Consider the following 135,040-nt stretch of genomic DNA (forward strand, 5'->3'; position numbering starts at 1 on the left):
AACAGGCTACAATCAAAATCAAGAATGTGAATAAGAATAAGTTATTTATTTGAGCTGTAGAAATTGAAGTCGGAATGAGATTCATTTCCATCGATGTGTTTAATTTGTCTTGAAATCGGAATGAATTATCATAATTTACTTAAATGCCCTTTGTTGATTATTGTCAATTGGTGGTGGTAATAATAATAATAATAATAATAATCATCATCATCATAATAATAATATTTATTAAAATAGTATTATAATTATGATTACTAATTCATTATTGTTATTATTTATTAATTTCATGATTTTGTTATATGATTATTATTTATGAAAATATTATTGTAATCAAACTTTATAATTATTATTAAAATAATAAGTTATTATTATTAATATTTTATTATATTATTATTTAGTAAAAATATTATTATATTTATAATTTTGTTGTTATTATTATCAGTATGAAATTATTTCATGATTATTTATTATAATATTATTATAATTCTAATTCATTATAATTTATTAATCTTTTATTATTATTATTTATTTAATATTATCTAATTAAAATTTATAATAATTAATTAAAATATTTTTATAGTTATTATTTATTAAAAAAATTCAATATTATAACAATTATGGCACCCTCCCATATCATAGCAATGACAGGACCGGAGGTTATGTACCCAATCAGAGCACCAAAGAAAGGCTTTGACAACAAATCCTCATAGTGCTTCTGAGCAAAAGGGCGGTCCACAGTCATAAGCTTCAAACCCTTCAAAGAGAAACCCTTCTTCTCAAATCTGCTGATGATTTCAGCAACGAGCCTCTTTGGACCCCATCGGGCTTGATCATGATGAAAGTTTGTTCCATTTCTTTGAGATTCAGAGAAACCCAATTGTTTGAGAATTGAGTGAAATACCACCACTTATAGGTGAGAGAATAATGCATGCTCTATATATATACAAATTTGCTGTCTTGGTCAAAACAATGCAAATGCGATAGAGGAGAATCAGTAAAGAATGACGAACCCAGCCCGGTTCTCCTCTTGACTCCTGACGCCGAGTCGTTATCGTCGGACCGAAACCACTTCACGAACACGAACCTAGCTGCTTCACGAACACGAACCATTGTAGAGCTTCTTTCTCACTTCTTTTTGGCTCAAACAGTTTTCAAAGCAAAGATTGCAGTAAAAGAGGAACGATCGAGGAAACAAAATTCGGGTTAGCCAGCAAACCCGATTGCTTCGAAAATACAAAATCCGGCGTGCTACGATTTTTAGATTCGATTCCGGGACCTTCGAATTATGACCAGACTTTGATTCTATTTGGACTTTCGTAGATTTCAATTTTAAAATATATATAATTTTGAAATTTTAACCGGTTATTTTTTTTAAATAAATGTTTAACCGGTTGTAAACCTGTTAATGAAATTTTTTTAAATACTTTTATTATATTATAGTTATTAGGTATCGTTGATCTAATCCAATGGCCCACGTTTATTACGGTATCAATGCCGTAAATTTATTTACGGCATTATAGAATTTTCCATCTATTTTATTTTAGTCGTTTACGGTGTAGGCATTTTGGAGCCATGTCTCCTTTTGTATACTAGGGCTCTTCTTAGTCGGAAAATTGTGTGAAACATTTGATACCATTTATTATGTATCTGCCAATAATAAATATTATATCTTACTCATATGATAACGCAAATGATAAATCTTTCACTTTGATATGCAATGAAGAGATATGAAATCATATATGATGAGCAATGTTAGGAACGAGAGCACAAGTTGCATTTTTCAGGTTTAAGATTGCACCGACGGTTTAGTACTTTAGTTAGGTAAACGCATACGGATGGGAATGCGTATAAAAATTTTGAGAGTAAACGACAAGTCGTTTGGAGGCAGTAAATGCAGCTTGAAATTTCAATGTTTACATGACATGTCGTCTAATTCGCTGAATTATGCATAAAATATTAAGATACCGATGAGACCGATACAATTTTTGAAAATTAAATTTATTTCCCGAAAATTTAAATCTTTTTTCTAACGCAATTATGTATTCCTCCCTTATTATGAAAAAAAAAAGGTTTAATTTATTATATTTGCTCATCCTTAATCAAAATTGAAAGTTGTACGTTAACCATACATGATAGCTTAGTCGATTGCACGGTGGTTCCTTACGATCATGAATCTCCTCCGATGATCTTGCTTCGTTGATTTTAATTTCCAGCCCCGCTTCTTCTCAATCTCGGTAATTTGTCCTTTCAAGAGAACTCAATTCCCTAATTTTGGTTCCAATCTGCAGCAATTAGAATTATAAATAAATTGATAAATTTGTTAACAAGAAACAAGAGGATGAACAAGAAAGCCAGTAACTGCGCCATTTGCGAGAATTCAAATCGCGCTTCGATTTGTGCAGCCTGTGTCAATTACAGGTATCTCTAACAATTAAGCTTATTGTACCTTTTATTTTTTAAAACTTAATTACGCTTGTTTTCTTATGAAAACGGTGTGTTTATTGCGTATGATAATGCCGTATTATCTGGCAACATGTAGATTAAGTGAGTGCAACACTTTGTTGAAGTCATTGAAGAGTCGTCGCGATGCATTGTATATGAGATTGAGTGAAGTTCTTGTGGCTAAGGTTTGATTCATGCTTTTACTACAGCTACTTTTGTTTTCTGTTCTTTTTTTCTTTTTTTGGGGTTAATGCTGTAAGTAATATTGTTTAGGGCAAGGCTGATGATCAGCTGAATTGGAGAGTGCTACAGAACGAGAAACTTACGAATTTGAGGGAGAAGCTCCGGCGTAGTAAAGAGCAACTTTCACAAGGTTGACTTCTCCTAAATTGTTATCTAATGCAATTTTAAGTCAGTGGTTGCTGCACATTTACTTTATTTTTCTGTTTTGTATCTTGCACAGGGAAGTTGAAGATTGAGAAGTCATCTTATGATTTGAAAGGCAGATATGCTATTCTTGATTCAGCTCGTTCTATGGTACAATAGATGCTTATGGTTTTTTTAAGTTTATTGATAGTATGGTTTCAAATTTACCTATGATTAGTTTGTTTTTCAATATGAATGAAGATCTTCTGATTTGTGTTTTACTTGTAGATGGAAAAGAATCGTGCGGAACAGCTAGAGAAATTCTATCCTAACATTATCTGCACTCAGAGCTTGGGGCATGTAAGACTTGTGCCCCCAAATTCTTTTTAGTGTTGATATCGTTATACTTGTTATCCACTAATTAAATGTCTGCTAGAGGATTTGACATAAGATACTTATTGTTTTTGCTGTTCTACCAGTATTTGATAGTTATTTACTATATCCTGATTGTAGTTTGCTCATTTTTTGTCTATAAAAAATAACTACCATGTTTGTTCCTTAATGCCTTTCTAAAACTGCAGATGGCTATTGTTTCTGAACTTCTCCATAAACAGTCTGTGGTTATAAAACAGATATGCAAATTGTTTCCCCAACGCCGGGTAAGGACTTCGATGCTTGTCTACTTCAATGCCAAGGCTTGTAAGGCATAAACTTAAGGAACTATTAGTTGAATTTGAATTTTGAGGCTTTATATTATTACTTCAGATGTGAGTTGTTGTGTAAAGATATTTGAAGCTCAAGAGTGTGCCTATAGATGTTTTCATATAAGAGAGTTGTGGTGCTTTGGTTCATGCACAGATCCAGAGTTAATATCTCTAAGAGATACTTGTTGTGCTTTCAGATATGACACATGGTTTCTTTTCTTCAGGTGAATATAGATGGAGAGAGAAGAGATGGATCTAGTGGTCAGTATGACCAGATTTGTGGTGCACGATTACCTAAAGGACTTGATCCACACTCAGTCCCATCAGAGGAGCTTGCTGCATCTTTGGGGTAATCTTGCTAAGCTTTCATTAAGACTTATGTACTTTGTCTTTCTATTCTCTTTCTTTAAGACTACGTACATAAATATATCCCTTCTGTTCTCATCCGAATAGATAAATAGAAAAGAAATATAGTGTGGACTATGTTATCAAATCCAAACAACAATTATCGGTCATTTTAAAAGATTCGGTTTTGCTGGTTACTAGCCTGGATATTTTTCTGCTTGGTACTAACTACTGATCCCAATGAGTGGAGAACAGATACATGGTGCAACTTCTAAATCTTGTTGTTCTGAATTTGGCTGTTCCCGTCCTTCATAACTCAGGTTTTGCGGTAAGCACTGGTATTCCTTCGAGAGCATGCTTTAGGTTCCCTTAGGTTTTACTTAGTTTTTTGGTTATTCATTCTTTCCATACAGTTGTTGGTGGGATTAAAAGTGTGATTTATGATGACTCAATAATTTGGCTGAAGAAAAATTCTGCTGTTTTAGAAAGCATTGATGCAAGCTATTGCTCACAGCCTTCATAGGAGCATCCTTTGAATTATATTGATAGCATCTTCAAAATTTTGTTCAAAATGTTGTGGTTATCAAAGTTTCCAACTATACTTTTTGCAAGGTTCCGTCAAAGAAAAACTTCACCTGGGATTTTTGGCAATCGTCTAATATCAGGCGGACAATACAGCTTTAAGATTATTTCTTTTCCTAAATAGGCTTATTACATATTTGTGTTATTTAAGCACTCCTCTTATATGCATGCTAACAAGCACTGATTTTTCCTGAGCTAGCGTTTTATGAATTTTGACCTTATGAATGTCTGGAGATCTTGTTGTATGTTAATACAATTTTGGATACCTTTTATTTTTTTATCTTCTGAAAAAGAAAAACCAATTCATCAGTGTTCCTAATTGTGCACTAGTTACTGGATACTTTTTTCCTATAGAAAAATTTTATCTTCCTGAACTGATGTAGTGCCTGGATTAAATAAACAAATAAGATATTGCCCTTTATTTAGGATTTGTTTTATGTTTTGATTATGTTCATATATATACTGTAATTATATCTCAGGGTTCCTGCTCGAGAATATGGCAACGGGATTCTTATTGGGATGCACGTCCTTCTTCTCGAAGGTATATTGACTGGGAATGTAATAGGCTAATTAAGGTATATAATATTTTAGAACTGATTTTAATTATCCTGTGCAGCAATGAATATCCCCTGTTTATTCCACGCCAAAATTATTGTTCCACCAGTGGAGAAAATTCTTGGACTGATAGAAGCTCAAGTAACTTTGGTGTTGCTTCAATGGAATCCGAGAGAAGGCCCCAACTTGATTCTTCTAGAAGTGCTAGCTTTAATTATACTTCTGCATCTACACATTCTGTTGAAACACACAAGGATTTGCAGAAAGGGATTTCTCTTCTCAAGAAAAGTGTGGCATGCTTAACAGCTTACTGTTATAACTCACTATGCCTAGATGTTCCTGCTGAAGCATCTACTTTTGAAGCATTTGCTAAGTTATTGGCAACACTATCTTTATCCAAGGAAGTTCGATCTGTTTTTTCCTTGAAAATGGCTTGTTCGAGGTACATATGCCAACCTTAATATTGTAATTTATGTTTCATGGCCCCTTCAATTTTGTTCTGCCTTGCTGATATTACGAATAAAAGCGAGCAAGTTTTAGAAATTATTGAACAAGAGTAAAAACAAATAATAATAAATAAATAAATAAAATCATTTTAGTAATTTTCAGCCTTTCTTAGAAGAGATTCATCCTATTGCTGATTTGCTAGTGAGACCTTTGACCACATTGTCATGAATGATGAATGATCATATTATGTTCTTGCTTTTTCTGAGATGAAATAGGATTTTTTTTTTTTGGTTTGCGATGCTGTTGGGCATCACACTATCTTCTGATTTTCAGGTCTTGCAAGCAAGTTCAAAAATTAAACAGATCAGTTTGGAATATGAATTCTGCTATTTCCTCTACCACTTTGCTGGAGAGTGCACATATGTTTCCTATTACGGTACAAATTTGGTCATCTAGATTGTTATAGAAGAATTGGTTTTGAAATTTTATCTTATGTTTATAAACTGCTTTGTTAGATAAAATTGATCTGTCCTTGGTCTCTGTCTCTGCTCTAGAAACAAAAGCTGATTACGGTCTGTACCTTTATATCACCTGTCTTCCCTAACATTTTGAGTAATATGAGTTTGAGTTTCAAATGCATTTTTCCATGATTGAATATGTTTAATAATTTTCATAATATTTGTTTTTTTCTCAGAAAAATTTAAGTGATAACAATCTCCCAAGTTCGGCAGCCAGTTTTCTCTATGCAACTGAGATGTCTGATATTGGAAAAAATGAAAGCCTTATTGATGGATGGGATCTCGTGGAGCATCCCACTTTTCCTCCTCCACCATCACAAACAGAGGATGTTGAACATTGGACTCGTGCAATGATTATTGATGCCACAAAGAAATGATGTGTAGCCAAACTAATTTCCTACTCGTAAGTACCTTCACGCTTTTCATTTTTTGGAAGGTTTCTTTAACACTAAATTATTCACACACATATGCTGATTAATTATGTCTCAAGCATACACATGCAGGGCAATTTATCATCAATATTAAGTTGCAACTTCCAACAGTCTGGGTCTGGTGAAACTTATATAAGTTTATCACTCGAATAACACAGTACTAAACCCATAGAAAAAGGTGGCCTGTAAGTTCATCTTCCCTTGCATGTCATCGTCGATGGGGCATATAAGAAAAATAACAGTTTATAAAGAGAACTTGACTAGATCTTAGTATCTCTTCCTTTAGAATCAGCCAGAAATGCTTTTGTGGTCTTAACATGCACGGTAGACTTAAAAAGCCGCAATTTCTATAGTTTGAGGAATACTGTTATTCCATTTTTAATGTTACTCCTTTTTGTTTTCTTAACACAGATGAAGCAAATGACTTTTTGCATTATAGCTAATGTCTTGATAAGTTTGGTAAATTCATATATGTATGTGTGTATATATATATGTATGTATGTATGTATTCACTAAATCCTCCGAACTTAAAGCTCATATTGATTTTTGTTTCAGTGATATTTTCCAGGAAGAATACACTTACTAAAGCAGAGGCCAGGGGAGAGGATCAAAATGTTTGGGCTTTTTTCCAATTGTCAATAGATAGATATGACCTGTGTGTGTGTATATGAATGTATATGATTACAACCAATTGTAGGACTTTTTTTTCTTTTTTAAATTCTAATTTCCTCTAGTAATCTTTGTGATGATAAATCTTTGTGATGATATTGAATTTGAATCGAGAAAGAAGGGGGGAAAAATCAGATGCTTCCCTTTAATTTAACTACCAAAATGTAAGGATTTTATCCATATTCAGTTCTTATTAGTGAAGCTGTTTTCTGTTCTCCCTATTGTTGCATGCAATTTGCTTGGTTAGATATAGTCTGGTTTTAGTAAGTCTTGAACACCAAGTATTGACCAAAATCTAGGATATTGTTTTTTGAGCTATTGTCACTGTATTGCGAAATTGGCTTTAAGTTAGGAGGTGCGTTCAGTTGAGATTTTTCCTTTATAGACACGCCGCACGCGCACGCGGATATTTATGTACATATATACATGCATACAGTCTTTTTCTAGTGCAAGTGTTTTTTTTCTTTTTTTTTTAATTCGAACACGTTGTTAAGTCATGGAATTTAATAGAGTTAATTTTAATGTGATTAAATCGTACGGTTTAACAATGTGTTCGAATTAAAAAAAAATAAACTTGTGTATCTATAATTATCTGTATTTAGAGTATGTTTAGATAAGAAAAGTGAACTAACTCGATGTCATTAGAATTTAGAAATTAGTTATGTATCTATAATTATTTATATTTAGAGTATGTTCAAATAAGAAAACTGAACTTGCTTAGTGTCATTACAACTTGAAAATTAGTTAAATACCCATTAACTTTGCTCGAAATGTAGAAAAAGACAGAAGTCCTTTTGTTACAAAACACCGTCTACTTTCGGATCTAAGAGAAAATGGACGTTAGGTTCTGTTCAGGAAAAACTTGTATGTGGCTTGTTATACCAACAGTGCAAATTGATCTAATCCCCATTCGGGTTGACCATCAGAATATATGTCGCTGGTTTCCCGCCCATATATAGAGTATTTCCCAAAAAAGTTTTATGAAAATTGCAGAAGCTGCTTTGCCAAAAACTGACCTTTCAAAATTCATTTAACTGCTTATGAAAATATGCAAGTCAAAAACACTTTCAACTCCTTATTAACACCCTAAAACACATTCTCAACACATCAATGGCTAAAAGAGCCAACGGAGACCGTGTTTAAAAAGAAGCTTTCAGAAAACCAGCAGGAATTTTTACTAATTTCTTATTATTTTTGTCAAAAATAAAAACCTTAATTTTCATTAAAAACTTTCATTCCAAAAACTCATTGCTTCTTAATGATAACAATGACCCTTTTGTTAATGCTTTAAATATAATTTATATTTTCGTTAACTTGGCTAGACTTCTAAACTCGAAAGCTAAATAAAAAAGTAAAATTACTTACTTGCTTCCTTGCTAGTTGCTGTCTAAAGAAATTGCAAAGTGAAAAAGAAAATTTTAAATTTATTCCCATTAAAATTTATCTACTCTTTTAGCCTAAATTTTGAGTGATGTGAAATTGTGGGAGCAAAATGAGTTGGAAAAGCCATCTTCCATCCATATGGAGTTTTTCGTTCCACGTTTCCTATATTTATATTTGTTGATACTAAGGATGGAGTTGGCGGTCGGCTTTCTTTCAATGACATAATTGATATGTTTGAGGTTGTGAATGCTCGCTTAGTAAAATCTTTAAGTCCGATAAGCTTGAAGGCATGAACGTAGACATAATTGACTGAACCACGTAAAAATTACGTGTTTGTTCTCTCTTTCACCTTGTCTCTTTATTTTTCATTTCACATTAATTTGTTTATCTCGAATTTGGTTGTTTTGTTTAAAATTGCATTTAAGTTTCTTGTATTGCGCTAAACGAGGCAGTTGCAAACATACCCTATATCAGCGGCCTCCACATTAGTTAACCAGAATGTCCAATCTTGATTTGAAACTGAAATCGACTTCAAAGACAAAACGAAGCTCAAAAGTGTCAAAAGCAAAATCTCTTGCTGATCTAACAAATGAAGGAGAAAAAAATACAAAATAAATGAATGGAGTGAACAACTGCCAGTGAATAGGTATAGACAGAGGCAAGGATTAAACTGAGCTGGCTCTTCTCAATTGGTATTTGGACATAGGAGTTGGGTATGAAGAGAAAAGGATATCCACTTCCTGCTAAAACAATAACAGAGAAAAAAAAATTTACTCCCAGATAAAACCTATGGAATTGGCTACATATTTTATATTTTAAATAGTAGCATTTGGATAAAGCATGCGTGTACCTTCTGCTTTTTGAGCCAGCTATTTCTTTTCCTCAACCACAACACTTGACTCTCCAGTTGATTTGTATAAGCCTTTGATCAACAAAACAAACAGAAACCTATATAAATTGCACGAGTAAAATGTGTAGAAGTGTATTGCATTTTATACCCAATATTTACTATTACTACCTGCTTCCTTGCCCTTGACCTAGCAGCAGACTCACGGTTCTTGATCATCCTCTTCTGCTTTCTCTCAATTGTCTTCTCCATAATCTCGTCCGAATACCTCCTCTTCCTCCCAACATTATTCACTTTAGATAATTCTGACGGTGCCGCCGATGTCGCTGGCATCGGCATTGATAAAGCCAATTGATTCTCTGAGTATCCAATATCCCCAACTGGGTTCTCGTAAACTGATTCAGAAACATTATAACTTGTATCCATCGCTCCCATTTGCTGCTGCTGAGATGCCATTTGAAACTGCAACCAATCTGCTTGCTGAGACACCACGACCATCGGATCAATCCCCATACTGATCAATGGCTGATGATGATTACCAGCAACACCATTGTGATTATTATTATTACTAATATTATTATTATTATTATTATTATTTCCCATGCTGTTATTAATAATACCAGCGCGCAGTAAAAAATCCTCAAGTGTCGTCTCTCCAGGTGTGAGTTGCTGCTGCACTACAGCAGATTGGTTACTATGATCAACTTCATGCTCATGATGAACAGTATCTTTCCATACTTGATCAATCGTTTTCTTACTCAACCTTCCATTCAGATTTATGTTCCCAAGAAAGTACGAAGGCGGGGGCGACGACGATGAAGATGAAGAAGAAGGGTTCTGCACAATCTGTACTCCATCTTGATTATCACCTGAAACGGTCTGCACGTTCTTGATCACTGCTAACTCATGATTCAAATTCATATGGTTACTCATTAGTGAGGGCTTCCCTATATTTCCCATCTGGCTCCGAACTTCATGATCATATATAAGATTATTATAAGGCGGCCCTTGCCCTCCATTTGGAGATACCATAATTTTATCATACAATATAGAGCATTAGTTAATAAGGAAATATGAACTTGACCAGCATCAGCATGAAATTAACAATAAAAGAGTTATGAGTCCACTAAATTCTATTTTTGTATTCAATTTTTTTTTTTTTTGCACTAATTAATAGTGTAAAGACTAGCGGAGAGTGAAGAAGAAGTTGAATGAACGAAATGTAAGCAAGCAGTTAGAAAGGATCTGGGAGGCCAGGGTTTGTTGCGAGCTGGATGCTATTTTTAGAGAGAGATAGAGAGTGACTAAGAATTAGAATTCTCATTCATCATCATACAATAACGGCCCATGCTAGTTTTGTTCCTATTTTTGTGGGATTTTTTGAGTGAAATTTACATTAACTAAGAAACGGCCAAATCAACTTCAGGAGTTACGCGAGCTTTTGTACGATGAGAGCATGCATTTGGGCGCAGCCTGTTTTAGTCAAAATTAGTTTTGATCTTGTAGTACAAGCGGTGATGCAATGTGAAATAAATGATAACGGTGGGCCGAGGCCCACTCAACAATGAGGACACCTTCTGACACCCCTCGAAAGCCCTTTTCCAGTACACCCCCCTTTTTTTTTTTTATTAAAACTCCCAAGTCAACAAACACAGATATGATCCAGTACAACCACTTCAATCGTAACTACCTGCATCTGCCATTACAAACACTACTTCCTACGATTCTTCCCGCCGAACCCTTGCACCATCACCAGGATTGTTCCCTCCCACTGCTGCTGGTGCCGCCTTCTCTTTAGCACCTTCGCGTCTCTCTCACGGCGTTGCTCGGGTGTCAAGCCGTCGTCTTGGGTTGTCTGGAGTTGTGGCCAACGCGAGCTCGAGCCCTCTCACGGTCACGCTCTCTTTGATTACCGCGTTGAAGATCGATCAAAACGGGTGTATGTCAAACGTTTCAAAGGGAGAGAAAATAGGTTTAAGTTTATTGAATTATTTTTTTTCCGTTTTCATTTTAATTGTAAATATTAGACAAATATACCTCAAATTTCCAAATCGCAAAACCAATCAGCACAAGCAACTTATTAAGTCAGGCATGACGAAATTATATAATATTGAAGCGTATATAAAATGTATTGTAAAAATTAACGATAGATTCTAACCTGGCCAGAAAGTCTAAAATACTCTATACTCTTGCCGTATACACGTCTATCAACCAATTGTAAAATAGTGAATACATACTGGGATAAGAATCCACCAGATAGCGTGTGTGTGTGTGTGTGTGTGTGTGTATGGAAAGAGCAAAAACCACAATATAATGTCAAGAATTGCAGCGCGGATTCGGCACATCAGAATATTCCTATACCTTGAAGTTGTTGTATGGATGGAATGGAATTGGAATCCCTTCCATAATTTGTGACACTGACACCCAATGAATTGCTAATCCAAAGCCACTTTATAAAAAAGCACTTTCCTACTTTTTAGGTCATGCCCACATGTGGGACAGAAGCAATTCCAGTGTGTGAGAGTGGGATATAATTCCTTACTCTTCTGAACCAACCAAATTTAGCATAGAATTAGATTACCGAGCTACCATTTGCACAAGAAGACACAAACCACAGTAATTATTAAAAAAAAAAAAAAAAAAAAAAAAGGTAGAAAAGGCACTAAGAATCAAGTGGACATAATAATTGAATACTTTATATGCTTTGTACATTGATGATTTGCACAATCATTGTTTATATCAATATTACATCTGTACATCCCCAGATTGTTATACTTGTGATGCATATTAATATTAATCTAGCACAACTACTGATGGGGGAACTATTGGCTTTTTAATGGTAAATGATATATTCAACTCGTACTGAAGAAAAAGGAAATGGCAATCCCAACTTGGTGGTGTATCTTACAAAAAAAAATGATATATTATATTACGGTCACGAATCTCAAGATACTTAAATAGTTTTGTGATGGAGTATCTTAAAAAAAAATTATCAGAATTTACTTGCTTAAATTTACTTTAAATAGTTCAATTATATATCGCGCAACTTGTATATCAAAACCCAAAATAGTTGGGAATTTGGGATTTAACTTCAAATACTAGAAGGAAAATCTCCTCAAGAATATTTAAAAACCCTTCCCAGAGGTGTAGGCTGTCACCCGACTAAGAGGTGATTTCCAAATTAAAAAAACATGTATATTTAACAGTTACAGTAGTGAATGCATGATTGATTATTTTCCAACAGAAACTTTGATCGATGTACTTTAATTTGGTAAAAGGGAAAAATGGAGAACATTAAGCTTTCATGCAGCACTAAAAGGCCCTCCCTTGGGGCATCTAATAGTTTGGCTGTTCATAATTCATACGACAAATGGATCAAATATCATATAAAGAAAGCACTTATACTGCGTTTACTTTTTGGATTGGAGTGGGAATCCTGTTGAGTGAGAATCCTTGGATTAGGAGTGTGGAGTGGGAGTGTGAGTAGGGTGTTTACTTAGACTAAATGAAAGTATGGATTGTCAATCAGAATCTCAATTATTTGTTTACTTTGTCTTGAATTGAGAGTAAATTATTTTAAATTACAATTTTATCCTTATGTACAGAATTATAATTTGTAATTAAAAAATTAATAAAAAATATATTTGGAAAATAAAATAAATATTTTATTATATTTATAAATTAATAATAATTACTAATATTCTTAATTATGTAAATTATAATTTTTTATTAATTTAAATTTAAATTATGTGAATAAAAATTATTAATAATAGCAACACAAATGAAATATTATTATTGATAATATAGTACAAAATTAATAATTTTTTTATAATAAAATATTTATTATTATTAATTAATATTTATTAAAATTAAGGTTTAATATTATTAATTTAAATATAATATTTATTTATTTTTATTTTATTAAATTTAATAAAATAAATATGATATAATTATTATTTTTAATAAATATGATATTATTTATTTTATTAAATATTATTTATTTATTTTAATTTTAATTATAAGGATAAAATAGGAAGAGGGGGGAGTGGATTCCCACTCCCACCTCCCCCCGTGGGAGTGGGAACCCCACTCCCCACTCCAAAATTAAGTGGGACCTACGGATTACTACTCCCACTCCCTCTTTTTTTAAGGTAAGTAAACACTGGAGTGGGAAGAATTCACACTCCACACTCCCACTCCAACAAGTAAACACTACCTTAATTATGCCCATTATTTAATTTAGTAAACTTTACGTGTACTTGGTGATTTTCCTTTTTCCTACCTTTTGCATTACATGATCAAGATATTGTTCAAAATATAAACTAACAAAAAGAAAGGAAGAGATCAAAAAAAGGAAAAGTGATTAGGCCTGTCAAAACAAAAAAAAAAACCTTTTGCTTTAAAGATACATAGATAATGATCCATTTGATCACATATTAAGTAATCGCTTACGTTTTGAGATTTAACATTAAGCAAAAGATAATCGATAAGATTCCATATGCATGAGCTAGTGAACTGGAGAAAGGAAATTAAAATAGATGCCATTGCCAGCCAGCCACTATTAATTACTCAGCAAGAAAAAGAATCCAGTGCCTACTTGAAGCCATAAAGCAAAAGGGAAGGTCCCTTTATGACCTAACTTGCTTAAGCATAATTTCTACACTCTATAATTCTAGATTTACTATGAGGGCATTGGCCAAAAAGTAATAATTAAAGAAAGTCTTAGAGAAGCTATTAGACTTAAAAGCATTAAAAATAATATGAGTAAAGAAAAATCATAAGAGGCCGCATCAAATGAAACGTGACTCAAAAGCGAATATGAGACTTTGATTTGGATAATGCCTCATGTTGGAGAGATTAAAAAATTTACACTTACAAGGACTTTATAATAGTATTAAAGGCTAGACTTAGCAGAAAGAAATAAATTATTAAGACAAAAGCATATGTACATTTATGTATTTTTGACCTTTGAAGATAACTTACCAATATAATCACACTGTTAGCACCGGTGATGAATTTGCACTTAAAAATTAGTTGCATACAGGGAACTTTTTTTTTTTTTTCTTTTGGGTGGAGAGAACTCATCAATATGAAGAGACTATATATGTGGAGTTATTTTATTTTTTTTCGTTATGTGCTCCATCATATGTTGGTAAATGGTAATTAATTATCTTAATTAAGACAACGATGTCAGCATCACTAGCAATGTTCTACTTCATGTACCGAAAAAGATTTTATTGCCCCCTGACCAAGCATCATGCATGGCCACTTAGCAAGATATTGATTTATTAATCGGATGGGTGCGTGTGCATGTGTGCGTGTATTCAATATTGGCAATGCGCAGTGATAACGACATTTTCTTTCTTTAACTTCCAGCTTATATCAGCAGTACGACAAACAGTAACTTGAAGTAATTACTCTGCACGTAAGTCTGAGAAACCTGTAGGGAGGGGTTGAAATTAAGCAATACTTGAAAAGCTGGGGAGACATAATATGAATAATGAAAGCTCGAGTTAGAAATGAGAACTACCCTTTTGGCTACAGGGCTTTGACTTAATTTTGATCCCCAATGGATTAATTGGCTCCCCATTTTTCTTGCTTTTTAGTAATGTGGAAACTTTACTCTACTTTTTTTTTTTTTTTAACTTTTTCCCCACAAGTTTGTTCTTAGTTCATAATTAAGCTAAAGGGCGACGGTCAATCGTTTTCCGACGAGCTTATTCTTTTTTACAGCTACAAGCAAAGGTGGTACTCTTTTCTGCCGTCCTTCTTTACGTGGGAAGAGCCAACAAGTATGTGGAAAGTAGTGGAAACTTTTCTAGTTGGGTGTTATCATTTTACTAACCTTTAATTTTAAAAAGAAAAGCACACACAACAGTAGCAAGTAGATAACACGCCTTGCCGATTTGCAAGGAATGGGAGCATGTCTCAAATCAAATTATTGACTCTAATTCATGCATGCATGTATCATAATATAAATGGTATATATTGGAAATTTTTGTTCGAATAGACCACTAAATTAATTTCATGTATAACATGAGTCTTACCAAGAAATTTATGCATTTGGGTGGCTTTCTAAAATATCAAAATGGAGACTAATTGTTTTCGTGATAAACACTGTATGAATCTCAATATAAGAATATGTTTAGTTAGAGAGAGTCGTATTCAAGTTATTAGTACCAATGGCATTATGTACATATTCGTTCAGGAAAATTCATATTAAGAGGGAACACTAATCATCATCAATATGACATTAATGGCAATATCTCTATAATGTAATATGATCAATTTATTTGAAGCACATTTTATCAATGATGATTTTCAGGCCATTGCTCATCGGCGTTGGATGTGCGGCTCAATGTTAGTCCTACATATTTTTAATTGTAAAAAAATATCACTAAATGTGTAAGGTAATATTAGACAAAAAGGAAGGTAATGATTCAATTTGATAATGATTAGACATTATTGAAAATTGTAATCAAATTTTAAAGTAATTGAGGACATATGTGTTTTATTTATATTATCGAGGATTCAATGGTACATTTATAACAACGTTTTTATATGAGCGTGTGAAAAAGAATTGCTACGACTTAGACGCTTGATTCGTTATTTTCAAACGAGGGAAACCATATCTCATGCCTTTCGCCAATCTCCACCATTACCGGACACACATCACACGTGTGCTCAACTTTCTGTCAGATTCTGACATCATGCTTACGTGTAACTAACATTCATTCACTCGACTCGACCCCACGTCCTATTCAGAAGCGCTTCTTTTTCTAGAAACAGAAAAATAAATATAAATATAAATATCACATATAATTTGAGCTTACTTCACTTCACCAACCATGCAAGTATGCAGCTCGTCCGCCCCACCAATCAGGATTGAGGAGAGCCAAGAGCTTCAACGTAAGACTTGCTAGATTCTCTAATTTCGCCGGGAAATGACGTCAGAAAAGAACTGTATGACATATGTTGGCTGACACAAGGTGAGGGGTGCAGGTTAAGGCGGGTGGGGTGCGTAGGTTAAAGTGAACATCTTTGAAAATGGGTCGTGGGTGCGCATAATATGTGCTACTTTTAAGTGGGAACACTAGGACGTTAACATTTGACTGTAGCATTTCCTTTTTTTTATTTCCCAAAAAAATATGCGGTCTTTTTCATTTAATGTTTTTTATTTAATTTTATTAGATTACGTTGATTCTGTTACTTTAGGTTCTTGTTTGCTTTCGAGGGATGAATGGATGGTGGCGATTCTCTCTGTCTTTGTAAAGGGTTCTTGTAATTTCATATTATAAAAAGGGTTTTAAGTGCTGAGTTTGGGTTTCTTGAATTTAAGAGGTTAACTTAAACCTGTGAGATTAGCAAAGTTATCAAGATTCAAGAGGGTAAGTGTCTTTTTGCTTCTTAATGATTTCTTATAAGCTCAAGATTGTCCAGCTGAATACGTTTTGATTGATTTATTATGTTTTCTGTCTTACTTTGGTTTATCAGTTACTTTCATTTAATGGTATCTCTTGTTTTGGTAAAGTGCTGAGTGCTTGAGGGATTTTTCTTATTTTCTGGGGTCTGTTTTAGTGAATATATGTGATAGTTGGTGCCATTATTGCATTGAAGCACGTGGCGAGAGGCAAGCATAGTCTGGTGAGTTGTTCATATATTGATTTGAAGAACTCGATTCTGTATGCAACATGAAAATCTGTGTGTTTTTCTCTTTCACTCACTTGCACATGAGCACATAGAGAGCCAAGCTTGATTCGTGATATCTAGTTTGATGAAATACGACTGGAAGCTGCAAATGAATTTGTTTATTTGTGATATCTATCTTGCTTCTTGGCTTGTACATTGATTGAGCAGGATCTACGGTTAAAGAGTTTTTTTTTTTTTTTTAAAAAAAAAAAAACACTTGTGATGTAGAAGACTGGCAAAAGTGAATGTCCATGTTTAAGATTGTTGATGCTACGGAAGTATTATAAAAAAGGAAAAAAGTTCTTCAGTCATTATGAGAAGCAAAAAGATTATTTGGTTCTTGGCGGAAAAGAGAAGTGTAATTGCTTTGTTGAGTAGCCTTCTTGATTCACTTGAAGTTTTGAGAGTGAGATTTTGTGTGCTTGACAAGTTGTCTTATGATTATGCATTAATTTGGGAACTATTTGCTATTTTTCAGAAATCACACATCAAGTATAGTGACTGAAAATCACGTTTAGGTGCTTATCCACATTGTAGATAGATTATCTTCTTTATATCTTGCATTGCAAGTGAATTTTGTCAGAGAATGAAACGTAGTATGTGCTGTTGCCATGAGATGAATATATCTTTGAGAAACTATTCACAAATCAGGAACAATTTGCTCATTCAGCTGTATAATTTAAATTATCTTTGAAGCAGTACCAAACATTAAAGATTATGAACTATATGACTTAAATTTTCTTTCTGCAAACAACAAAGTTCTGTTTTGGGTTGCTCTAAGCTGTCTCGCTTCTGCATTTGTTTGTACAGTGAAAGTATCATGCATTAACAAAGAGAAATACAAGTTTGGATTTTCTAATATATTTGTCTTGGAGAAATCACAAAACTCAAGATTTGTGCTAAAATTACCTTCTCATGTAGGTAATCTGATGGTTTTGTTTGCACATGTATGCTCTGCCGTGCAACTCCTCTACTTTCAGTCTTGATGAGCCACCTTTGCAGGGCATGGTTTTCATTTCTTTCCTTGTAACCAAAATCGACAAGACTAATCTTATTGGTCTGGCAAAGAAAGGTAGAAGTTATTATGTAATATCATTGCCTACCATTTCATTAGTTAATAGTTAATATATCTTCTACTCTTGCTACTAAGTTTCTGATTTCATTATGAATAATTTGTTTCTTGTCATGTCACCAATATTTTGAATTCCAATGAACATTTCAATTTTGAAAATCTTCAGTTATGCAACTTTACTTATGGATTCTTAGTATGTTGAATCAGAGATTTGCAATCATTAAGTTCGATTTTTTTTTTTTCCTTTCCTGTCTCTGTTCCTGGATATAGTATGAGTTCCCCTTCTAGTCAGCTTGCAACCTTGAGAAGGATGAGCATTTATGAGCCATTCCACCAAATTAGCATGTGGGGAGACACCTTTCATGGTGATGCTAGCCCAAATACTGGTTCATCCACAATTGTGCAGGTGGATACTAGGCTAGACAACCAGGTGATACTTGAAGTATTCTTCTTTGGTTACAGGTTGTCAGGGTTCTTTCATCTAATTTCCTGGCTCTGACTTCTGGTCTAACTCTGTAGACTGAATATCTCTCTCATAATTCAGTGGAGCCTTCCAGAAGCGACCAAGAAGCAAACAAACCTTCTGAGAAGGTGATAATATACTCTGTCTGTTGCATTCCCTTTTTTTTGGTGTGTGTGTGTGGGGGGGGGGGGGACTGATTACTTAAGTTTCCTTCTGCAACGAACTTGTTTATCGTTCTGCCCTCAATGAAAACACTGTAGTAATTTTCCATAACTCTATCCTTTTTATTTACTTCTTCACAAATGGTAGTGTCATTTATGTAATGCAATTACTTACAGACACAGAGGCGTTTGGCACAAAATCGCGAAGCAGCTCGGAAAAGTCGCTTGCGGAAAAAGGTAGAAAGAGATAGATTTATTTTCATTTCCTTACTGGTGGAAACTGTTCACTATTTGGAGTATAAAGTTAATTATACTTTGATTTTGCTTCACAGGCATACGTACAACAATTAGAATCAAGCCGTTTGAAATTGGCACAGTTGGAGCAGGAACTTGATAGGGCTAGGCGTCAGGTTAGGAGAAATTTTTCTTTCTTTTCTTTTATCCCACCACATCAAAAAGTGTGTTCTGTATAAATCAAAATTCCTAGTATTACTTCTAATTCATGAATCAGTGAATCTATAGCAGGGCATCTACACAGGCAGTACTTCAGATGGCAGTCACTTTGGGTTGTCTGGAAATATAAACCCAGGTTTGTGATCTTTTGCAGAGTTGTCACCATCAGTATGTTTTGATTCCATAACATAGTTGAGTTTAGCTTTTTCACTATTTTGACTATCTAAGCTTTTCCACTATTTTGACTATCTAAAGTCACAGAGATGTATCTGTTTACTGAGTCTACATCATATTTCTTTAAGGGTGCATTTTCACAAAATTATTGACCCCATTCAATTATGTTCAAGCTCCATGAACTCTTATATTATTCCAAGGATTATTCTCCAAGCCCTGATCATTTTCAACTTGCTGGTTGCAACAAGATATATTAGATTTATAGCCCTCTCGTTCAAACGCCGTATGCTTAAATCTTTTTTTTTTTTACCTCCTGAATATGCAATAGCTGATTTGGGCTTACTTTCAGGGATTACTGCATTTGAAATGGAGTACAGTCACTGGGTTGAAGAGCAGAATAGACAGATTTATGAACTTCGAAATGCCCTGCAAAAGCATATAACTGACATAGAGCTTCGTATACTTGTCGAAAATGGCTTGAACCACTATAATAATCTTTTCCGCATGAAAGCAGATGCTGCTAAGGCTGATGTCTTAAGTTTGATTTCGGGCATGTGGAGAACATCAACTGAGCGCTTTTTTCAATGGATTGGGGGATTCCGTCCTTCAGAACTTCTAAATGTAAAACATAGTTCAGTAAAACATTAGTGTGAAAATTGCTTATTTGTTATTAGTTACCAACCAATGAATTTGATAACTCACAAACACATGGCTGTAGCTCAAGCATCAATTGCATATCAGTTACATAATTCACCATGATTTAATGAAGCATAGTTCAATCTTTCAATTCACAAATTGTGAAAACTGCTAATTTTCTGTTATTATTTATTTATTTTTACAGATTCTCATGCCTCAACTTGAGCCCTTGACTGAGCAGCAACTTATAGATGTTTGTAATCTTCGGCAATCTTCTCAGCAGGCAGAAGATGCTCTTCAACAAGGAATAGATAAACTCCAGCAAAGTCTAGTGCAGATCATCACGGAAGATCAATCAAGTTCAGAAATCTACCAGTCTCAGATGGTTGCTGCAGCAGAGAAGTTGGAGGCACTAGAGAGCTTTGTGAACCAGGTACTCTTTCTATTTACTGTAAGTTAGCTTCAATCTTAGGTTAGGTCTTTTCATTTTTCTATCAATAATTTCTTCTTCTTAGCTTCTTTGAACCTCATTTCAATCATTGAGAAAGAAAAGAGTAGCAAGGAGGAGTACAAATCTTGTTCTCTTAACATTGCAATGGTTACTGTGCAAGACTGAAAAGACTTATGCTTTTCACTGCAATTTTTTAGCTGCCAATATTTTCTTTGGCTGCAGCCGGAAATGCAATACCGGCCTTATGTTTCCACTAGTCAATCTGCTCAATCTCTTTGGAAAAATTACTCTTAACCACATGCTGACACTATTGAGCATCAATGTTGATTTCTGTGCACTTAAGAAATTCTGTGCATTTTTCCAATTTCTCTCAAGCTCACTGAATTATTTTGCTCTTCCATGCACAAAACAGGCCGATCATCTTCGACAGCAAACGATGCAGCAAATGTATCGGGTCCTAACAACCCGCCAAGCAGCTCGAGCATTACTTGCCTTGGGGGAATATTTTCACCGTCTTCGTGCTCTTAGTTCACTTTGGGCTGCTCAACACCTTGAATCTGCCTAATCCACAAAGATATAGCCCTCAAAAACATCATATCTATGCTGTACCCACCAGAAGTAACAGCTGCAAAAGGAGTGGAAACTTTTATTTATTGTTGCATCACAACAATTTGATCTGTTTGTGATCTTTTTTGTATCAGATATTAAAATATAAGAAGCTGTAAATATAAATCTTCTCGCTGTATGTATCATGACAGTTAGATTTTCATAGTTTATCTCTTCTACATGTTATATAGTATGTCATTAAACAGATTCGGATCGCAGAAGTTTGAAAGGATTGCTGATACTTAAATCTTATTTTCTAACATGATTTCCAGCATGCTTACAAGTTACAAGAAACCCTAGTGCCATTTGATTTACGAATACGAAAGTTAATTGGATGAGATTATGAGATGGATTGTTAACCCATATTTTTACTTAACCCGATTCAATGATATAAACAATTGTCCCGAGCCCATTGACTCACAAGTCACATCTAATAAGATGTTATATTTTTAATTTTTTTTTTTATATAAAGAGGTTACCATTAAAAGATATAGGAATGAGAAATAAGTTTATTAAAAAAGAAATATTATATAATTTAAGTCTTTCTCTTATGCTTTGATTTAAGTATAAGAGGCTTTATGTCAATAACATTCTTAATAATTTTTAATAAATTATTAACTTATTACTATGTTGGATTCTGACCATCGAACTTTTCGCTCTCAACAATAGTTTTAATCAAACTCAACAATCGTTAATAAAATTTTCTTTTATAAGATTCTAATTAATGAATTTTTTACTCTCAGTAATAACAATTCTAATAATGACAAGCTCTCTCACAGTTCATTTTGTAAGTAAAAATAACATTTTCCCAACTCTTTCATTTAGGCCAAATTTTGGGTATCAACATAGATATTTACAAGGACAGGGTTAACACTCCATTAATAAAGAACAAGTAGCAAACTGTTGAAAATGAAAATGGATGCAACTTGGTATTTACGGGTTGAAACAGGGAAAGTGTTAATGTTGCCCGTCCGTCCCAACCGTCACGCTGCCTGAAGCCTAGCCGCCACAAATTTCCCGGGTAAATATTGAAAAAAAAAAACAGTGAAAAGTAAAAACAAGACGACAAACGAAATTTTTCCCAAAAAATAAAAATAAAAATGGAAGAAATAATTGAGATTCAGTCATAAGATTCAAAAGATTCATTGTAAAAAAACTTTTTCTCTTTCTTCACCTCTTCAATTCAACCTTCAATTATCTGTCAAGAAAAATAATAACAATTTCGTTCTAGAATTTCGATTGAGCTGAAACGAAGCATGGGCAGCAATATGAGAACGATATGTAGGCCTCACATGGTGTTCACTTCACTGATAAGTTGCAGAGACCAAGCTCGATCTTTCATTAAGGTTTCATTTCGAAGCCCTAATTACAGACCTCGATCATCTTCTTGGTTCGGCTTCAGAGAATTGAACCGGACCGAGTCGTGGTTTCGTGTGAATCAGAGGAGGACTGTAGTTAGCGCAGCCAATTGGGCCGATGAAAAATCTCCATACGAAACTCTTGGTAATTTGAAAAAATCTTCTTTTAGTTGATGTATTAAGTGCATGATTTATGCTTGTTCTATGTTTACTGATATTTCGAAGTTATGATAGACTAAAAGCGAATATTTGAAGTTTTAGGAAAGATGAAGTTCAAATTCGTTAATATATTTAGAACTTGATTTGCTGAAGTGTAATAAGTTCCAGCCCTGAAATTTGTGAATTGAATCCAATTTTATGCTTTAAAATTGTGTTTCTGGAAGTGCTTCTGTGAGAATCAGTTTCTGAAAAAGTGAAAAATGGAAAGTGCAAATGCTTCTCTTATTTGGAAAGCACTATCGTCTGTTCCAACCAAAAACTAGTAAGATTGATCCCAACTTGGTTTTGCTATTTGAGAGTGTTTATAATGCCATAGACACTCCGGGATGCACGCTAATTAGAATATTTATCATGAACACTGAATAAATTGATGAGAGAGGCTTTGTTCTCATTCTTACTCTGTATTTAATTCATTTTATTTGATTGTTATGAGTGAGTACTTAACCGTTTCTAGTGGAATTTTTCCTTTTTAAATGCAGAGCTAGAAAGGGATGCTGATGAAGAGCAGATAAAGGTCGCGTACAGGCGCTTGGCTAAATTCTATCATCCAGATGGTATGTTACTTCTTTCTGGACTCTCAGACTTTGAAATGTGGAAATTGTTAGCGGCTTGAGCTCATTAGTTATTTTTCCTTTCTAAAGTCTATGATGGTAGAGGGACTCTTGGGAAAGGGGAAACAGCTGAAGCTAAATTCATTAAGATTCAAGCTGCTTATGAGCTGCTCATTGATGAGGAAAGACGGAGGCAATATGATATGGATAATCGAGTCAACCCAATGAAGGTAGCATTTGTGCTTCATTTGTCAATTTTTGTATCAGTTGATAGCCTAGAAATTAGAGTTAGAAATTATATAATTAGAATATTGATCTCAAAGTTGAAATTGATTTTGACTTTTACTATGAAACATACTTTAATTAAACACGGGGAAGTTATGTCTACCTTCTCGAAATGCTAACTGTAGAGACCTGTTCCTAGGTATTTTATGGATCCTGACAACTTATGGGTGATCTTATGAGGCATTAGCTTTGATAATTGTGAAATCATTAATATGGAAAATTCTTCTTAAGAACATGACGAGATCACTGGCAAAACCAGGGATGTACCAAACTTGTTATGGTTTGTGCTTTCCAAGTGTAGGAAACTCGTGATTTGCTTAAATTAAACTATAAAGGTTATTTTTTGCTTTTCAACTTCATTTCTAGAATAATGGCATTTTCTGTTTATTGCTCTACTAGGCATCTCAAGCATGGATGGAGTGGCTTATCAAAAAACGAAAAGCTTTTGATCAGCGAGGTGATATGGCCATTGCGGCTTGGGCTGAGCAGCAACAGCTTGAGCTGAATCTTCGTGCACGTCGTCTTTCTCGTTCAAAGGTATCTAATAATTTTGAATTTTCTGCAGTTGAAGAATGCGCTAGATCTCCCTAATTGTCTTCAAATATTGAGTCAATATATTTTCTCCAAGTGTTCGCCGTGTCTTAATGTCAGTTGTTTAAGTAGAAGAGTTTACTTTTTTAGTGTTTCAGTACTAAGAATCTTCAAAGCCTTAAAAGAGGTGGAGACATAGCTAATTAACCATTAATTTTGAATAATAATATCTGTTATTATTTCAAAACTAATTTTGTCCTTTGTACTTTGTAGCACCTCAAAACACTATCACGGTTGGTTGCTCTGCTATTACCTTTACAGAAACCATCAACAGATTTTAGTGATTTTATCTTTTGACTGAAAGAAATTAAATGTGCATCTCTCAACAAATACATGTCAAACTTCTTTATGGAATTTCAGATTGACCCCGAGGAAGAGCGAAAAATTTTGGCTAGAGAAATGAAGGCATCCAAGGAATACTTCACAAATACTATGAAGCGGCACACACTTGTGTTAAAGAAAAGGGACTTGATGAGAAGAAAAGCAGAGGAAGAAAAGCGGAAGGCTATCGGTCGGCTTTTAGCTGCAGAGGGCCTTGAACTTGACACAGATGATGAAGCAAAGTAGCAAGTGTCCAGTGATACCCTGATTGGCACTACTTTACGCAATACTTTTAGAAACATACTAATGTTTATTCAAGGAAAAAAAATTGTACATAGGTATTTGCTTATATATTTAGAATTAATTAAAAGTTCTCTGTTCATGAACACAACTCTCTCTCTTCCCTCACTGAGATACATTATATGTATTTATACATACTCTAATGTTAATTAATCATGTCAATTGATGTGAAATATCAATATTACCCTCTGCTTTACTATAAAGAACAAGGATTACGTTTGCCATGCAAAATTGGATTGAACTAAATTAAATTGGGTTGGATTATACATAATATCGACTCATGTTTGGAACAATATTAGATTAGATTGTGTTAAATTAAATTAAATAGTATTTAAGTTAATATTTGAATTTAAATATAAACTATTTAAAGATATTCAATTAGAAGTATTATAATTAATTTAAAATAAAACTAATAAGAAAATTAAATATATGTCGATTTTATTGAGTAGTCATAATTATAACAAAAAGTTATAAATTATTAAAGGGTCATTCTATGATGCCATAATTAAAAACACGACATTAATACCATAATTAAACATGAATTATATAAATGAAAGAATGGAAATGTCATTTGAAACCCCTCCAGTAGAGGATGCCCCAAAAATACCACATGAACTTGGAACATTTTGCTATCACTCACAACCTAACAAAGAGAATATAAATTACGAAAAAGCTTTCAAAGTAAGAAGAATAGCTCCAACGACATTAGAAATGCACCAGAAGCTTTCAAAGCAAAAATTCTCCCAGAAAAACTAAGGTCCTTAGTAGAGTAGTTACTAAAAGTGACACATAACAGCACAAATCCAAACCATAAATCTCAAACACTCGCCAAAATAAGAAAAAATTAAGATAAAAAAAAAAAGAATTAAAGAACAAATATTTAAAATTGGCCATGGAAGCTCGTGCCTCTAGTCCGTGGCAACTGCAACCAGCATGAAACACGCTTTGTTGCCATTGTACTACTTCTTTTTGTGGTCATCACATGCCGTCAGCCCACGCTGGAACCTCGCGTGCAACTAGTAGAGCCATGAGCACCGCCACGCTTCTGCTGCATCAAGAAATGCAGCCCAATTCGAACGCTTCCGCCATGGTGGCTATGGATGTGAGTATCTACCTAGGTCGATTGAGAGTGGCTGTAAGAAGACTAGGGTTTCAGGTGGTTTTATGAGAGAAGAGTTTGGTGTGAGAATGGGTAGGAATCTCAACACTTAGAAAAAAAAAAAAATCGAGGGTTTCTTTTTAATTTTAACTTTTTATTTTTATTTTAATAGCTTGTTTTTTATTTTATAATAAAAAAAATTAAATATGTAATATTTTATAAGCAAAACATCATCGTTCCAACTTAAGTGAAACAACAGCGTTTCTTGATTCATATAATATTTTATTTCAAATAATGCCAAAAAATTCAGTCAAATAAGCGCCAAAATGAAGTCAACATTAAAATTCTATCATGAATTCTTGATGTAATATATTCTATCACAAAGTCATCATATATTATTGATATAATTTATTTCTATCATGAGTCCATCATGAATACTTGATAGACACAAAATCTGTCACGACTTTATCATATTTTTATGACGTACGTCATTTCCGTCACAAAGTGTATGTCATCTATTGTCAGTTTTCTTGTAGTGTTTGAATTATCCTCTTTGGGCAGCATATACATTAACTCTGAATTGGTGGCTCATGCAAAGGCTCATGCAAAGAGGTGGCCATTCATTTTATGCGTGTGTATTTGCATTGTTGTTGTAGTCTTTGCACTAGATCTCATCGAGGGCAGGCTTATTGAAATAAATTATAACTGAACCCACATCATTAGGGGTTAAAGTAGTTTATATATGGAAGGATGTTTATTTTTTATGCCGCTGGTGACCAGAAAGACATTGAAAAGAGGTGTCAACAGGTTTGTTATGGCTATTTATTGTTGATGTTGGACGTTCTCTCTATAGTGTTTATTAGTTGTTTGACATGTTCATATAATCGGTGTTGCAGTTGAGATCCGCAATAAAAAATAAAAAAAAACTAGAAAAAAAAAAAAGAGCCTGTAGTCTTATTTATTGGAAGAGAGTTGCACGTCTTTCTCAAGCTGTTAGGTTTAAGGTTTGTTTGGAATTGTACACTCATTTCCTCAAGCATCTTAACTATAATTGATCACCAAGAAATTTTTTGGAAAATATATTTTGATGATCTTTGTTTTGATGCAAGGTTGATAGAGCTAGTAATTGTATTAGAGTTGACAATATTGTACGGGCTACCGAGATGGCAATGAAATTCGGAATTTTACCTGGTAAGCCTTTTTATTTTTATAATTAAATTTGTTTGGTCGATTTTGTTGGGTTGATGGATCACATTTTTCGTTTATTACGGTATATTTGGAGGTGGTGGGGTTGCTCTTATTAATGTCTCAAAGGAGCTGGACAAATTGCATGCGACCTGCAACCGCTGATGTCAAAGTTTGGAGTTCAGCTTTTACAGAATGCTCCTAAGGTGTCTGTCCCTTTTTTTTTTTTTTTTATCTCAAATCTCTTTTTCATTTCTTGTTTGTTGCCAATCTAGCCGTGCATGAAAATTAATTTCGATATTCTTTAACTTGATTATGGCTTTATTCAATAATGATTAATGATGGATGTCTGGGAAAAACAACAAGTGTGCTAGTATTTGGAGGGGAAATAACTCAAGTCAGACTATGTTTTGAAACTTGATAACTTAAGAATATGAGATGCATGACCCAAAGTTTCAGTTCAGTAAAAAATGAGATGCATGACCCAAAGTTAGGAGGCTCGCTTACTAATAATATTTGAGCTTGCGCACAGATGCCCGTATACTCAATTGCTTCTGCTACTGGATTTGATCATTCCATTGTTGTTGAAAAGCTATTAGAACAGGACAATCGTGATCTGGTATACGATCCGGCTACAGGTATTTTTCTCAGATAAGAATGTGATCATCTTTGTTGTGTACCAGGTGATTGTATAGAGACTTTCAAGTCTGGAAATACTGATTTGGTTAGTTGACATCTTAATTTCTGAATTAGAAACCGCAGTAAGGTAACTCGTTTTAACCCTCTTAAAATATTTTAATAAACAGTAGTTATTGCTAATCCTTTTATTAATTTATCTATCCTCTCTTTGTGGATCCTAAGGATGGCCCATTTCATCTTCCTTGTACGACAGCGATTTCAAAATGTACGTCTCAAGGCTCGATATCCCATATTGGCTGGAAATCCGAAATTGAGATCCGGCTATGGAAGGTAGCAGGGACGAAATGGAGCTTGAACTAAACATGTATTGGAGTGTATTATGTTGTGTCCATAATTTCCTTTAATTAGCTTGCCGAAGATGAGACCCGCCGGCCAAGGAATGGAACGATGTTGGGATTAATAATTTACATGACATTGACATGATGTGACGAATATCTTAATTTGGCCTGCCAAAATGTTGCTGTATTTTTAATTTAACCTGTTAACTAATAATAATTTATGGAGTTTTCTTTTCTCGGGCGGGGCTGTACAATCCAATGGTATATATATAGAGTAGTGTCTAGTGTCGAGTCGCGAGTTGCTTTAGGGTTGGCACTTGGAATACGTTGTGCGAATCGGGTCGGAATGTGATTTATACGAGTGACTGGATACCTCGACCTGTTTCATTCCCAACCATCCACGACCCGATGACATTGCCTATAGATTGCAGTGTTAAGTTTTTGACATGGTGCTTGATGATGTGAATGGAAATGTGTCCTTGCTACGTACACGTATTCATTTTATTCCCTGGATGCGAGCTGATACCAAGAGTTAAATTCACCAGGGGCTGTTCATAATGATTCTCTTGTTTGGAATTTTGATGAGCTCGGAAACTAATTTAGCCTCACTTTTTATTATTGATTAATAGTATTATATTTTTAATTTTTTATTTATGTAATCACATTTTTCCACCAATTATAAAAAAAGAAGCAAAGGGGCAAAATGTGGCTAATAAATTAAAATACGATAGTGCCGTGCCAAACCACTCTCAATACAAATATTGGCTGCAAAAGTTTCCCGCCAAATCCACCCGTCTCCAACAAATTCTGTTACGCTCGCAACTAATCGCTACTTCAGGACTAAAAGCCCCTACTAAAATCAGTTAGCATTCACTATTCATTCTCAGGAAAACCAGCAATGGCAGACTCAGCATCGCAACTCCAAACTCAGATCGAAATCAAACAGTCCCATCAAGAAAAAGAACTCGCAAATCTTCCGATCATTACTTTCCCGGAAACCCAAGGGCAAGAGTACCACAAAGCCAAAGCCCCATTCTTCAAGTCTCGCGGTCGTAAAAGAGGGACCGACACCTGGGTTATATCGGTCTTCGTCATTCTCCACGTCGTGGCCTTCGCCGCCACCATGGCCGTCAACGATTGCTGGAGGAATTCTCACGGTAACTGCGCCCTCAAAATGCTGGGGAGGCTGTCGTTTCAGCCGATCTCTGAGAATCCCCTTCTCGGTCCTTCAGCCTCCACGTGAGTTTGCTTTTTCTTTTTTACCCCTCCTCATTAATTCTATTAGTTCTAGGGTTTCATGTCAATTTTATTTAGTTATACTTGCATAAAGTTCTGTTAGAGCTCTTACCTTTGTGCGATTGTGATTGATTATTTAAATTAATGTTAATGAATAATTGCTGAGAAATGAGAGAATAATGAGCGAATATGTTGAAATTGACAAAAAAATTTACCGGCATATAGCCTGTTTGCTCTTATGTTCCTTGCTATTTTCGGGTTTGGAAATCTTTTCTTGTCGTTTAAGTTATTTTCTTGGGCGATTCTTGAAATCTGTGGTCAAATCTCAATCCTATTTTGATGTTGGGAAATTTTAAGAAAAATATGAAGTAAATTATTGTTATTGACCGATCTATTTTCTATTCTTCATCGTGCATCTTCAGTTCTATAGGCCAGTATCAGATCATTTTAAGATTTTAGGAGAACCTCAGTTACAGAAATAGTTAGCATCATAGAGAGATCTTAAGCTTTTGTCCTGGACGTATTTAATTCCTAATTGCTATGTTTCTGAGAAGATAGAGTGCTTTAATGCTAATTATTATCCATTCTCCATAGATAAATTCATGCCTATGATCTCACAGGCTTGATCAAATGGGTGCTCTTCGGCAGACATTCTTGAAAGAATATCACCATACTTGGCGTCTTTTCACATGTCCCTGGTTGCATGCTGGATTCATCCACCTCATCCTCAACCTTGGCTGTATTGTCCTTGTAGGAATTCACTTGGAAAAGGAATTTGGACCAGGTAACTGGATTCCTTTCTCATAAGTTATTATCAATTTGCATGAAAAAAATAAATCAAAAGCTAGATTATGAATTGCTGTTAATCCATGATTGACCCTTTTGTTCTCTTATTCTGTTGCACAGTGAGGATTGGTATAATCTATATATTCTCTGCTTTTGTTGGAAGCTTGGCTGCTGCACTCTTTGTCCAAAATAGTCCAGTAGTTTGTGCCTCTGGTTCACTGTTTGGATTACTTGGAGCTATGCTTTCTGGTCTTATCCGCAACTGGAACTTTTACACTGATAAGGTCCTACCTCCTCCTCTGCTTCCTCATTTTCCCCCAATTATTTATGTTTTTATCATTCATATTAATTGGAGCAGTGATTAATCCTTTGCTTGATTGCAGTTTGCAGCCATAGTCCTTCTCTTCTTTGTCTCCACAATCAACTTTGCTATTGGTTTGCTACCTTATATAGACAATTTCTCAAGCATTGGAGGTTTTATATCAGGATTCCTACTTGGTTTCACACTTCTGTTCACTCCTCAAACCAGGATAGTGGCTCACAGCAAGGCAGGCATCTTTGAGCACAATGTAAAAAGTTCCATCAACTTTAAGTTGAAGCTAGACAGGCCAATCATGAGAAGCGTTTCTCTGCTGCTTTTTGTTCTTGTGTGAGTTCATCTTTTAATTTTATTGCAAGCTTGTTTCTGTTGCTAGTTCCACACCAACCCCCCAACCTACCTGAACCACCCCACCCCAACCCACCCCCCCCCCCTCCCGCGGGGGTTTCTTTTCCTGTGAGATGCTGTTAGAAGAGCTTCTTTGAGAGCTTAGGTTGTTGAACATTTTGGTAAACACTTGCAGCTGTTTTATGCAGGATCCTTGGATTTCTTGCAGCAGTGCTTCAAGGATTAAATATAAGCCAGTATTGCAAATGGTGTAAATACATTGACTGTGTTCCTTCTAAAAGGTGGAGCTGCAATGACATAACAACAAATTGTGAGGTAATTCTTTTTGTCGTCATTTTAGCACATCAATTTATGTGATAGTGGACACTCCAAAGGGAAAGCTAGATTTAGAAGGGGAAAGAAACTGAAAACGCAAAACTATCCTAAATAACGGGTTCCCAACAATAGTCGATTTTCTTTATTGTCAAGTGTGAGAAGAGCTATAGGAAAAGATGGGAAAGCAAAAGATGAGAAAGGCTACTGCATTATCAACCCTACTGAAAATTAAAAAAAAAATTATATATATGGCGGATGCTAAGTTGTATTTAACGTAACTTACGCCACACACAACAACAGTAGCACATTGGTGGGACCTGCTACTGTTGCTATGTGTGGCGTAAGTTACGTTAAACGTAACTTAGGGGGCTTCTATATATATATATATAGATAGATAAATAGATAGCACAAGATATAGTTAGGTATCAAAATTGTTGTGTGTCAGAAGGGCAATAATTTTGTTTATAAAGACTGTAGTTGGTTTTATTTGAAACTTATCTGCATTAAATATAAAGACTGTATTTACAAAGTTATCTGTACATTTCCAATGCAAAGTGCCTCTATAAAATTAAACCTCTGTCTGCACCATATATAAACTTATACACACTATTAAGGTCTAATGTATTAGAAGAGTGAAATGGTTCATTGTCACAAATGTAACTTGAGCAACAATTACATTAGTGTTGAGAACAGTTACTCTTCCTTGAAGTCACTATAACTGCATTCTGATCTCTTTTTCAACGAACTTTAAAGTAAAAAGTTTAATGCTATGAAATGAAACTCCTTGCTAATACTAGTCATTTCGCAATTGCAGACTATTGTGAGCAACTCACAGTTGACTATGACTTGTATGGGTCATGGCAACTTCAGGGTTTTCCCTTATACCAACATTTCTCAAGCAAGGATGAAGGACTTGTGCACTCTGCTATGCTCTTAGAACTCTGTTGCATGACGATTTTGCTGTGACATGGCAAAACAGAAGATACTTAATATCAGCACTCAGTGATAGCCATTCAACACTAGTAGAACTTGTGCACTCTGCGCTCCTCATAACATATATCAAGCAGAGATTATCTGTGCAACCCCGTGATAATTAGTTGTGAGTTTCAAAAACTGAATACACTTTAAAGTCAATAATCGTTGATGGCCATTTAGATACAGTGTCCATAGCGTTGTGATTTTACTACAGTTGACTTGTTTTATCACTACACAAAAAAAAAAAAAAAAAACGATTGTCAGGCAAGCTGGGTGTCTTGTGCACTTTCATCCGGAGCTTTACAAAATTTTCTGAGATGGAACAAGCGACAGTACCATTTGCTAATGGAAAATTCTTTCGGAAGTTTTCAGTAATGAGATCTCTACTCAAAATCATGAAGCATAGTAAATTAATTAATCTTGCCAATATTTCGTTCCATTCAATCGAAATGACACGATAGAATGCCTTTCGTGAACATGGGAAGTAAGAGCAACAAGTTTGGTGATGTTGTTGTGTGTGTGTTTGTGTCCATGGGATGAATTCATTACGCGTCCCAAGCGCCAAGAATCAAATACCAATACAACTGCACTGTAAAATTGAGAACGGTCGGTCCCTCATTCATGTAAATTGCAACATTCAAAATCTCCAATGAAAATAGAGATTATTCTACAATAAAATCAATACCCCAAGTGTCTTTCTTCTCTACCAACTTAAGCCTTTAGTGCAGAGAGTTTCGTAGTCGGGAATTCTTTGTATTGTCTTGTATGTGTAAATGCGGATGAGCCACCATAAGGCGCTCGTGGCCTAATGGATAAGGCGCCTGACTTCTAATCAGGCGATTGTGGGTTCGAGTCCCACCGGGCGTGCGGCGTTTCATCCTTCCGAATTTTTTTCTTACCCATTCTTCTTTTCAGCCTTCTCTTCTCTTCTATCGGTAGTGTTTTGCTTTCCAAATTCTAACTGGCTAACTCTGCAACTCCTGCTCTTGGGTAGTATTAATTAAATTCTTGACTGCTACTTTACTTATGAATTCATATAACTATTTCATTCTCAATATAAGTCATTAATTTTCACTCCCATTGACATTTACAAGATAATTTTTGGAACCTCAGATAATTGCAACGATGCCCCCATTGGCTTGATACTTCGATATTCATTATGTCACCGGAAACGGACCAAGAAAAGACAACCATAATCAGTTAGTTTCCCAAAGTCAACTATCGTTCAGTCAACAATATTGTTTCAATCACACTTTAAAGCGAGTATATAATTCTAATTTTTTTTTTTTTAAATTTCAAGTTCAACTTTTGCTTTTTGACCTCTCCCTTTTTCTTCCCAACTACAGACTCCCTTTATCTTCCTTACGGGCTACACACATGATTACATGCTGTACTGGTGGATGTCGGCCGCCGTCGTGATAGGCCCGCCAGCCAACCACTGTGATGCATTTAAATTGTGGATTTTGAGTACTTAAAAGAAATGTACTTCAAATATATTATATGTCTACCTACTGGGTATAAAGCACAACATTTTAGAAAGGGGAAAAAAAAGAAAAAAAAAAAAGTGGGCCTACAACTCTGTTTCTCATTGTGATTCGGTCCAAACAATGAGTTGGACTAATGGCACCCCTCCAAAAATTCTTCTGAAATCTCTTTTTTAATAATGTTAAGTTTAATGTTAAAAATACCTTTATTTCTAAATAAACACATTTAATTTGTGAATTTGTGAATTTTCTATTATTTTCTCACTCCTTACAAATAAACTTTTATGGGTGATAAACTTCTTGATAAACATCAATTAATTAAATAAAATATATGTAAGATTATGATGTAAAAAGTTTTATTATGAACCTTAAAAAAAAGTAAATAATTTTGTCAGCATGTGTTTTGTTTATTATCAATAGATTATCTTAATAATTAAAGAAAAAATTATAGAGAATTTGAGAAAAAAAATTACATGTGTGAGTTTGATAGCAGAGAAAATACAAGTTTTTTTTAAGAGAAAAAAATATAAAAATTTGAAATGAGATAAAATAAATGTGAGATATATTATAATATTTGTCCTTAAATGTAATTGTAACAAAAAAGAGGTTTTAAAAGAATTTTGGAGGAGTGACAATAATCCAACCCCAAAACAATTCAAGGCTCGAGCTTTTCTTTTTCTTCTCCAATCAAGTTCGGGCCTTCAACTCCAAGCCGAGAAACGCAGTAGAAGACTTTGCTAATTTTGCTCTCATACTTAAAGCCTCAAATCAAAGGGATGGCTGCGTTTTGGTTGGGGGGGGGGGGAATAAATTTGTTGTTGTATGAATATTTAAATAATTTAATAATTTGCATAATCAATCAATTACATCATTTTTCTTTCTTCTTCTTTTCCTTCCAGTCTCGACTGTTGCCGTAGCAAAAGATTATTTAGAATTTTACCCTTTGTAACTTTAAATGTCTTCAAAATCTTTTTTTTTTTTTTCATTCAATCAATGAATTAATATCATATCAGTTTGTACAAGATAAGTTTGTACAAGAATTTGTGGCTGTATCATCATTTAAAAAATAAACATATTCGTGATAATGATATCTCAAGCAATATATAACGGAAATTTGTTGAGTTTTGTAAAAAAAATATCATAATTATATAAGTCGTGACTAATTACCTTCTAAATTATTATGGATGAACACGTGTTTTTGTGCTAAATTAATTTTTTTTTTACATTATAACAAGTAAAATAACCAAATCAAACTTATGGTAAGGTAGCCTTAGTGGTTAACGATGATCAATGACCTAAATGACAAAAAAAAGATTAAAAAAAATGTTTCTAAATATTTAAACCATTTCTTTACTCAGCTCAATAAAGTGAAAGTCCACTATTGGTTCATTTTTCGGCTTAAAATTCTAGCCTTATGCTCCCTGGATCTCTATATATGTATAAAAACTCAAATAGCCCACAATTTGTCCAAAATTAACCTGCATCATTATGCGCTTAGCTGCTGCAGCCTAGACCAGCATCTGATTTCCCACAAAAGTTTTCTCACACTATGTCGTAGTATTTTATATTAAAAGATTACATTTATTAAAAAAAAATATATTATTAACCACTTTCTCACACCATGTTGTAGTGTTTTGTATTAGAAGATTACATTTATTAAATAAAAAGATTATATATTTGTTTTTAATGCGTGCATTTTTAATCAATGCTATAACTAATAGTATTCGACCATGCTTTTTAATAAATAGGAAAATTAATCAAAGGCAACAGTTTCCTCTTAAGCTAAGTGCATGCACAGCAGAAATTTACATGCTGATTTTGGTTGGTTTTTTTTATAGATGGCCATTCTTCTTTTGTGGAAATCATTGCGCAAATCTCATCGACTATAAGGGTCAGTATTTTTACACCGAAACTGACAAGAGATAGAGCAATTTTAGAAGTTGTTGTCATGGCTATCTTGGTCAGTATCCACAGGCACATCAGCTGTCAAAAAATTTATTGTGCTTGCTTTGCAGCTCCAGCCAGCAAGTCTTTATGCACCATACAGAGAGAGAGAGGTTGCCAGCCATTAATTTTATAACACGTGGCGTGTAGCACTCGGGCACGTGGTGAGGTAAGGACTGAGGAGATAGCCATTTTAGCTTTGTAGACTCTGTGCTGTGATATATTCTCAAATCAAAATCATAATCATGAAAAAAGCGAAACCTTGAGACACTTCCTCCCTAGGTATCCAGTCCCATATCACATAGCCTAGCTAGAAGCACTTTTTTTTTTTTTTATTTCAACTGCTTATGCATTGCTGCTATGCCTATAAATGCTTAGGTTAGTTGGTGGTTTTCGGCTTTGATTGCAAAATTATATAATTTTCGAAGGCTCCCTCTTTTAGGGGAGGAGAAGAGGAAAGGGGCTAAAAGACTAAAAAGTTGCCTATAGTGGGAAGGAAGGAATCCTAAAGTGGGCGTTGCCTACTTGAAGCAAAAAAGCAAATTTTGAAGCCTTACAGTCATATCCCCCCTCAGCTCAGCTCTCACTATCAGTACTTAGTCAAAGAAAAGGAATGGGCTATAGGGTTTTTAGACCCAAGAATAAGGCAGGGCCTTTAAAATTTGATAATGGAGTCCTTTCTTCTCCTCTCGTAATCATCATTAAACGCCTCCCCTAATCCCCTTCTCGTTTCTTTTTTAGAAAAAAAGATTACCAGCTAATTGGTTGGCCCTCTCTCCTTTGTTCCTTCTTTCCTCCCTTTTGTCGCTCTCAACTCTCTTGAAAAAGAGAGAGCTTGTGTGTGTATGTTCTTTATGAAACAAAGTTAATCACGTTATGTTAATATAACACTGTGACTATAGTTTATGTGCATAGTAAGATATTATCAGGTAAATGATGACATCCATACACATAACCTTTTTTTTTTTTTGTTTTTTTGTTTTTTTTTTCACATTTGCATAAAAAGACCGCAATATCGTATCAAGCACAGTAACTCAATCCCCATCTCAAGCACCCATTGAATACCAAGCTCTTTTGGTCATGTCAATATGATGTATTTGTGGCCCATCTCCTTATGAGGAAAGCTTGTCACTACTAACGCCACATACGAATATGATTTTAATGAATTTCCCAATCCATCCATCCCAACCAACCAACCGTTTCAGTCACTCATAATCAACACATATCTCAATCTCAGCATCATCATTTAAATTATATAATTTAGATACTGTGATTCCCACAAAAAATTATTATAAACACTGTTTTTTAAACAAACATTTGGCATGCAGCAGGATATTTGTTTTGTTTCTTCTTTTTTATATATATATATTTATTTATTTACTTTTTTTTAAAAAAAAAAAATTATTCTACATAATTGCTCTTCATATTTGTTGGACTATTTCAACTGTTTACAAATAGTTAAAGGTGAGGCAGTAGGGTGGCCCAACAGGAAAGGAAAACTCAACTTTAGAAAGGTTGAGCTTATGATTGTGATCCAGTTGTTGCACTGCTTGGGCTGCCACCTGTCTTATAATATTTAGGGTTTTTAACGCTTTCGCCTAACTTTATTTAACCTTTTTTCTTTGCCCTTTACTAAAATGAAATGACAATGCTCTTTAACAAAAAAGGATCTCAAGTAAAATCTAGTAGTGTCACTGGTTACTTTCATTTGGGCTGCTGTTAGCGAATACATCAATGACCATTTTAAAAAATTTGTGACAACCATATTTGTGAATTCACACGTAAAAGAAACCCAACAACAATCTACTCATAATTTTATAATTACTTTTTTTTTTTTTTTTTTTTTTAACTTATGAGTATGTTGTTATAGGGTCTTGCAGTTACGTCTATTGATTTCTTTCTACTACTCATCATCATCATCATAATATATTTTTTTTTTCTTTTTTTGTACTGTAATAATTGGAGCACCTGCTTTTGCAGAAGGGAAATGATACCATCCCTCTCCAACTAATTATTTTGCTTTTCAAAAAGACTGTATTTGGTGATTCACTTTTGTCCTCAAATTTCATTAATGTGATTGAAGACTTCAATTACTCGCTATACGTTTATAATTGAGCATAAAATTAAAAAAAAAAGTATTGCAGACAAGACAACTGTTTAAATACTCAATTATTGTACGAGTACTATCTTAAAGGTATCAGCCAACAGTTTTTTTTTTTTTTTTTTTAGTCCTTTGCTTATACGCACTTTTCCCATTATTTGTTTTGATACTTGCTATAGCAGTAAAGCTAATTGATGGGCTATCATTAAATAATTTTTTTGAAAAAAAAAATCGAATAAGAAAATAAGAAAAAAAGAACGACACATTTTAGTAGAAAAATATAAAAATATTTTCTTAATAGATAAACATTTATATAAAAATAAAAATAAATTATATTTAATAAGATTCCGAGATTATTCGTAGATTTGATTCTTATATTATTTTTTATTTTCTTATTTTCAAAATAAGATGGGGGGGGGGGGTTTCCAATCATCTTATGCTAAGAATTTTGAAATGTCAAAAACACATTAACGTGATATCTTATGCTAAGAATTAAATTCCCAAAAAACCTTAGGCTGGACCAACTTCAATTTCAAGTCACATTCATTTGCTTCCATGGCCGAATACATTTAATCTCAATGTTAAGGAAGGTGGTGCCCATATTCATTATTGACGAGAAGGTTTGCAAAATCACTTTGTCTTAAAAACAAAGCAGCTGTTTTAGGAAGGCTTTATCTTCATTAAACATCAACACTAACACTCACTAGGAATGAAAAGAAGTGTAAGTGGTCCCCCGGAAACCACAATTTTAATTGGGAACTATATTTGATAAGCAAGTTGCCGATCCTACCAAGGCCATATCAACCATGACTTAGAACAACTTTAGAGGAAGAATATATGTATATATATATATATATATATTTATTTATTTATTTCTCTTCCTTCCTTCCTTCCTTTATTCCTTTATTTATTTATATATAAAATAGGAACAATTATTCTTCTATATCATTTTCATTTCTTAGAGTCTCTGGACCATCCAGTTGTATGTATCCATCTAAGAACATTAAGAAGAAAATGAAACATTCTTTTATCAAAGGCAAATTAAATTTCATGATGGGACGGAAAGGATGTTGCATTGTAGCCGATGCAAAATCTAGCCGTCCATTTCATTTACTGATGTAAATTTGACGGACCTCGTTGACTGGGGAAACTTCTATCTGCCATAAATATGATGATTTATTATTATTATTATTTTTTTTTTGTTAACAATTGAATTTTGCAAAAAGCACTTTTACAGGCGCTGTGGGAAGTGCTTCTTTTGCTAAACATAACCAAGCAAACCCTCACCCACCCCAGATCTCAAATCTAGACCTACCTCATATTCCTAAGCAATATTTGGATCCTTGGAACTGATTTTGTTTGCTTGACAAAAATAGGGAGCCATATTACTCTCAGCTTTTTCTAAAGAATATGCTTGTTTTAAAATAAAATAAAATAAAGGTTTAAATGTCATATTTCATCAATTAATTCAATCATCTAGCCTAGTTCAAGAATTGGTGCTGCCTTAATTGTGGAATATTTGCAATTTCATCCACTACCAAGCTTGGAAAGTAAATGATGGGAACTTAACTGAAATTTTGCTTTCTAAAGCAGATTGAGCTATGCTTTTTAGGCCAAAAAAGCAAACAGAATATATATAAATATTTTAATAACACAATACAATAATCATTCTTCATAAGATAAGAAGAAAGAACAAGAATAATTTATATGTAATTAAAAGGGCAAGGCTTTGGAATAAGGAGTTACCCCTAAGATTAAAGAGACGAGGGGTTGCTAGATCGAGTGCCCTTAAAATAATGGACCTTAATTCCTCTTCACTTTCCAATGAAATCTTAGAAGACCAACATCCTCTCAAGATAGTCTCGTTCTCCAAAAACCCACGAGCACTCGATTGATTTTTCCTTTTCTTTTTTTTTTCTTTTTTTTTTCATAAAAATGAAACATAACCCAATAAATAAGATTTCATGGTCCCCCTTCCCTACCTTCGCTAGCTAGTGAAAAGAAATTGATTATAATAGTTTAACAACAAAAAAAGGGATTAAAATGCAAAATTTTATAAGGTCTGCCTAAAGAATGAAGGGAAAAGTTAAAATATCACAAACCCCAGGCCTTTCGACGTGCCATTGCCGTTGATCAATAACTAGGGCCGGTCAATCATTAGAAACCCACTTGGTCAAATACATGTCCTAAATTTAAAAATTAATCAAGGAAGCACATATGAATTAATTGTTTGAGATCGGCCGTTTGATGGGTCCTTAAAATCATTTCAAATTTAATAGATTTTGAATGGATGAATGAAATCACTGTATTGTAATTTGTAAGAAGAAGAAGAAGAAGAAAAAATGGTGGCCTAAAAGGACTGATTTTGCATTGTAGAAGGTAAGTTATTATACAAGGAACCTCATCATTCCAATTGCCCTTTTTTTTTTGGTCAAAAAAAAAAAAAAAAAGAAGAAATATCTAGGAGAAATGAAGCCACAAATTTCAATAAAAATAGAAGTTGGGGGGAGCAAAGTCAGTTGCTCGAGGAAGGAAAATGGGGAGGGAGGGAGGGAAGAAGAAGAAGAAGCAGCCAAAGAGCACACGATTCAAAAGGGAAACGAAGACTCATAAATGAAAGAATAATCGATAAAATGAAAGAATAATTAGATAGAATTTAGAGGCTGTTACTGGTTAGGAAGGAGTTTAAGAGGCAGAAACAAACAGACAAACAAACAAACAGAGAATCTCAGTCAAAAACTGTCAAAACTTCTTGCAACCCAATACCATCATTCATTCCATTCAATCTATTCCTATTCTTGCCTATTCCTTTCATCATATTTACACAGCAACAAACAATGCCACCTATCATAACCTATTTCAATAATGAATCATCCCACTTGTAGCAATAGCATTGGCATATACCCACACATGCATAATATCTTGTTTCTTTGATGGCTGAAAAATTAACAAGCTAATGAAAAAAAATTAGATTTTTTATTTTTTATTTTTTTTCGTTTGTACCCATTAAACAATGAAAATGGCATATTACCAATCATCCTTTCCCCTCTATAGGAAACACCCATCATTGCCCCCCAACAATCCTTTTCAACCTTAGAAACCTGAGCTTCTAAGATATTCATTCATTATCATTCATATTCCCCCATCACCCCTCTTCTCTTCTTTTCATTTCCCATTCTCATTCTTCTTCTTCTTCTTCTTCTTATTATGTTCCCCTTTTTATTAATTATTATTTTTCTTTAATTTAAAGATCTATATCTCCCTCTTCTTTAATCTTTATATAACCTTTTTCTTCTCGCCCATAAGCTTGTCTTCTTTTCCCCCCCCCCCCCCCCCTCTCTCTCTCTCTCTCTCTCACACACACACACACACACACACACTCAGTTCTTTTTCTTTTTCTTTTTTTAAATTTCCTTATTAACAAACAAAATGGATCCTTCTTCATCCTCTGTCAACGGATTCTACTCATCCTTGACTCGTGGGATCGATGATCTCGAACTTGTATACCTTTCCAACAACTTCATGTCCATTCAGTTTCTTCAAAGAGTGCTGTCTCTTCTGAGATCATTCCACTCTCAACTAACTCTGCTTGTCCAAAAGCTCCACCTACCCGTTGGTGAAAAGTGGCTCGACGAATACATGGACGAGAGCTCCAAGCTCTGGGAAGCTTGCCACGTCATTAAATCAGGCATCTCGGGCATGGAGACTTACTGTTCGGCCGGCTTCAACATCACTTCTTCCCTCGACAATCATCGCCATCTTACTCCTCAGCTCTCCAGACAGGTTTGTATTAATCGTTACCATCCCACCTTCTATTTTGTGTGGAAAAAATATTATTCAGCTTTGCTTTGTTTTGGTTTGCAAGGCAACTGTCAATTGGCGACACATGTGATGAATTAAACAATGAAACAGGTGATCCGGGCAATTTCAGTCTGCCGAAGAGAAGCAGCTGCGCTGGAGGAAGAGAACAGGGCGTTGATGGAAACAAGAATCCAGGCACTTTCGTTGAGATTTGATGAGAAGGTGTCAATCGAATCGAAACTGAACGGATTCAACGGTTTCCGAGGGGTGCTGTACGGAATGAGAAATGTGAGTTCGTTGCTGCTGATGATCTTGCTGTACGGAGTGGTGTACTGCTGGCCTGAATCGAATAATTTTCTGGGAGGAGGAGGGTACGAGGGGCGCCTGTGTTTTGGATCGGCGTTCATGATATCGACGGCGAGGCTGCAGGAGAGGGTGGCGGCGGAGATAAATCAGATGAGTGTGAGTGGGTGCGGGAGGCAGCAGCAGGGGGTGTTGCTGTATGAATTTAGGAGGTCAAAGATGGCATTGGATGAGCTGAGGGGTGAACTGGAGAGGAAGTGCGGCCAAGGCCAAATGGCGGTGGATTGGGAGAACGAAGTGGGGATAAGAGAGAGAGTTGAAAATTTGAGAGGATGTTTTGGGGTTTTGAGATCTGGTGCTGAGAATATTGTTGGACAACTTGATGACTTCTTTGATGAGATTGTTGAAGGAAGGAAGAAGCTTTTGGACTTTTGCAGTCATAGGTAGATTAGAAAGATATTATTATTATTATTATTATTATTATTATTAACAGCATTAGGAATCGGTATCGGTCCCTTGAAAAACAAAAAAAAAAAAAAAAAACCCAAGTACCCAACCCAAAAAAGGAAAAAAAAAAAAATTATTATTATTATTATTATTATTACTGCTGGGTAGAAGAATCAGTTGTTACGGGTTGTTGTACCCCTTTAACCCGTTTCTTCTTCTTCCTTTTTTTTCCCTCTGTTTTTGTCCTTCTTCTTGTTTCTATGTTCGTTTACAGTCACAATAGTTGAAGCTTTGAAGAAGAATAGATTTTGTCTAAAAAGCTCAGAAATGAAAATCTTTTTTTTTTCTTTAAAAAAAAAAAGAAAAAGAAAAAGAAACACCCAAGAATAGAAGCTTCTTGTGTTCTCTAACAGGGGAGAAAATAACCTGTCAACTGATATTAAGTTTTAATGTTTTTTTTTTTAAATATATATATATATATATATATATATATATATATATATATATATGGTATTGTTTTGTTAAGGCATTTTAAAATTTTAAAAGTAGTTTCCCTCTAGCTCTGGCTTCTATATAGGCCACAGGTATAGAGGGGTGTGAGTGTGGGGAGGCTGAGTGCTCTCTAGTTGTTATAGTAAAATGACTAATCATTCTGGATGTGAAAAAATGATGAAAAAGGGGATGGGGGGCTGGGGGCTTACGAAGCTTTTGTCTGATTCGGTTTACTTTGAAAGCAATGGAGTTGATGATGAAAAGCTCCTTCTAAGCACAACACAGCCCTCTTCCTCAGTCCTGACATGTCTCTTCTCTCTCTTTCTGAATATTAATTTAATTTTGTTTCTGCTACCCAATTTCTTTTCTCTTCTTTCCCCACCTTTTTTGGGGTGTGTGTGGACATATAAAAATAAGAGAAAATTTGAGGGGGTCACTTTCTTGCTCCTCAACCGTATCTCATGCTTTCTGTCCCTAGCCGGAAATTCATGCCTTGCCTCCCTTCAAGGGTGCCGTGCGAGAATGCTGAATTAATTATGGTTATATAAAATTAACAGGGAACAGATGAAAAAAAACATCAACGATAAAATATCCAGTTAAAAAGAAATAATTAAAAAAATATTAAACCAACTGTGCTACAAGCATGCGGATTTGATTTTTGGCAGCAAAATTATGTTGCAACAAAACTGTGGGTATGGCACTGGCAGAGTGGCAGTGTGTTGGATCATGACTTTTTCAAAACCACTAGTCAATGCTTACATATTATCACAAGAAATCATTCTCTTTAACAAGATTTAAACAGGGGAAGGAAAACCACAGCTGCGATAAAAAAAAAGGGCTCCAATTAGTCGTCAGCCTTAGCTTTTCACCTCTAAATGCTGCCACGAATCATCGATTAGCAAATTTAAATCCCGAAAACAGCATACAAATCAGGCTAAAAATAGGTAAAATTGACAGCATTATTGTATACAGGAGAATCTCATGATGATCCAAGAGCTGGATGCCGTTCGCGGATTCATTAACCCATAAGCAATTGCAGCAATTGGTACCAAAAAATTCAATGACATTGATTCCCAGATGATATAACAATCTGAAAGGAAAGAAATCAGTCAAACTCCAGGAACAGAAATTCACGTGTTTACTTGCATAACTCAGTTTTTTGCTGTGCCTCCACAAATACATTGGAAAAGAAATAGCTTGTATATATTCTGTACCAAGATACAAAGAAACACCATTGGAGGCAATTTGGGGGAACCAATAACGGCTGTAAAATTTTGGCAACATATGCAAAATCGTGGCCTCTTTCTATTTACAGCGGATGAATGGCAAAACAAATGGGGACGAGGGTGGGAGCTGAAATGGATAGGTTACCATGCACATGCTCTGGTAAGCCACAGAAGCAACAAAAATGAAGTCACAAATGCATGCAGGTGTGTCATTTAATTCGTCAAGAGGGTGTCAAATCCCGGCATTGCAAACTGGGAAGCAAATGCCTCAACCCGATTTCGGAGGTCAACAATCTCTTTATTGTTCTGGAGACCTTCATGGAACCCTTTCTGCAGTTTTCCATGTTCTCTCTGCATAGCACTTGTTATTTGAGCTGCCTTAAGAAGGAAATCCGCAATTGTCTCACAATCAGCCTCTAAACATCCTCTTGATGTCATAGCAGGTGTACCTGGAAGAGAACAAAAGAAGATTAATAGAGGGAATGAAGTATTATAAACTTGTAGCCAATGTTTGAAGATGAGAATATAAAGATACATTAATTAATCACAAAAAAATGAATGAATTAAAATTCAGGAATAGTTAGATAACAATATAGATGAACACTTGAATATTCAAGTACAATCGCAATTTGAAAGAATCAATATTCCCTAATTTATTGTTTTTATTGTCAAAACATACAATAGAATGTGAAAGAAATAAGCATTAAAAATGTTTGAAATGGAATAAGTACTAAAAAATGTTTGCAATAGGATCTTTGTGGTTACTTTTATTGTTAATATCATTGTTATTACTATTTTTGAGAAGAGATGACTTGCACATTGACAAATCATAAGAGCATGAACCAGATAATATCATGAAACCAAAACGGAAAGGTGTGACATGCATTCTGATCTTTTATGAAACTCACAGACAAACTACGTGTATTATAACTGATTAACTACAAATACAAGGAACGATTTTAACTTACCAATTCTAACTCCTCCAGGAGAAATTGCACCATTGTCATCAAATATAGCACATTTATTGAGAGTGATGTGGCACATCTCGCAGACTCTCTCATAGTTCTTGCCTGAAGAAAAGCAGATGCACATAAATTTCACCGCAAAAATGGGATATGGGCAGATTGATGTTAACATAAATATGCCGCAAATGAATAAAGTAAAAGACTCAAAACACAGACATGCAAAAATTATAGAATGCAATTTCAAAAGACACGCGCTTGCTAAAGGAAGTTTTCTATAATCATCAAGATAGAACACTTCACTCCAGCTGCTTCAAAAGCTTCCACTTCTACTACTATGACTTTTACCAGCAAAACAAAAAAATAAATAAAGGCTACAATAATTTCCCTACAACAACCTAAAAGCAACAAAGTAAAATGAGGAACCATAAAGGATAATCATTTTTTGCAGTGCTAAAAAGAATGCATCATTTCTAAGACAAAACTACAGCATAATAGTCATTCCTACATTGAACGTCTACAAATCATTCACTTCCAAAGAGATATCTCACAATCTGCAGAATCCAGAAACACGTAAACAAGCTAAACTGTAGATCCTTCTGCAAACAAAGCCAGACTAAAGAACTGTTACATTTGGTCCAACTAGTGCCCATCAACCCAAATATTCTTGAACAAAGCTGAAGTAATACAATTTAAGAATCTATCTTGTGTGGTCCAACTATCATAACACAAAAGGGGTTTAATATTCTGAAAAATCCCAATAAGATTTTAAGCATAGGCCAAAATATCCGGGCAACATAGGCCCATAAACAAACCTATAAAAAATACAGGACAATCTGGGAAAACAAATAAATAGAATAGCAACAAAAATTACGCATTCTAGCATCTATCCAAATCAAACTAAGACACTATAATAGAAAAAAATTGGTGAGTTTCAAGAATGTAACACATGATAGCTGCATCAATTGGATGAAACGTAATTGCAAATTAAGCAACTAAAAGAAAATAAACATTCCCTGCACTTGCAGTTTCATCATAAAGGAAGAAAAATTTGCATGTTTCTCTAACCAAACAACCAGTAAAAATACGACCATAAGTCCAATAATTTAAAAATACTCAAAATGTAAGCATCATCTTCCTGTTTTTGGATGATAACTCGTCATGTGTGTTTACAAAGTGAAAAGATAAAAGCAAGTATACCTCTTAAGCCCAGTGTAGACAGATCCCATAGTAACAAATGATTGTCAGTGCCCCCAGTCACCAACCTGCATTTTCTTCTCAACAAAGCGGATGCTAAAGCCTGAGCATTTTTCTTCACCTGTTGCATATAGGCTTTGTACTCAGGAGTTGCCACTTGTTTCAATGCTATGGCAAGAGCAGCAATGTGATTATTGTGAGGACCCCCTTGTAGTGATGGATGGACAGCAAAGTTTATCCTCTCCTCGAAATCATAATTACTACAACCATCACCATGATTGAGGGGTATGCCTTGCTTCCTTGGTTTTTTGCCTCTCCTAAAGAAAATGATCCCTCCCCTAGGACCTCGTAAACTTTTGTGAGTTGTTGAAGTCACGATATCACAATAATCAAATGGACTGGCCAATTCCTGAAAAATGGAACAGCACTCAATAATAAGAAAAAGATAATGCAGAAATATCAGCCTCCTATTTTATCCAAGTGTCCTTGTATAAAAATAGCTGTTATGGACAGAGGATCTGACTATTAACACAATCTAACATACGCAGTGGAATTCTCTGAGCTAGATTTTTCTTCTAGTAACAGAAGAGTGTTACATTTTACAGTTTCTAGCATCTACACAGTAACAATAAAAGGGGATGCAACCTTATCCTAGGATTTAACAACACATTTTGTCTCACAAATTGAAAAGCTTTTAACACGTTGAAAAGATTATAAATTACTAATATTGAAATGAAACTTAATTAAACTACAACTAATTGAAAAGAAAAACAATTGAACTACGAGATCCGTAAGCATGCACAAAGATGAAACCAGCTGCTAAACATTTATGGATACTTCAGATGTTTAAGTAATTAAACTGTTCATCGGGTAAAATTAATTCCTGAAGGGAAAGGTAGGGTCTTAACAATTAATTTCCTGAAAGGAAAGATCAGGTGTTAACAATTAATTCCTGAAATGAAAAGTTCAACCAATCTTTTTCTGTATAGCTTCGAAATTATGAGGGTAGAGGTTGGAGAAATCAAACTATAGCTATCAAATATGAAAATTGGAACTCTCCTTTAAAGAACAATATAAAACAACCGCATGGGACATATCAAGAATTGTTTTTCAGCCTATCCCCAGAAAAATTAGAAGAGGGAAATCCAAAATGACCATGGTACAAAATGAATACTATCAACAACAAGTTGAAGGCAATGTTCAAACAAACACATTTCACTGTGCCTAATATGCATATATGTATACTGGATAACCATACATTTACAGAATTCTTAATAAAACATATTTCAAACCTTAGCAGCAATGAGCCCACTAATATGAGCCATATCACACATCAAAACTGCACCACACTTATCTGCAATCTGCCTAAACCTCCCATAATCCCACTCTCTGGGATATGAACTCCCACCACAAATCAAAATCTTGGGTCTATAATCCATGGCCTTCTCCTCCAGCTTTTCGTAATCAATATAGCCAGTTTGCGGATTCACTTTATAAGGAAAACTCTCAAAGAATATTGAAGCAGCTGAAACCTTCTTCCCTCCTGGTGTATGGTAGCCGTGACTCAAATGCCCTCCAGAAGGAGAATCTAACCCCATAATTCTATCCCCAGGCAACAAAAGACCCGTATAGACCGCGAAATTTGCAGAGGTACATGAATATGGCTGAACGTTGACTCCCCAATTATCGCTATCAAGATCAAAAGCTTTTAACGCTCGTTCAAAACATAGATTTTCTATCTGATCTATGTACTGATTGCCTGTATAATATCTAGCTCCAGGGTATCCTTCTGAGTACTTGTTTGTTAAATGGCTGCCAAGAGCCTCCATTACAGCACGACAAACGAAATTCTCTGAAGCTATTAACTCGATTCCCTTGAATTGGCGTTGTTTTTCCTTCTCCATGATATCAAAAATCTCGGGGTCAGCTAAGGGCAGAGACTGATTCCCCCAAGCTCGAACCCCGGCCCGACGCGATTCGAGCCCCGGTTCAACAGCGAACCGTTTTGTAAACGGCAGAGATTGGCAATCCCTTTGTCGTTTTAAGCACATAGGATGACCTAAGATGCTAAATTCTACTTCTTCTTGTTCATCGTCTTTGTCGACGCGTTCATCGTTGTTTCCGGAGTGAAGCTTCTCCGTTCTTTCTTCGAGTAATTGCAACGGTTTTGACGGCATCGGATTCGGTGAATGACAATAACTTGAATCGATTTGCAGAGAAATTGAATCGTCGGCGATCATTGTTTTGGGCGGCGTTGGCGATGGGGGTGACGAATTAGTTGAGTGGAAGCTTAGAGAGAGGCCGGATTGCGTATGCGATGATAGATCCATGAAACCCTAAAATTATGAAATGTTTTAAAACTCGATCGTTTTGGAAAAAAAAAAATTCAATATGAAATTTTCGAGGAGATCTAGGATTTTTGCCTCAAGGATAAGTGTAACAGCAACAGAAACAGCGACAACAGCGACAAAGGCTACAGCGCAAGTGACGAATTGCTGGTCTGTGACGAGAAGTTGATGGAGCGGCAGAGGCTTCCATGAAAATTTTTCACCAACTTCGAAGGGCTTGAAAGTTGAAACCCTAGAAATGTGATATTTTGCCAAAATAAGAGTTAATATCAAAATTATGGGTAAGCGTTCACTGTGTGACTGGTAGACGCGGGACGCTAGATGAAATGCAATGAACCTGGATGATAACTGGCTGCAAGGGAGATATGGCGACCGGGAATTGCCGGTTGCTTGTGGGATGTGGCGATGTTCCTGTCAAAGATACACGTGGTGGAAATGGAATGGATGAAGATATTAGAGCAAAGGAAGGAAGAATGTTGATGTTATTTGGACAAGAAAAGCGGCCAGGTTCGGTGGAGCCCGAATACATTTTTATTTTTATTTTTTGTTTTATGGGTCGATGGCCCACGTGACGAATAGAGATTGGATTTGGCATAGTTTGTAGGCTAGTCTACAGCTGGAAAAGCGGGCCCGTTTCCTTCTCGCAGTTATGACGAGACCACGGACACACCTGGAGATTCTATCCGCCGTTGGATCTTGTTAGTGGATAATCAGTATCATGAAAGGTTTTTGGAGAAAGATCTTATTTGTTGAAAATTTTAGGATACGATGGCGAACTATGAGTAATGAGATAGATGATTATCATGTTGTCAAGATGTTTTTAGTCATGAAAGTTTAACTTTTTTTTTTCATTTATCATTATTTTAGGATCGTGATAAGGTAAAATGTTTATCAATATTATTTAAATTCAAACAAAATGAAGTTAGAATCTATTTAGGGGCAAATAATACATGGTTCAGTTCGGTTCGATTCTATTCGATTTGAAAATCAATCGAATCGAACTAAAATTGATCGGTTATAAAAAAAGAGAGCCAAATACGAGCTAAATTTTAGAAGCGAATCATTATAGATATCGATTTGAATAGTTATATAAGGATGCCACCAATAACTTGGGAATACGAATTACGTTATTCACCAATATTTAAAAAAAAAAAAGATATTTGGTTTGATTCAATTATGATAATTCGGTTCAATTTATTTTTGATTTTTGGCATTTTGGGCATTATAGTTACAATGATTTTTCTGTTTTCACCTATATAAAGTAGATTTTACAGTTTTCACTGTATTAACTAGTAACTACAATAAATAAAATCGTCAATTCAAAACATAATAATAAAGTCCCAATACGAAATAAAATCACAATAAACAAACACACACACACACACACTTCAATTTCATGTTTTGGGACTAATAGTCTGTCGTTGAAGAATCTTAGTACAATCTTCTTATTCAAATTTCAACTTAATCACTTCCTTGATTAAATTAGAATTTGCCAATCAAATTTAAGACAGCATCAACTGCTCTCCCAAGCCATACATGACCTTAAATTTCACACCATTTTTATCCATTTAATGATTAATAATAATTAACAGTATGTTCAGTTCACCCCACATCAAACTTATTGCTTTCATAAGTACATATCAAAGCTTCTGTATTTGAAACCTTAATCACAAATCATCTAAAACCCATCACAATACTTAATAAAAAAAGTCCCACCTTTAACTAACTACATGCAAAGAGAACCATAATTCCAACTAAGTAATTAAATAAATTACCAAATTCCCTTAAACAAATAAGTAAATAATAAAATCACTTACCCGTTTATTTATGTCGTCCGATCTTGATTTATAAAATTGAACCTAATTATTCTTGAAAAAAAAAATTCCCCAAAAATTAGTTTCAAAAATCAAAATTTTGATCAACCAACGTTAATCTAGTAATCCTAATTTTTTTTTTAAAAAAATAATAATTAAGGATAAAAATTAAGTAACAATAAGTAAGAAAACAAATTGAACACGACTCAATAGTCAGTACTCACTTTCACCCCGCGACAACAACGACTGAGAAAGGTTGGGATGGCTATGGCTGGAGATGATGATGATGATGAATGAGGCGACTGGCCTAGGCACAGGCTGGCCGAAGAGATGAGCACTGTAACAAAAGATTGACGAAAATAGTGTGGCTGGCAGAGGCGAAGATGACTGTATCAATACAAGCAGCGGAGCTGCGGAAGGGGTGGTTGAAGGGTGACGTTGGTGGATAGGGTGGGTTGGCTTGAAATCATGAGTGAGGTGTGGGAGAGATAACGAGGGAGGAGAGTGCTTTTTTAAGTTGTAGAGTTAGAAATTGAATTTATTATTTATAATTTTTAAATTTAATTGAAAGAATCAATGGATTTGTTGATCCATTTCAGTTTTGAGTTTAACTAAACACAAGTCAATTGGTTTTTCTATTTATGAACCGTTCAATTTTTGTCTTTTTTACTCAATAAAAAAAAGAGAAATTTTTACTCAATAAAAAAAGATCAGAATATTCGTCCTTAAATTTACTTTAGGTGAATGGTATTATTAAATGATAAATTAGATATTATCACTTAAATATGTAAATTTGTATTTCATGACTACACTGATTAGCCATAGTTTAGATAACCAAATATGGGGTTCGAGTTTTCACACCATACTTAAAATCAATCTCATCTTCTCATATACACCATTTTTATTTTTTATGGAAATATAATAGAAACTTTCAAACAATGGATTTTTTTGCACACACGTTTATATACCCATAAAGTGTGAACTTTGGAATGAAAAACTAACATAAACACTCACATATATGTTATTCATAACATCACATCCGAAAATTAAACAAGTTTAGTTAAGTAAATATGATCAGAAGTAGAGATAAAAGCACTAGTTTAACTTGAAGATCTTACACATAACTCAAATTAAAAATAGTAATGTTTCTTATGTCAAGTATGGTTTATTTATTCCAAAAAAAAAAAAATTGTACAGACATTTATATTAAAGTATGACTCTCTTTTTTTTTTGTAGCAATGAAATTTTTTATTTGAGCAAGATCTCTTATCTTTTTTTATTTGAGTAAGATCTCTTATCTTGTAAATAAAAGGATTGGGGTTCCAACCCCAATTGGGAAGGAGATTGTATGGTCTTTAGGCTAAATTAAAAAAAAAAAAAAAACCACATTTTTTTACTTTGAAATGAATCAAAGAAGATAATGATTTGATGGTGAAATTAAAAAAATAAAAAAATAAAAACACATAATTGTTTTAATAGATGGTATGAAAAAGATGCCCCTATTATATAGAATGTATTATTATTTTTTTAGTAAATTTTTTTTTTTCAAAAGTGAGATAAATTCAAAATTTCGAAAGCAAGCGAATTGATTTAACAATAGTCAAATTAATCCCTTTTTTTTTTTAAATGAGTTAAATACATACGTGATACGTAGTCATAGAGGTGGCAAGTCCGCACAAATTCTTAAGTCGGTGTGGACCGATTTGATGAGCCGCCAACAACCCAGACCCGATAGTCCGGCCAGTCGACGAGCCCGAACCATCCACTCACGAAGCCAAAAAAAAAAAAAAAAAAAAAGGAAACGCAATAAATTTTAAAAATAAAAGATACTTTGCGTAGCTGAAGTTAGCTCGTAAACTTGTCAATGGAGTCGTCTTCTTCATCAATCGCAGCTAATTCTCTTTATTACTGGAATTATTTCAATTTATTTCTTCTACGTCCGATTCTCGCCATCTCATTTGCTCTCTTCTTCATTCTACTCGGTAAGAAAACAATTTTCTATCTCTTACCAATCTTATGCAATCTATTGTTGTAAAGAATTGATTTTTCAAGCTCAGTTTTTTTTTTCTTTTTTTAATTACAGGATGGTTTTTGGCGTGGAAGCTAGTTCTGGTTCACGTTCCTTTAATACAGGAAATCTTCGGCATGCGAAAGAAACCTGTCATTCCGAAACCGCCACTACGTCGTCGTTTTTCCAGATTCTACAAAGGCATCAATGCTACAAATTCTGCTTCTGACTGGTAAACTCTGCCCTGTTTTTTTTTTTGTTACTATTCAATACTGCGATTAGTGGTGTAATTAATTACCAAACGAGTAGCTATATGAATTGAATTTGTTAGAAATAATTTAGATTCCATTGTTTGGACTGTGGTGTAATTAATTACCAAATTCCCCTGGTATCAGAGCTTTAACGGCTGCTGTTATGCAAGTGATATAAATACGGTCCAATCCCTTTTTTTTTGGGGGTACATATAGGATTGTATATTTGGCATTTAGATTCCACCAACTAATCTCAGATTTGAGCTGTGTGAATCATCAGTTGAGACACTAGAGATCAATTGCATGTAAATGCAAGAAGCCTAGTTACTATTCTTGTCACATTCATCGATTATGCTACTGAGACTCCAAGACATTGTGGTTATAATTCCTGGGTAGTTTAACATAACTAATGATTATGATAGCTTACTTATGGTTAAAATATCTTCATGATTGAATTTACTGATCAATCACATACGAAGTCTGTGGAATATCTGGTCTGGCTACTGAGCACATCATTTGTAGACTCTTTAATGCTTTAATGGAACTAAGGTTTGACAAAGTAGATCATCTTCCATTGTCAGTGTCATCTAGGAAGAGTGAAGTTCTATCAAAGGAGAAGTGATGCCTGATATTACTTTGTTATATATACTTCAAGAAACTTTTGTAACTTAGCGTTTTTATTTTGTGGGGGATGAGAGCGAAATACGTGTCACTGACTATCCCATGTGTGTTCTTTTCTTTCAATTTCTGTTTGACTTGCACTCTTCATTCTTTTCTCTCACACAGTTCCTTCTTTTTTCTTGGATTTCCATATCTCAAAATTGCTATGCAATATGCTCAATATGCATGTTGCTGGAGTTCAATTGTTCAATTGATTGAAACTAGAGCTAGACTAATTCTTTCTTGATAGTTTCTTATGTTAGACCCATTCTAGATTGTCAGTGAAAGAAGATTGTATGGTAGCTGCAAGCATTCCATGGGCAATTACCATTTATCTTTTTTTTTATACCATTTTGTTGAACTAGAGGTTCTCTACCTTGCGTTTGATTCTGCCATGGTGAAAAGTTGAAATTGAAAGGCAGGGCAATTCTCTTCATTTCAGTTTTTTTCCATTTAAAGATCATGATATGCTTGTGCCTTGCAGTAACCAGCTAACTCTTAGATGATTGATTTCTCCTGTATTCTTGATTATTAGACCAAAAGCATCCTTACAATCCCATTCAGTTTTGATCGATTAATAAGCTTAAGGATGTGTGCTTTAAATTTGTAGCCATGACTTTAGTTCTTCCTTCATGCAGGCCTCAGCAGAGATTTAGTTTTCAAAGTGTTTGGATGTTTTGCCATAACTTATATAACTAAAAGATTCACCTGCTGTGTCCTCATTTTTCCAATGTTTTATGTTTCTATCTTTCTTGTGAAAGTATTTGCCCAAAATCAATATTTGAAGCTTGTTAAGATTTTATAGGCATCCAAAAGCACTATTGAGTGTATTATATACTTCTAGGGGGATGATCATGTGCGCGAAGTCGCATTATAGTGCGTGATGTGTCAAGCTCCCATTGGGGGCTTGTGGGCTCCACAGCTCAGCTCCTCCCAATGGGAGCTTGACACACACGCAGTTGTACACTAATGGCACTCCTATACTTCTATTGCAGTCTGTATGATTTGTGGAATCTGATGATAGCATTAATTGGTGATGCAGAAAAGTGGTTGAGCTTCAGCTGGACTTCTTGAACTCTGGTATGTGTGATACTTTGATGGATTAAGAGAGGGCCCTTATGTAGCAGATGCACAGAAAACATATTAAACGTTCGATTCCAAGAAAGGAATTAAACACCACATTTCCTACAGTCTGAAGATTGGAATTTATTTCCACTGTACATAGATTTGTGATACTCTCATTTCTTATTGTTGGCTTAAATAATTTGTACAAGTGTAATTAATTTTTTTTTCATAATAAGGTCTGGAAAGCAGTTCCTTTTGAAGGCCATGAAGAAATTAAATGTAATGTTATACTCAGATCTCTGACGGCCGGACATTTGTTGAAGACTTATGAAAGGGTTTTGCTAGCTTATAATCACATGCTTCTTTAGAGTGGCCAACTCCAAATTCAGGCGGTCAATTACATTTAGATGCAAATTTTATTTGTAAATGAAACTCCGAGAAGAAGAAGTATAACTTTTTAACATTTTTTATTATTGTATAAGATTCATTATTTTGCAGACATCATTCTGAACAATATCCGCAAGAGGTGTTTTATATAGATCTTTCTTTCATTTTAAGGCTCAAAATGACAGGACCCTAGAGGATCTAAAATCTAAATCTCCGTTATATGTGCTGGACTGGATCCCATTAGCAATGTCAAAGCATCATAATGATATATCCCATTAGGTCTATAATGATTTTATTTTCATTTGTTTTTATCCCTTGAAAAAGAGGGCTTTTTTTTTTTAAAAAAAAAATTCCGCTTTAATTTTGGATGTAGACATGTAATGTATCTCTCTCTTCCCATTACTCGTGTTAGGGATCCTCAGAACATGAAGAGTAATTTAGAATTTGAATGACAGTTTCTGAGTTCGGTATGAAAATGGGTATCATAGGCAGAAAATTGGTTGAAGTTCCATTTCCCCAACAAACACGCATTAATTAACAAGTATGTTCCAAGTCATTCGTGTAGTGGTGAGCCCTCTTCTGAAAACAAAAAAAAAAAAAATCAGTTAAAATGCAGAACTTGAAAAGAGTGGCTGGATGATTCCACCGAATGATTACATTTGCCTTTGGTAGCAAAAGAATGTATAAAAATATGCAACATGCTTTTAGCCAAGACTGCAGATGGAAGGAAAAAAATCTCTATTTGGAATACTTAAGCTCGCGAAACAAAAGATTATTGATTATCTACACCTGCAGCTGTTGCAGGTTGCCCAGCAGATTTCTCATTAGCCACGGAGGCTTTCTTTCGACCAGGCCCTACAGAAACTTTTACCCTTGCTGGTCTGATAAGCCGATCTCCAAGAAGGAACCCACGGCGGGTTTCTTCAATAATAATCCCTTCCTTGAACTCTTCAGATTCCTCTCGTGCAATGGCCTCATGCACCTACAAGGAATAAAATTGAAGAAATCAGAAAATGGCTGGGAACAAACTGCAAAGTATGAGTTATAAGCTAATAATGTCTACAAATGCAGACTCCACGATAAATTATCTGATAACTGAACCTCTACAAAGAAGAACTTGGAACTATAATGAACCATGAAGCTAATCTGACTTCCTGATTACAAGATCGAAGGGAGCCACCTTTACATTCCTTCAGGATAAAATCCAAAAAGAAGCAGAGCATGGTGTCATTAAGAACCAAAGGAATTATATAAAACTAATTCCGTAATTTAATGTTTCTACACACAAAGAGGATAAACAATACCACCCCTCAAATCTAAGGCAAGAAACACTAAACTAAACTAATAAATTGTAAAATTCTACTTTAATTCAACAAGTACAATGCCAGTTTCATAACTTGTAACTAATAAATTGTCAAATTCCACTTAAACTCAACAAGTATAATGCCCGTTTCGTAACTTGTTTTCTTCTTTAGAACATCCAGTTGGAAACAGGTAGACCTACCATAAGATATTTTGTGAATTTGTAGGAGTTGAAAATTCAATGGAGAATGCCAATCAAGAATGTACACAGAACAGAAGTTCTCATGCTGTAAGATAAGAAATTGTCGTTCTACTGAACCTAAAACCTGAGTAGAACGATCCAACGTTTTGCTAAGCAGATATTCGAGCCTTTTTTTCTCAAATTTTTCACTCAAGATGTCAGATAACCTCCATATCAAATTCATCCCCTGATTTCAAGACAGATGTATTTTCCGCATCACAACTATTTTATCCTTCCATGACATTAACCAAAAAGATGGCACAGGCTCCAGCCATTTTGCATAAGATTGTTTAACATAAGCAAAAAAAGAGATTATGAAAAAATGAAATATAGATAATCTTTTGAACTTCCATAAATTATTCCAATCCTTGTATATTATAAGGGGAAAACTGCTTGCAAAAAAATTTCACGCAGCGTGGACGCAGTAGCAGATTAAAAGAATAAGAAATGCAAACAGAAGTAGTCTCCAAGGTTCACTCACCGCGGGATCAAAAGGTTTTCCCACAGTTGGCACTACAGCTACTTGCATGCTCCTCATGATCTCCACAAATTGCTTATATATACCTTGATAACTTGTATCTATCTTTTTCTCCTTTTCTGTCTCTGGTTTGATTTGCAGTCTCGCTCTCTCAAAACTGTCCACCAAAAGCAAAAGTCTCTCAATCACTTCGCCCTGGGCATCAGACCTTACAGCCAGCCTCTCCTTCTCCGATCTCTTCCTAGAATTTTCAAAATCTGCTTGCAAGCGGATGCATTTCTCCTTCCCAGAGGTTATCTCCGCTGATAGTGAGGAAACTTTCTGTAACAATTCATTCTTCTCATATTGTACTATAAAAATTCGAGCTTCGATATCAGATACAGCCTTTTCATCTCCATTAGACACAGCCTCCTTGTAGGCTTCAATCAATGTCTTCAGATTCAACAGATGTTTCTGATCTGCTTCACTTCCAGAGGCTTGTTCACCATCATGGAAACCCTCCTTGTTATTTATCTAACAAGAAAAGCCAAGAGTACAAATCATCTAAAGAAAACTGGGAATGAAAAAATGAAACCGAATAGTTTCTCATTGTTTACTTTACAAGACACTTTGCACGACATTAAAACAATAGCATGGAAACATATCAAACTCCAATTAAAGCAACAAAAACAATTAAATATGTAACAACATGAATGATTAAATATGTAGCCTAGAAGAAGAAGAAGTAATACATGATAACAACTGAACGATGAGTTATAAAATCCATAAGGTACGTTACATAATCTTAGACGAGGCAATTTAACCATAAAGTTTGCATTAAACTTCAGTATTTCCAAACATTTGATAAAAAGAAAAGCGTACAGCGAAGAAAGACTTGAAGCCAGGCGCTGTATTGTTGTGAAGGGGAAGTTCTAGGTTTAAGAGAGGAGGTCTCCGATTGAAAGAGTGAAGGGCTAGGGTTTTTCTGTGTCTATACAGAGAAGCAGAAGAAGAAAGGCGCGGAGAAGCTAAGAAGGAGTGGTTTGAGAGCGCAACAGCCATTCGATTGACTTCAGACTGATTGATAATTGATTAACGCCTACTCTTTTAGTGAAGAGCTGTTTTCTCTTCCTCAATTTAGCTTTTATTATGTTTTCAATATTCACACCAAAGGGTTTTCGCTTCCCAGCTGGGTGCTGCCTTCCCCGTCCCCTGTCGCCCCTCCGTTATTATCATGTTCTAGATTTATCCGGACTTTCGGATACGAGTTGATAATTTATTTTCTTTTTTCTTTTTTCTTTTTTCTTTTTTGTTGGGGTTGGTGGGAAATAATATTTAGCAATGCCGTTATTTATTTGCTCATTTAGTTTATTTGAAAATAAATAAATAAACAACATGGTTTCAGCAAAAGTTAAAAATTAAAAACATAGTCATACATCTGCAGCACTTTCTCAAAAGTTTCAAGCCAACTGATAGTACAAATTTGTCCACTTGAAAGGATTTTATGAGATTGATTCAGAAAAAGAAAAAAAAAAAAAGGTGAATTTCACTTCTACCGGAGATTCAATTCGTTATCTGAAGTTGAAACTTAAGCCTGATAGTCACATTTGCATTCATCCAGTAGATCTCATAGTTATGGCTGTATACAGTATTCAGAAGATCCCGGTTTTGAAGGGAGGAATGGGATATCTTACAACACAGGAGTTTCTATTTTTTCTCTGGAGTGCTCAAAAGCAACTCAGTTCAATTGCCTTCTCATCATATTTTTGTTTTTGTTTTTTTTTTGTTTTTTTTAAATCAGTACGCTTACATTTATTATCAAGAAGTTAAAAGCAGTAACAATTCCTTTCAGCTTAAACCAAATCATCCATTCAAATAGCGTCATATAAAATCAAAAGGCATCTAGTTGGAATACCGTTGTCCTGTATTTACACATCTTTCTGATTTGCCTGGAGGTAAGGAGGAAAACTTGGGCATAATATAGTAAAAAGCATTTTGCACATCCTCTTTCACTACACATATTTGATGTTCCTAAGCAAGCATTCTGCTTCTGACCAGAAAAAAATACTTTCTTTTCTTTTCTGGCCACAGATTGTGCTGCGGAAAACCAGAGTTATTTCTAGAAACAAACTCAACCAAGTTTCCTGAAACAAAACAAAACCAAAACTATAATTCCACAGCAATATGAAATTCCCACACCAACATATAGTACTTGATTTAACTGGTATAACTAAGTCTACGATAGCTCCAAGTTTTCATCATAACCACCTAAACAAACTAGCATACACAAACTAGTACTGACAAAGCCCACCAAGTCATCTTCCTGCTCCCACCTGCCAGAGTACCTACAAAAAAAAAAAAAATCAATAGAGAATGTCATAATGCAGCAGTAATGAAAGCATAAAAAACACAATAAGAGTACAATAAATAAATTTCCTCATCAGGGTTGACAAGGAAATAAATAGTATTTAGCCAATTAATATTTCTAGCTTCCAAATTTATTAGCACTCATTCAGATCCATGGATGAGAAGAGGTCAAAACCAATGACCTAAAATTATTAAAATTCCCAAATGCGTTACAACCATGCGCAAGATTGACTACAACCAATCAATTTAAGGTTTTCTAAGAACCAGCCAACCTTTTTTTAGTTTTCAACAGCACCACCTCGTCAACATAACAAATTTGATGAGAGTATTTGACCTAATAGCAAATTTGATGAGTATTTGACCTAATAACAAATTTGATGAGTATTTGACCTAATAACCCTAGCAAACATTCCAGATTTATCTTCTACTACAACATGAAATGCAGAGTAGTAATTAACGAAGGGAAAATACAATTTTGAAGAATTAAGTAAGGCTTCTGTTATTCAACAATTCATATGTTCCACGTAAGAGAATGCAAAAAGCAATTAAGGAAGATTTCTGTTGTCTTCCTTTCTATATCCAGCAAATTCAGACATTAAAAAGAGAAGTTACAGTTATTAATAATTAAATAACCCCAAAAGCTAACAGAAGAACAGTTCACTCAAAGTTATACCACAGGACTACTGGCTTTCTTGTACTCCAAAAAACAAAGAAATGCCTTAATATAACATGCATCATAGGTTAATATACATATAACAGCATCATCAAACGGAACTAACTAAAATTTGACAGTAATAAGCATCAACAGAATTTTTCATTATTCATCAACCTGGAAGAGTCAATTCATAGAAAAGCATACCTGCACAGGAACATATCTGCATTTCATTGCACAATTATTTTTTCATAAAGAGCAAGCTTCAGCAACTACTTCATCTTCAACTTCTGAGCCACGACCTTGGATACCAAACCTGTTGAGCAGTTCTGTGTAAGTCAAGGACAAATCCAATGGCAAATTCACATCTTCCCTTTCACTGAACCCTTTACTACCATCATCATGCGGGCAAACAACATCACCAAAACCACTTTCAACAGGCTGCTTCATATGTATGATCTTACCAAACAACTGAATTGACCTAACACCAACTTTTGTCGAGTTACAGCCCTGGTTCCCACCAAGTTCAGTGCCAAAGGAATGCACACTACTGTGGCTATCGGGTGATAAGTTGTCAGACTGTGAACTGCCAATGTTCAGCTCAGTGGACACACGTCTCAACTTTGGCACCATGTTGTTGCCAAAGATACCATCAGAGGACATCTGATGATTATTCTCGCTTATGAAGTTTGATAAACTAAATAAGCTATAAGGATTTTGCCTGGCTCCCTGCATGCCAGCAGGAAAAGTATTATAATTCAACAATGAAGGGTTCAGGCACCCCACTGTTGAATTACCTAAACCGTTCACTGGAAAGAAGATTTCCTCTTCTACATCAGTCATTGATCCATAATTCGGAGAAAATTTCAGTCTCTTTGCCGGAGGGAATGCGGTATGAAGTGGTTGTGTGGGAGAAACAAATTCAATTTGCCAGGGACTTACTCTCTTTGCATTCTGCAGAATTTCAGGTTCATCCCAAGTAACCTGTGACATAAAACTTCAAAATCTTAAATTGTCCAAAAGGTAAATGGATGAAAATATTTTGAAGGTTACAGAATAAAGTTTAGTTCCTCTGTTTTGTCATCACCACACAGAATCAAACTGTCATAAAATCTACTGTTCTAATTTTTATGAGAAAAAGGAAAAAGCAAGCATGGATAAAAATGAACTGCTTCTTAGAAATAACATACTGTTATCCTAGAAAATAAAAACTTTTTCATTTTCAAGTTTCATCAATTTCAACTATTTTAGGAAAGTGCAAAACATAGGCCTCATATATACAAGTAGTAGAAAGTGCATAAAAGCTTTAGAATATCATTTTCAGGCACAGTTCAATGACATTATCTAAGCATACACTTACAGAAACAAGGGAGATAAACTGTATGCACTTGGGGTCCAAACTTCTAATACCAGTTGCAATTAGACACGCCATTAGTCATAACCTACAAGCTCTTTGACGATCTGACTTCACGATGACCTAAATTTAGCACAAAATTTTGTTGTCCAAATATTAAATACTCTATTTATGTTGTGAATCTTTCTAAGGGATTGACAACAATAGTCCATGCACAATATTGCTGCAGTATCAAATACGGTGCAATACTCCATACAAAACATGAAACTATATTGTATAAAATGATAACCTCATAATGAACCCATGAACAGATACAAAAGCTATACAACTCTCAGGAGTTTATTCAGACTATTGGTTCCACCAAATTACCAAAAGAAAATGTACAATATTAAGAACTATTATTTTACCATGCTTATTAATTGCCTCTAACTTGTAAACAGAGATATCAAACAACATTGTCAGAGGCAAGGTTAAGGATCTCGCAAACAAACTGCTTTTTGGAATGAAATTCACTTCGATGGCCTTAAATTAGGCAGTCTACTCATTTGAAGATTAAATTTGTACAAAATCTTGATTCTCTCCCATTTTGGGGACAATAGAGCATATTGGCTTCACTTTCTGCACATTATTTGGTTCTTTTATATGTAGATCATTCTTTTCAATATATTTTGATTATAAGTTGACTCTGTGCACAGATTTGCTACAGAAGCACCTTGGGATCATGGGATCCAGCACTTTAAAAGTACAAGTCAATCGTGAATCAGATAAGCTGCATTTGGTAGTATTTTCGTAGAAACTGCTGTCAAAGATATTGACCTTCAGCATGTTATGAAACATCTATTAAGCACTTATAGACTCACTTTCACATATTTCAGTGAAAACTCTGCAAAATTGACAGAAAAGCCCTTACAACAATTTGAAATCACTTTTAAGAAAGCCAAGTGCTCACTAAAACACACTACTGACTCCCTAAAATCAGGCTTCACTTCTAACACAGAAAACAAAGCCGCTAAATTTGCTCATATCACAACAAAGACACAAAACCAGAATAGATACAGATAATCACAAAAAAACAAACATTCTATTGTACCTCAAGCATGCCCCATGGAGAACCACACCACGGTCCCCTATCTGGCATAGAAGCAGCTGTAACTGTGCCCTGAATCCACGTCATTCTGGATGAATCCTCCGTCTCCACTACCATTTTAACTCTCATCCCAGCTGTCCAAAAAACTCTCATCGCAGAATCAACCACCTCAGCCCTAACTATAAAATCCGCCCACCCTGCCCTGGGATAATACACCACCTCGAATGGCAATCCCAGCACCGCCCTTTCCACAGCCACCGCCACTGCCTCTGCTTTCATACCAGTCTGCTCCCGCCACCTAGCTCCAGCACTATCTCCATTGTTTCCGTACCTCACGGATCGCCTGAGTCCGATGTACATTTTGCCCCTTGAGTCCCGCATGAAAACGACAGAATCTCCAGCGATTAGCTTCTTCCGGTTCACGAACTTGCTCCAGCCGGTAGTTAACAAGTGTCGCCTCGGCGTCCCCCGATAAATGTGGCGAAACTCCCAAACGGCGCCGTGAATGTCGGTGACGGATATGTTTTGGACAGGAGGATCAACTTGGTAGTTGAGTGGCGGGAAAATCGAATCGGCGCAGAACCTCGGGACGGAAAATCCCCCACCGTTATTCGCATCCGACGGCGTCAGAATCTTAGCAAAAGCCACAACGTTGTTCTCCTCAACGTTGCCAATGCTGAGGCCTCGTGGCTGCTGTTCCTGTTGCTGTTCGAGGAAGTTTCTAGAAGGTTCGAGAGCGGTTATTGGATTAAGAACGACTTTGGCGAAGACTTGGTCGGTTACAGGGTCGGCGAGGAACTCGACGTGAGTGATGAGGCAAGGGATGAAAGGTTTCGTGACGGAGAGGGTAATAGAAGGACAGGATTGCTCCACGTGCCCCTGAGGGAAGTAGTATACCCTAGAATTGACGGAGGGAATTTGGACGGAGGAGCCCGCACAAGCGCGCCAGATGCGGGGGTCCACGGCGCGTGGCTCGGCGGGAGAGTACGGCTGCTGAGACGGCATTTCTTAGGGTTTCGTTGGAAGCGCTACACTCTCTGGAGAGTGTTTTTTTTTTCTCAAAGGGATATTTTTTTTTTGGGTTATCGCGACATTGCTTCTCTCTCTCTCTCGCTGAGACTTGCTTGCTGTATGAGTATAGTTTATAGTGTGGGCGCGAGTGTCTGATGAGGGGTAGAGAGAGAGGGAGAGACGTATTGGGGTCGAAGAATAGAGGAGTGAGCCGGTGCTACTATTTTATTTTGTTTTCAAATGCTTCCTTTTAATTGGTCGTTTCAAATTACAGTTTTAGCCACGACAAATCAGTGAATCCATCCGTGGGCCCCTACCAGCCAGCTCCACCCAACACCCTCTTGCTCTGACATCATCATCACGAGAGCCCGTGACGCTCACTCGTTTTCTAGGTGGCAAACACGAGGAGGAGGCTTTGTCTTTGATTATTAGGCGTAATCAATTAAACTAAACTAATTATGTGGGTCTTGGTAATTAGTATTGTGCCAGTTTTGAGAAATGTAAAGGGTTATTTTGCATAGAAAATCTAACACCTCTTGAACGGCTACTCTGCAGTACTATTTACAATATTCTGTCTTAAAATATTAATTTCAATTAGTGTATTTCATTACATGTATTATTAATGTAAAACGAGACGATAATGATATTCATTATCAATGTAGGCGAGTGAATCTCGTTTTAATGTTTTCTATTTAGGGACTAAATGAGACTGAAATCGATACGATTCGAATGATACCAAAGTTGTTTTCAACGCATACCGAAATACGGTTTAAGAACAACGTTTTTTTTTTATTTTCCCTTTTTGTGGGGGAGGAGATGATTCTCGCCGACCTGTGATGTTGATCTATTTACTGTTAAGAGGAATGAATGTATCTTCGAATCCCTAAGACGCCCTTGTACGATATTGAAATAATGGTTGGCTGAGTCCGAGTCCGGTCCAGAAATTATTCAGATGGTGGTAATTGATAAGACTGATGATTGATGAACAAATCAGGTGTTGAGGTATTAAAGGTCAGACAGTGAGAGGTGTCGGTTGACTGTCTGATGGAGACAGACAGAGGGACAAAACGGGAAAATGTTATTTTATTAGCTTTGAATTCCGTAACAGCAAATAGCATGGGGCGTAGGACCAGATTTTGATGTCTCATGCTGTGTGCAGACCACTGACCGCCAGTACACGACCTCGTTTTATGCTTGTTTGGTTATTCCGTTGGGTCATCAACAGTTTCCTGCAATGCGCAATGGGAAGAAAAGAGTAAAACAATTTGCCTAAGTTCGTGCCTGGTGCGACAGAGAGACAAAGCATCCATTAAATCGCATTTCGTTTTAGCTACTCTCAGAAAGCTTTCAGATCCTTTTGCTAACCCAGTTTTGAAAGATGGCATTATATTAGAAAATAGGCAAATGCTATGTTACAATTAATGTAACATACACACTCAACAACAACCACACAAATTGTGTGGGTCCATCATTTGTGTGGTTGTTGTTGAGTGTGTATGTTACATTAATTGTAACATAGGGGCTCCCTAGAAAATATATTATAATGAACAAATTGAACGGAAACACCCACAATATTACAACATCATGTCCGTAATGGAACTGACACAGACTCAGCTGACCACACCCAATAAGCTGATACACAATATCAATGAAATTACATCGGGAACAGAGACGGCAGCTCTAAGTTACTATTTTATTCTAAACAGGACAGATTTTACCACTAATAACTACTGACATGACATCTCCATTAAACCAGTAACAACAGACCACAAAGGCTAAGGTTTTATTATAGGACCACTATTAGTATAGTAAATAGCAAATACTTATGAACCAGTGTGTATTTCACCGATCAATCTTCTTCGGTTTCAGACTCGGCATTCTGGAGCCACTCGATAACTGGCTTGGCATTCTTCCAAACTTGTGAGTTTTTATTGGCACCACCCAGGCCCTTCTGGTACCAATCCAAAATGAACTCTTCTTCCAACAAGTCATTGTCATACAGTGCTTTCAGAACCAGTGCCACCTCTTTCACTGCAGCAGGCCTTGCTTTTCCACAGAAAGACTCAAGAGAGTGCAGCAGAACCATCTGTGATCCCTCCTCTTGAGTTGCTGCAGCCAGGTAGTTCTTCTTTTTGGTCACCTCTTTAGCGAAACCCTTCTCAATGCCATCAAAGAGAGCTACAAACAAAGCATCCATAACTTGAGCAGTCCCAGAGAGTGATCCCAGAAAGGATTTAAATTGGCTGGCAGAGGCACCCTTCTTCAGGAAATCCTTCATTTGATCAGCAAGATGGGTGTTAGGGCCACTAGCTCCATTCTCATGTCCCTTACTCTCCCGGTCTGGAGACTTCTTCCCTGACTTTTTCTTCTCTTCAGTTGTAGAAAGCATTACCATATCGGCAGTGACAGAACTCAACTGCTCTTGGATCCGCTGCTTGGCTGCCTCCAGTGAAGTATCTGTCTGCCACTGGATGTCATCATCATCGTCAGCATCATCAATCGCCGGTTCGTTCTCATCTGCTTGGCTGCGAGATGGAGAGTGATCATCATCAGAAGAATGGGCCTTTTTCTTGGTTGATGCCCCTTTAGCAGTAACATCCTTTGAATTAGCAGAACTGCCTTTCTTCTTTCCTGCCTCTTTCTTAATCTTCTTCAGCTCCTCGTCGGCAGCCTCACCCTCCTTGAGCCGTTCCTTCTCAGCTCTCCTCAATGACTTCTTGTCCTTAGATGTTTTCTTCTGCACTGGAGGATTCTTCAGAATAAATGTTGTGAGTTTGTCCCTCATATCCACCTCAGAGACAAACCCACATGCAGCACATTTCAGGTTGACCATCTGGGTCTTTGTAATGATTATATCAGTTTCAGGGTTACCACAACCATAGCACTGCACATATTTCTTGATGAAATTCTCGAGAAGCCCTGCAAGCTTGGCAGTGTCATGGGCCCCATTGACAAGAGAGGTTCCGGTCTTTTCATCAAATTTAGACTGGGCTCCCAGCTCATTACCAAAATATTTTGTTGTGTAAGATGGAGGCCTGGCCAAGGCCTTAGCAATATCAACCATGTTAACCACGTTGGTTTTGATGCCATTCCCTCTTCCTTCAATCTTAGTTATCATCTTCGGCATCTTATACCTATAAAAGGCATCATCGCTATTGGAAGCACCAATGTTTTGCAAGGCCATCTTGATAGATTTGTAAGATTAATCAGAAAGCTAATGAACAAGCAGTAGTATTGTCTCTTTCAACAAGAAATCCCCCTTCAACCGACAAGTTCCTTGCAATCGGAAAAGGTCGCATAAACAGGCAATCAATACGTGTTGTATATGCCTCAGATGTGCCAAGATGCATGCAGCCAACTTTATGAGAAGAATGTCTGCTCTTTTTTCTAGACGTAGGGAAATACTCTCCAAGCAAACCAATTGATGACAAAAAGAGAGAGGCCCGTTCAGACATAAAAAAAGCTTCAGACTTAACACTCTCCACTTTGTGACTGCAACTCAGCAGACTAAACTGCCAACTTCCTCTGAAACAAATAATTGTGATTCACATTCATTTATGAGAACAGACCAAAATAAAAGTATTAAATAATCATAATTCACAGTTTCTCAGCAAAATCATAGATATAAATATCAACTGTCAAAAAAATATAGACATAGAAACCAAATAAAAATACCAGGGCTCAAATGCTCATTACATTGTACAATAAAAAAGTTAGTTCAGGTAATTAGGTAAACATCACAAGTTCGAGAATTCAATAAACATGCTTGGCAGCCAGACCTAACAGGTTGGCTTAGAAGAACTTGTTATAATTTGAGATGAGATTTCAAGTAAAGGTGCGTGATTCTTTGGCAAATTAACAGTTTTATTTGGCATGCATGAAATCATGAGCGGTGTCAAGGGAATTCAAGTTTTGTTGGTGCATGTGCCAGACATAGATATAACGAATTCAAAATACAAATCAAACCATGTCGCTGGGATTTGGATGTAATAGGCTAATTAACAGCCATGACTGAAAAATATAAACACCCTTCAACTCTATTACAACATTTTCAGTGTTCTCAAGACCTCAAGACAATATAAAATTCACAGCCATGACTGATGATAAATATATAACAACAAATAAGTCCTCTGTCTAAATTATTAGATTAGACACTCAAGCATATATACACACACATGAGAATTTCAAACTTCATAAATACTAAAGTTCCATTGCGTCTCTCAATAATTCAAACACAATCAATGATTAATTAAATGACAATTTCTGATTAACATGGATCAGGAAACGAATCCCAAAAAATTCTCAATTGTAATCACAAATTGCTTTGTCTTTTTACACAATCGAAAACAAAATCATCATTCAAAAAAGATAAATGAATCTCAAGTGGAAAAAAATCCTATAATCAATCCACTCAATCAGATAACAGGCGGTTACAAATATTAATCCAACACGGTAAATCTAATTACAATCTGATCGTCATCAATCAAGCTACCAGCTCAGATAAAACAAGGCCGACTAAATCATAGATCTAAATGGTTAGACAACAAATACACAAGATTCACATCAAATACAATAAAACTACATTACCGATCATGCAAAACAACATCGCAACATCTATTACAAATTCAAACAAACAAGCAAGCACGACAAGACCGCAATATTAAGCAAAGATAAAAATAAAATAAAAGTATATACTAGAACTGAAAAGAAAAGAAAAAGTGAAAGATCTGAATATGATACCTGAGATGATAAGATGATGATATAAACACAGAGAGATTGAAGACGAAGCTCCGATTTAGATACGATGCGATGCGGTGCGAAGAGAGGATAATGCGAGAATTATAAGAGAGGTGGGATGCGCGTTTTATACGAGAGGCTTAACCAGTTTAGGGCTAACTCAGCGTCTCTCAAGTTTGAACTGTTTCGCCCACCGACCGTATTGCGGATATTTTTAAATTATATTTCTCCTAATTTACCCTTTTGTCCTCACACCAGTGAATTTTAGAATGAGATAAATACATATTTAATTCTTATATTTTGATTTTTAAGTGTCGGTTAGATTTTTATATTTTAAAAAAATACATCAAAATATTTTTATTGTTAAATATGTTATATTTTTATTCTTATTTTTATTTTTATAATAATATATTTACAATAATATTCTTAGGAGTATTAATGAAAAATATTAATTTATCAAATTAGTCTTAAAAAGAAAATAATAACTAATGTAAATTTTATTATTATTTTAATTTTAGGATTAATTTTATAAATTAATTTTTTTTATAAGTAACTATTAGTAAGATTATTGTAAGAGTATTAAATATTATTTAAAGTTGGCTAATATTAATTAATTTATAAAATAATAGTTAGTAATATTATTGCGAGGGCACATAAAGTACCAGTTCTTTTATAATGATAGTTATTGGTTAATTTACTAATAAATAGTTGTTGCTAAATTTGCTAATTAACTTTTTCAATAAATAAATGTCAGAAGTTTTGGCCTATTATAAAAGCAAAAAAAAATAAAAATTAAGAACAATAGAGTGACATATTTAAGAACATGGATGTGTTGAAATATTTTTTAAAATATAAGAACTAAATAAATACTTAAGTCAAAATGCAATGATTAAACAAACATTTATTCTTTTGAAAATAATAAATACAATATTTTATATTTATTTTTAATAAAATTTAATTACTGGTCAAAGTAAAAATCACCCAAAAAATAAAATAAAATAAAAATCATGCTATAAACTTCGTGATGAGGTAGCCGCCTGTCCTTTGCTTGAGCTCAACATATTCCTTGATTCAAAGTCCAAAGTCTAATCTCCTGAAAATTAATAAGAAACTTTGCCTAAAAGACACATTTTGTTAGATGTTTGTAGAAACTTTATATAATGCCGTGGCCATATTGTCATAGTTTCTTGTTTTTTCGATGTCGACCTGGTCCTATCCGGCTATCGGTTACTTGACGGTCAAGGATGCTGTATTATTCCCAAAATAATTTGTGATTTTAAAACTAATCTTGTTATCTTGACCAAATCTACCATTGTTTAATTGACTATTCTGTCCCAAGAGTTAGCAAATTATAGATTTTATTTTTATTATATTAAAACGCAAAAAAAGAAAAAAAAAATCTCTCTGAAGAGTTTTTTAAGACCAATGAGACTCTGAACTTTATATATATATATATATATATATATATATATATATATATATATTGCCCTTTCTGTGTGCAAATGAGACTCTGAACTTTATACTAGTTGTGTAAAACAAAATATGGATTAGGTGTGTGATACCAATCAGGCCTTTGATTGCATTCCATATGGACCAACCACCTTTTGCCCAATTGCACAATTTTAAATGCAAATAAAAGTACGTTTAGTATGATTTTTTTTTAACATACGTTTAATTGATTTAAATAGGCAAATTACTTAATCTATAAATCGATACACATCAAGCAAGTTGAATGAAGTTTTGATTACGTACACGCCAGATCATGAATTAGTAACTGCATCAAATCTATATATATAAATCCAATTGTTTCGAATTTTCTATTTTTGGAATGAAATATTTAACAACTTTCATGAATAATATCAAATCTCATTTCATAGTATTTCACACATCATGATCACCATCTCTTACTTATTTATTTCACTCAAATCCAATTATTGCGTGCAATTATTCTCAACAAATTCATTTGTTAGTTGTTCACTTTCTATTCTTTTCGCACAAGTTGATAATTTTTTAAAGAAAATATGAGTGAACAAAGTCTAAATTGCATATATTTAATGATTTCAATCCTCTTACCCCTTACTATTTAAACGCACGTGGCCAATCAAAGAACGAGAAAGGGAAACCACTCGGCGGAGCCCTTACTAGTAAGTTAAAAATACGACTTTATTTTTCATAATTAGAGAAAATATTTTAATATATTTTAAAAAATTAGGAATATTTTCATGAATTTCATTTTTTATTTTACCGTGTGTAAATTACATTCACCAAACGACGATGAAAAACCGAAGTGAACTATACTATACAGACGCGGTCTATTCCCTTAACAAACCCAGAGCTAAAAGAATTCTGATTGTTGGGGTCAAAACAGATAAAACCGGGGGCTAGTTAATGTTCCCTAGAAAATGCAATAACATAGAGGCACGACTGCCCAAGCTGAAGAAACAAAAGAGGCCTCTTCCAGCCCATGAAAGGCCCATCAGCAATGCTATTGGGGCGGTCCTAAGTCCAACCATCTGAGTCTGATTTTTTATTTTTTATTCCTAAAATAGATTGAAATTTTGAATCTGTCCACGTAATTGACAAAAATATTATAAGGTTCCGCCTAAGTTACATTACGTTACGGTCAGCATCTAAAATTTCATTGAGCCCCCTATACTCTATATTATTTGTAATTTATTCATAAGTATTATGAAACTTTCTGAATTATAAAATTTCGTTTAATCCCATACACTGAATTTTATTTTATTGAAATCCCAAAGTACGAATTCGCCCCCTATAATTTTAAATTTCCAAAATGACCTCTATTTAATTAATAACTATTATTTTATTATAATCATAAATATAGTTATATTCTTTAAATAGATTATTATTTTTATTATTAATAACAAGAATAAAAAGTATTATAATTAATTAATCTATTAACAATAATTAATAATAATCTTTTGTTAAATTGTTAATAATAATAATAATTAACGATAATTATTATTAATAATTAATTTTTGAATAATAATAACAATAACAATAATTAAAATATAAAATAATAATTGTGATAAAAATTAATTAATAATTTTGTAGCAATGTTACAATTTAACTCATTATGATTTTCATTCTAAGACAAAATAAATAAACAAATGGTAATACAGCTTATTCTAATTACGGTTTCTATAGTTCAAGTAAATAAATTATTCTAATTCTAATTCCTTATTTTAATTCTAGCTATTCTGATTGTAATTCATTATGTTTCCAACTAAATTTGATTTCTATTTAGTGAATGCACTATAAAATTCATAATACTTATGAATAAATTTTAAATAATATAGAGTGATCTAATTGAATAATTTATTTGCTTGAACTGTAGGAATCGTAATTAAAATGAGCTTTATTACCATTTATGTATTTGTTTTGTCTTAGAATCAAAATCTGAATGAGTTAAATTATAACCAATTGCTATAAAATCATTCATTAATTTTTATCATAATTATTATTTTATATTTTAATTATTTTTATTGTTATTATTAGTCAAAAATTAATTATTAATAATAATTATCGTTAATTATTATTATTATTATTAACAATTTATTATTAATTATTGTGAATAGATTAATTATTTATAACACTTTTTATTCCTGTTATTAATAATAACAATAATAATCTATTTAAAAAATATAATTATATTTATGATTATAATAGAATAATAGTTATAATTATAAATCATTTGATAATAATTATGTTTTTTAATTAAATGGAGGTTATTTTGGAAATTTAAAATTATAGGGTGTGAATTTGAACTCTAGGATTTTAATAAAATAAAATTGAACATAAGGGACTAAATAAAATTTTACAATCCGAAAGTTTTATAATACGTACGAATAAAGTATAAATAATATAGAGCATGGGGGGCTAAACGAATTGTTACATGCTGACCGTAAGTTACATTGAATGTAACTTACCGAACCCATATTATAAATATCTCTTCCTACCCTACAATTTGGCCATAAAATAAACACAGTTGTAGCTATTATTGTCAACACGTATTCGACAAAATATACACAATGACCAAATGAAAAATGCTTTTGCAAATATTAGATTTTTTTTTGTTCTTTCAAATGGAGAATAAAAGCTCACTCATTAATGATAAATTAGGTTCGGCTGCTATATGAAAACTATTATAAATCTAGTAAACGTGGAAAGCAAAGGATGTCAGCGAATCGATTTTTTTGTGGTCAAAATCTTGAGCAACAAGAATTAGACAAACTCACCCATCGGTCACAAGTGTTCTTCTACGGTAACATGAATTTTTTTTTATCAATCATATGATATAAAAAAATAGGTTACAGTCATATCGTGAATGTGATACATATTTCTTTTATTGATACATGTGTTAAGTTACCTGTTTCCATAAGAAAGCAAGTAAAAAATCTATTAAATTATTAATTATATATGTGAATGTGATACTAAAATACTAAGAAAGCAAGTAAATATATGTATTAGAGATGTCTTAACAAACATTACCTCCGATAGTAAATGAATAATGTGATATACGTCTTTAATTTTTTATCTCAAAAAATATCGTAAATAATGTGACATTTATCAATTAGTTGGTGAGATAATATAATTAATTTGCTTAGATCTTATAAAGAATTACCAACTATTCAATAAATAACACGTTCATTTAGTATAAAATTTAGGATAAAAAATTTGAGATATCTATTAGTACTCATAATAAATAAGGATAGGATGCACAATTTAGGTTCGCTCTGGAAGATTTAAACTAAGCTTAACTTAAATTTTAGTTAGACTCGATTCGGTTTAACTTTCAATTTGTAAATATGACCATGTTATAAGAGATATGTAGATGATTATTAAAAAATAAAATAAAATAAAAAGAAAGAATTTGAATAGTTTGATGAAGAGAGCTATGTAATATTTTTCAAATTAAAATAAATAGAATGTTAGAATGGGTAGTTCTTTTTGTTTCCTAACGAAATTAATAATCTCAAAATAACCATACATATGCCCATCACAAAATTAGACAAAAACAAAGCAAAACAAAGTTCGGTAACAAACAATAAACATCATCAAACCATTTTGCCACAAATAAACAGTATATCAACCCAATATAGTGTCTGTTTTATAGATTTTTGGCTGCGGTTTTGAAAACTGTCTTGCTTTGACTAACGAGTTGAACTTGTTAGTTGTTAACGACGGCTAGAAGACTGAAATCAAAGTATAATATGTAAAACCAGAACAACAATAATGCTAAGTGTGACCTTTGAATGAGGAAAACTCGTGTACAGAGAAGAATAATTTGTCATGACATAGAAAATGACCAACAAATTGTTCTGTTCGGTGGTATTAGGATTGGCCGTCGGAGATAATATTGGTGTACGTTTTATTTTAATTTTTACTCGCGAATCATGTTCTTGTAGAAAATTTGATAAAACTCAATTGCTTGAGCTAACAAATAGTTTTATCTTTGATAAACAAGAAATATTTTAATTATTATCGGCGATTGATAATAATAAAGAGAGAAGAGGTAATAAAGTCGAATTTAACCAACGATTATTATTATAAAATGTAAATGAAAATAAAGATATAAGTGATATGTTCATCGATTATATATATTGAAATAGGATGTTAATATAAACAACTTATTTAATAAAAAAAATGTATCCCTATCAAACACAAACAATTTCTATTAAATTAAATCCTACCAATTATAATATTAAATGATAAGTTTAAATATACAGAACCGATCTAAGTTTTATCATATTCAAAGTAAAATGTAGTTTATGATATATTTGAAACTTAGGTGGGGAAATTTTGGATGCATGATTACGATCAGATAAAAGACGATAGGTAACGTGTAATTAAAAATAATAATAATAATTAGTCAACGGTTATAAAATGAAAGGAACAAGAGAATGTATCTCAAATTCTCAAGTTCTCAACTAGGCCAATACGACGCCGTAGTGACGGTCATCGCATTTTACGGTTCGGGGAGATGTTTGCGATTGCTGACTGGAGCCTGGAGGCGTGACTCGCGAGTGGCGTCGACGTGATTTCCACGGCCTTGGGCCCCACCTACAAGGACGACGACTCAAGCAGGACACAATCCCGCATAATTTCGTTTCGTTGTTTTAACATCCTATTTCCGTGCTTCGCCTAACCTTTTGACGGTCCAACCTGCATTTTCAAAATCACATTATTTGTTGATTAAAAGAAATTTAAAAAAAATTAAAAATGAGGTCAGCTTAAACTTCGTATATAAAGAGCTCGCATACAACACAATCTTCGGCATCTTCATCATCGGAGCCAGTCACGACTTTTCAACCCCCATCTTCCCTCCTGCACGCGCTTTCTTTTTCTTCTCTCTTTTCTTGTTTGCTCCGAGAGAAAAAGGAAAAGAAAAAGAAAGAAAATGAAGTATCGAACGAGTACTACTACTATTATCTCCACAAAATGGATTCCTTTTTTATGCTTATTTTGCTTTGCTCTCGGGATTCTCTTCAGCAACTTGTATGTTTTTTTTTTTTTTTTTACACAAGAAAAACTATTATGTTAAGTGATTTTATCTTTCTTTTTCTATTTTTGTTGATGAAGTGGTTTCTGATTGGATCAGGACGTGGAACCCACCGGAATCGGATGGACGTCCATCGTTAAACGTGCGCAGACGTGAGCAGCAAGTGGCAGTTGCTTCAACTGATTGCGCTAAAGTATGTTATATTTGTCTCACCACTATACGTACGTTGATTGTTAATTATCTAATTAGTTATTTGACTTTGTTAATTTTGCTTATCTATAATTTATCAGAAAGCTTTTCAAGATCAAGATGTGGCGAAGGAAGTTTTGAAAACCCGTGGAGCAATTCAGTAAGTAGAAATTTAATTTCATTTTGTAATTGAGCTGAAAATTGATTAGTTTACACGGACAATGGAATGCTTCCAGTGATGGTTCTGTTGAATCGGATAGGACTTTGGACAAGCCGATTGGGCAGCTTCAGATGGAGCTGGCTGCTTCCCGGAGTAGTCGGGAAATGCCTGGCTTGGAAAGTTCTGCTGCCAATGCAAGTACGAACTCCAGAAGGCCAAAAGTTTTCGTGGTTATTGGAATTAATACTGCTTTTAGTAGTAGGAAGCGACGTGATTCTGTTAGGGACACTTGGATGCCTCAAGGTAGATTGGATTTGAATTATGCGGTAGTCTGCTGTTGGTTGATGTTGTTATGAGTTTGTTTGTAATGGTATTTATTTCTGTGTTTGATTAGGGGGAAAACTTATTCAATTAGAACGTGAGAAGGGAATAATCATCCGATTCATGATTGGCCACAGGTAAATTACTTTTGATGAAAAATGTTAGCTTCATGAATTGTGCAAGAGTAGTGTTAAAGCAGCTAAAAGGAAGCGCTCTTTTGATTTCAAAATCTTTTTATTTAAGTGTCTGCTACGTCCACTTCACCTTTTGTGCTTGCTTCGAGAGGAAAGATATGCTTTTTTTTTTCTGTCAAAAGCCTATTTGTGGAACAGTTTCCTTCGATATGGCTTGGTAGATCATGATTGCTTCTGCTTGTGCTTCTAGAGAATGCATTATCTGTAAAATTAATTGGCAATGTCGTGTCTTTGATCGTCACTAACTTTGACCGAATGTTGTTCTAAATATAAAATTGGGAAGTAAACTGATATACCTGCTTTTATTTAATTCAGTGCGACATCCAACAGCATTTTAGATAAAGCTATTGATTCAGAAGATGCACAGCACAAGGACTTCCTACGGCTGGTAAGAAGTAAACATGGCTGTTTTCTCTATTCCTCAAAATCTATGATACTTTGTGAGAATTTTATTGCCAATCTTCTGTAATATTGTAGGAGCACATTGAAGGATATCATGAATTGTCTGCAAAAACAAAGATTTTCTTTTCCACTGCTGTTGCAAAATGGGATGCTGATTTCTATGTTAAGGTGGATGACGATGTCCATGTAAATCTTGGTATTTGCTTCTGCAACCTATCCATTTTACTTTTCATAATTGAATTTTAACTATTTTTCTTCTTTTTTCAAGGAAGATTTTTCTTTATGTATCATTTGCGACGTTGAATATCCTTGTCTTTCTTGTGTAGGTATGCTAGCAACTACTCTTTCTCGTCACCGTTCAAAGCCTCGAGTATATATTGGGTGTATGAAATCCGGACCTGTTCTTTCTCAAAAGTAATTTCCTTCTTTTATATTCACTAGATTGTTGCTGTTTATTTTTCTGGGTCTATAGTGGTGTCATGTAAATCTGATTTAATTCCATAATGCTCCCTAGGAATGTCAAGTACCATGAGCCAGAGTATTGGAAATTTGGCGAGGAGGGGAACAAATACTTCCGGCATGCAACTGGGCAGATTTATGCCATTTCGAAGGATCTTGCCACATATATTTCTATCAACCAGTAAGAATTAGGAATTATTTTTTGAAGTAGCCTATTCTGTTAACCAAAAGATACCATGTTTGGGGTTTTGGTCCACTGTCTAACATGCTCAAATGTACTACTTTATGCTGAACTAAGTCATTGGAGGTACTGTTTTTGACTGCAGGCCCATATTGCATAAGTTTGCCAATGAAGATGTGTCACTTGGTTCATGGTTTATTGGTCTGGAAGTCGAGCACATCGATGACCGCAATATGTGTTGCCAGACTCCTCCAGGTAACGTTTCCAAAAAGGATGATTTACTATTCTGTCTTTTTGCTTATGTTCTAGTGTACAATGTGGGGAAAGGGATGTCCCAGCAATAACAGAAGTAAATTAATGTAGGTTAAGTTGTAGGTTTAATACACTGAAGTTGGGATTCATTTTAGAGATGGTGGATGATGAAATTTTGCATTGTTATATTATACCATTTGGTAAGGTTTTGTTATGGGAATTATGACAGATATTTAATGTTTCTTGAAAGATCAGCACCATCTGGACATTCTAAGTGCATATCATTGTCCATATTAGGTTGGAAATTTTAAAGGTTGGGTCATGCATGTTTCTCTCTCTCTTTTTTCTTTAATTTTATTTGCATAAATTGGATCTGCCTCTGCAGATTGTGAGTGGAAAGCTCAGGCTGGTAATGTTTGCGTTGCATCATTTGATTGGAGCTGCAGTGGAATCTGCAAGTCAGTGGAAAAAATCAGAAGTGTTCATGAAAAATGTGGTGAAGAGGATTCTGCTATTTGGGGCGTCCGTGTTTGAATCAGTAACAGTGGATGCATGTTTCACAGACAAACATGCATTCAATGAGAGAGTTGATGTAGGGAAAGAAGTATATAGAGAGGGGAAATACAAGTCTAATAAAAATTCCATCATTTTGGTGATTCCACTTAAAGCTTTTGAAAGCAAAAAATCTTCGTGCATTCGATGCATAGGAGCTGATTCTTCAACCTGCTTGTATGTGAATCTATGAAAATTGACGGTGTTCAACATATGTTCCTATACTTCTTTGAGGATACAAGGGGGGTATTTATACAAAGATTTAAATTTATATGTTTTTTTATTTTTTTTATTTTGTCAACATACGAATTGAATGTAATTGGATAGGTGTACTGCTGTCAAAAAGGTCTGTGAACGACCACATATATTTGTCCTCAAATTTCTTTCATATAAATAGAATAATTTCTGCTTCAATTTCAATGATTGAATTTAATTTTTTCTATCGGTAACCGACTTCACCTATTTTGAGTAGAAATCTTTGCATTTCCATAAATGTTATCTAGTCTGAAAATGCTGGAGGAATCCTCTCAGACATTGGATGCACAATCTCTATTTTAGGATAAGAGCGCAAGCTTTTGCCTCAGTTAATTTTATACGATAGTGCATTCACTTTGCAGTATTGAAGGATGTTTTGGCACGCGTGTTAGTACTTGTTCAGATAAAAAGCTCAAATTATGTATGTTCTTGTTATACATGTACGGTGAAGCAAGCTCAAGCTCTATTTATTAATTTATGTGTTTGTATTTATTCAGGTAAAAAGCTGAAATTATCATGAGTATGTAAGAGAAATGTATACGCACGTAAACCTAAATTTTTTTTTTTTTGAAACTTATGCACGTCCCCGAAAATTAGAAGTGAACAAACTCATTATTATCATACGGCAACTCTCGTGCACGAGATACTGATATGTTTACTCACAGTTTTTGAAGAGATAATCTGCCTTGCCTAATTGGGAGGAGAATAGACTCCTAGCAATTAGCTGGGACTGCAAACTATTAAAATGAAAGCTTGAAAATTCGTTTAATGCGAGGTTTTCCTGGGCCGGGCTTGCTTTATTTACCGGGCTTTTTTTATGAAGCTTGATCTTCATCATCCTTCTCGGGTCGAGCTTAACCGAATTTGATAAAACATGAACAAACAAAGCAAACAAAGATTTTATTGCTCTATGACTTACGAATGCCTAATGAAAATTCATTTCTGTCTACAATCAATCATCATATCTGTACGTACACAACCGCAAGACATCCGAGTCTCAGTCTCCGCTTCAGACTTATTCCCGTAATACGCAAGCTTAGATATCTGGCGGTGGACGTTTAATGGAGAACGCCGACGTGTTCTTGGGATTGCACGACTTTCTAGAGCGCATGCGTCAACCCTCCGCCGCAGATTTCGTCAAATCCATCAAGAGGTTCCCTCTCTTTCTATCTTCTAACTCCTAATTCTCCGCTTTTGAGCTTTTAATTCTCATGATTGATACTAGTTAATTGATTTGAATTTGAGTAATTGTTCTTGTCCGTCCGATCTCTTAACTTATAAAATTAAAAGTCAATGCTCGTAATTCAGCTAGGAACTGAAACTGTGAGTTGCATGCAGTGCTACGAGAACTCCACCACAGTTACTTTTTGTTACTTTGAAGAGCTGAAAGGAATCCGAGTTTCTACTTTCAGAAGGATAAGTGGATCATCAAATGTGAATGCTCAAAATAACTTTAATCAGTGCATTTTTGAAAGATTTGAACCCTCAGCTCAGTGTTGTTGTTATAGAATGTGATTTGGCATTAGTTATTTCAGTGTTTTATGCTGTGTGTGATGGATTTGGCGACATTTTAGATTCGCTGGAATTTATTCAGAGCAAATTGCCATAAAAGGAGTTAGCATTAATAGGCTTTTCAATGTTCGATAGGATAGGTTTATTAGGTATGATGCAATGGAGAATATTTTCTAGGATACAGTTATGCGTGAGTGTAATTTTGAAGTGTGCATCAAGTGCTTCTTCAAAAAGCAGTTATAAGTGCATTTCAAAATAAAAATGTGTTCTCTAGACAAACAACAACAATGTATTTAGTACCAAAAAGTGCTTTCATTTATTTAAGCTAAACATGACGAATTAAATACAGTAGCACTTCTGGCTATTTGAAACATTTTTCATCAAAGTCAAACCTCTCCCAAGTGTTCCTCTGATTTATTTTTTATGTTTTATAGCAAAGTGTATGCGTTCTTTTAAGGTAATTAATTATGTAGAAAATTATTCAACTGAAAGAAATGATTATGACGTCAGTAGAAAATGCTGGGCGGATTTCCTTGTTGATCAATTGTCATTATATGATAGGATTTTAGCTTCAGGGCTGAGCCAAGATAGTAGTTTTTGTGATGATATGTGTCTTTTATATTACTTGGCGAAAACATATTTTCATTTAATAATATTTATTTTGTACTTATCAAGGCAATCATGTGCAAATTTTTGAGTAAATTCTTTCTTGCAGTTTCATTGTTTCATTTTCAAACAATGCTCCTGATCCAGAAAGGGACAGTGCTGCAGTGCAGTCATTCCTTGCCAATATGGAAGCAGCTTTCAGGGCGCATCCTCTTTGGGCTGGTTGTTCAGAGGAGGAGCTGGACAGTGCTGGTGAAGTGAGTAACTATGGGCTTCAACCTTCTAGACATGATAACTAAACTTTTGATAACTCAAAAATTGAAATCTATAGAAGATGGCTTCATCAACTTTATTGTAAAACTAAAATTTAACTTGATACTCTACATCTTAAGTTTCATCTCTTAATTAGATTTCCTTTCTTGCTAAATTAATGGATGATACTTCTTATTTTTGTTGATTTGTTTGCCTCTGGCTGTTCTTTCACTTGCAGGGACTGGAGAAGTATGTGATGACAAAGTTATTTACTCGTGTATTTGCTTCAATTCCCGATGATGTTAAAACTGATGAACAGCTTTCAGAGAAGATAGCTTTGGTTCAGCAATTTGTTCGTCCTGAAAATTTGGATATCAAGGCATCCTTTCAGAATGAAACATCATGGCTGGTAAGTGGTGGGATTTCTATTTGAAGTTATTCTCTGTCTAATAAGTAGAATACTTCTCTATTGGAATTATTGGCTTATTGGACTCTTGTTGACGGTTGAAGCATGTTCCATGTGAATAAACACTTGGGATATTGCTTATAGAATATTCTTATCGTGTTAATTCTGTGTTACTTCCACGTCAATGAACTCTCTGTCTGATGTATAAAACACTTCTCTCTTGAGATGGTATCCTAATGTTATGCCTTATGAGTCGGTAGAAGTTTCGGGGCTGAGGTTCCATGCTTGTTTGGAAGCATCTTCGACCAGTGTTATAAAATGTATATTTTCAGAAGAAAAGGGAGAATTGCTTTTTCATTTTTCTTCCTGTTGAAAATGGCTTTGGAAAGCTCACCGAATGCTCACACATTCTTGAGCGCGTGTAGATGACTAGGAAGATGTCTATTTTAGTGTTCTCTGGGATTATGTGATATTTCTTTATTGTGTTTCTATGGAACTATTTTGAAAAAGCAAAAGGATGAACAGAAAATGTTGGGAATGACAAATAAGTGAACAGAAAAAGGATTCAGATTTGAATTGAACAAACTCTGCTTCTGCCTTTTTTGATAAGAAACTCCAATATGTATTAAAGATGAAGAATCAGTACAGAAACTCTGCTTCTGTTTACTGTTTGGGGAACCTTCAACAGCATGATATGCCAGGACCAACTGCAAATCATTTACAATCTTTTCATCTCGGTAGTTGTTCCTCCCCCCACCACACCCCCCCCCCCCTCCCCCTTCACTTTGTTTTTGGCTAAATGAAAGATATAGTACTTAAAAGATATTTCAGTTGTTTTCTTCAAGTAGCATTGCTTTTAGAAGTTTAAACTTAGATGTTTCACTCTTAAAATTGTCCATGCTACCATATTTTCTCTCTCCAGTAGCAGTTAGTAGTAGCTATGACTTGAACACCCTAACAATATGTTTAATCTGGGTTCATTTACTGGAATACAGTTTTACTACAGCATCTTTGTTTTTTTATTTTCAGCTTGCACAGAAAGAGCTACAAAAGATAAATATGTACAAGGCTCCAAGAGACAAGCTTGTGTGTATTCTCAACTGCTGCAAGGTCATCAATAATTTACTGCTTAATGCTTCTATAGCTTTAAATGAGAACCCCCCTGGAGCTGATGAATTTCTTCCCGTCCTAATTTACGTTACTATCAAGGTAAGATCAGTAGTTTATGTGTGATGACATGATTTGCTTGGTATATTTTCACATTTCATCCCTTATGTATGGTACACTACTCTATTATGGAATACAACTCTGCTTTACTCAATCCTTGTCTTTTCCGATATCCTTTTCTGCTTATTACCCTTGATAAATTTGTTAGTTGAAAAATTAAGCTTTAGCTTTTGACTTAAAGTTAAAAGATGATAAAATAATTGGACTATGGATATTATATAAATATTTCAAGAGTGGAGATTGTCCTTCCATATATTTGATTGGCCAAACTCGTAGTAAACTATGTCTAATAAGGACATGGAGCAGAAAATTTGACACGTGCAGCGAACTGCTTAACTCAGTTATAAATTTTCATTTTGTTGGATTCCGTATATTGTACTATAGCATTAAAATTCGTTTGCGTGACTAATGTTTTTCTCAGGCGAATCCTCCACAACTGCACTCAAATCTATTGTATATACAAAGATACAGGCGTCAATCCCGATTAGTTGGAGAAGCAGCCTATTTTTTCACTAACATGCTCTCTGCAGAGTCTTTCATCTCTAACATTGATGCACAAGCCCTGTCAATGGAGGAATCTGAGTTTGAAAGAAATATGGAATCTGCTCAAGCCCTTCTATCTGGTCTTTCAGCTGATATGGATGGTCTGTCTAATCAAAATGATGAAAGTGAAGGTCAAATTTCTGTAGAACAACTTATACAATCGAAACATCAAGGAGTGAATTCTACGAAGGAAAAAGAACATTTGACACCGGTCAGATCTTCTGAATCAAAGTCTGTAAAGAAGGTAACATTTGCAAAAGATCAGGAACCGATAACAAAAGTTCCATCCCTCTCGGAATTGGAAAATAAGGGGGCAACTATGCTTTTAAAGGAAGAGAAGGCCAGCCAAGTCTTTCAGGAATATCCATACTTGTTTGCCCAGGTTGGTGATCTCACTATCAGTGATGTAGAAGACCTGTTAAATAATTACAAGCAACTTGTTTTCAAGTATGTATGCCTTTCAAAAGGATTGGGTAGTGCCGCTTCATCACTGCCTTCCTCTGTTTTGCCTTCGCAAGTTCAACTCCAGGTCGAAACTATGAAGGCACCTGAAGAGCATAAAAGAGTGGAGCTAAATGATGAATCAGAGAAAGATACTAGTGAGACAAATGATTCTTCAAATCAAGTTTTAAATTCTAATGAAGAAAAGGTTGAATCCCAGTTGCCAGAGGATGAGGAAAAGGTTGAGCAAGGTGGAAAAAATGATGAAACATCTAAATGAGTGCCTTCTGTAAAGCTATCTGTAGTCTATTGTCAAGTTTTTAATGCTCTGTGGTAGCCGAGCTGTGGGGGCTTTTCTTTCTCTGGTGTTGGAGAATGGTTATTTCCCAAAATTTACCTTTAGGTTGGGAGAGTGAGTATTGTGCTTTATAATTTATTCTTAAGTGGAACTAGAAGTGCAGCAAGAATATCAAGGAAAAATATGGGAATTACCATGCTGGAAATTCATCAATTGAAATTCCTCGGAAAATTCATTGATGAGCACAGATCAGTTCTGTTCAACTCAAACTCGGTCAAGCATTTTTCAGGATTTGAGGTGCAATTTTTTTTTTCACTTAGGTTGTCTTTGAATTAGAAGCTATAGAGATCTATAAAACATAGGATACATTTTCCCTACGATGGCTTTGGCCTTTGGGGATAGAATCATTAGGATGAGTAGCCCCATCGCGATGCAGTCTCTTATTTATAAGTTCTTTATCAGCTACCTGAAGTTGTTAGAGGATCTGGATTCTTGTAAATTGTGCTTGACAAAAGAGTATTCAGTTTTCGACTATTAGCATTGAAAATGTCATTGATCACTTGATCTATTGCAAAAAGTGTAATAACTAATGAATGTCTTGCCTCAAATAACAAGCTGTCCAACCTGGGTAGACTATTCAAAAGTTCCTGATTGATTGATTTATGAGCTGGGTTTAAAGATGGGACTAGCTAGCGGGTATTTTCTTCAAATTTTGTTACGCATTGAATCATTTGCACTTTTTTTGTGGGGATGGTATCGCTTATGATGTGAATGCTTATGAGGATTAGTTGGTTAGTTGACTAACATTTCTTGGATTGAAGTTTGTTCACACTAATGATGGGAGGGACTTGGCCTTAATTCAAGGTATGATTGCTGTCAATTCTACTGTTTTAAGTTTCTAACAAGCCAGAAGCAACAGGCATTTCAGACAACGATAAGAGGCTAAGCCTAACATATCAAGATTTATGTGCTATTTTGTCATCTACTGGTTCTTATACTAACTTTTGCAGATACCTTTGTCTGTTTCGTTTCTGGTTTTTTCGGCCACTTGAATAATTCATTTATCAGGTTCTTGTTCACTATACAAATATGAAAAAAAAAAAAAAATCATACATTAGGGGCCATCTGGGGAGCAAAATACAAAGTGGCAGTAAATGCAGTACAACCTGCAAACACAACAAAACCGAAAGCTATCTAATTATTTAATTGATTGCATTGGGTTTTGATATTCTAATCTCGGGGTCACCTGAATTTGAACCTGTCGGCAATGTTGATGGCCGAGCGGATCAAGTTCAAATCGGATATCACCTCTTTGTTTCTCGTGCTTAACAACTACTGTTTTTCTTATTATACATTATACTGACTGATACATGTGAATTGGGGAAGAAGATTTTCAATTATTTTTTGGATCTTTTCGCAAAGGAGATTTGTGGTCATACACAAAACAAAATCTCGGGCCGTGCAATGCCTAGTGACCTACTTACCCCTTTTGGTAAATTCACAACAGTCTTTTGCGCCATTGACTTCACCATTTTCAATTCGAGTTCCCTCCCCTCCCTTTTAGCTTTTTATGTTTTGCTTTTCTTGATCACTATTCATCATGGCCAGGTGTTTTATCCAGCACATTCAGGAAATTTGTAGGCTGTAGCAGTGATATTTACCTAATAATCATAGTGAACTTAAAGAATTGTCCCTCCTTTTTTTTATTTTTTGGCTGAAGGACATGACTAGAAACCTCATCTCTGTTGAACCACTCATAAGAGGTAGTTGTAGATGTTGAATCAACTGAGTCATAAGTTTTTTTTTGATAATGCAATATGAATAATTGTACATATTCTTTCTAATTGATTCAATTTAGTCAATTATACTAATCGTTTTTCACTTGATTCTCCTGTGAAATTAATAGTTTAGGTTCGCAATTGACAAATCAACCCTATCTAAAACTAAGCAAACATGAATAGGACTTGTACATTAATGCTAGATGTCTTTACGTGATTGAGGGATCGAATTGTCACACATTCAGATCGACCCATAAAACCAATATGACTTTAGAAATGGAGAAATGAATACAAAAGTCAGAAGATATATAAATGAAAATCAAGTAAGATTCTGTAGGTGACATGTCATGTTTTTTTTTTTTTTGAATATTATTATACATGACTGTAGGTATTACAATTAATATTTATAAATAGATTCTACAAATGGGACCTTCTTCGTGATGTATACTCCTCTGAAGCGCTGTCCAAATTTTTCAAACCCTCTCAAATATTCGAGGGCTGTTCACTTTACTCACATTTCGTGAGGAATAGGCTGACTCCACTCAATTATTTGATAATTGAGGAATGATTGTAACTAAGCCTCATAAATGTTTTTATGAAGGCTCGAACCCTTGAACTCATTATTCTAAGTACAAGGGTTCTCCCACTGGACCAAAAGACCATTGACAGGTCATCTTAGTTAGGCCAACACAGCACTGGTGAAGAATGATAAAATAGAATATGAAATGAAACGCTCCTTTCACGTGCCTCCCACATGGTGTTATGTAAAGTTTGTCGTCTGAGTTGCACACATCTTCTTTCTAATTATTTTTTCCTCCTACACGTTCATCTTCATGTGCTCTGTTCCCCATTTAGGTTTCACTCTCACCAAATGCCACCATTTCACTATTCTATTAACTCACCAAATACATCACTATCCATTAAGCATGTCGTTTAGAAGGTCTACAATTTCATCTACCATAACTGTTGTGCTATATGGAAGTTGAGTAGTAGTACTGGAGATAACACTACTTTCTACAAATTGGGATTTGGGGTCGGTACTGGGTAGGGTTATAATATAGGAAAAAAAAAAAAAAACAAGTTGGGGAGGACCTTAACAAAATAGTGAATTCGAGGGGTCCAAATGATAAAATTATATAGAAACGAGATAAATTTCAGTTTAAGCCCTCGCATTTCTTTGAAATTTTATAGGTCTTTAGGCTCCTGTTTTATTGCGTACAAATTGATGTGACACTAATCGCTACTATATGATTGATGCGTGATTCACGTGATATCATATTTATCCTATGTTTAAATAAACAGTCGTGTATACGATACTATAGAGAAGTAACATTTTAATGAACGAATTTTGTATACTTATTGATAGTGGTTAATGAATATCTAATTGAAGTTGATTGCACTTGGATGCATTGTTATATCTTCAATTCTCAATATTGTTAATTATAATATAAGATTACAAGGCAACAAGACTAGAAGAATCTTCCTTAATGCCCTTTGATTACACGAGAAAATTAAAAAAAAATGAAAAGAAATTGGTGGATTATATATGAAAGGGAATTATTTTAAAAAATTGGTCATATGGGTTCATCTCCATTATCATTCTCTTAATATTTTCCGCGTAGAAGCTTCTTTGAGGTACTTCTAAATGATATAAAAGAGAGCAGAGTTCTCTACATTTTAATAATTCAATTTGAAAGCAATATTGCTTGAAGATCAATTGCAGAATAAGTAAATATGAACGCATGGATAATGAAAATCCGAAAATTCAACACATACAGGCTGTGATTAAATTGTTTCAGTCAATGTACGTTATGTAATGCTACAAATATTAATGGTATGATAATGAGCTCATGGATTATACGTGTCATTATTTATTATGTGTTGTTGGCAAACGTGGCTCTAACGAATTATGTGTGTCATTATTTATTTATTGGTCAGTTTGACTGGAATCGAATTATATCTATCAAAATCAAGGAAAAAAAATAAAAAAATAAAAAAATAAAAAAGGAGAAAAAAAAAGACAACAAAACCTTTCATATCAATCCAAAAAAATCTTTGAAATCTCTAGAAATTTTATGTGAAAATCTCATTAACAAATTTCGTTTCAATTTTAATTGCAAAACATGTCAGGATTTCATTGGATTAAAAAAAAAAGATAATAAAATTTCAATTTTTAAAAATATGTGTTAATTGAGTTCAGATCAAGAAACTACTAAAATTTCATAGCAGTTCTATATTTAATAATATTCGTGAATTTAGATAAAATGCAACCACATCTTTCAAAGTGGACAACCCAATTAATTTGACATTAAGCAAGAGATTGATGATTTAATTCTTTTAGTTGACTTAAAAACTTTGGTGGTGCCCCCGTGCTATTATATTTTTCCATCTTTTCGGGGTCAAGAGTCTTAAATAAGAACCCTAGCTCTCATCTAAACTGCACATATTATACTCTAAAAAAATCTTTTATTTGATTCCAAAAATTTTCAAGTAAAATCAAAGTTTCTGCATGCTTTATGTATGAAAAACACACAGACGTACATATTATATATATATGTGTGTGTGTGTGAGAAATTAAGTTGTAACAATACTGAATTATTTTTTTATTGCCATCAAGGCTATATAGACTTTTATATTGCGTTTATTAAACTAGAATCGGAACGAGCTGAAATCAGAATGGTTAGGAATGAAAATGAGCTGAAATGAGAATCAGAATAAGTTGTTTACTTAAACTGTAGGAATCGAAATTGGAATGAGTTGTATTGCCATAAATGTGTTTACTTTATTTTATAATCAGAATCGGAATGAGTTAGATTGTAACAATATACTAAAAAAATACTTACTGAATTATTGTCATAATTATTATTTTATATTTTAATTATAGTGATTATTTATTAAAAAATTATTATTATTATTAATTATTGTCAATAATAAATTGATATATTAATTAATTACAAAAAAATTAATTAATTAATCATACAAAATTAATTAATTAATTATAATAATTATATTAATTAATTATAAAATATATTAATTAATAATATTAATATTATAATAATATATGAGAGCTGAAGGAGACAAAAGAGGGGTCGGCCTATTGATTCATTTACCAGCACCCAGTAGTAGCGTGTGAACTTGGCATCATAAAATTGGCCGTCTTTGCCAATTGCTAAGATAGAATGTGCAAAAACTGACCCCTCTTTTATGATTATAACCATTTTGCTTTCTTTGTGTCTTACGCTTTGTAGTATATCGTAATTTTACACCGCAAAAATAAAACAAAATAAATGAATTCGAAATAAGGGTCCTCGTAATTGACCCTATGCGAAAGAAAACAGAATTTAATTAATTTGAATTGTAGCATTGAAAATTGAATGAATGGAGGAGTTATGTCTTTATGCTATCTTATTTAATAAGTTAGTCAATAGGACTGAGTAAACACAGAGTTACAAGACTTGGCACATATTTTTTTATTAAAAATTGAATGAATTTAATACTCTTTCTACTCGATTTACGCACACCCCATTTATAGACTTAGACATGCTCAATGCTTTTTTTCTTCATTATTAATACATCTCTCCTCTTTCCTTCTGGTTGTGGCTCTCAGGAGACCGCACATTCCAATTTTCTTGTTACCATTTTTTTTTTTCCATTTCTCTAGCTATTAATTTCTCGTTTGATCCCTCTCATCATCAAGAAAAGTAAATGGGAAATGGGTACAATCACCATTTTCAATACCAACGAAACCTTAACAATATTCAGAAGAGTACATTCTTGCCAATGCTTTGTTCGAGAACTTCAATCAAAGATGTGGCGCTGCCAAGATTAGAAGACCGTTCTGCTTCGTTATCCAAAGAAGACCCTTTATCGCCAAAGATCGGTTGCATGGGCCAAGTAAAGAGAAACAACAAGATTATTGGCTTCCCCACAGCTACAACTAGTCATAATAGCAACAACAACAACAAGCAGCTTGCCTTAACCACCAAAACCAGCTGCAACAACTTCAACGTCAGTGATGTCAAGTACTTCAAGCTCAAGAGGTTTTTCTCTGTCAGGAATATCGTCACCTACAGTAATAATAATAACAACACAAGCTGTACGGTGAGTTCTTGTAGAAGAAGAGAAACGAATGCACATGGTGGAAGGCCGAAAGCTGCTGCTGCTGGTAACGAGAATAAAGAGAGAGAGGCTTGTATCATTAACATTGCTCAAATGGATCCTCCGTTGCCGGTGGTAAAGAGAGTGCCGAAACCAGCTGCTGATCAGGCAGGTGATGAAAACAACAGCAGTCTTTGGAAGAGGAGATCAAATGGGGGTGCATTGAAAAATTTAGATTTGCAACATATTCAAATTCCCAGGCATCAAGTTGAAATCCGAACTGTTTGATGTATGCCATTGATGCATGTATATGGTTTATTTTGATAGATGGTGTTGTTCATTTATGTCTTTAATGGCATCGCATTAGCATCAAGATCACGGTGCTGATAATGATATTCTGCTCTGCTCTACATAAGAAATTGAAATTATTGATCAATGGACATAGATCTAGAGACTTGAATTGAACGCTTTTTTAAAATCAGTGTTATTAATTGAATTTGATGGTCATAGATCCCACCGTTTGGTATCCAGTTTTTTCTTGCCGGCTGGTTGCGGCAGTTGCTATTTGTTTTAATTAAGGGTCATATCAGATCAAATATCTATCTCATAACAAAATTTTCAGGTCACACTAGTCACATTTCTCCTCCTGTTGCATGTAAATGTAATACATAAAAGTCGGGGAAAAGATGTTGTGAGTGAACCTTAAGAGTTTGACGAATTTGCTTGGGGTCACGCGCTTAACAAATTTCATTTGTCCTTTTACATTAACTGTTCATGGAAAGGATTATGAAAGTTTCTTTGATAAAGATGGATAAGCATGATGCCCCCACAAAGTGGCATTTTTAACAAAAGTAGGAAATGGTAAGATGAACGGATATTATACGGCAATTCATAATATCATATTACGTAAAAGCGACTGCGATTGGCAGTTTTTGTTCTGTCCTTTAGATCTGTCCTTCGCTTGCATTTCTGAATCTGCTTTTCCAAATATCAAGATAGATTTAAATGGGGGCAAGGACAAGCCTCACAAACTCGAGGACCAAAGAAGCTCGCTGAAAACGCTGGAAAGGCGGGCGAAGCAGCAGGCCAACAGTCTAAGGTCTAAACAATGTCAGTACACAACAGACAAAGTACAACAATAGCAGTGCAGAAAACCCCAGATCGAGAGATGAGGAGAAAACTAGCGAACGAAAAATGCACAAATTATTAAACAGAAGATGAGAAAAAAATAATTGAAAGGTTTAAGTTTCAGTGATCTGCCTATGACGGTAGGTTAGGAGGTTACTACACAAGAAGAAAATTCAAAGTGCTCTGTTATGCTAGGAAGCCAATGGCTAGCTGGCCTATAGTTTTGCTACTTTAGAATCTCTAATTGTACAAAAGCATAGAGTAAAAGGTACAGTAATTCAATGGATGAATGATGATCATCAGCCCTGCTCTTTGTAAGGAGTCCAGATCAATTTGCTGACATCAACCTCTAGACCGCCACGACCAGCAGCTTTTAGATGCCGATCCAGTACCTTGGGATCTGCACATATAACATGCTGCCCTTTCCTGTATTGAATCAATTCCAGGCTTTGGAGAGTGGTCAAAATGTCCTCAGCCTTGATGGCAGTCATGTCGCTGAGCTCCTGTAGAAAGTGAAATTTTCAAGTAAAGGGTTACATCAATTGTATAGAATCAGTACGATAAACAAAAATGAGGAAAAATGGGGCTGGTTAAACAGAGAATTTATCATAAACCAGCAACTGATTAAACAGATGCATAGCAGCTAAAGGGATTGTTATATCATTCTCAAACTGGAAAAGAAGATTTTAAAAATCCATGAGGTGTATAAGAGTATAAGCAAACCATTATCATATCCTAACCCAAAAGGACAGAACCACATGCTCACAGTGTTTTTCTTCCCTATGATGTGGATGGTTTGTCTTTAATATCTAATGCATATACACAAGCATGCAAGTGCGCATATGCGAACATATATGCACACATAAGGGCACCGCCTTACTGGAGCTTTGACATAAAATTTAGACTTAATTAATGTCTTACAACATTAATACAGAAAGAAGGAAATGATGATACTCATGCAACCTGTATACCCATGCCGGTACAATGAAATACAAATTATTATGTGTCTAAAGTCCTCAAGGAATATCATTTTGCTGTATACCACATGACATTTCTCATTACATCAGAGTAAAAGGAGATAAAAACTTCGAGTATGGACGTTAAAACACAACTCGACAAGTTCGGAAGAAAAACAATGGAGCACTTGAACCAAATAAAGATACTTGGCCTACATTTAGCAAAGATTCAGACATGCATACCTTTATAGATATATTGCCCTTGTGCTTCTTCAAGATATCTAGAAGAACCCGGGTCCAGTATCCTCTGTAACTCAACAGCCCAAGATCTGAGAGAGGCCTTTCTGGTGTGCCAACTTTACCTTCTTTCTTGGAGAGTTCATATGCTGATCCAAGTTAGAGATAAGCATTAGCAACTAATTCTATTGAGCTAGCAGAAATCAGAATCTTTTAGATAAAAGAAAAAGAAAGACATCTGAAGTTACTAGAGCTTTGAGTTCAAGTAAACAAGAACATATATGAGATGACAAGTGGATAATTCCATCATGCCTATGGCTGCATGGTTGAAGTTTGGACTGCAAAGATGTAGGAAAATGCAATCTTGCCACAAAGACTTGGCGGCCCTCTACCTAAAGCCTAGAAGACTAGAACCTCATATGTCTGCGACAATTTAATTGCTAATAGCTAAGAAAGCACTATTGAATTACCAGTGGCTTCCGTAAAACACTAATGTTGTATGGACTATAATACTAAAGACTAATGATGTTAAAAGACTTGAAAGATTCACTTATCTAAATTACCATTTAAGAAGGCACTACCTTCTTTATCATTGGTCAGATTTTAGGCATTATCTCTTAGGTGCACACAAGTGCACATACATCAAGAGAGTGGAATGTAGTTCTGTAACAATTAAGAATCGAAGGGGGAACATAGAAAAAGAAAAGTGAACAGAAGAAGGCTTACAAAAGGCAATTAAAAATTTGCCATAGCCCTTCCTTTGGTATGGTGGAAGAGTGAGGATACATGCCAAATTGTAAGATTCCTCTGAATGCTTTTCCTGCATCATCAACCACAATACACTTAGCTGCAGATACATGTCATGCCTCTGGAAAAAGGGAATGCAGATTTCTGAAATATGACCACAATAAGATCTGTACCATTGGGCCACCCGAGACTCATAAACATAAAAGCATTAAGATGCATTGACAATTACCTTAGAAAAATACCCAACCATGTGGCATCCCCGATCATCGCACTCACACAGAACATAGAATAGAAACAGATCAACATCATAATAAAGTGTCTTGTGATCAAGAAACAACTTTGCCAAATAACAGAGGTTCTGCCCATAAACCTTGTTCTTTTTGCCATCAACCTGTTTTAAACATATAAAAATGTAAAGATAAATCAACTCCTGACTTTGTTTCTATGAGAAAGCAGGATATAAGAAAAGTAAAGTTCACATAGAGTTTGCAACTGTGATTGTAACGTTCCAGAAATTTGAAAACATGGAAGTCCAAAGTATAGAAAGCAGGAAAACCATCATGGTTGTAAATCACAGAAAATGGAGCAGAGATAAGGTGTCCGGCTATGAACTATAGTATCGAATTCAAAATCAAACACTTAGCAAAAAGAACTTACCTCAAACATTGACAATGTACCACTTCTGTAGATCTCATCGCCAGGGGGATGCTTAAGATCACACTTCCTCTATAAACAGAAAAATAACAATTAAGATAAAACATCCTTCTCTAAAATTAACCGACAGTTTATGGAGGGCAAACATGCAAACTTTTCCTGGAAACAAAAACTTATATCTTTCATTTAGTTGCAAAAATGACAAACGAGCACATAAAAAGTGCCGTAGGCACCAATCAAAAGTACTGTAGGCACCAATCAGCATTTGATTATTCAAAAGACATAAAAAAAAGAAAGGACTAGAACAACTATCTCATAAGCCCACCCTAACATATGGCACTGACGCATTACCGTCAAGGTAACAATGTATACTAAGTATACTAAGCACCATAAACACCAAATCCATTAATCAGTTAAAATACAGCACAAATGACAAACAAGAGTGCATAAAATGCATGCTCACTCACTATAGTCGCTCTAAATTTTTTTGTATAAGATGTGCTACAACAGGTCAGATAATGAATTAATAGAAAACATCAGAATTTCAAGCACAGCTCACCATGTGCCTTTGAAGCTGTTCTTTGCGCTTCATGAAATTGAGACAAAACTCACAAAAGTATAGCTTCAAACAGTCATTGTATTCTGGTGGAAAAGGGGAGAAGTACCATGTCTCTATCTCATATCTTCCAAGTTCTATAGTTGCTATGTTTTTCACTTTTGTGAATTCTTCATGCTCACGCAAACTGGCAGCGTCAAGCTCCTCGTGACCCTATATGATAAGACATAGACAGATCCAGTCATTAGTAGCAAAGTTGCATTTTATTAATGTCAATTCTCAGCACCAGCCTCATTTTATGAGGAAATCACAATTCATAACCAACTTTTGAAAATAATCTCCAAACATACCTCAACATGTGTCTCATCAATCTTTCGTTTTTGATGGCGGGTCATTTTTAAGCTTGTTACCTAGAAATTGAGAAAAGGAACTCTGTCAACAGATAAGATAAAAAGGAATGCCCTTAAACAAACCCAAACATCAAAGAAATGACAAAGCATTATGGACAGCCTTATATCATCTTTCATGGATGATTCAGACCTACAATGACGAGACTGAAAAAACTCTAGAGACAAGAGGAAGGATGTAGTCCGTAGAGAAACAGAGAGATTACCTTGTCTTCTACCTTCTCATCAACAACTGTTTCTACCGAATCAAGATCAAGTTGTTCAAGCTTCACCCATTCATCGAGCCTCCTATTGACTGTGAAAAAAGGGTGAACAAGGAAGGAATATATAAAAAAAATTGAAGATTTAATCATTAAATTTTCCTAATTAGAATAGCTTGCATGTGCGCGGATAATCCAGACATAACAAAAAACCAACAATGATACAATAATCATACCCTTTATGTAAAATAAATTAACCGTAATCACCAACAAGACATATATATCATCAACCAAAAAAAAAAAAGTTCATCCTTATTTCTAAACAAAGAAATCTCCAAAAAGATCAAACTCCTTAAACTAATCAATTTATATCTTATGAACATCGATGCCTTTACCAAACGGAACTTTCATTGCATTATTAACATCTTATATCCAACAATTTCAATTTGAATAATCTTATATCCAACACTTTCAGTTTGAATAACATTTGAACAAGCATGGCATAAGTAATTCCATGAAGTTTCACTGCAAATCAATTGATAATTTTAAGAACTAGCTTCAGCTTCTTTAAACTTACTATTCAAGAATAAAACAAGGCATAATACGACATAACCCTAAAACTAAACCTAATCCCTAAAAGTACACAAATTAAGTACAAAACAATCATAATGAACCACAAACAGTCAATCACCACGACCCTAAGCCAATTTCATGCTCAATTTGAAAAATAAAAATATAAAAAAATCATAATTAAAGCTAAATTTAATTGAACATAGAGAGAACATACACTCGGTGTAATGGACATAGTACTCATAATCGTTGGGCCCACCAAAGTGCATCTTACGGCGTTCGATGACTTTGACGGGGTGGTACTTTCCGTCTCTCCAACGGCACATGACGCGAGTACCAACCTCAAGTGGCAGCATACTCGCCCTCCGTTTTCTCGTCGCCTCCGATTCCTGAGCCATCACCATCCTGGAATCAGTTGAAGAAAGCGGCGCTCCGTTGGCGGTGACGGGAGGCTTATGATCCCCGCCGTTAGATGTGACGGCTGGGGTTGCCGAGCCGTTGGTTTCTGTTGTCGTCGGTGTCTCTAGCGAACCCATGGGCGGTTTGCTTGTAATTTCGAGCAAACCGGAGAGGATGAGAGATCATAAAAATAATCCATGTTCAGAGTTTCGTGGGCTTGCCCATTCCATTGCTTTCTGTTTGCACCCCACATGTTTCTATACTCACCACTTTCCATTTTATGAAAAATTTACCAGGTGGCATTCGAATTAAAAAATGGAAACGAGAGAAGGAAAGTAAATTTAAATTTTATTAGAGTGGTGCTACTGATACTCCTCTATTTCTTTTATAAAGCCCCCCTTATTTTGTATTTATAATTTTATTAAAAGTAAAATTTTATCTAATTAAACTCACCTCCAATTATTTTAAATTTATCTAATTAAATTCACATCCAATTATTTTACTCAGTCATTTTCTCTATTACAAATGCTATAAACTTACAAATATAAAAAAAGAATTCAATTGTAAAAGATTAAGAATTTGTAAAATTTTTATAGATTACCAGCTTTATGAGCTTGTTAGGAGACAACCAAACTTATGTTTATTTTATTTACATAAACTAAAAATACATACACTTGAGTTAAATACGTCTACTTTATTTGTTTTGATTGAGCTTATTAAAGAGGGAACTTTAAGAATTAAAAAGAATATTGATAGAAAATAGGTCTGGTAAGGATAATGGAGAGATACATTATTTCATGAGAAAAGGAATTGCATATTTTTTATTTTGACAAGTTTATCCTTTATAAGCAATGATTAAACTATAAATTACTTATTTCATTGAAGTTTGACTCATCACATGCTCCATTCATCACAATTCTGAGAATCAATGGACAAGCATACGAGACTTTGTTAATTTTTAGGGCTCACACACGGTTTGGAGCATGCGACTACAAAAGCCCATGTACTTGATTGCTTCCGCTGAGGGTTGATTAGCATGCACTATGATGTTAGCTTGGCTTGTCAAAGTGTTGTAATTTTATTTGATAACTATATAATCATAGACATTGGAGTATTATAATACAACATTGTGTGCCCAATACCAATATGTTGGGATTGATTTGCCAAAATATTGCCGTTTTTTAATCTATTAATTTATGTAATTATCTTTTTTTTTTGTTGATTAAGCTGTTATTATTACTGCAGATATTCTGGGAGATGAATTTAAAATTATAGTTTCATTTATTATATTATGTCTCCTCTTAGAACTGGTTAACTTGAAGAGGAAATATGGGAAGGATAGGCATAAGGAGTGCGCCTTGAAACACAAGGACTCAAGAGAATAAGATTTTACTACGTGTCAACCCAGAGGGACCCCATTTTATTGGTCCAACCAAGGCGACAATAAAATTGATTTATTGTTAACATTAATTAGGATGCCTCCTCAAAATGGATCTAACTGCACTTCATTGCATTGTATACTATAATTTTTTTAATAATTCAGCTTAAAAACTACAATTGTTGTTAAAAAAATATTGTTATAAATTAAAAATTCTAATATGTTGTAAATAAGATTTTTAAACAAAAATTATAAAGTTATTATAGTTTTTCATCGTAAGTATTGAATCAAATTAAGTTAGCTTTCAAGTTATAATAATAAATATTTTTACAACTAATACTGCTGCACAAGATATGTTTAGGTCTTTATCCGTGACACATTTATAATATTTTATTACTTGCCCCCTTGTAAAACTTGTCATTGGAGAAGAAATTGTACATAAACCACACATTTAAAATAAATTTTAATCAGAGTGCCCGACGACGCACATGTCTATCATTCCTCCTTTAAACAAATTGTGTACCTGCAACAAACCTAATTAGAGGGCTACTAACCATTAAATACGTACCGAAAGGTGGAACACAACTTTGATTTATTTCATGAAGGACGGGCAACGTGACACTGTGATGAGCCTATTAATGTTGCTATCTCGATCCAAACTGACGAATAGGATCGTGGCACTCCACTCGCAGTGAAAGCGAAACGATGCCGTCGAAAAGAATGGAACGCTGCTTTGCTTTGCAGGATGCGTCGGATCCTCCATAACAAGCGAGCTTCTTACCAAACATGTGGGCAATAAATGCTATCCTGCTCTATTGCTACGTATCAATGAAAGCCACCGCTCATGTTACTTCAGTGGTGCCTTTTGACCTTCTCTTCACTCTGGACTGGAGTGCTGGTGAACACAAGGAGGGCGCAGACGAAGCGTATCATTTGTAATGGAAAAAAATGAAACAACTAACAACTTTTGTTGGGCCGCTGGCACAAACACAATGGCCTCTGACCAGGGCTAGAAACCAATTCGAATTTGGATCCTGACATGTTGGTGGCTTTTAACCATAGGGCATCTTGCCAGGAAGCTGGTGGCATGAATTAGGTCGAGGTGGCTGGTGCCTGGTGGTTTCGGGATCCCTTAGAAAATGCTTCTTTTTTGCCGCGGGTATTAGCCGTAGCTCGTAGATTATTTTCATTCGTTAAGTAATTCTTCCCATTCTTCAATCTTGGACCTCGTTTCTTAACATTGTGGCTCTTCCATGCTATGTCTCTAGAACCTTTTCAATACAGTCCGGACTGCTAGCTCCCGTTTATAGTTTTGTAATAGATAATATACAAGGAATCTTTTTATGGAGATCCTTCCTTTTAATGCTCCGCGTATCTATGACTCTTTTCTTCCAGACGAAGCAGCAGGTATTGGTTCGTAGAACCTGTAGAAAAGAGATGATTGTGGGGCAAAGTACTCTTGTGCACCTACGTCACTCGGACCGAGTGTAACCCCACCTCGTTATGTTGTGGAAGAATTTAACTTACAGCTTCAGAAAAATGTTGAGAATAGCTTCTTTTTCATTTTTCATTATCTTTTTTTTTTATATCCTTAAATCTTCTTGTTGTGTTATCAAGGGAAGATCAAACCAAGAAAACACAATCTTGATCAAGGATCATCATGAAATCAAGTCAATCACAACAAATAATAGATCCAAAGAAACAAAAACAGAACAAATACGGGACTCTAAATCGTGAAGGAAAATTAGCTCACTCTTTGTTAATCAATCACTTAGTATAAGGTCAATGTTTACAGAGAATTTGTAGAGCTAATCAACAAATCAAAGAACAAGCAAAATGATTACAGTTGAATTCAAAAATATCAATGAACCTTTATAATCTTGACATGATCTCACACCTATTCTCATAAATGTTTCCTACACTTACAACTTCTCAATCTTACAGATAAAAATGATTCTAACTTACAAGATCAAACTCCTCACAACAGTGTATAAACAAGTTATAGCTTGATAATGAATTAAATGAAAGAGGAACTTAATTATAAATAGTGCCCACTGATAAGCTTTTATAACAGGTTTGCACATTTCTGGGTTTGTTGCGAAGATAACAAACATAATTAAATCGGTTCGTCACATTAGCATTTTTTCATTTCCGAACCTCAATTAAGGTCTCGTTTGAAATTGAGGTGATGCACCTTTTAAGCTACAGCTGCTGTGAAAAAAAAACTGTAATTATCAAACAAAAATTAATAATATAAATATAAATTTTAAATAATAATTTTAATAAAATTATTAAAAATATAATAATTTTTTCATTATACAAGTAAAAAATTATATCAACATAACTTAAAAACTACAACAGTTAGTGTTTACTAAACACTTTAGTACTGTACCTTTTAAGTTATAATTGCTCAGCATCAATCTCAAACGCACTCTAATAGTTATTTTACTCCAGGGCTGCTAATAGGTTATAAATGTTTTACAGATTAGCCCATTCGACACTTTCTTGGTATTATGATCAAAGAGCTGTAGAAAATGTTTGATAAATACGTGTTAATTGCTACTATAGTTTAAAAATTGAGATAATTTTATCTCACATTATTCACATACCTCTACTTATTTTTGTTAAAATTACATTAACAATTTTTTTGCCATGGCTTTTAGATTTTTATACCTTAACAGCAAACAGAGACCTCAGAAAGCGAACAATGCACAGCAAAATCTGTGAGCAGGTGCCTTCATCAAGTGTCTCATCGTAAAACGAATTCGACCATATCCTGCGCGGGCGAAAATTAGAATCGATGTTGGAAATGTACATTGAAAAGAGCAAATTTGCTGTGGCCACAACCGTCTCAACAGATTATTTCAGATTCATCAATCTGATTTTGAATGCAATTTCTTTTGAGGATTCATTCTTACTGTGCGAATATATACAATCGCTTTACAGAGCATGAACAGCAGGTGACACCTTTTAATTTCTTGCATACATTTAACACCAACGGGGGGGCTCCCCTTGTACCCCCACCATCTTCCGCCAACCAATGCGTCGATGAGTATGAGAGAAATTTGAGCCCCTTGCAATACATGAAAATGGAATTAAACACTCACCCACTGTACAATTACTCTCAGAAAGAAAGAAATATACAACGACACCAAAACTTTTCCCTAGAACCAGCATGCAGCTCTTATCCATCAGGATATTATACCGGCCAGCAACATGTCTCGGCATTGATTTCACAACCACTCTGCCTCCGTAATCAATCCAATAACAATAGCCGGGGCTGGGGCAGAGAGCAGTTATCGGCCACTGCCACTGGTGGGTGTCAGACGTTCATTCAATAGGCATATGAAATACACTGTAACTGCCAATCTACCCATCAGGTTCCACTGGTTCAACAGAAGATGCTTCCTCATTGATCCGCTTCTCCTTAGGAAGGCAATTAACAGGGACAAAAATAAATCCTTTAGGTAACTTCCGATTCTTAATAGATGCTTCATCTGACGTCATTACAATCTCTTTTTCAAGTGTTCCACAACTCTGTGAGCAATAGTATAGTGTGATCAAAACTCCAAATTCTCACTTAAGAACAAAATGGAAGAGAATAAAATAGTCAGTAACGCAAATAAGACTACACCTTCCTAGCTTTTGAGCTCCATTCTTCTTCATTTGCAAGACTACGTGACAAATGAGGTCTATGTGGTATTTGCTTCCCTGAAAATTGCATTCTTTCTGAAGGTTTTCGAGGATAAAGGTTTTGGGACATAGAGCTGTCATCTGTCCTTTGGTCAGCATCCATAGGGACATAAACCTTAATTCGGTTCTTAACAGAAGCAGCGCTGTCCACAGTCACATCATCTGAACGTTGGAAAGCTTCACTGCATGACTTAAAACTGTCGGTATGACCTTTAAGGGATGTTGTAGCTGATTCTGAACTAACGTCTGGTGGGAAAAAGGGAATGCGACCATGCACCAAACGAGCAGCATGGTGGTCTCTTTTGAAAGCAAGAATCTCATGCGAGCAAAGAATCAATTCCCGCTGCATATTAATTTAGTTGAATAAGCTACACATCCAGAACTAACTTTTCAACATTATAATGTGCTCAAGACTCTTGAAACAATTTATACACACAAAGAACATTGTTGTTGATAATCAGTTACCTTTATTTTTTCCCGTTTGATAATTCTCTCACAAAGAAGGCGTAACCTCTCTAGCTCGACCTGTAAAGAAGCATCCATGCATAAATACAATCAGGAAATTGAAAATGCAATTCTAAGCAGTAGATAATAACAAAAAAATGTAATACACAACATACATTAGCAACAGAAATATCAAGCATATAAACCAAAAAAGAAATTACAATCGGTGGTGAATTATACCAAATGCAATATCAATACACTCCCTCCTTGCAGTGAATATACAATCATCTGCTACAGATCTAGCAAATTTAACAAACATAACTACACAAAATCTGTTGTTCATTTCCACATGCAATTTGGCATTCAAAACTTCCAATTATTCTGACTACTTTGACCATAAAAGGATTTTTGCTTCAATTACAAGGTGTACTTCTTTTGAAAGAAAATAATTCAGTAAGAAATTTGCCAACTTATCACCAATAGCCAAGTGCAAAAAAATTCTAGAATTAATTAGAGATACAAATATGCATTTAATCAGCAAGAATAACTGTTGAACAAGCTCTGCCCAAAAAGTTAGCAAAACGACATAACACCCTTACCCTAATTTGCTTAATGCCTTTTAATTCCTCAACCCCATGCTTCTGAGTTTCAGCCTATAAAATTGAGATGCAAAAATAATCATCATAAACAATAAACTTCAGCTCTTTTCCAAGGTAAAAAGACTAAAATTCCAACCACAGGAAATGTAATAAAAGGCAGACCTTCATCTTCTGCTCCAAGCTATGCTTTTCACAATAAGCCTTGTGTTGGAAATTGCCACCAGTAGACTTAACATTCAAATAGAAACCAGCACTTCTAGCACAAGTAGGGTGAAATGTGGTCTGACAGTTACCATAGTTACACTGCATCAACAAGATTCCAGTTTAGTACACAAGTTTCTTGGAAACAGAATAATTCACGAAAACAAATTGCAAACCTCACCTTTATGCAGATGCCATGTTTGTGCCGGCAAATACAACAAACATCAATCCCCTTTGGAAATGCCTCCTGGAGTTCCATTATAGTGGGTATGAGTTGCACAATACTAAGTTCCTAAAATACTTCCAAAGGCAAAAACAATTTCTATGCCTCAAGAAAATCCTACCACCGAATGTATCATTCAAAATATGTATGCAAACAGTACTACACTGAATGATATGAGACATTATTTAAATTCCCATCAAGGATATAAACATACCATTCCTGCTACAGGATTTACTTGTCCCCTTCTAAATGTTGACTCAAAGACCCACTGCAGCACAAAGTATTGATCAAAGTCAAGTGAAATTGGGAAAAACAAGGAGTATAAAAAAAAAGTGAAATCAATTAGTTAATCAAGTTAAAATTTCACCTCAGCACAGAAGGCATGCACCCACTGCCCATTTGCAGATTTCCTAAAAGCACCCGTAGTGCCACCACATAAACTACATTCCGCAACAAAGTAGGGCTTCTCCCAAAAATTGACAGATGGAGCTCCAGAAGATCTAGATGATAATAATTCTTCACATAATTCACAGTACCAAGGACCTGTAGATTCTTTAGCATTACGATAGCAATCCAAGTGGACTGCAACCTGTCAGCAGAAGGGCTTAGTCAGAACAAAGAACAAAACAAAACAATAACAAATTTTCCAATAAGAATAGCTATGGCTCTAACTAGATGACCTTGCACCCAGAACAGATTAATATTGGGTTCAATATTGTCTCAGACCGCCTACAAATGTCACATGATCTAGGATGTTCTTTGGAAAAATCTGAGACTGACTGGAGACTGTCAGAGTTTTTGTCTGACAAAATCCTTGGCACAGCCACCCTTGAAAGAGTCTCTTTCGCCCTAGACATCACCTGTGAGCTAATGGCAGCCCTCCCATTATGAGAACTCAACTTCAACAAGTTCTGCCAAGAAAATAGGAAAATGAACTAATACACAACCCAAGGCAAGAAGAGAACAATGAAACCATTGAAACAATAGCAACCTCCTGTGATGCAGATTCTTCAAGGGAATCCTTCCTAAAGGATGAAATCCTAGAAGAAGCTGCTGCAGCAGCAGTTGCGGCAGCCAGCACAGCCTGGGCTTCCTTATGCCTTCTCTCTTTCCTACCCTGCTTTTTTGCTTCTCTAAGCTCACAAAGATACTGGTTAACAAGCACAGCATCCCATCTTCGCCCCCGTGCCACATCAATCTCCTGATTTAGAGTCTTAACAACCTTGCAAACTAAATTATCTGTTAACAAAAAGTCAAAAAAAGAAAAAAAGAAGTTCAGTAGCTGATGAAAACATTTTCACTGCTTCTGACTTACTTTCAGACACATTCCAACTACTTATCCCATTAATCCTATGCAGTCGATCTAAATCGACAAGCCAACTTTTAATTGTGCCAACCCAACAACTCTCAACCCCTTTGGATTTAGATTGGAACATATGAAAATTTATTAATAATTTCAAGTCAAAAAGATCCTGACCCTTGTTCTTGGAAGGAAGAAAAGAGCCACGTGGGGCCCGGGGGGACGGAGAGTTTGGCGGAAGGAAAAGCAAATGAAAGAAACACAAAAATAAAAATAAACACATGAAAAAAAAAAAGAGAAGGAAGAGATAAGAGACCAGCAAGCCGCTTCCTTGAAAATGCATTGCCAAGTAACCTATGCTGAAAATAAATAATTTCCCCCTCCACCTCATCTGTGGGAGAGAGTTCTAAAACTCCCCATGTCCTAGCCTTAAACACCTGCTCTAAATTTACTCCATCAGATTTACAGCTCATGTCATTGCACTTCGAATGTCGACCTTGGTGATTACAACAGACACTGGCAGTAGAAGATGCCTCCAGCCGAGAGATTTCTGTATCTCCTGGACCAGCCAAATTAAAACATCCATTTGAACCAATCAAAAAATGGTAAGCCAGAAACAGAGGTCCATCATGAAAATATAGGACAAGTTTTACCATCAATCTTGTGTACTTTGTTTCCAGAAAGCAATCCACTCTGCATCTGCAATGACTTGTGGATATATGGGTGCCAAAAAAAACCAGAAGATGGTTTGGCATTTCTGCAACATAAGCATAAAATGTCCAGAAAAAAATTTCATCAGATGGACTAGAAATGAATAAGAAAAGGATTTTAAAGATTTAAACAAGCACCTCATAGTGAAAAAATAGGCACTTTCTGAATCCAGAAAATTTTGAGTTTGAAGGGCTTACATGAAGTAGGGGACCAGTGTATCGACAGATGAACAAATGGGATTTTCTTGATCTACGTTTAACAGATTATTTTGGTCTGGCAAAGCAGCCTCCTCTGACTGACAACTTTCAAAAAACCCACAATCTGAGGGCTTAGCTGCACTGCCTGTCCAATACAAGCATTTTTTGTTAAAAGAAAAAAGGGGGGATAGAACACTACTACATAAATACAAATAACAAAAATTAAATGGTCTAGCTTGATAAATCACACACAACAAAGTCCCCCACGCTAACCCCCCCCCCCCCAAAAAAAAAGACCTCATGTCTGGAGATTTTCATGAGGGTAAACAAGCTGTCCACAGAAATAAGAACTATTACATATATCACAGAAACTGACGAAAAATAAGAGATTGACAGATGTTTAACACAATTGATTTTGCAGAAAGAGAGTTATAGCAAGAAAATTGGAGAACATTAGAAAAAGCTTCTTACTTTGCTTTTTAAAAAACCAAATATCATGCAGCTAGGTCATGTTTCAAATGAGAAAAGCAACTACAGATTATATGGACTTAACAGAATCCAACACAGTTCTAAATTGAGAAAACTAAGTATGGAAAGCATGTAAACAAAAGAAACTACCATCTCAAAGACTGTGAAACCTTAAACATCATGCACATCATAATCAAAGAATACAGCAACTTTCGTCTCAGAAAAGAGGCATTAGAAAGGAAGAAAAATTAGGAAACTATACCTTCAGACATGGGCGAACCTCTTGCCAGAGAATCTTCAGACCCAGTAGGGTCTGTTGGGCTCTGCAGTAACAAGGAAAAATAAGAAGAGTGTAGCATGAGCGAACCAGCAATGAAATATAAAAATGAGATGTGAGAATATGTAGCATAGTCGCACTCTTTAGATTAACAAGCATAGGATAGCCAAATGACACAGAGCTAGCAAATGAACCATGAACAACTATAGTAACAGAATATACAGATCGGCGATAGTTCAAGGCAAATAATTCTTTCACAAATATAATCCACGTTAATCATGTTGTTCCTACCCTCATCAAGTATTACACTTGTACATCCAAACAAGCCCTCCGCCTCTCTTACTGATAAATTGGCTTAATTATTGCCCAGTACACCAAGGAAAACTATATTCCATGAACAAGAGGGATCCTAAAAGGTGTAGTGTGGCAATGACAATGAGAATGGTGCTGTCAAGAGGTGAATGGTGTAGCATGACAGAACACTCTCCAAGAATTCAACCAAATGTAGTCTGAGCCGATGTGAAGAATTTCGGAAGAGGGCAGGACATTGAAGAACAAGGAAGGTACCTGTCTAAAAAGAGTTCGAAGAAACGAACTTTCCACATGCAAAAAAAAATCTACACCTACATAATTCATGACATACAGTGACATCAACATCAGGACCTTTTGGGTTTCAAAAAAGTAAAATATTATTAAGAAAAGAAGGTGATAACCTAACCACTGAAGGATGCCCTAAGGGCAACTCATTGAACATGACCGCAACTCAAAATGGAAAAAGAAGGATTCAGACCAGAAAGAACCAATCTTACAACAGCACTGCCTTCCAAAAGGACATATTTTATAATAAACAAGGACATAGAGAATATGTTCCAAAAAAAGGAAAAAGATTAATGATGAAATATTTGAATAGAAGAAGGTGCATCTACGAGGGAGTTTTCAGTAAACCAATTATACTCCGTGAAAGCTAGAAGATCAGATAAAGTGAAACAGTTTCTAGCTGGTTGGAGACACTCAGCAAGACTACATATCCAACTTCGAGCAGAAGGATGCTAAACTGACATGACAGGATAACTTCCTAAACTAAAAGAACCTTTTAGTTGCATTCCTACCTAATCAAAATAATAATTTGACATCACTTAAAAACTGAAAATCTACAAACCAAAGTGCTACAAGAAGTCCTAAGCAAATAGTCCAACAGAATAATGTTACCTTTTCAGTGCTGTCAGGTGTGGATACTTTATTATGAATTGCTGGTTCTTCACCATCAAGTTGTTCAACCTTAACCTCATCCTTATCTGCTGCTATCCCGTTGCCGCTAAAAATTTCTTCAGATGAGCTCACCATTTTATCATCCCTCAAAATTCTAATGCTGCTTTTGGTTCGTCTACGTGGAGGAACTGACTTGACAGCAACAGGATCTGCAACATCCGACTCCGACACCATTAGACCATCAGAATCAGAATTCTTAATGTCAGCCTTGGATGAAATTGAGGATTTTATCTTAAGTTTGACATTTTTCAGCAGGCCTCCCAAATAAGCATGATTACTAAGCCATTTGACTAATTTGCATTGCAAATCAGAGGCAAAGGTACCATCCTGCAGAAAGAAAGCCAAAAGTCGCATAAGAATATCTTCAAAAAGAAGACGAGATAAGGTGCAACAGTGAACTTTTAAAATTACTTTCAGAAACGATAGGGCATAGAGTTAATTACAGCAAGTGTTGTTTTCAATAAATCAGGTGAAATCCCAATATCCGATGCTATATCTTTCACATTGACTTTTCCTCGATCTATTAACTGCATGATAGACAGATGTAAGACTATCAACAAGCTGAAACTCATATAAAATTCTTAGAAAAATGTAATCAATGCCACTGCAAAATATTTTCATTGTACCTTCTTCAAAATCAGCGTAAAATTAAGGGCGTCAGATGGATTAACATCCTCAAACTCGCTTCTGTCTGGCTTCCCTGCATTAGTACATTCTGATGTTGGAACACTAATTAATCTGGAATCAGAAAATCCAGTCACTTCGCTATCAGTGGACCTATCAGAATTTGCATCAGAAGTTTCCGTATGAACCCCAATTTTATCCCCATTTTTACAAGAAAACTTCAATTTGTGTAATTTGCTCATTGACAATGTCTCATGAAGATTGTTGGAAACACAGGATTCACTGCCAATAGCTGAACAAGGATCTCCTGTGCGTGGAGTACTACTATTATCCTGGATGTCTGAGTGCTTTGCGCAAAAAGCTCGCAACTCAACCTGTAGAAGCATATAAGACACAGCCACTTTAAATGGAAAGTTTCATCACTGAGATAAGCCAATGACAGACTTAGGTAGGCGACAATCACAACTGCAAAATTGCAGATTCTAGGAAACAAAGAGAATAGTCTTACATTATTACATCCATACTTTCCCCAGACCTCTAATCTGTGTCTTGCCTCCCGTGCACATATGGGATGGAAAGATGTTCTACAAGTTCCTGCATAAACCAACAAAAAAGTATATGTTAATTTTAACAAAGGACAACATTGACATATATAAAAGCATATATGTTACTCTCAACAATCTAATGCGATAGGAAACTTAATCTCAAAACCTTAGGTGAACAAATATTTTTAAGACCTATAACAAACCATGCGCCATTGACAAGACCATTTATTCCGCACCAATTTCCTCCCAACTTAAGAATAACACTGAAGCAGCCAGCAGCCGGAAAAAAAAAAATTTAAAAACTTGTATGTTCAACAAAAGAAAAAGCAATGATAGAGGGTTTCACTTCCTTCTATCATGAATTGGAAATTTACACTTATAACCTCTCAAATTCTAAAAGATAAAATGAAAAAAAGAACATGAGAATGAATAAATAATGGCAGCAGATAACTTTCTTTTCCAACTTCTGAAATTTTCACATAAGATTACCCATACTCAGTTAAGGGATCTTTAATAAACACAACACCGCCAGTACATAAACAGACAATGCACACAAAAAAAAAAAACTCTAAATAAGGAAAATGCAAAGGAGGAAATCCCATTTCCAAAAGGCTAGGCCTAGCACAATGTGACATGTCTCATTTAATCAGAGAGACTGAGATGCAAAATAATACACCAATTTTACAACCAAAAAGCAATAAGCACCCGAACAACATGGACAAAGGTTTTATGAAGGAACCAGAAAGAGTTGTGGATCAACCTCTTTCAGTAATTATTTTGCATGAAGCATTGATCTCAGACTACTAGGAGCACAGCACGATAAGCCACTTCTTAGATTTCAAGCAGCCCCAGATTTGTGTTCTTAGTGGACAGCTGGTCCACTACCTGTTTTAAATCTGCTTTATTAACACATTTTTGAGTATCTTCTTAAAAACATATACATATATAGTTGTGTCATTAGCCTAAACTTTATCAAGAGCTTTCGTAAGTGTTTTCTCTCTCTTTCTAGAGTCTCCTCTTCTCTTGAAAGTGAACTTCCAAGTGAACATCAAACCATAACTTCTAGCGACCTATGAAAGGATGTCAGCTTAGGTTGATGACAATGGAGAAGAATTTGAGGCTCAAAACAAGTAACAAGAACTTTAAATTAAATGAAGCCCTACAATAAGGTCTTCGTTGCTTCAAACTTTTAGTCCCATATTCATCTTTATCTACATAATGCCTTCAACGAGGTACAAGTCCCCACTTATTTGGATGATCATAGGTTCTGTCACACATGACATCTTGTTATCAAATCACACAGTAGTTATATTTTCACAAAGATTTGAAAAGAAAGATTACTAAGCAATTGGGTTGCTCATCGACACACCACCCTAAATAATAATAATAATAATAATAATAATGTGCAGGTATGATTAAATAGTACTTTCTGAAAGTCATCAGACTATAACAAAGTTAACATATATTTACTCAAGGATGCTTTCCGATTAACCAAAACCTAACTGCTGTATTTTCATTTACTTCCAGCTTTTAAAAAGTTTAGTGGTGCTGAAGAACAACATATAGCATTTCACACATCTTTCTCAATACCTTCAAATGTTTTCCAGGTCTTTAGCCTCTGTCCCAACAAAGAAGTACTGGAACTTAAAAAAGCACTAAGACCCTAACAATGAAGTGACATCCACAATTAAATCCAGACATGTGGTGCATGCAGTAGAAAACATTGATCCACACCAATCACTGCAGCATCCCACAACTGCAAGGGAATGGCATAGTGATCTTTGTAATGCATACAGATAAGGATAAAAACAAGTATAGAAGACTCATAACAAAACTCATCAAGGCGCTCATAGTTGAATCACATTGGAGTGCTAATCTCAGTTAATGAGTCCCAAAAGTCATATACATTTACATGATAGAGGAACAAAAGCCCAATTGGATAAATATGATTAACTCTATACAAACTAAAGAAGGGAGGGAGGAAAACAAAATGCGAGCTTTTATGTATAGCATGAAGCATCAATATAGATGGTATACATCATTAAATACTTAAAAGCAGAATTTACCAGTTCATTCATTCATCTTTAACAAGAACCAGTAATAATACATTTACAACAGAAAGGGAAAAAATGCCACCAGTTGTATGCTCAGTGGGAGATTCCTACAAAGTGATTTCTTGATAACCATAGAATCATTTACACAACCAATATAATTTGCATGATCACAAATATGATCCTACTGCTGCTGTTTAACATGCAGATAAATAGGCCACGGATTTCACTTATTAGCATTCTCTCCAGTAGTACCAGCAAAAAATAAATGCAGAATGGTCTAAAATAAGTAGCCAACAGATCATACCATGACTGCACCGGACACAAGCTCCACACTTGACTCTGCAAATGTTACACACTAGTTTCATCCGGGTTTCCTTAATTCCTCCCACATTCATTAGAGGCTCCATCTTCATCGTGTCCTCAATATAGACTTCTGGCATCAGCAGAGAACAAAACAAATGAGCAAACTCCATGGAGCCACCATTAACAGGTTTTAAAGCACCCCCCTGCTTTGGGCAAAGAACACATGGCTGCTTCACTGAATTATCCATATCATTCTTCTTCTCCTTACACCAAGAACACAACCAAGATCCATCTAGGTTCTCTTGCACACCATAACACTTCTGATGAACTGCAACCTTGCAAGAACTGCAAACAATCAACTTGTTCAACCCTTTTCCCGTATAACCAGTGCAGCAGAAGTCACATAAACCTGAGTCCCCTTCACAAGGACAACCAATCAAAATTTTCTCCAACCCTGCATCACCACCTAAAAGCTTCCTCTTTTTCGAAGGCCGCTCTGACGTTAACAAAGCCCTAGTTCTACAACCTAAAAGCCACCCTAAACCTACATATGAATCTGAAATATCACAACTCTTTTCTTCTTTAATCAAACTATCACCTCCCAAACTGTCAACTTCCATATAGTGCTTACCATCCTCTGTTTTCTCATGCTCTTTCTTCTGCTCTTTAACCTCTTCCTTCACAACACCCTCATTAACATCTCTATTCCCACAACTCACACACTCACCCCCACTTACATTTGCATTCACATCCACATTCACATAATCTCCATTATCATTTCCACGAAAAGGAATGAGAAAACACTTCTTGCAAGCTAAAGAACTAACAGAAGTTACCTCAGATAACGCCTCTATATCAGACAATGCCAAGTCCCTAAAATACTCTTCAGTCTCGACCCAAATGCTGGTTCCTTTCGGCCTCTTGCCCTTGCTAGAAGATTTCTTATTCTTATCGGCCCCTGAGTGAGACTTCTTATGCCGCTTTCTACTGTCATTTTGCTTCAACAAAGTGGCTAAACCACTGGGCAAATAGGCGTCTCTCAAAACCCCGTCTTCACCAGCCTCATCAAATGGGCACCGCTCAGAAAGAACTTTCCTGGCCTGGGAGAACACATCAATCGAAACTGTCTGGTTCTTAGTTTCAAAAATTTTCTCCGGAATTTTAGAAACGGCAGGTCGACAAGGCCTCTCCTCGGTGCCACAACCCCCGTCCGCGCCCCTACCCATCATCTTCTTCCGCTCGTGACATCGAAAATCTCCGCTCATCACCACCAACAACCACCAACACCTCCACCTCCACCACCGCCACATTCCATAATTCACACAAAACACAACCGTTACCCTAACCCTACTACCCCTAATTAATCCTTCGCATGCCACTCTATGTCAGAGGGGAAAAAAAACTAACCCTAATTGTACCCTAATCCTAAACCTAGCCCTAATTAACAGAAATCTATTTCGTTCACAGTATTCGCGCGCGGCTGCCGAGAAGGAGAGAGAAGATAAGGCGCGGCTAGGGCTAGGGTTTCAGTTATTCTGGTGCGTAAACTCTCGGATCCGTTTTTTAAATGCGGTTTGTTTTGTTTTGTTTTGTTTTGTTTTGTTTTTCGTAATTCGATTTCGCTATCGAAGGAGAGAGAGAAAAAGGAGAGAGATTCGCGTTTCTTGCAGGCAAGGGTGGACGGTTCGTTTTGGAAGATATTTTATAGGGGAATTTACTAGTATGTTGTAACGCATTAGATTAGCATTCGTGTGGTAGTGCTGTTTTTTACACGTGGCTCGGGGATGGAGGATCAATATGATTTCGCTCGTCCATCATGAATTCAAGACTGGTGAGTGGTGAAACGTCACTATGGAACTGTTCTGTACAGTCAATATTTTTAAATTCAATAAAAAATTAATTAATTAAAAATAATGTCTTGTCACAATATATTTCAATTATTTCTATTTGATTTTTCTTTTTAATAGCTTCGATGGAAAATTAAACATATTTTCTTTTTCTTTTTTTTGTAAATTATTAGAATAAGTTTTCATTTGTGATTGAGGTTAAAATACTATAATAAGATGTTGTATACATTGTATTATATGGGACTGCATTAACTAATGCAATGCATTCTCATATTTGGTAAAATGTCACATTAAATGAATTAGAGGATGGTCGGATTTCTGTAATGTGACACCATTCGCATAAGTTTTTTTTTAATTTCTTTAATTAAAATAATAAACAAATAAAAATATATAATATTGAACAAAATTAAAAACTCAAATATGCAGTTGCTAGTGTTAATGAACTACCTGCAACAGTTCGACAACTTTCTATCACTAGTAGTCATTGCATTATATCATATTTTATATCATAATTTGGTGCCTTTAGAATCTTTATTGTTGGGGCTACACAATGGTACAATAAATTAATGGTCAAAATTTTAGAAACTAAAACTTTAACTGTAAATTTAAAGGAAATAAAAATTCTTTTTCTAGGAATAATTGTTTGTCAATGAGAGTTTTTTTAAAATATAAACTTATTTTGAGAGATTTTTTTAAAAAGTATAAACTTACTTTAATAGGTAAGAATTTTAAAGTATGATATGAAGCGAATAAAATAAAGTAGTGAAATAAATTGAGGGTATTTTAGATAATTTAATTTTTTAAAACCTTTCGATAACATTTACTACTAAAAGTTTAAAACTTTGTGTTTTGTTAATAGAAATAAAATAATTTATTTAATTTTTAAAATCTATACTAAAAAATACAACTAAACAACATAAAAAAATTTAAAAAATTTGAAATTAAATAACCACTTTTCATAACTAAATAATTCATGCAAACATGGATCGAGTGTTTCAAAATTATCAACGTAAACGCTATTTCCTTTTTCCATGTTTGCTCAAAAAACATTGGTTTCAAAATCTTTCTTTATCTTGTGAGGTGACATGTTGATAGGACAAAAAAGAAAAGAGTGTCTATCAATATTAATAAAATAACAATAATATCCTCAAACATTCTACTTCTCTAATTGGATCACTGGTCCTCGTCTAATGCATTTTCTGCAGAGGCAGCTGTGGGTATATCGGGTTTCGGTACGAATTGTTCGAATTTTGATTTGGGTTTTAACTTGATCGGGTTGGAGAATTGAATCCAATCGGGTTGAAAATGTCAATCCAAACCAAATTTAATTCGATTCGGTTCGAGTTTATAATTTGGATCGGATTTGGTTGGTAATTCAGGTTAGAGCTGGTTGGAACAATTTAATCCATAAATTATACCAAAAAGCATTTAAAATCCAAAAATTTCAAATCCAAACATCCTTAATAACATTTCAACAAGTCTTTTTAAAGTTAATAAAACATAAAACATATAGTTAAAGATATTTTTTTTATTTAATATATATATATATATATGTTTTTTTTAAAAGCCAAAACTTAAAAAAAAATTCAACCCATCCAAGTTAAAATTCAATTCGAGTAAGTTTGAATCCATTCGGGTTGCACAGGTTAACCCGATCCGAATGCCCACCCCTATGCGGAGGTGTGTGTTTGAAACATATTATTTCATAATGTTACTATATTTTTCATATTAATTTATTGCGAACCTACTTTTGGCAATTTATAATGCACTATAGTGTGCTAGTTTGGGCCAGCTTTTGCCTCAATTGAGGAGTTAAATATATTTTAATGGTTATTATAAGAAATAAAATATACAAATAAATTATATTATAATATTTTGTATTTAAAAATATTTTATAATATTTATATATCAGTAATTAATGTAAAAAATTAATAGTAAAATAGTAATAAATTTAAATAATATTAATTTATATTAGTATAAAATTAATCTTATACAGCATGTAGTATAATATCAAATGTTGTGCAATATTATTATAATAAAATGTTAATACAATATATCAAAATACAATATAATAAACCAAACGTACCTGAAGTGTTTTTGAAAGAACCCAATTCATCAACAATACGAAAATTAATTTTATAATAAATACTATGTTCATCAATATTCACTTCTACCATTGCTCCGGAGTGTCATTCAAAAGAGGCTAATCTTATAAAATTTATATCTCATATTGTTTTTAGGTTTAATTGTATTAATCAAATTAATTTTTCTACTAGCCATCTGAGTTCAATTTATACGAGAGATCAGAGGTTACAGAACCAATTGAGCTTTCCCACCCTTATATCATAAAACAATGTTCAATAGAATGTATATATTTTTTAATATTTTTATTTGAAATTTGAAAACCCACTCTATATATATACATGTATTTGGTAATAATTGTAAATATGCTAGCATGAGTTTTGAAACGAAAAATAAACCTACAATAAATTTGTAAAAAAAAATAGTAAATAAATCCACATGATTTATTCTACCAAAATACACTCACTAAACTCAACTTTTAATAAAAAAAATTATTATTAAAATGCCCATATTGAAAATTACTATTACGAACAATAGTACATAATTAAATTAAAATAATTTTAATGCTTTATTCTTATCTTCATTATTCAATGACAATTTTTTTTTAAGTTTTTACCCATTTTATTGAATTTGTTTTTCCTCGCCATACCTTTGTTAATGGAACAAAGAATAACCGAATTTGTTTAAACATTTGGCTAAAAATTTATGGCTGGTAAAATTCCTCATGACTTCCACGCGCCATTTTATACCTCATCATCCCCCTAACACGCACGCACTATAGTCTATAGTGCGCTAGTTTGGGTCAGCTTTTGCCTCAATTGAGGCGTTAAATATATTTTAATTTTTATTATAAGAAATAAAATATAAAAATAAATTATATTATATAATATTTTTTAAAAATATTATATAATATTTATATATCAGTAATTAATGTAAAAATAATTAATTTAATGTAATTAATAGTAAAATAGTAATAAAATTAATTAATTTTAATTTTATATTAATATAAAAATTGATCTTATACAGCATACTGTGTAATATCAAATGTTATACAATATTGTTATAATAAAATGTTAATACGATATATCATAATACGATATAATAAACCAAAGGTATCCGAGAGCTCTTGGAAGAACCATCTTCATCAACAATACGAAAATTAATTTTATAATAAACACTATGTTCATCAATATTCACTTCAGCCATTGCTCCAAGTGTCATTTCAAAAAGGCTAATCTTATAAAATTTATATCTCACATTGTTTTTAGGTTTAATTGTATTAATCAAATTAATTTTTCTACTAGCCATCCAAGTTCAATTTATATGAGAGATTAGAGACTACGGGCTCGTTTGGGATTGTGGTTGAAATTCAATAAGCTACTTATTTCATAATTTTCGATAAAAATAGTGTTTAATAAATTTTGTAAAAGCAGCTTATTTAATAATTTTCTTTATTTTATCAGCAGCTTTTAAGCAAGTAGGGGTTACTTTTCATAAGCAGCTTATTTAATAAGCTACCATACCTTTTTAAAATTCCTATTATAACCCTAGATTTTAATAAAAAGATAATTATATCTTATTTATCCATAAACCTTAATATATAAATCATACATTTATCTTTATCATATTTTATATAACAGATTATAAAATTCTTTAGATTTTTTTAATTGAGTTTTTAATGTAATTTTACATATTAAAAAAATGATATGTCTAATATTTAAGAAAAAAAGATATGTCTAAACAATTTTATTAAACATATTCTAAAAATAAAAAGTAATTAAAACTTATGTGTATTTTGGTCATTATATAATAAAACAGCACTTTCATAATAAAATTTACCAAACACATACACTCTACTTTTCAAACTCACAGCAACTGCAACATCACAGTTTACCAAACGCCGAGCTACTTTTTTAATTAGCAGCTAATTTTATCTGCACAGCACAAACAACTTATTTCATCAGCCTCCGCAATCCCAAACTGGCCCTACATAATTGATTGAGCTTTTCTCACCCTCATATCATAAAACAATATTTAATAGAATATATATATTTTTATTATTTGTATTCGAAATTTGAAAACCCACTAAATACATATACGTATTTGGTAATAATTGTAAACATTCTAGTACGAGTTTTGTAACGAAAAATAAACCCACAATAAATATGTAAAAAAATTAATAAAAACCCCATATGATTTATTTTTATTAGAACTATTTGATTATATCAAAACACTCCCTAAACTCGACTTTTAATAAAAATTTTATTATTAAAATGCCCATATTGAAAATTACTATTAACAAGAGTACATAATTAAATTAAAAGAATTTTAATGCTTTATTCTCTTCTTCATTATTCAATGACAATTTCGTTTTTTTTTTTTTTAAGTTTTTACCCATTTTATTGAATTTGTTTTTCCTCGTCCATACCTTTGTTAATGGAACAAAGATTAACGGAATTTGTTTAAACATTTGGTTAAAAATTTAAGGCTGGTAAAATTCCTTTTGACTTCCACGCGCCATTTTATACTTCATCATCCCCCTAACACACACGCTTTAGTTAGTGGAACAAAGAATTGCATGATCAGACACTTCGTCACCAGTAGTTTCCTTCTTTTCAACTTTGAATTGGACACTGAACTCTCTCCCTGGTTAGTCAGCTGTAGCCTGTAATTTGTATGCCAAAATGGAAAACCCCCGACAAGAACTATTAATTACCTTTTTTTTTCAATTAAGTATAAACATAAATATAATTTATTATCAGCTGTTTCTTTAAAAGTTAAAGATATTATATTATTATTCCAAACGTATGAAGATTAAGGGAAAAATGCAATTGAAAATAAAACATGAAATTGAAGGAGTTGGGGACGAAATCGTGATGGATAATAGTCAATAAATGAAGAAGAAAGGAATAAGAGACGGGTAAATAATGAAAAAGCCGTGAAAGGAAAAAGAAACAGAGTTAATTACAATTTAGCTTAATAATAAAAGTATTTTTAAGTATTAAAATAAGTTAACGAAATAAAATTTTATATTTTATATTTTAATAATATGTTTAATAAATAAATAAATTTAACGAGTATCTTAATGAGTCCAAATAATCTTACTCTTTAATCTTTTATATTTTATCAAACAATAATAACGCATCATATCAATTTTCTACGAATTGATTTTACAAGTTCACAGACCGTCAGCTTAATAAAAATGAATAAGCACCATTAAAAAAATAAAAAATACATAACATTCATTGAAATATATGGCATGTAGGCATGGGCGTTCAAATGTTTGTTTATCAATATTATATTACTCAATTCTAATTAAATAAAAAATAAAAATAAATAATGCTTTGAAAGAATATACATAAAAGGAAAAGAGAACAAAAAAAAGGGAGAGAGAGCGCAATTGAATCGACAGTTTAGTTGAGGCTGGAAGTGTAACAAAGCAAAGCAACTCAATGGATTTAGCGGAGCTTTGGGCAATATTCGGACCCGGCGTGGCTGGAGCCGTATTTGGAGCCGGCTGGTGGTTCTGGATCGACGCCGTCGTTTGCAGCTCTGTCAAAGTCCCCTTCGTCCACTACCTCCCTGGTCCTCCCTCTCTAGCTTCCTCTACATACATATGGGTTATTAGGGTTTTGATCTTCTGTCTAATTGTTTGTTTGTGTGTTGGCAGGTATTTTTGCGTCTCTTGCGGCTTTGATGTTCAATTGCGTGCGGAAAGAAGACATCGATTATTCTCCTTACGAAGAAGGCGAGTGGAGGTTAGCCGTGCTTTTTCTATTCATAGCTGTGTTTGTTTTTTTCCAATTCGAAGTTAATAATTTGTCTTTGGAGTTAGAATCAGTGATTGCTACTTTAGCTGATCGAGTTTTTAGATGCCGGATAGGTCAGTAGTTTCAAGTTTTTTAGGCTATACTATTTCTTAAGCATCGTTTTGTTATTCAACGGAGCCAAATGGATTTCCCGTTTTCGTCATTTTAATTTTTCTTTTTTTGAATGTATTGTGGAATGTTTGTTAGTTGTTGCAATGTTGTTGACTGCTGATCTGTGTAATTAACTTACTTTGGCATTGATTTTTAGCGTTTGGGGTGTAGAATTGGAAGGAAAAAGATTGTTGTTTTAAACTGCCATAGGTGAGTCGGACCTCCTATTCATATGTGGATGAGGACTTGGTTGGGAGAGCTAATTGTTTCACAATATATTACTCAGACCTAGTCACTGGATGTCTGGATCTATGTTGAAAATTCCAGTATGATACTCGTCGTATATTGAATGGAACTTCAGCATGGACTCATCAACATAAGCTTTCATCTAAGTTGATTCAATGGAGAGAGTGGCTAAACTCTTCTCAACTTATGATATATAAACACAAATCATCATTGTCTTAACGTTTCACTCATCTTGCTGCTTTCAAAATGAGCTTTCATTATTGGCCTTGAAGAGTTCTGTTTCATTCAGTGTTTGCAGTAGTTTACTCAGAGAGGGTCACTTCTGCAGATTAGTGGCATTTATTGGTTTTTTAATTGAATTTCAGTCAAGTTGTTATGTCTTTAGTATATTTACATTTGGATTTGGTAATTAAATTTCTAGTTCTCTTGGTTTAATCTTAATCCTTGTGCTTATAATCATAATGATCCTCCTCTTTCCTTCAGCTTGGGTCTAGCAGTCTGAAAGTTAATACAGTCAACATGAATGAGGACTTTATGCCCCACCATCCGCATGTTCTCATTTTGCTTCTGCATGCATAATAATGTATCTGTGTGACTCATAGGAGAAACCTGTATTGATAAGTTCTTCGAATGAAGTAATTTGAAATTTCTTCAATCAGACATTCCACCTATAGAAATTTTTTATTGATATTTCTTCTGAATGGTCCATGGTAGAGAACTGTTTCTGCCTTTCCGGGACTTTTTTTTTTTTGTGTGTTGGAAATGGGGTTATCAATTCGAATCAAATTTTTTGTTTCCATTGGATGAGATTGGAAGCACTGAATAGATCATTGTTTTTCAATGCTCTCATAGTTCTTCTGGAATTTAAGTCATGAAGTGTAAAGAACTTGATTAACTGATTTCTCAAATTGTATACAACATCATTGGTCGTGTGGTAAAATCGAGGGTGATATGGTGACATTGATTAGTGAAGGATCTAGCATGATGATTGGTGTTTATAGCTATATATCCTTTTTTTTTTTTTATGATTCATTTTTGGGTGGGATTTTGATAAATGATGCCAATGATCTACCTATTTTGCACTAGTATGAATAGAAAAGTAAAAAAGAATCAGGAAATAAGTGAGGCAAAAAGTGATGACATTGAGAATGGTTAAAGTTTAACATGGATTCATTGATGCTTCAAACAGAGTAGGATGGCTGATGAATTAATTCCCTGAGCTTTTTAGATAGTAGGAAATGATAGAAAAATGGGAAATGAAGAATGATTTCACTTGTCATTATGGTGACTATCCTCTTATCATATCCCAGATTGATTCTTGAGGCACTCGTTGGAGTTCTTTGAAAAAATCAAGAAATTACTTGAGCAGCTTGATGCTTTGAAATTTATTCAGTGGTATGATGATGTCTTTGATTTTTCTCCTGCAAATCAAATTTTGGCCAGCCAAAATTCATTATTTTGCATAGATTTGTATTTGCAAGCGTGGAGAGCACGTATCTGAATACTGTAGTTTATTGATCTCATCATTGAGGTGTTTGTTGCATTGCTTGGTGTCTAGCCTAAACTGACTCATTTCAGTTTATACTAACCCCTGCTGATTGCTGTCAATGATGATGGTTGCTAATCTTTCTCTTTATTTCAACAGATTGAAGCTCTGGCTTTTCTTGGCTTATGTTGTATCCTTTGTTTCTCTAGCGGCATCAGTTGGTCTGTTGATACAAGATTCACTAGTGAAAACTGGTCCATCAGCGTGGACTGGAACTGCAGGTGTCTTGCAGTGTGTGTTTGTGTTGATCAGGTAAATTAGCTTTTAGGATTTAAGGTTGTTACATTGTGCACTTCTCACGCATCTCATATGTCTAAAATTTAATCCCATCTCATACGTCTAAAATTTAATTGTAATGGCACTTTTGTAGATTTCTGATACTTTTATTCCCCCCTTCCCTCTTTTGTTTTTCGTTTTTAGTAATTAGTACTCTGTTCAATTACAATTATATTACATTTTTGTACTAGTAAGATTCATCTTTTGGTTACTGGACATGCTTTTTATTCTTGGAGAGTGAAAGCTTTTGCGTGCCAATGGAACTTTCTTATTTTGGGGGTTTGGGAGAACTGTCCCAAAGGTCTTATAAACGTGGAACTGCTATGTAGATCCATTGGCTGTTGAAATTGTGCTCTAATGGAGACGGCCATCTCCATACCACTTGCATGTTCACACCATGCATGCACATACCTCTAATCCACTCACAAGCATGTGCACAAATGGACGTCATGATCCATTTCCATTCTTAAGAATTCTATCTGATCCTGATTATCTTATTGACTGTTCCATTATCTGCTGATTACTATCATTAACTCGTTTCTTCACCTGCAGTGGGCTGATTTATTGGACTTCACATTCGGAATGAGAATGGATATATCAATACCATTGCGACCTAGAGCTTGAATTACTGATGAATTTGTACAAGAATCGTTTTCCTTGTTTAAACATTGGAACAATTTGCCTTTGTAAATGAATGTGTTGTACAAACAATCTTGAGCATCCTTGTAAATCTCATGCAGCTCTTTCTATGGAATGTGATGATCGTTAAAGAGACTGATTTTATTTTATTTTATTTTTCCCTTTTCCAAAAACTGTTTGGGTGTAAAGTCCAAGCTCCTTCAAGGTAGAAATGAGCCCATATGCTTTGCAATTTCACAAAATTTTAATTCCAAATAGCCAATTCTGGAACAATTCGACAAGAAAGACAACATGATGGGCTTGACCTTATCGTTTTCATCTAATGAACTGCAGTGACTCTATTATTCATTTAACTTGCTGGAGTGGGAGTGAGGAGTGTGGATTCCTCCCACTCCAGCGTTTACTTTCTCTAAATGAGAAGGGAGTGGGAGTGGGAGTGAGAAGTGTGGATTCCTCCCACTCCAGCGTTTACTTTCTCTAAATGAGAAGGGAGTGGGAGTCCCACTCCGTGGGCCCCACCCATTTTTGGAGTGGGGAGTGGGAGTGGGACTCCCATTGGGGGAGGTGGGAGTGGGACTCCCATTGGGGGAGGTGGGAGTGGGAATCCACTCCCACCTCTCCCTTTTTTATCCTTTTATTTTTTTTAATTTAATTTAATTTAATTTAATATTTTATAATTAATAAAATAAAATAAATATTATTATATTTATTTGAATAATAATATTATATTTAACTAAATAATAATTTGCATTCATTCTAAGTTAAAATTATTTTAAAATAATATTATTATATTAATAGAGAATTAATAAATATAATATTATTATATTTATTTTAAAAATAATAGTACTATATTTATTTAATATTAATAATAATAAATAGTTTATTATAAGAAAATATTAATTTTGTACTAAATAATATTATATTATTATTTTATATAATAATAAATTTAATATAATTATATTAAATAAAATAAAATAAGGTTTCATTTTGTATTAAAATTAATAATTTATTGTTCATAATTAAGAATATTAATAATTATAATAAATTTACAAATATAATAAAATAAATATTATTCATTAAATATATTTTTTATTAGTTTTGTAATTAAAAAATATAATTCTTTAAATAAGGATAAAATTGTAATTTGAAACTATTTACTCCAAATCTAAGACAAAGTAAACACATAAATTGGATTCTGATCTCTAATCCATGCTTCTATTCCAGTGTAAGTAAACAACCTACTCCCACTCCCACTCCACACTCCCACTCCACACTCCCAATCCTAGGATTCACACTCCTCAGGATTCTCAATCCAATCTAAAAAGTAAACGCTACCTTATTTGTTTGTACTTGGTAAAACCAAAATGAATACATAGTACATAGGAACTAAATGATTAATTCGCCCAGGGGCAGAGCTAGGGAAAAAATGTTATGGGGGCCAAATTTAAAATTTTAATTTTTATGTTATTATATATGTAAAATTCTAATTCTACAGGGGTCAGTATAGATATTTTATACTAATTTTTCACATTTTCTTTAGAAGCCCTAAAATTTTTCAAAATTCTATAGGGGCCATAGCACCCTCTAGCCTTGTACTAGCTCCGCCCCTGAATTCGCCAGTACTTAAATTAACATACCTTTCTAAATTGTTTGGTTATTGTATATATAATCTATGCATGCTTCTTATATTGATACAAATGTTTTTAATTCAGTTGAGTTGCATACATTGAAATGAACAAAAGGCAACTAATGCTTGATAGATAAGCAGGAAATTGAACTTAATTTGACTTAACCAGCAGATCACAGATTCTATACCTGTAAAATTGAAAAAACAAATTGAATGCTAATAAATTGTACTTTTTTGGTTTTCACTTAAAAAATAGGTGATTTTTATTTTTTGGGACTCAATTTAATTTTTAATTTGCATCACTTCGGTTACTATGAGGGTCTTGTGGAATGGGGAGGCTACGGATGAATTTTCTCCTTCCCAAGGAATTCGTCAAGGCTGCCCATTATCCCCTTACCTCTTTGTCCTTTGCATCGAACGACTCAGTCACGGGATTCACAATGCTATTAGTGCTGGAAAATGGCGTCCGATCGGTTTATCTCGCCATGGAACATGTTTATCTCATCTTTTTTTTGCTGATGATCTTCTTTTGCTTGCAGAGGCTACAGTTGAGCAAGCTAAAGTTATTTCAACAGTGTTAGCAGAATTTTGTGCTTGTTCTAATGCCAAAGTTAATACCAGTAAAACTCTGCTTTATTTTTCAAAGAACATAGGTGCCAGAGATGTCTCTGCAATTTCGGGTCTTCTTGGCTTCTCAGTTACTTCTGACCTCGGTAAATACCTTGGGGTCCCTCTTCATCATTCAAGGGTTTCTACCAATATGTATCAGGGGATCATCGATAAGGTGGAAAAGCGACTGTCGGGTTGGAATGCCTATCACTTGTCCTTGGCTGGCCGTATCACTCTAGCTCAGTCAGTTCTCCAGGCAATTCCCATCTATGTTATGCAGACTGTTTCCCTTCCTCGTGGGGTTTGTGAGAAAATCGATAGAGCTTGCAGGAGGTTTATTTGGAGCGATTCTTCTCCTCAGCAGAAGCTCAACATGGTTAGTTGGAAGAATGTGTGCAAGCCTAAAGCTTCTGGCGGTCTTGGCTTCAAGTCTTTGGCAATGGTCTTGGCTTCAAGTCTTTGGCAATGATGAATCGGGCATTACACATGAAGCTAGCTTGGGGCATAATCTCCTCTCCGAATAATTTATGGGTCCAGGTCCTTATTTCGAAGTACAAAGTGGATCCTTACAACTTGCCTCCCGTCCTTCCAACACGCTATGGTTCTCACTTGTGGAAGTCTCTTGAGCAGGTTTGGAGTGAGGCTCTCGCAAGCAGGCGCTGGAGTTTGGGTGATGGTCAATCTGCTCGTTTTTTGTGGGATCTTTGGATCACTGATACGGTCCCCTTAATCGCCTACGCAACAAATACTATACCTGTGGGCATTTTGGATTGTAAGGTGGCAGATATTGTTGATGCAAATGGGGCTTGGTGTTGGCCTTGGTTTGATCGATATCTTCCCAACCATATTATTCTACAAATAGCTGCTCTTCACCCCCCTTCCCACGTGAAAGGCATGGACACTATCTTTTGGGCTCATTCAAAGTACGAAGCTTTTTCTACAAGCTCGGCGTATTTGGCTCTCTCTGAGTACGATCCAAAGTCTGAAGATAGAGATTGGCAGTTAGTATGGAAGTGGAAAGACCCTCAAAGCATGAGAATCTTCTTGTGGCAGGTGTTTCACGCTAGTTTGAAAACTAAGGCGGAGTTGGCTCGGCGGCACTTACCCATCTCTCCTTGTTGTGATCGTTGTGGGGCTGTGTGTGAAGATATTACCCATGCTCTACGTGATTGTTGGTTGGTTAAGCAGTTTTGGCTCAACATTATTCCGACAAGCAAACGTCACCGTTTCTTTAATTCTCAGCTTCATCTTTGGCTCTGCTCGAATCTGGCTGTTAATAGTAAGGTAGGGAATGTTTCGAACTGGGCTGTTTTTTTTGGCGTTGCGATATGGAGGATCTGGTATTGGCGAAACCAGTTTCTCTTTAACAAATTGATGTTGGACCCTTTGGCTTTGTTGGTGGATGTCCATACAAGAGCTGAGGAGATTCACAAGCTTCATAACCACCCGTTGCTCTCTAAGAATATTAGGACTCACATGTGGATCTCTTGGCATCCTCCTGAGTGGCCCTGGTGTACTCTGAATACGGATGGTGCTCACAAGTCTCAAGGGAATTCTACTGCAGGTGGTTTGATTCGAGATCACTTAGGACATTGGCTAACAGGCTTTGGGATGATGATTGGTTCTTGCTCTGTTACTGTCGCGGAGCTCTGGGGCGTATATCAAGGGATCCAGCTTGCATGGAATTCTGGTATCCGCAGATTGAAAGTTGAAATGGATAGCCTTTGCGTTACTCAATTGGTGGCTAGACCTTCGGTGATGACCAATGAATATGCTCCCTTGGTCCAGGCTATCAAAGATTATCTCAAATTGGATTGGCATGTTTCCATCTCTCACATCTACAGATAAGCAAATTTTGCTGCAGATTATATGGCGAACCTCGCTTTTTCTATTCCGCTAGGCCTTACTGTGTACCCTTCCCCCTCTTTGGGCGTTAGGGCTCTGTTATTGCACGACTCTTACGGGGTTTCTCACCCCCGTTCTGTTGTTCTCTAGCTCTTCTTAGAGCCCCAATTCATCAAAAAAAAAAAGAAATTGCAACTAAAAAACAACAAAATTTTGAAAACAGCAATTTAGAACAACAAAGAAAATTGATTTTTTTTATATATACATATAGACAGAAATATAGAGTAATAATTAGAACAATTAGATGGTTCTCTTCTCTTTTTATTGTTGTAGTAGGCAGAGTACCATTGAAGACTTTGTATGTCTATCATATAGTTCTTTTCCTAATTCAATTTTAATTTGTCACCCACTTTCCTTATTTAATTTAAATGAATCATCCACGTGTCGCATATTTAAATTCAACTTAAATAACCCAAATTACATGAGATTTGATTTATTCAATTCCAATTTGTAATTGAATTAAACACATTACTAATTTCAAATACTCTACATTAAATGCAATGTCTCAGCAAATGACTTTGTTACTTTTTCTGCTATTATGCTTACACTAAAATTTAACTTTATTTGGAAGTGAAATTAAGTGACAAATCAGAGACAACGCCATTGAATTATCAGCTACTCAGCCTATATAAGGCTTCATTCGAATGGAAGAACATGCCAATCACTCTTGTTCTTCCTGTCAATTTACTTTGCATATATAGTGTTAAAGCTAGTTGTTTTGCAATGGAGTCCATATGGGCTAGAGGAATGCTTGTTGCAGCAGCCATACTAGTAATAAGAATTCAACTCCTTGCTTTTACAGGTAAAATCCAACACGTTCACATGTCGTAAATAATGATACAATATACATAACATGTAATGACAGATTCTTTGTATATGAAGGCTAACAAAAGTTGTGATACAAATGCAGGTGCCAATGTTATCGGTGTTAATTATGGACTAAATGGAGACAATCTTCCACCTCCAGAACAAGTTATAGATCTCTATGGAAGATGTCAAATCAACTTCGTCAGGCTCTTTGAGCCGAGGCATGAAGTGCTAGAGGCTTTGAGAGGCAGGCCACAACTTGTATCTCTTGGTACAAAAAATGAAGAGATACAAAGCATTGCCTCAAGTCAACAGGCATCTGATGAATGGGTTAAAACCCATGTTGTTCCTTTTGTAGACAATGTTAACATTGGCTACATCACAGTAGGCAACGAGGTGATTCCGGGGACAAATGCACAATATGTTGGCCAAGCAATTAACAACATATTGAACTCACTCAACAATTACGGCATAACCAAACAAATTAAGGTAACAACTGTTCTTGCAGGAACTTCCCTTGCTTCTTCTTACCCTCCTTCAGCCGGAGCTTTCACAAATGAAGCAGCTGCGGTTCTCAAAGACATTGCACAAAATTTATGGCACCGGGGTTTTCCAATCATGATCAATGTGTATCCATATTTTGCCTATGCATCAGACCCATCTCACATATCCTTAGACTATGCCTTATTTCAATCGAAAGATCCTGTAGTTAGAGATGGGCCATACTTGTATTATAATCTATTTGATGCCATGGTTGATGCTTATTACTCAGCTCTGGAGAAGATTGATGTACCGAATGTGACTTTGGCCATATCAGAGTCAGGATGGCCTAGTGCTGGCAATGAGCCTTATACAAGCATAGAAAATGCACAAAAATATAATAAGAACTTGATGGATCATGTCTTGGGAGCAAAAGGGACTCCGAGGAGGCCAGGTCAAACTTTTGATACATTTTTATTTGAGATGTTCAATGAGAATCAAAAGCCTGCTGGGGTTGAGCAGAATTTCGGATTCTTCTATCCAAATATGCAGCCAATTTATCCATTTTGGCCATGCTAGAAGCATTTTTCTTTTACTTATACCGCTGTAATGTAAGCGTGGTGCCTAATTTGAAAAAGTAACTTATGAAGCAAGTTACATCTTTGCTTTTGCTAAGTAATAAAAGAATATATAGTATTTAATTGATCTATGATGTTTGCTTATGGTTCTTTTATGTTTGAACTGCAATACAGAGCCACTACATTCAGAAATCATTTGTTTCTGAAGCAGTTGGTAGCGTTTCATTTTCAAGAGTGATGAATAATACCAGAATGACAAACTAAATACACAATAAATATTTTCTTCCCTAGCGATAAATTCAGGAAAATGCTTAATATGTTAACTAAAAAGCCGCCTGCTCCTGCTAGTGCATTTTTAACCATTATATAACTCATTGCCTAGTTATAACAACAACGACTCACGAATAATGATAGCCACTTTATTTCTTTTCCTTCTCAGCCCTGAACTTAATAAATATCTTTAAGTTTATACTTAATTTAGATACACTTTATTAAATGGATATCCTTACCGGCTAGATATGAGATAATGTAGGCGTGCATAATGATTTTTCCTAAGTTGTTCTGAAATTAAAATTAATAGAGGAAGCTTGTCCCCCCCCAAAAAAAAAAATAATAATTAATAGAGATAGACAACAATGCTAGGCGCTAGCTTATACAATTAGTTGACGGTTAATTGCCTACTACTTCAGGCACAAGCTTCAGTTCTATTTCAGCATATGTTCAGGAGGTAAAGATCAAAGCAGAAATGAGAGGGTCTGTGAGCAACTGAAAGACATTTCTGGCTATCATTGTACTATTAACAAGCCATCAACTATTTCTTTGCTCCGGTAATTTTCCTTCTTTCAGCCCACAAACAACAGAGGTTAGAAATTAATGTTCTCATTGATTTACTGCACGTGTCTTAGGCTTATGTTTGTAATCGAAAATCCTGAAGTCATGGTCCTGGGTGTCAATTATGGAAGGAATGGAAATAATCTCCCATCTCCGAAATATGTGATTTCTCTTTACCAGAGGTGTGGAATTGAATTTATCAGACTCTATGAGCCAAATCGCAAAGTTCTTGAAGCATTACAACGTTCAAATCTCCTACTATCATTGGGAGTCAGAAATCAAGATCGTAAAAACGTGGCACGCAGTCAGCATGCAGCTAACGAGTTGGTTAAAATGAACATAGTCCCCTAAATGAGCAACGTTTCGTTTGGCCGGATCACGTTGGATAGCGAGGTGATCCCAGGGCCAGATGCAAAATATGTTTATATGAACAAAGCAATTCATGCAGTTTGCCTGGTAGGCACCAGGGTGACAACACTTGTTTCAACAGAAATCCTCGCAAATTCTTACCCTCCATCAGTTCGAATTTTCTCCAGTGAATGTATGAAACATTTCCAGCGACGCATGATGTTGTGGGATTTTTGTCCCGGACAAATGCACCACTAATGGTAAACCTGTACCTTTGCTTATGTTTTCAGACGCAAGTCCCATTTCCTTAGACTATGCAAAATTCAACGCGAAGCAGCCTATTTTGGACGGGAATTTGGAGTATTACAGTCTCTTTGATGCAATGGTTGATGCATATGTGGCACTAGAGAAGATCAATGCCACATTAATACCGACGTCCAGACTCCAGCGGGCCTACCAATATTTACAAACCTGTTTCTCCAATCGGCCTAGCTGCTGGCTACCATTAGCATTTAGCACTAGCCTTAAGAGTCACAACTGTGCCCGTGGTGTGGTCTATTTAAAGCAGTCTCTTTACCCTGCGTACGCGGCACAATTTCACACAAGCACAGGTTCGTCAACGGCCCTGATGATGCGATGCGCGGGCGGCAAAGATCCAGTAATTGACGGAGTTAAGTTTGAGTTATGACAATTTGTTTGATGCAATTCAATTGTTGATGCATTTTATGCTAACATACAACAACATGCGATCGCCTTCCTAGTAAATTGTACAAGTATTATACGGATTAGCTGCAACGTCGTTTATTTGATGAGCTGATAACATGATCGACGACAAGCTGCTTGTACGTGGACGACATGTCGCTCTTATTATTTAAGTAGTGCAAATTACAGTCGGCAAAATATGGGTTTGGGTCTGGCTCCCAAGCCCATATTATTTATAAGCTCAGGCCTTTCAACAGTCCTATCGAAGTTTGGACGGGCTGAACTTTGGTCGGGCCTGGACTTTTTCATTAAATATAAAATATTTTTTTAACAAATTAAAAGAATATTTAAATTAGATATAATTATTCAATACATAATATAATAATAATTTAATACCCAAAATATTAGTAACACAACCTTATAAAAGGCATATACTAATATGAAAAATATTAATTTAATATTTTAGATTTTTTCTTTTTTATTTAAATTTAATTTATTTTTTATTTATAAATTAAAAAGTCCGAATATTTCTCCTAGATCTTTATCCAAACCCAATCTGTGTGAACTTCGAATTTTTTAGTGCATATTCAGGCCCAACTCACGTTGCCAACCCTAGTGCAAGTTTTTAGAAACAGACGAGACACATCGTTTGATAAAAATACGGATTCCAGAGTATGCTTTTAAAACTCGAATCATATTTGATAAAAATAAACCAGGATAATAGTAATGATTTCACCCGTTTCCAAAATAAAGTCTCAAGTGCAAAATGACATTATGATTCACGACGTTAACACACAACCATTGACAATTAATTTGCATTACATTTCTTAGTTTCGATCACATATTCAAAATTTAATTTGAAATTGTCTTCCATGGATTGGGGAGCAACTCAAAACCAAGTGATTTGCTTTTCAACACGTTCATCACATAGTTATAAAAGAAACATAGAAAATCTTCATGGCAGCACCACATCAATATATTTAGTTCATAAACTGAATTTTCATACTTCTATTTCCTTGTTGTTCATGCGTAATTAGTGCCATTGAATATCAACATGATCTACCAAAAAAGGTTAAAAAATAGAAAGAAAAAGAAAAAGAGAAAGAGAAACCTCAATAATGTAACAAGGGCTAAAAAAATAAAAATTTTGATTTCCTTTTTTTTCCCCGTAAAATTGACCAAAAAAAACATCATCATATATATATATAATTTTTTTTCTTTTTCTTGTAGAATTGACCTCCTGGAAAGGAAAAGGAAGCAAAGGACCAAATACCCAAAAGATGCAACACACTAAGCATCTTCCAATGCAAGACAAAACAGCCCCCCATCCAGCCTCTCCCAGCCAACAACCTTGAAGCCTAAAATTCCCCTGTTTCTAAACGTAGGCAGGATTGGAGCACCTGAAACTTATTGCACTATTTCCAAAATTCATTCTCCCACCCAAAGCCCAGCCACCTGCTTTCTACCCAACTCCTCAGCTTTCTCCAAAAACAAAAGAGAAAAATATTCAAAAAGAAACTAACCACCTGCCACCAAAAATTGTAATTTGTTGATCTACTATGTAATGGAACTAGAGTTAATCAAGCCTCGGATCCAGAGTCAGATGAGCTCAATTCAGAGGAAGCTCCAACAACACTCGTTGCATGAAATTGAGGCAGCTTCAGCTGCATGCCTCGCTTCTCAAACTGCAAAATAAACTCCAACAAAATAAGTGAAATTCCATTTTACAGTGTTCAAACTAACTACAGTCCAAATAAAAGCAATAACTGAAGAAGATAAATTGTAGACACATTGGTAAAGTAGATACAAATATAAGGACAACTCAATCAGAGCTGAAATACAAAAAGGCAAAACTTATTTACCTCCTGATAGAAAGCCTTGATCTCCTCCTCCGTAAGTCCTTCATCCTCACCGGAGTTTTCCTCCCAGCCAAGAGAACGAAGGAATGCAGCCTCCTCATCTGGATCTACCGCTGCATAGCGGCTCATGGTCTTCTCACCAGCACCAGAAAATCTCTGAGTCTCTTTGTGAGTACCACCATTGATGGTCACCTGGGCGCCATTCTCAATCACATGAGGACTCAAAGGAGCACTGATTACATCCTTAGTGACTTCACCATGTTTCTCCCCAGCAGGAGATGGTATGTCAGTGCCTGAATCCGCTGGGAGACCAGAAGTATTCATTGAGGTTTTCTTCTTTAGGAGATTGAAAAAATCATTCCGGCTCTGAGTTTGAGACAAGGAAGGTCGTCTTTCCGCACTGAATCCTGATATTGGATTCAACGCAGTGGCCTTGCGCTCCCCAGAAGGAAGTTTGGGGTTGTTTGGACTCCTTGGAGTAGCAGAAGCAACTGATGGAACAGCAGTACTCTGGCTAGTTGTTGCTCGGCTGTTGGCATTATTTGTTGGACTAGCTCCATCCTTTGGAGAATGGGATACACCATTTTCCCAAGCTGGTTTGAGAACCAAAAGCTTCCCATGAGATGTCTTTGGCACATCAGTCTTGACATTTCCAACATGAAGAGATTGATTAGCATGGTGCAATGGAGCGGGCTGCTGTTGCCCATTCTTTACAGCCATACTCATGTCGCTGATCCTAACAGCCGTTTTCGGCTTAGATTTGTCAGAAAAATTGAGAACCTGAAAGGAAAATTAGGTTACGATAACCTAGAACTCAACATACTTGTTCAAATTTTATACAAAAAGAGAAATTAAAAATGATGCAAAGTTATTGAAACAAACGTTTTTTATCAACTCCATTTTTTTCTTTCAGGTCACTTCACAAGGTAAAGAAAGATTTTCAAACTAACATTTTTGAGTAAGCATGCAAAAAGGAAACAGAGTTGCATTGATAAATTTGAAACTCTCAGACTTATTACGGTTCTAAAGCACCAACTGTCCAGAAGCAAATGACGACCCTTTCTAAACATTTCCCCAAAAGGAGAAAAGTAGGTAATTTTTTTTTTTCACAGTTTGCTTCTGACACCTGATTCTATCAATGTATTGCACGTATCAAAATGCTCCATATGAAAATTTGACATATAGAGACAAAAATAATACTAGTAGGAAGGAAATAATGGAATGACAGGTACAATGTAAGAAATAGCAAAGTTCCTAGTCTCATTATCAGCATGTCTAGATATTGCACGATACATTATCACACTTTTTCCACACTCCTCATGATCAATATCATCTACAGACACATCACCTATAATGTAACACAATATGTTCCTACCTAGAGTGCACACAAGTGAGAGAAGAGAAGAGGGGAGGTAAAAGATATCCACAAACCTAAACATAGTTTGCAAACCTTGCTGCCAAAAGCCCACTTTTGTGCAGGATATGTTTCTCAGTCAACCCAAGGGAGAAAAAATAAAAGAAAATTGAAAAAAAAAATGACAACTAATAAAGGAGAACAGGCTCCACATGTAAAGGTCCATTAGCGAAAGAAAACATCCACATAAGGACAAATAACAAACAGAATCCAGCACGAGTAAAGCAGGTTATATGTTAACTATACAAAGATCTAGAGACAGACACTCTAATAAAAATAATACTTTTGTCTAAATGAGAAGAGAAGAGAATATTTTTCTTTCCAGCAAAAGGGAGTAATTTGATATATTGTATTGAATGAATGGGACATACCATAAAATGAAAAAATACTAAGCATAGAATTCCAGATAACATACACGCATTAAAGCAGAGCTTACCGAACTCTTAGGCATCGAAGGCGTCACTGGAATTAATTGCTTCGACTTCTTAATAGTCAATTCATCGAGTCTTTGTGTCTTCACAGATAACTAAAAGATAACAGAAAGTTGCCTTGTTAGACCATATATGGTTACTATTTTAATAATCGAAAACAGTAGAAGTAACAAACTCAATTAAAAATAGAAATAATATAACTCAATTACCTGAGGTGCTGTGCGAGCTCGGGACGGAGCTTGTGCCAGCGCTTCAGCCATATTAAGACCAGCCATCACACTTGGTGGCCCAGACAATGTAGTACCTGAACCAGTTTGAGCAGACAGTGAACCTGAACTGCTGTTTCCAATTATAGGGGGCACCTCTGCAAGGGCTGATGTCCACCCCTCCCCCCCAATCAAAGTTGAATTACCAACAGGCAGGCTCTGAACAGCTGAGCTCAGCCCAGGAGATGAAACCCGTCCTATATCAGGCACTCCTTGCTTCTCTTCAGATCCAAGAGAGGGAAAATCCTTCTCAAATACAACCTTCTTGATGCTACTTCCAGTGCTACCCCCAGTAACATCATCATTCCCATTAATGTGGTTGCTATTGCTGTTGATCTTGGAATCCACTGCGACTCTTCGGGGCAACAGCTCATTCTGTTTCCTTGAGACCATTGAATGAGAACGACGCAAGTCCTTCTCCATCCTACTGCTTAAGATGCTTCCCAAAGGATCAGAAGAGTCACGATCCCACAAGTCCCCATAGCTCGACCTCTCTTTATCCCTCTCACGGTCCTTATCACGATGATTTCTATTAAAACTACTATATGCATGCTTTGCAGAACCATTACTAGAACTTCTCCGTGAATTTGAAGACGAACTCCTGTCTAAAAAAGCTGAACGAGGGGCATCAAAATCACTTCCACTCTTAGAATTTCTAGTTCTTGTGTGATGGACTGATGAAGGAACATCTATATTTCCCAAAAAAAAAAAAAAAAAATTAAAAAAATCCACTTCAGCAACCACAGAATTTTAACCAATAGATATGCGGACAAAAAGACCAGAAGGAAACACATATAACAGATAAATCAAACAAATAACTATAGTTTAAAACTAGGCAAATTGAGAGTACCTGAGTGTGAAGATGAGGAAAAGTGGTTGGTGGAACCACCACCTCCAGTAACACTTCCGGCATTTCTCAACCATTGTGGAACTAATGTGGGTTCACTTTTTTCCATTACGAGCACTGAACACCATCAGATATAGAAAAAAAATACACTTTTATCACCTTCTTCACCCCCTCCCCCAAAAAAATATTACTCTTCTGTAAGATATTTGCTAGGTTCTAACCTCAATTCTAATCTTTATTGTTTCTCACAAAAAGCCAACCTTGCTTCACAAGCACCACCAATTGGCCACGCGACCAATCAAGTCAGTCACCAATCACACCTGCGGCAGGCTCAGTATAAATGTCTCAATACTTCCGTGGGGTGCAAATTGAACGATTATATTAATAAAGGAATGCTACCCACTTCCTATCAATCAAGAGAAATTTCGTAACAAATCCTAAACCAGGTGTAAAACAAAGGCAACGACAACCTAAGCAGGCATGAGAGTTCATATACAAACTACAATGGAATTGAACCACAAATCTGTCCCTCTCTACGTCTCCATCTTTATTCAAAAGATGGATTTGCAGACACCGCCGCCGCCGCCAACAACATCAACCACCACCACAACAACACACACTCAACAGACCCTCATCTATTTTAAACCGCCAGTCCTTTCGAAAAATTACAACAAATTCACCCTTTAGGATTGCAACAGTGATTAAAAGGACTCACGATTCTTCACCTAAAATTCATCTCCCTAAATTAGAGGGGAAAAAACCCTAGAAAAATCAAAGTCTGAGAGCACCAATATAATGCGCAGAAATAGAAAGCCTACAACATTAGACAGCATTAAATAGAAAATACCGCTGTATGTAAATTTCAGCGCTTAGGGTTCGAACAGCGGAAATATAAAAAAAAAATGAAAAAAAAGGGAAATTTTGATCGATGGTGCGTGAGAAGGAACTAACCCTAACCTGCTATGAATGATTGATTGTTGTTGCCTGACTAAACCAAAAACGTAACCGTTTTATAACCGCTCAGTATAATATTTTCCTTTTTTTCCCCCCCTCAATCCAAAACAATGGCGTTTTCTCGCAAGAGAAAAGGATTACGAGTTTGAGTACAAATAGAAAGGAGAGCGAGACAAAGTACAAGAATGTGAATTAGGGTTTGAGTTTTGTTGAGAAATTAGGGTTTTGTTTTCATTTTTTATTTTGTGTTGGTGCGATGAGGAAACATAGAGAAAGGCGTAATTTCTGTTAGTTTCGGATACTGAGGAATGAAACGTATGAAGAACAGCCTCTTCTTCTAAGAAAATTGAGAAATCCCTTAATCGTTTTTCTTCTTTTTTTTTTTAATTTTCTTTATTTATATTTCCTTAATTGTTTTATGAGAGAGTGTTGAATTTTATTTTTATTTTTGTAGTTTTCTAGAATACCTTGCCTTGGTGTTGTTTTATTATATGGCGTGGGTTCTATTGGATCGTTACAACTTATAAACGGTGTGCGTATGTGACATATACTGACCCTATGAATGGTGGTGGGTTTTTGCGTCTGTACGAGCCATTTTCTTAATTACATTTTTTTTTTCTTTTTTTTCTTTACCTTAAAAAAAAAAACCATTTATTTAACATAAATTTAGCGAAACCGACTTGTCAGTTGCGTTACAATATACTGCGAACGGTTCGATGGCCAGGGCCTCAGGATGGTGGAGGCAAATATGAAGTCTGTAAACGTCATCATCTTATCGCAAAGTAATCGTGTTCGACACAAATTTAGCCTACAATTACTAGGCACAGTTCCAAACAGTACGAGAAGATTACGAGGACTCAATAGCCTTAGAATTAAACATCTAAAAACTAACATTAAAAAAATTTAATTAAAAATATTCTTAGAATAATAGACATAATTTATTTGGGGTGATAACATTTGGATTCCTGAATTTTAGTAAAATTACATAAACAAATATAGTTTGTCTAACAGTTTTCATGCGAGTGCATATTCCATTACGCATTCATTAATAAAATCGATAATTTAACTATTATTCTGAAATCATATGCAAAAACGCATTTGTTTCAAACTCTAAAAGAAATAATAGTCAAATGAATGATTCCCAAAAAAAAAAAGCAATCAAATGAATTCTAAAGGAACCAAAATGATAAGTATCCATATGAAGACAGAAAATTGTAAATTATGTCCTTATAATTTTACTAAAAGACCTTTTTGTTGTTATCCCAAAATATTTGTTATATGTGTATATATAACAGGTGCGAATGCCCACATTTTTCTTAATACGGATATATTTTTAAATTGTGCGGCGGTTTGAAATAATTAAAACTTAATTTTTTTTAATCTTTGATTTTAAAATGTATTCGCATGAAAAAATAAATAAATAAAGCGCCTGAACTAAAAAAGTAATATATAATGAAGGTGCCCACACTAAGGTGGCGTTTGTTTTTTTTGTCTGAAATCTGAATAGACCTGAATTAGTCTGAATTATGAATAGATCTGAATGTCTGAATCTGAATAATATGTTTATTTTTTCATCTGAATCTCAAAAAATAAGTATTAAGTTGTTTGTTTTTTTTCAACTGAAAAAACTGAAAATATGTACTTTTACATTTGTATCCTTATTAAATTTGAATGTCAAATAAATAATATATTAAATACCACAATATTTTAACATTTATAAGTAAAATTATATCCAAGTGAATACATAATTATTTTAGAATTTTAATATATAAAATACCATAAATTTCAAATTTTATCGTATGTAATATAAGAAATAAAAAACAAGGATATTTTTATGTGGGGCAAATGTCTATGGGTGAGTTTTGGGATAGACATGAAAAATAAATTATAAAACATGTATATTTTTTATATTAGTAAGTAATTGACTTAATTCAAATTTCTCCATTAAGTAAAAAGTCAAAAAAAATTGACTTATTTTATTAAGTCAAAATTATCTAAAAAGTCTCATTAAATTATAAAAATAAACACCTCTAATTAACTTAATTAATTAAGTTAAGTCACTTTAAGTCATTAAGTTAAAAAACAAACGCCACCTAAGAAAATAATATATATATGCATTATGTCTTATCAAAAAGTTATGTGTTAAAATTATAGGAGATAGATGGGTAATGTAATTTACTTCTGGTGTTGGGAGTCGGATAAAGCCCAGTCAACTTTAAATACAAAAAGCCTAATCCTAACGCATTAAAATGGTTAGGTTAGTTGTTTAATGTCCTAACCACCCTCGTTGATATTATACTAAAATTAACATGTGTTATTATTCCAATTATCCGATGTTAAGTACACGCAACACATGCAACGCTCGCATATAAATGCATTTTTCTTATAATTTTACTTCTTTATACCGGGTAACTATAATATATTTAGCTTTCTTCAAAATTCAATAACTTCGCATTAATCCATTGAATACAAGTGTTTGA

General features: G+C 34.8%; 21 protein-coding genes and 1 non-coding gene across 42 annotated transcripts; 14 read left to right on the top strand and 8 right to left on the bottom strand.

Moving 5' to 3' along the window:
• Positions 1 to 1,995: 1,995 nt before the first annotated feature.
• LOC102626964 (uncharacterized) lies at positions 1,996 to 7,274 on the top strand. 4 transcript variants are annotated; one of them, XR_370161.4, is made up of 14 exons: positions 1,997 to 2,418; positions 2,540 to 2,627; positions 2,716 to 2,815; positions 2,906 to 2,979; positions 3,097 to 3,168; positions 3,390 to 3,467; positions 3,737 to 3,861; positions 4,113 to 4,185; positions 4,919 to 4,980; positions 5,056 to 5,436; positions 5,775 to 5,877; positions 6,136 to 6,362; positions 6,463 to 6,575; positions 6,946 to 7,274. XR_370161.4 is itself a non-coding variant. In XM_006472613.4 (14 exons), exons 2-13 carry the CDS (start codon positions 2,339 to 2,341, stop codon positions 6,334 to 6,336), a joined length of 1,437 nt encoding a protein of 478 aa, XP_006472676.2. In that variant the 5' UTR covers positions 1,998 to 2,234; positions 2,329 to 2,338; the 3' UTR covers positions 6,337 to 6,362; positions 6,946 to 7,274. The 4 variants fall into 4 exon arrangements, 3 of the variants coding, with proteins under 3 accessions (XP_024952592.2, XP_006472676.2, XP_006472675.2); XM_006472613.4 differs by lacking the exon at positions 6,463 to 6,575 and having other exon boundaries at positions 1,998 to 2,234; positions 2,329 to 2,418; XM_006472612.4 differs by lacking the exon at positions 6,463 to 6,575 and having other exon boundaries at positions 1,998 to 2,418.
• Positions 7,275 to 9,107: 1,833 nt separating this feature from the next.
• Positions 9,108 to 11,441, bottom strand: LOC102622447 (ABSCISIC ACID-INSENSITIVE 5-like protein 2). Its single transcript, XM_015528616.3, has 3 exons — positions 9,461 to 11,441; positions 9,293 to 9,364; positions 9,108 to 9,182 (listed from the first exon to the last, which is right to left on the bottom strand). The coding sequence occupies exons 1-3, from the start codon at positions 10,319 to 10,321 to the stop codon at positions 9,108 to 9,110; spliced, it is 1,008 nt and encodes a 335-aa protein (XP_015384102.2). The 5' UTR covers positions 10,322 to 11,441.
• Positions 11,442 to 16,166: 4,725 nt separating this feature from the next.
• On the top strand, positions 16,167 to 21,246 carry LOC102627632 (transcription factor TGA7). Of its 10 annotated transcripts, none has more exons than XM_052442411.1 (11): positions 16,167 to 16,278; positions 16,868 to 16,933; positions 17,900 to 18,050; positions 18,321 to 18,480; positions 18,570 to 18,641; positions 18,852 to 18,911; positions 19,007 to 19,084; positions 19,197 to 19,263; positions 19,651 to 19,922; positions 20,143 to 20,370; positions 20,801 to 21,246. In XM_052442411.1, exons 4-11 carry the CDS (start codon positions 18,322 to 18,324, stop codon positions 20,951 to 20,953), a joined length of 1,089 nt encoding a protein of 362 aa, XP_052298371.1. In that variant the 5' UTR covers positions 16,167 to 16,278; positions 16,868 to 16,933; positions 17,900 to 18,050; position 18,321; the 3' UTR covers positions 20,954 to 21,246. The 10 variants fall into 10 exon arrangements, with proteins under 10 accessions (XP_052298371.1, XP_024952621.2, XP_024952622.2 ...); XM_025096853.2 differs by lacking the exon at positions 16,167 to 16,278 and adding an exon at positions 16,311 to 16,677 and having other exon boundaries at positions 16,784 to 16,933; XM_025096854.2 differs by lacking the exon at positions 16,167 to 16,278 and adding an exon at positions 16,311 to 16,677 and having other exon boundaries at positions 16,784 to 16,933; positions 17,981 to 18,050.
• An 847-nt stretch (positions 21,247 to 22,093) lies between these two features.
• LOC102628894 (hypothetical protein) lies at positions 22,094 to 24,798 on the top strand. Of its 2 annotated transcripts, none has more exons than XM_052442774.1 (5): positions 22,094 to 22,497; positions 23,051 to 23,125; positions 23,213 to 23,352; positions 23,807 to 23,944; positions 24,212 to 24,343. In XM_052442774.1, exons 1-5 carry the CDS (start codon positions 22,251 to 22,253, stop codon positions 24,293 to 24,295), a joined length of 684 nt encoding a protein of 227 aa, XP_052298734.1. In that variant the 5' UTR covers positions 22,094 to 22,250; the 3' UTR covers positions 24,296 to 24,343. The 2 variants fall into 2 exon arrangements, with proteins under 2 accessions (XP_052298734.1, XP_006472683.2); XM_006472620.4 differs by lacking the exon at positions 24,212 to 24,343 and adding an exon at positions 24,359 to 24,798 and having other exon boundaries at positions 22,106 to 22,497.
• A 1,578-nt stretch (positions 24,799 to 26,376) lies between these two features.
• LOC102615669 (chaperonin CPN60-like 1, mitochondrial) lies at positions 26,377 to 28,357 on the top strand. 3 transcript variants are annotated; one of them, XM_052442312.1, is made up of 6 exons: positions 26,379 to 26,722; positions 26,828 to 26,909; positions 27,001 to 27,109; positions 27,436 to 27,541; positions 27,587 to 27,627; positions 27,796 to 28,357. In XM_052442312.1, the coding sequence occupies exons 3-6, from the start codon at positions 27,068 to 27,070 to the stop codon at positions 27,874 to 27,876; spliced, it is 270 nt and encodes an 89-aa protein (XP_052298272.1). In that variant the 5' UTR covers positions 26,379 to 26,722; positions 26,828 to 26,909; positions 27,001 to 27,067; the 3' UTR covers positions 27,877 to 28,357. The 3 variants fall into 3 exon arrangements, 2 of the variants coding, with proteins under 2 accessions (XP_052298272.1, XP_052298271.1); XR_008055060.1 differs by having other exon boundaries at positions 26,377 to 26,722; positions 26,828 to 27,109; positions 27,587 to 27,669; XM_052442311.1 differs by having other exon boundaries at positions 26,828 to 27,109.
• Positions 28,358 to 28,597: 240 nt separating this feature from the next.
• LOC102629550 (RHOMBOID-like protein 8) lies at positions 28,598 to 32,038 on the top strand. The gene is made up of 6 exons (XM_006472622.4): positions 28,598 to 29,119; positions 29,737 to 29,900; positions 30,023 to 30,186; positions 30,286 to 30,551; positions 30,758 to 30,884; positions 31,699 to 32,038. The coding sequence occupies exons 1-6, from the start codon at positions 28,779 to 28,781 to the stop codon at positions 31,819 to 31,821; spliced, it is 1,185 nt and encodes a 394-aa protein (XP_006472685.2). The 5' UTR covers positions 28,598 to 28,778; the 3' UTR covers positions 31,822 to 32,038.
• Positions 32,039 to 32,653: 615 nt separating this feature from the next.
• On the top strand, positions 32,654 to 32,726 carry TRNAR-UCU (transfer RNA arginine (anticodon UCU)). Its single transcript has one exon. It is a non-coding gene; the product is annotated as a tRNA-Arg (tRNA).
• Positions 32,727 to 40,100: 7,374 nt separating this feature from the next.
• LOC102629833 (uncharacterized) lies at positions 40,101 to 42,785 on the top strand. The gene is made up of 2 exons (XM_006472623.4): positions 40,101 to 41,171; positions 41,301 to 42,785. Exons 1-2 carry the CDS (start codon positions 40,818 to 40,820, stop codon positions 41,937 to 41,939), a joined length of 993 nt encoding a protein of 330 aa, XP_006472686.2. The 5' UTR covers positions 40,101 to 40,817; the 3' UTR covers positions 41,940 to 42,785.
• Positions 42,786 to 43,546: 761 nt separating this feature from the next.
• LOC102630127 (serine hydroxymethyltransferase 7) lies at positions 43,547 to 48,477 on the bottom strand. Its single transcript, XM_006472624.4, has 5 exons — positions 48,240 to 48,477; positions 47,109 to 48,152; positions 45,820 to 46,225; positions 44,626 to 44,727; positions 43,547 to 44,106 (listed from the first exon to the last, which is right to left on the bottom strand). The coding sequence occupies exons 2-5, from the start codon at positions 48,144 to 48,146 to the stop codon at positions 43,871 to 43,873; spliced, it is 1,782 nt and encodes a 593-aa protein (XP_006472687.2). The 5' UTR covers positions 48,147 to 48,152; positions 48,240 to 48,477; the 3' UTR covers positions 43,547 to 43,870.
• Positions 48,478 to 51,647: 3,170 nt separating this feature from the next.
• Positions 51,648 to 54,461, top strand: LOC102630425 (uncharacterized). The gene is made up of 3 exons (XM_006472625.4): positions 51,648 to 51,960; positions 52,062 to 52,218; positions 53,940 to 54,461. Coding segments are annotated over exons 1-3 (276 nt in total). The 5' UTR covers positions 51,648 to 51,842; the 3' UTR covers positions 53,941 to 54,461.
• A 303-nt stretch (positions 54,462 to 54,764) lies between these two features.
• Positions 54,765 to 57,660, bottom strand: LOC102630733 (uncharacterized). Of its 2 annotated transcripts, none has more exons than XM_052442142.1 (4): positions 57,232 to 57,660; positions 56,374 to 56,883; positions 55,139 to 55,331; positions 54,765 to 54,925 (listed from the first exon to the last, which is right to left on the bottom strand). In XM_052442142.1, the coding sequence occupies exons 1-4, from the start codon at positions 57,409 to 57,411 to the stop codon at positions 54,903 to 54,905; spliced, it is 906 nt and encodes a 301-aa protein (XP_052298102.1). In that variant the 5' UTR covers positions 57,412 to 57,660; the 3' UTR covers positions 54,765 to 54,902. The 2 variants fall into 2 exon arrangements, with proteins under 2 accessions (XP_052298102.1, XP_006472689.2); XM_006472626.4 differs by having other exon boundaries at positions 54,765 to 54,928; positions 57,232 to 57,659.
• Positions 57,661 to 58,252: 592 nt separating this feature from the next.
• On the bottom strand, positions 58,253 to 63,013 carry LOC102631447 (auxin response factor 17). 2 transcript variants are annotated; one of them, XM_006472629.4, is made up of 3 exons: positions 61,813 to 63,013; positions 59,576 to 60,352; positions 58,253 to 58,682 (listed from the first exon to the last, which is right to left on the bottom strand). In XM_006472629.4, exons 1-2 carry the CDS (start codon positions 62,812 to 62,814, stop codon positions 59,618 to 59,620), a joined length of 1,737 nt encoding a protein of 578 aa, XP_006472692.2. In that variant the 5' UTR covers positions 62,815 to 63,013; the 3' UTR covers positions 58,253 to 58,682; positions 59,576 to 59,617. The 2 variants fall into 2 exon arrangements, with proteins under 2 accessions (XP_006472692.2, XP_052298101.1); XM_052442141.1 differs by having other exon boundaries at positions 58,253 to 58,694; positions 61,813 to 63,012.
• Positions 63,014 to 64,347: 1,334 nt separating this feature from the next.
• Positions 64,348 to 67,732, bottom strand: LOC102606845 (eukaryotic translation initiation factor 5). The gene is made up of 2 exons (XM_006472630.4): positions 67,561 to 67,732; positions 64,348 to 66,345 (listed from the first exon to the last, which is right to left on the bottom strand). Exon 2 carries the CDS (start codon positions 66,002 to 66,004, stop codon positions 64,670 to 64,672), a length of 1,335 nt encoding a protein of 444 aa, XP_006472693.2. The 5' UTR covers positions 66,005 to 66,345; positions 67,561 to 67,732; the 3' UTR covers positions 64,348 to 64,669.
• Positions 67,733 to 73,809: 6,077 nt separating this feature from the next.
• On the top strand, positions 73,810 to 77,210 carry LOC102607130 (beta-1,3-galactosyltransferase 7). Of its 3 annotated transcripts, none has more exons than XM_025096163.2 (11): positions 73,810 to 74,076; positions 74,180 to 74,273; positions 74,371 to 74,429; positions 74,479 to 74,732; positions 74,824 to 74,887; positions 75,260 to 75,332; positions 75,422 to 75,542; positions 75,673 to 75,760; positions 75,861 to 75,986; positions 76,132 to 76,241; positions 76,624 to 77,210. In XM_025096163.2, the coding sequence occupies exons 1-11, from the start codon at positions 73,979 to 73,981 to the stop codon at positions 76,770 to 76,772; spliced, it is 1,236 nt and encodes a 411-aa protein (XP_024951931.2). In that variant the 5' UTR covers positions 73,810 to 73,978; the 3' UTR covers positions 76,773 to 77,210. The 3 variants fall into 3 exon arrangements, with proteins under 3 accessions (XP_024951931.2, XP_006472695.2, XP_006472694.2); XM_006472632.4 differs by having other exon boundaries at positions 73,815 to 74,076; positions 74,530 to 74,732; XM_006472631.4 differs by having other exon boundaries at positions 73,820 to 74,076; positions 74,506 to 74,732.
• A 490-nt stretch (positions 77,211 to 77,700) lies between these two features.
• On the top strand, positions 77,701 to 82,920 carry LOC102607631 (vacuolar protein sorting-associated protein 9A-like). Its single transcript, XM_006472633.4, has 5 exons — positions 77,701 to 78,198; positions 79,273 to 79,420; positions 79,654 to 79,824; positions 80,851 to 81,030; positions 81,470 to 82,920. The coding sequence occupies exons 1-5, from the start codon at positions 78,107 to 78,109 to the stop codon at positions 82,310 to 82,312; spliced, it is 1,434 nt and encodes a 477-aa protein (XP_006472696.2). The 5' UTR covers positions 77,701 to 78,106; the 3' UTR covers positions 82,313 to 82,920.
• A 4,639-nt stretch (positions 82,921 to 87,559) lies between these two features.
• Positions 87,560 to 88,715, top strand: LOC102607927 (uncharacterized). Its single transcript, XM_006472634.4, has one exon. The coding sequence runs from the start codon at positions 87,814 to 87,816 to the stop codon at positions 88,492 to 88,494; it is 681 nt and encodes a 226-aa protein (XP_006472697.2). The 5' UTR covers positions 87,560 to 87,813; the 3' UTR covers positions 88,495 to 88,715.
• A 676-nt stretch (positions 88,716 to 89,391) lies between these two features.
• Positions 89,392 to 94,230, bottom strand: LOC102608219 (histone acetyltransferase of the MYST family 1). The gene is made up of 9 exons (XM_006472635.4): positions 93,879 to 94,230; positions 93,098 to 93,186; positions 92,835 to 92,894; positions 92,488 to 92,697; positions 91,932 to 92,000; positions 91,504 to 91,665; positions 91,254 to 91,347; positions 90,534 to 90,676; positions 89,392 to 89,837 (listed from the first exon to the last, which is right to left on the bottom strand). The coding sequence occupies exons 1-9, from the start codon at positions 94,195 to 94,197 to the stop codon at positions 89,634 to 89,636; spliced, it is 1,350 nt and encodes a 449-aa protein (XP_006472698.2). The 5' UTR covers positions 94,198 to 94,230; the 3' UTR covers positions 89,392 to 89,633.
• Positions 94,231 to 96,266: 2,036 nt separating this feature from the next.
• Positions 96,267 to 97,337, top strand: LOC112497670 (probable cytochrome c biosynthesis protein). Its single transcript, XM_052441354.1, is given in 4 exon segments — positions 96,267 to 96,336; positions 96,514 to 96,575; positions 96,577 to 96,615; positions 96,618 to 97,337. Coding segments are annotated over 4 exon segments (729 nt in total). The 3' UTR covers positions 97,176 to 97,337.
• Positions 97,338 to 98,289: 952 nt separating this feature from the next.
• On the bottom strand, positions 98,290 to 110,026 carry LOC102608502 (uncharacterized). Of its 2 annotated transcripts, XM_006472636.3 has the most exons (19): positions 108,348 to 110,025; positions 105,953 to 106,038; positions 105,447 to 105,818; positions 105,264 to 105,347; positions 104,761 to 105,147; positions 103,537 to 103,597; positions 102,807 to 102,951; positions 102,552 to 102,655; positions 102,215 to 102,457; positions 101,590 to 101,837; positions 101,279 to 101,509; positions 100,966 to 101,187; positions 100,813 to 100,866; positions 100,557 to 100,622; positions 100,337 to 100,477; positions 100,175 to 100,228; positions 99,597 to 99,656; positions 99,073 to 99,474; positions 98,290 to 98,975 (listed from the first exon to the last, which is right to left on the bottom strand). In XM_006472636.3, the coding sequence occupies exons 1-19, from the start codon at positions 109,654 to 109,656 to the stop codon at positions 98,808 to 98,810; spliced, it is 4,437 nt and encodes a 1,478-aa protein (XP_006472699.2). In that variant the 5' UTR covers positions 109,657 to 110,025; the 3' UTR covers positions 98,290 to 98,807. The 2 variants fall into 2 exon arrangements, with proteins under 2 accessions (XP_006472699.2, XP_024952536.2); XM_025096768.2 differs by lacking the exon at positions 101,279 to 101,509 and having other exon boundaries at positions 108,348 to 110,026.
• A 5,553-nt stretch (positions 110,027 to 115,579) lies between these two features.
• LOC102608788 (uncharacterized) lies at positions 115,580 to 119,051 on the top strand. Its single transcript, XM_006472637.4, has 4 exons — positions 115,580 to 115,860; positions 115,946 to 116,033; positions 118,087 to 118,239; positions 118,816 to 119,051. Exons 1-4 carry the CDS (start codon positions 115,728 to 115,730, stop codon positions 118,847 to 118,849), a joined length of 408 nt encoding a protein of 135 aa, XP_006472700.2. The 5' UTR covers positions 115,580 to 115,727; the 3' UTR covers positions 118,850 to 119,051.
• A 4,671-nt stretch (positions 119,052 to 123,722) lies between these two features.
• Positions 123,723 to 125,035, top strand: LOC107176318 (glucan endo-1,3-beta-glucosidase). The gene is made up of 2 exons (XM_015528617.3): positions 123,723 to 123,845; positions 123,954 to 125,035. The coding sequence occupies exons 1-2, from the start codon at positions 123,767 to 123,769 to the stop codon at positions 124,907 to 124,909; spliced, it is 1,035 nt and encodes a 344-aa protein (XP_015384103.2). The 5' UTR covers positions 123,723 to 123,766; the 3' UTR covers positions 124,910 to 125,035.
• Positions 125,036 to 127,920: 2,885 nt separating this feature from the next.
• On the bottom strand, positions 127,921 to 132,991 carry LOC102609086 (uncharacterized). Its single transcript, XM_006472638.4, has 5 exons — positions 131,610 to 132,991; positions 130,703 to 131,448; positions 130,499 to 130,588; positions 128,652 to 129,428; positions 127,921 to 128,474 (listed from the first exon to the last, which is right to left on the bottom strand). Exons 1-5 carry the CDS (start codon positions 131,713 to 131,715, stop codon positions 128,370 to 128,372), a joined length of 1,824 nt encoding a protein of 607 aa, XP_006472701.2. The 5' UTR covers positions 131,716 to 132,991; the 3' UTR covers positions 127,921 to 128,369.
• Between the last annotated feature and the right edge of the window lie 2,049 nt (positions 132,992 to 135,040).

Source organism: Citrus sinensis, chromosome 5 (assembly GCF_022201045.2).
Source record: "Citrus sinensis cultivar Valencia sweet orange chromosome 5, DVS_A1.0, whole genome shotgun sequence".
Taxonomy (NCBI): domain Eukaryota; kingdom Viridiplantae; phylum Streptophyta; class Magnoliopsida; order Sapindales; family Rutaceae; genus Citrus; species Citrus sinensis.

What these genes read in the sequence shown, in the direction of transcription:
- LOC102626964 (XM_006472612.4), top strand. Translation starts at nt 2,339, where the DNA reads ATGAACAAGAAAGCCAGTAACTGCGCCATTTGCGAGAATTCAAATCGC. An exon ending in GCACTCAGAGCTTGGGGCAT is followed by an intron (nt 3,169 to 3,389) that starts GTAAGACTTGTG and finishes CTAAAACTGCAG; the next exon opens with ATGGCTATTGTTTCTGAACT. An exon ending in GCACGTCCTTCTTCTCGAAG is followed by an intron (nt 4,981 to 5,055) that starts GTATATTGACTG and finishes TATCCTGTGCAG; the next exon opens with CAATGAATATCCCCTGTTTA.
- LOC102622447 (XM_015528616.3), bottom strand. Translation starts at nt 10,321, where the DNA reads ATGGTATCTCCAAATGGAGGGCAAGGGCCGCCTTATAATAATCTTATA. An exon ending in GGTCAAGGGCAAGGAAGCAG is followed by an intron (nt 9,365 to 9,460) that starts GTAGTAATAGTA and finishes TGTTGATCAAAG; the next exon opens with GCTTATACAAATCAACTGGA. An exon ending in GCTGGCTCAAAAAGCAGAAG is followed by an intron (nt 9,183 to 9,292) that starts GTACACGCATGC and finishes TTGTTTTAGCAG; the next exon opens with GAAGTGGATATCCTTTTCTC.
- LOC102627632 (XM_052442411.1), top strand. Translation starts at nt 18,322, where the DNA reads ATGAGTTCCCCTTCTAGTCAGCTTGCAACCTTGAGAAGGATGAGCATT. An exon ending in AAAGTCGCTTGCGGAAAAAG is followed by an intron (nt 18,912 to 19,006) that starts GTAGAAAGAGAT and finishes TTTGCTTCACAG; the next exon opens with GCATACGTACAACAATTAGA. An exon ending in GTCTGGAAATATAAACCCAG is followed by an intron (nt 19,264 to 19,650) that starts GTTTGTGATCTT and finishes GCTTACTTTCAG; the next exon opens with GGATTACTGCATTTGAAATG.
- LOC102628894 (XM_006472620.4), top strand. Translation starts at nt 22,251, where the DNA reads ATGGGCAGCAATATGAGAACGATATGTAGGCCTCACATGGTGTTCACT. An exon ending in TAAATTCTATCATCCAGATG is followed by an intron (nt 23,126 to 23,212) that starts GTATGTTACTTC and finishes TCCTTTCTAAAG; the next exon opens with TCTATGATGGTAGAGGGACT. An exon ending in ATCGAGTCAACCCAATGAAG is followed by an intron (nt 23,353 to 23,806) that starts GTAGCATTTGTG and finishes TTGCTCTACTAG; the next exon opens with GCATCTCAAGCATGGATGGA.
- LOC102615669 (XM_052442311.1), top strand. Translation starts at nt 27,068, where the DNA reads ATGTCAAAGTTTGGAGTTCAGCTTTTACAGAATGCTCCTAAG. An exon ending in TTTTACAGAATGCTCCTAAG is followed by an intron (nt 27,110 to 27,435) that starts GTGTCTGTCCCT and finishes GCTTGCGCACAG; the next exon opens with ATGCCCGTATACTCAATTGC. An exon ending in AGTCTGGAAATACTGATTTG is followed by an intron (nt 27,628 to 27,795) that starts GTTAGTTGACAT and finishes CTTGTACGACAG; the next exon opens with CGATTTCAAAATGTACGTCT.
- LOC102629550 (XM_006472622.4), top strand. Translation starts at nt 28,779, where the DNA reads ATGGCAGACTCAGCATCGCAACTCCAAACTCAGATCGAAATCAAACAG. An exon ending in GGAAAAGGAATTTGGACCAG is followed by an intron (nt 29,901 to 30,022) that starts GTAACTGGATTC and finishes TCTGTTGCACAG; the next exon opens with TGAGGATTGGTATAATCTAT. An exon ending in CTGCTGCTTTTTGTTCTTGT is followed by an intron (nt 30,552 to 30,757) that starts GTGAGTTCATCT and finishes TGTTTTATGCAG; the next exon opens with GATCCTTGGATTTCTTGCAG.
- LOC102629833 (XM_006472623.4), top strand. Translation starts at nt 40,818, where the DNA reads ATGGATCCTTCTTCATCCTCTGTCAACGGATTCTACTCATCCTTGACT. An exon ending in CTCCTCAGCTCTCCAGACAG is followed by an intron (nt 41,172 to 41,300) that starts GTTTGTATTAAT and finishes ACAATGAAACAG; the next exon opens with GTGATCCGGGCAATTTCAGT.
- LOC102630127 (XM_006472624.4), bottom strand. Translation starts at nt 48,146, where the DNA reads ATGGATCTATCATCGCATACGCAATCCGGCCTCTCTCTAAGCTTCCAC. An exon ending in GTGGGCTCATTGCTGCTAAG is followed by an intron (nt 46,226 to 47,108) that starts GTTTGAAATATG and finishes TCCATTTTTCAG; the next exon opens with GAATTGGCCAGTCCATTTGA. An exon ending in GTCTACACTGGGCTTAAGAG is followed by an intron (nt 44,728 to 45,819) that starts GTATACTTGCTT and finishes GCTTTTCTTCAG; the next exon opens with GCAAGAACTATGAGAGAGTC.
- LOC102630425 (XM_006472625.4), top strand. Translation starts at nt 51,843, where the DNA reads ATGGAGTCGTCTTCTTCATCAATCGCAGCTAATTCTCTTTATTACTGG. An exon ending in TCTCTTCTTCATTCTACTCG is followed by an intron (nt 51,961 to 52,061) that starts GTAAGAAAACAA and finishes TTTTAATTACAG; the next exon opens with GATGGTTTTTGGCGTGGAAG.
- LOC102630733 (XM_006472626.4), bottom strand. Translation starts at nt 57,411, where the DNA reads ATGGCTGTTGCGCTCTCAAACCACTCCTTCTTAGCTTCTCCGCGCCTT. An exon ending in GCTTCAAGTCTTTCTTCGCT is followed by an intron (nt 56,884 to 57,231) that starts GTACGCTTTTCT and finishes TTTTCTTGTTAG; the next exon opens with ATAAATAACAAGGAGGGTTT. An exon ending in GCAACCTGCAACAGCTGCAG is followed by an intron (nt 54,929 to 55,138) that starts GTGTAGATAATC and finishes TTTTGTTTTCAG; the next exon opens with AAGAGGGCTCACCACTACAC.
- LOC102631447 (XM_006472629.4), bottom strand. Translation starts at nt 62,814, where the DNA reads ATGCCGTCTCAGCAGCCGTACTCTCCCGCCGAGCCACGCGCCGTGGAC. An exon ending in CTCCATGGGGCATGCTTGAG is followed by an intron (nt 60,353 to 61,812) that starts GTACAATAGAAT and finishes TTTATGTCACAG; the next exon opens with GTTACTTGGGATGAACCTGA.
- LOC102606845 (XM_006472630.4), bottom strand. Translation starts at nt 66,004, where the DNA reads ATGGCCTTGCAAAACATTGGTGCTTCCAATAGCGATGATGCCTTTTAT.
- LOC102607130 (XM_025096163.2), top strand. Translation starts at nt 73,979, where the DNA reads ATGAAGTATCGAACGAGTACTACTACTATTATCTCCACAAAATGGATT. An exon ending in GGACCTGTTCTTTCTCAAAA is followed by an intron (nt 75,761 to 75,860) that starts GTAATTTCCTTC and finishes AATGCTCCCTAG; the next exon opens with GAATGTCAAGTACCATGAGC. An exon ending in GTGTTGCCAGACTCCTCCAG is followed by an intron (nt 76,242 to 76,623) that starts GTAACGTTTCCA and finishes CTGCCTCTGCAG; the next exon opens with ATTGTGAGTGGAAAGCTCAG.
- LOC102607631 (XM_006472633.4), top strand. Translation starts at nt 78,107, where the DNA reads ATGGAGAACGCCGACGTGTTCTTGGGATTGCACGACTTTCTAGAGCGC. An exon ending in TTCGTCAAATCCATCAAGAG is followed by an intron (nt 78,199 to 79,272) that starts GTTCCCTCTCTT and finishes TCTTTCTTGCAG; the next exon opens with TTTCATTGTTTCATTTTCAA. An exon ending in TAATTTACGTTACTATCAAG is followed by an intron (nt 81,031 to 81,469) that starts GTAAGATCAGTA and finishes TGTTTTTCTCAG; the next exon opens with GCGAATCCTCCACAACTGCA.
- LOC102607927 (XM_006472634.4), top strand. Translation starts at nt 87,814, where the DNA reads ATGGGAAATGGGTACAATCACCATTTTCAATACCAACGAAACCTTAAC.
- LOC102608219 (XM_006472635.4), bottom strand. Translation starts at nt 94,197, where the DNA reads ATGGGTTCGCTAGAGACACCGACGACAACAGAAACCAACGGCTCGGCA. An exon ending in GTACATTGTCAATGTTTGAG is followed by an intron (nt 91,666 to 91,931) that starts GTAAGTTCTTTT and finishes TGTTTAAAACAG; the next exon opens with GTTGATGGCAAAAAGAACAA. An exon ending in TGGTTGGGTATTTTTCTAAG is followed by an intron (nt 91,348 to 91,503) that starts GTAATTGTCAAT and finishes TTGATGATGCAG; the next exon opens with GAAAAGCATTCAGAGGAATC.
- LOC102608502 (XM_006472636.3), bottom strand. Translation starts at nt 109,656, where the DNA reads ATGTGGCGGTGGTGGAGGTGGAGGTGTTGGTGGTTGTTGGTGGTGATG. An exon ending in TTACGCTGATTTTGAAGAAG is followed by an intron (nt 105,348 to 105,446) that starts GTACAATGAAAA and finishes TCTATCATGCAG; the next exon opens with TTAATAGATCGAGGAAAAGT. An exon ending in TATTGAAAACAACACTTGCT is followed by an intron (nt 105,148 to 105,263) that starts GTAATTAACTCT and finishes TTCTTTCTGCAG; the next exon opens with GATGGTACCTTTGCCTCTGA.
- LOC102608788 (XM_006472637.4), top strand. Translation starts at nt 115,728, where the DNA reads ATGGATTTAGCGGAGCTTTGGGCAATATTCGGACCCGGCGTGGCTGGA. An exon ending in TACGAAGAAGGCGAGTGGAG is followed by an intron (nt 116,034 to 118,086) that starts GTTAGCCGTGCT and finishes TTATTTCAACAG; the next exon opens with ATTGAAGCTCTGGCTTTTCT. An exon ending in TGTGTGTTTGTGTTGATCAG is followed by an intron (nt 118,240 to 118,815) that starts GTAAATTAGCTT and finishes CTTCACCTGCAG; the next exon opens with TGGGCTGATTTATTGGACTT.
- LOC107176318 (XM_015528617.3), top strand. Translation starts at nt 123,767, where the DNA reads ATGGAGTCCATATGGGCTAGAGGAATGCTTGTTGCAGCAGCCATACTA. An exon ending in TCAACTCCTTGCTTTTACAG is followed by an intron (nt 123,846 to 123,953) that starts GTAAAATCCAAC and finishes ATACAAATGCAG; the next exon opens with GTGCCAATGTTATCGGTGTT.
- LOC102609086 (XM_006472638.4), bottom strand. Translation starts at nt 131,715, where the DNA reads ATGGAAAAAAGTGAACCCACATTAGTTCCACAATGGTTGAGAAATGCC. An exon ending in GAGCTCGCACAGCACCTCAG is followed by an intron (nt 130,589 to 130,702) that starts GTAATTGAGTTA and finishes GTTATCTTTTAG; the next exon opens with TTATCTGTGAAGACACAAAG. An exon ending in TCAAGGCTTTCTATCAGGAG is followed by an intron (nt 128,475 to 128,651) that starts GTAAATAAGTTT and finishes TTTATTTTGCAG; the next exon opens with TTTGAGAAGCGAGGCATGCA.